Source organism: Cryptomeria japonica, chromosome 5, assembly GCF_030272615.1.
Source record: "Cryptomeria japonica chromosome 5, Sugi_1.0, whole genome shotgun sequence".
In the NCBI taxonomy this organism is placed as follows: Eukaryota; Viridiplantae; Streptophyta; class Pinopsida; order Cupressales; family Cupressaceae; genus Cryptomeria; species Cryptomeria japonica.
Genome location: NC_081409.1, coordinates 467,988,195 through 468,132,373, shown reverse-complemented (window position 1 = coordinate 468,132,373; position 144,179 = coordinate 467,988,195). Strand labels below are relative to the sequence as shown.

Genomic DNA, 144,179 nt, shown 5'->3' with positions numbered 1-144,179 from the left:
ATCGATGAACACTCATAAGCCTTCATCGAAGAAAGAAACTCATCGAAAGTATGGCATCGATGAAACTCGCGAGCAATTTGTCGAAAAGGGAGACTATCGATGAAAAAGTAATTTCGATGAGTCTTAAAGGCGGCTTCTCGACGTAAGTTTTTCACCGAAACAGTATTATCGAAGAAAGTGAGCTTTCGATGGAAGATTCGAACACTCGGCCGAAGGCAAGGGTTTCATCGATAATTTGAAACGCGCGCACTTTGAGCGGACTGTACTTCCCGCGAAGGAATTAAAGGCCCAGTTGAAAAGTGTCACATCTGCAATTAAATTTAAAACACTTGAGTAGCCATTACAGATGCAGAATATTAACTATACACAAGTTGCCCATTCAATTATAGTTAAGCCGAGTGAATTTTCGTAAGAATCAGATCGATGCTAAGAGATTGAAAGCTGTGAAGAACTTGCAGAGATTTGCAAACGATAACCAGAAGAGTTGAGCATTTTACCAAGTAAGTGTTGTCTCTCTTATTTACTGTAACTATGGAACCTTCGTCTTCTTCTTCTAAAAAGAGTAGGAAAGGAAAAGAGTTAAACCCTGAAGAGAAGCCCAAGAGGCAGAAGAAAGAAGGGAGAGCTTTGACTCAGGACTTATTAGACCAGTGTCCATCGTCTAGTGTAAGGTCTAAGAAGATTAAAGGTGAAGAAGAAGGATTGGAGGACAAGTTTGAAAATCTAGGAGACATTTGGACTGAGATAAGAGGGCATGAGTTATTTTTGTTTGGTTACAAAAGAAGGGATGCACCCGAACCCATTAGTAATCTGTGGAAGAGGAACTTAGGCAAGTTAGTAGTTCCAAATGTATTTGTAGACGTAGAATTAATGAAAGCACTGGTAAATTGCTACAACCCGAGAACTAAAACCATATGTGATTACAGAGGGAATACATTAGTAGTAATCAACAAGCAGACTATTGATATGGTTTTTGATCTAGACTGGGAAGTCGAGGAAAGCATCGATGTGAAGAAACTCTCACAGGAATTCTTTAGTCTGGAAAATATCTACAGGACTTGGAGGCTACCTGTTCACAGGCCAAAAGTGGGTGGGTCATTTGTTCAGTTTGGCAAAAGTGACAAGGTGCCATTTGATGTCAACCACTTCCATCCATATTTCAAGTATACGTATTATACTGCAGCCCAAGTACTAGGCATAGAGGCTCATCCACTCATGGATGTTGGGATTATGGTTTTGTGTGCTGATATTCAATCAAAAGGCCCTAGGTCATTTGATTTTGCTACTTATGTTGCGGATACCTTGAATCATGGGCTGGAAAAAATGAAAGGAGACCTTGTGAATGTTCACTTTTCATTATACTCCATGTTAATGCATATTCTTCTTTATTGTGGACAAGAAATTAACTTCTGGCCAGATGAGTTCAGCATCAGGTCTTATGATAAGAATGGTCTGAAGAAGCCAGTTCAGTTGTGGGTATCAGCATGGGACCAGAGGTTTATGAACAACCAATATTGGCATTTTCAAGAATACTTTGTGAAACCTCTCAGTGCAGCTTTTGGACAACGTAGGGATTATACTTTGTCCCCTGAAATTAAGAGGTTCCTCAGGCCAAAGGATTTCTCTCCAGAATCACAGATTGAACACAATTGGGGTGATTGGTATTGCCATGATAATCACACGGAGATAAGGGTATTTGGATATGAAGGGCAACCACACATGCTTCCAATTACGGTGCCAGACAGAGTGGCTAGCTTGGAGATTATAAGGCAATTGTCTATTGCCAGTGCTAAACATTTAACTAATTTTGGTAAACAATCTATTGTTCCAGGTCTATTAGTTTTCTCTGATTTCATTGTCAAAAGTTCAAAGAGTTATCATTTATTACAGAATAAATTAAATTACTATGGCATGACTCTGGGTGAGCCTAGGGAGAATTTTGATCCCGAAGGATATATAAAAGCTGCCAGAGCCTCACAGAAACTCAAAGCTGGGATACATATGGCCAAAATGCCAGACGACCTAATTAAGAACCTTGAGCGAGAGGAGGCCAAAGTTTTGAAAGGAAAGAGTGAGTTAGTCTGGGAGGCCTACAAATGGAAAAGGGCAAGGGGAATGATAGATGGAGACCTAATTGGAAATCTCCAAGATCCTCTGGAGGTAGCTAAAAGACTGCTTCAACATGAAGCTGAAATTATGCACAGAGTTCCTTCACAATTCCTTCGCTTCATTAATACTGAAAGAGACAGTCAGCCCCTAGCTCACATGTCACCAAAATCAACCGCCAGTAGTATCCCACCTGATTCTCCTCGAGAGGATTATCCTCCAGGTTTCGAAACAGAAATGAACATGGACACAGGAGAAATCAACATCAAAGATGTTGTTGACATAAGAATGACTGAGCATGAGGACTTTATTGCTGATGATGGATTCGCCTCCTCTAGGGAATTCCTCTCATTTCTATATCAATACAAAGGGGCTCATGTCAAACGAAGCATGGCTGGAAAACCAGAGGAAGAACAGATGAAGAGATTACAGGATGAAATTGATGTCCTCATGAAAGATATGACTCCTGAAAAGGGGAGGAAATTATTAAAAGAGGCCGGTGTGATCATCTTCTCTGGTTGGGATATCAATTCAGCACTCTTATTTGATGGTTTTTTGAAGAAGCAAGATTTGAATCAGCAGGTATTGCCCCAGGAGGTAGATAAACTGTTCCTAGGCTCTGGATATGATCCAGACAAGAAGGCTCTCCTACAGTGGGCACTATATCCAAAAGGGAAGAGGCCAATCATTGTGGATATAGAAGAAACCTTTGGGCATCTCATGGTTCATCAGGTTGGAAAGACCGATCCTAGGGTCACTGCGAAGCTCAACCTGGATGTTGCAAGATTAAACTTGGACCAGACAGAGTTTCTGGTCAGAGAAAACATTACATACAAGGGATTATATGAAAAATCCAAGGAGGAAAACCAGAAGCTGCAGGCAAAGGTATTGCAATTAGAAACGGGGACTCCTATCAGCGAATACACCTCATACCCTGCAGGACGCAGCTTGGATGACGTCTCTGATGCCCTGTACTGGAAATATCAGGTAGAGAAGGCCAATAAACGCGCAGACAATATCCAGCAAAAAATGGACAAATTGGTCAATGACGTCATAGGACATCGGTTTAACACCATGCTCTTACAGGTCGAACCATATTGGATAGTCTACAATGGAACCATAAAAGCGCTAACAGAGCATGAGCGGTTAAGAGCACGATTGCAGGGGGTGCTAAGCAATGACGATTCCATGACGCCAGAAGAAAAGGCTGAGGGTAACACGTATATGGATAATCATGCCAAACTCAAAGATATGCTGAGAAGGGATCTAAAAGAATTAGATGATGAAAGACCCATTGGAATGCCTTCCGTCTTCAAGGAAGGAGAGGTAATAACCTTGGAGGATTTGCGAAAGGAGCTTGTCAGCGTCAAGGATTGGGCCTTGTCAGAAATTGATCAGAGTAAGGATATGGCCCCTACCGTCAACCAGATGATATTCAAGTACCTGACGCTAGGGGATGAATTGAAAAAGCAAACGCCTCGAATCAGAACTTTCAAAGACGATGATTACATTCATCATTTGGGACTTTTGAATCTCTTTTTGCTTAAGTTTAGAAACACTCGAGTTGACGACTAATATTTTGAAAAGTCGTGTCTCTTCATGAAAAGCTTGCGTCCTCATATATATATGAGAATGTTTTTTGTAATGTAAAAAAGATATGATTAGATTAGGATTATGAGCGAAAGAACGACAACCTGTAAGTCTTCGTGTATGAACTTCAATGGAATACAAATCTTGATCAATTGTTTCCCTGCATATGTGTTGTGGATTATTTCATTTTCTTTTGGCAATCGTCTGTGATATTATCTGATAAAGATAGGGTTATTCATATTCTTAAGATCAAATCTATGCTTTATGTTATAATGTTGTAACAAAAGTTTTGCTTGCGGATTGTAATTGTTCCCTGCAAAGCTTAATTGACTGGTCCCTTAAGGGTAGGGTTAAATTCACTCAATCAGCACATAATATAAGCATTCATTTGGTTTTGAAAGAAATAGTAACTGACAGGTTCATAAGGGATGAGTTAAAAAACTGTCTCACAGATTCGCAATATAAGTCCTGAAGAAAATTGTAATGACTCTGTAACCCATGCAATAAAGAAGGCACTGTCTTAAATCTCAAGTTATACTCATCGTTTATTTTCACAATTAGTTATTTTGACAGCTACAGGAGTAATTAAGAAACACAAAACGAAATAACAATCTTGAACTCGTCTGCAATATCTCCATTCAAGGAACTCATGCCATTTCAAGATCAGGAGATATCAGAATAGGACAACATATCTGCTATAAAAAGCACTGTTTATTGGAGACATTCAGTGAATAGGTATACCCGCCTAGGTCCTGCAGAGCCTAAAGAGAGAGAGTTAGTAACTAATAGGTTCACTCTATAAGTTGGCCAAGTCAATTGGAGGGTTTGATCATAGGAGTTGGCATTGCCTTAGAACCCATCCAATCTGTTGATTTGAGACCCAACACAATCTCCATCCACTATCAAATCAATTATCAAAATTCAAATCCAATTATCCTCTAATCCAATTTAACCTCGCGTTAAGGTTACATGCCTTGTGAAATTCCATTTAGACCTCATCATTAATCAATTGGCTCTCATGCTTGAAGGGGAATCCTCTCCAAACACCTTTTGCCTAATCCTTTTGATTCGATCAAGACTCTTAACTCACATCTTTACTTTGCTTAGGGTCATTAGTCAACCCTTGGTATAAGAGAGGCTTTTTAATCATTAATCCAAGGTCTAAATTCTACACAGCTTGGCCATCACCTTACTTGTGGTTGCATCCACCACCTAAAATCCTCATCCAATGAATAAGGTGTCAAATCCTAATCAAATCCAGGCTCTAATTCAAGAACTATACCAATCAAAAAAATCCCTTGTCATAAAAGACAAAATCCAAAATTCCACAAATATCTTGCTAAGTCCTTCCATCACAAATTTCTCCCTCCAAACTTTTCCAAGGTTATTGGTGTATGGTTGCAACTCAATCCCAAAAGAGAAAGATGGTTGAACAACAATATGGCATGTCAGACATTAGTGCCCTATATGAAGATCCCACGCAAGATCCTACACAAAGTGGGCAACCTAGCAATCAAGATCAAAGCCAAAATCCTAGCATGGTTAGCCAAGATGAACTCTCTTCGGAAGTGCAAACTTTCCTAGCGGATTCTTATAACCAAGAGATGATGGAAAAGTTTATTCAACACAATCCCATTGCACTTCTAAAAACTCTCCTTGAAATGGAGCTCAACTTCTACCTGAATTTAATAGATTCGCTCTCGCCCAACAACCACAAGGAGACCTCACTCCCACAAAAATTGTTGCACCTATTATTCAAACTCAATCATTCACAGACCCATCAATCATCCAAGATTAATCAATGCCACCCGCAGTACCTCCCACCATGGTCTCCATCCCATCTTCTTCCTCCTTACCATCTATACCACTATCAAATCTGATCTCATCTATTCTCCAACACACTTCTATACCACCTCCTTCCATTCAACCACATATTTCTATTCCACAAACTTCCCTTCCTACCAACAATGTCGCAAATTTCATTTGGGCCATACTCAATCCCATCACAATAGTTTGTGGACTGCAACCAACTATCACACAAATCCCTGCGACATCGGTCCTCACATCCCACGTTCTCGCCTCCTCATCATATCAATACATTGGTGGCGGTGCACCTTCTTTGGCTCAACCAATTCTTGGGGAAAATACAATTCATCATTATCAAAGTCCACAACAAGACCTCATCAAGGAAATTCAAGACATGAAAAATATCATCAAGGACATGAAACAAAGGACTAATAAAAGGAAAACTTACTCATTTGAAGAGTTTTGCCCTTGTCCTTACAACCTGTCTATATCAGTTACACCCTATCCCCCAGGATTTGAGATCCCCAAATTCACCAAGTATGAAGGCAAAGGAGACCCCCATGACCATGTCCGAGAATTCCACATCTTATGCCAAGAAGTCTCCTATAGTGACCTTTATCTTCACAAACTCTTTCCCAAGAGTCTCACGGGAGACGCCCTGGCATGGTTCTCATCTCTACCGCGAGGTTCCATTGTCTCATTTCCAGACTTGGAAGAAAAATTTGTGGCCCACTATGCTTACAACATGGTTAATGATGTTTCTATGATGGACCTATGCAATACAAAACAAAGGCCCGAAGAAACCTTTGCAAATTTCCTACAAAGATTGCAACATCTTATCAAAAAATTCCAGTCGGACATGCCAGAACAACATCAAATTGAACTATTTCAAAAGAACTTGGTAACTGAACTTTCGAGACCCTTAATATCCCAATGTATCAAATCCTTCCAAAAATTGACCGATAAGGGCCTCGCCCTCGAACGTGTCTTGTTGGAGGAAGGAACCTTGAAACATTACCAGAAGTTGACACAAAGTTCTCCCTCTTATCATAATGACAAGCCAAAATTCTGGTCTAAAAACAAAAATGTGGTCAATGAAGGTGTAACTAATGCCAAGCGGGTCCAAACCGTGGCCGCTCCCCCAAAATCCACCACCAAAAATCATCAATTCAATAATCAAAATAATCAAAATCAACCCCAAAAACCTCACAACAATGTCTCAATCCAGGGATGACCACCCCGATCGAATAACCAGACTCCAAGAGACTTCACTCCTCTGGTTGAGGCTATTGAAATGGTGTTTCAAAAACTTGTCCAAGCAAGTGTAGTGGTTTTTCCAATCACTCGCCCGTTTGACCCCAATCAACCTAAACCAAGATGGTATAATGAAAATGAGTATTGTGAATACCATCGTATCAAGGGGTCCATGATACACGTAAGTGTATGAAACTGAAGATCTACATACAAGATCTCATTGATAGAGGTGAGATTGAAGTAGCAAATGCAAAACCTGGTAATAACAATGATAAACTCAAAATGTACCAGGAACCCTTCCAGAAGCATGATAAAGGAAAAGGCTCATCATCTAATGCAATGGGTTACGACTATGCTAATCACATAACCGGCTTTGATTTTTTAGTAGGTCGCATTGAACCTACAGACACTCATGTCAATGTCATAACCATCCAAGGAGTTAATCCTCCTTCTTCCCAAAGAAGACCAAATCCTGCTAGGATAGTCATTCAAGGTGCCACGCCTTCCACCTCCCATTTCTAGAATGACTGTAATGTAACTACGTGCTGAGGTAAAATCACCATCCAAGGAGTCACTCCCCCACCAAACCCCCCGCCCATGTCTTCCACCCGCCGATATGACCTCCTGGACCAACTTGGGAAGACCCCCGCTTAGATCTCCATTTTGGAACTTCTTAAAACTTTCTCGGTCGATAAAGAAATTTTGGAACAAGCCTTTCTCAAATCACGCATTCCTAATAACATCGCCACCCAATTCCAAGCCCTCATTGGAAACCTTGCATCCCAACAGCACCTTGTATTTACCTCCAAAGATGCGCCCGCAGATGAAGACCATAACAAACCTTTGCACATCAAAGCTCTTATCCACAAGCACAAGGTCAAATGTATCCTGATAGATGGTGGATCCGGGCTTAATCTGTGTACATACAAATTAATAAAACAATTGGGACTTTCTGAGGATCTGATAGACACATTAGGAAGGATCAAAATAAAGGCATATGATGATGCGGAAAGAGTTTCAAAGGGCATGATCACCTTACCTCTTCAAGTGGGCCCCATTACAATTGAAACCCCTTGCCAAGTACTAGATCTTGATCTCCCCTACAACATTCTCCTTGGTCGGCCATGGATTCACTCCTTGAAGGCTGTACCCTCCACCTATCACCAATGCATCAAATTCCCCTTCAATGGAAGAGAGATAACTATCAAAAGTGATCCACAACCCTTCCAGTATTGCAAACTCCTAGAGGAAAACCATCCATATCATTTCCCATTAAATAGACCCTCGCCAACACCTCCCTCTGACACATCAAATGTTGCCTCCACATCATCCCAACCAGATAATCAAATCAAGATCTTGGACAATGGTTGTAGAGAATACAAATTGGAGGACGTCTTATTAATAGGCAACCTCCCTCTCTCTCCTAAGTCATTTGGCAAACCAAAAGAGCTCAAAAACGACCCAAAACCAGTCATGCAATGCCAAAATACCACCTTCCAGCAATGGGGCCCACTTAATGAGGAGAGCCTTGAAGAAGATGTCTCTTCCTGGTTGTACAGGGAAGAGGATGATGATCCAGCAAGAATATCCAAAAAAATGTACCCAAAAGCATCTGCCATAGTTGAAAGAATGGGTTACAAAGGACACGGCCTAGGACCAGAGGAAAAAGGAAGAAAAACACCCATAAATCCTATCTCCTATAGATACAACAGAGGCTTGGGGTACACCCCAGTGCCTAAGATTACTATCACTGGTGCCTCTTCTAGTCCTTCTTCGGATATTGAAAGCACTGATGAAGAGGAATTCCATGAAATGCCTTATGAATACGAGAAAGATATCTTCCTTGACACTTACATCATTACCATCACCCCTGTAACCCCTCCCACTTCACACGAGCTACATCTTGTCCATCCTAAACTCATTGACTGGGGCCAACGAGACAAACCCACTTTAGATATCTGCACCGACGATAATGCTCTCATTGCTCTCCTGATGGCACGAAACCTGGAAGATTGTAACAAAATCGAGGGTATTCAACTACACAAAAAGGGATATTTTCGTAGTCAGGTCAATGCCCTTAGCCACAAAAAAGATAATAAAAGGAAAAGACATGATTCCCTAGGTGAAAACCTCCCTAAGGAACCTTTGGATGAACAAAAAATAAAAACAAAGGGCATATCCAAAAGTGAAAACTTGGAAAAGGCACTTGACGATGAGGGACTTGACCTCCCTATCATTGGTTACCTTCCACATGACAAATCAAATTTGTTGATAGAAGAAAAAGATAGCATCAATATGGGCACCAAAGTCATTCCGAAAAATGTGCTCATTGCCAAATCCCTCACAAAAATAGAGAAACAAGACTTCATCAACTTCCTTACAGAGGTAAAATCAACTTTTCATGGTCCTATTCTGATATGCCAGGGTTGGATCCTACCTTGGTGGTTCACAATCTCGCCGTCCACCCAAATGCCAAACCTATAAAACAAAAATTGTGCAAAATGCACCTGCATATTGCTCTCCTGGTCAAGGCGAAACTCCAAAAGATGTTAGATGCAGAATTCATCAAACCCATAGACTACGCTGAATGGGTCTCTAACATTGTACCTATCGGGGGTGTAAAGCGGAAAATCGCGATCGAACCCTAGTTGCTCTCCCCTCTTCCAACTCCAAGGAGAGAGAAGGGAGATTCACTAGGGTTTATGGTTTTCACTTAGGGGAGAGACTTTACATTCAAAAGAGGGGTTGAAACCCACAAGATCCAATCCCACACAATGCAAGATTGGATGCTAAATGTGTTTCAAGGGTTAAGAAAGCAAGGCTACCCTCTTTTGTAAAGAATGTTGATAGAAGAATTAAGCTAGGAATGCATAGAAAGTGACAAAGATTCGCTTATAAACTGAGATAGGGATATAGTATGAAGCTGCGGACCTGGAATTAGTAGTAAAATGTCGATACGGCGCTGTCCTACAAATTTGAGCAAAATTTGTCGGGACGATGGCGCCCGAGCGCCACAGTCCTCCAAAAAATCCGCGAAACGAAGGGGGATCTGTTCGTCTCTGCACAAGGATACCAGATCTTCAATTTCAGCCGCCTACCTGCAACCTACACACAGAAAAGCGAAGACGATTGGGGGGTTAGGGATTAGGGGTTTGCCTTTAGGTCAAACCCCGGTTTTGGAATTAACCAAGAAATGAGCAATGCTGTAAATGTAAATGTTTGTAATGTAAAACAAGTACTAATACCTTGTTGTAAGGATGTTTGTATCCTTATGTGCGAAGGTATAGATGTTGTATGTTGTATGTTGTAGTAGTATGTAGTAAGTGATCTCCTCTTCAATGGTTGAATCCTTGTCTTGAATGCAACACTTAGCCTTGAATGGAGACTTGAAATGATCAATTGCTTGAAGGAATGCTTGAATGCTTGAATGCTTGAGTATAATTTCCATGCTTTTTCCATCATGTCGAATGAAAGAGGAAAATGTAGTTTATATACTTGTCAATTAGGGCTGATAGACTGATTTTCCCGACCTTAGGCCGACCAGGAAAGACAATTTTCCAATTTGCAAACATAAAGACCCGAAGTCCAAAAGAGACCGGGCCCAAAATAGGACCCAGGGACCAGGGCGCTGGGCGCCATGGTCCTGGGGGACCAGGGCGCTGGGCGCTCTGGTCCCACCTCCCGGGACAGCAGGGTGCAAAGGAGGTTCAGGCCAGGGTGCAAGAAAATGCAGTTTTTGGTGTCATGAGCAAGTTTCGGGGTCTCCATTCAGGTTGCGTGTTGTGTCGCCATCGTGAAGACCGAAATGCAGTCGAAATTGCAAGTGTCGCAATTTTAGAACGCTACATTTAGCCCCCACTTTAGCGGGAGTATGTATGCTCATACTTCCGGTAAAGTACAAGGAAACAATATTGAAAGACTTTCACCACGTCAAGGAGGCAAGACACACCAAGCCCCCAGTGGACTAAGGATCTTACGACTTCGATTGACAAAGTAAAAGGGAAGATCACGAGGGAGAACCATGACTGTCAGCAGTAAGGTTCCCTCACTATGAGTCATGCAAGAGAAATACCGAAAATTTTCAAGGCAAAGCTGAGTTCTCCAAGAAATTTTCATGTATCCTGAAGGGATAGACAGGGTGTATGCCCCCCTACGTTAAAGCGATCGCACACGCCTCAACGGGGGTGATTGTTTTAACGTAGTGATACACATAAGAAATGAGAAAGGAAAGGAGCACGTTATCGCAAGGATTTAGGCCCCAAGTGTGAGATAAACCCAAGGATAATAGACACAAAACACAAAGCACAAGTTAACTTCGCTTTCCTCGGGGTCAGTATGCTGTATGATAATTCATGTATATCATATGTATATATGCATAATTGTTCTTCATTCCCCAATCAAGGAAGGTCACCTAGAAGAAGGGAACACATGTGTCTTTTGAGTCAACATGAGAGAGACCAAAAGAGATCTCAATGCTTTGCATCATCCTCAAGTAGACAACACTAAGGACAACAAATAGAAGAATGAGAATAACATATAGAAGAAGTAACACAAGAGAGGAGGAGAGAATCTGCTATGCTAATGTAACTAGTCTAGCACGTCATCTACCCCCCGATCTTGCTGATCAATGTTTCGGGAAGGCAGGGAACATGCTAGAGGAGGAACATTCAACACAGCAGATGGAGCTATCACAAGATCCAAACAAGGGCTATGTTCATGTTCCAAGCCACGCTGTTCTTGTCTAGGAGCTAGGATAAGTGCTTGAGAAAATTCATTAGATAAATGGTTATCAATATCAACAAGTTCATATTCACTATCAGAAGCAAGAGGAGTAACATTTTCATCATGAATAACATTTTCATCTATAGCATCATCAAGATTTATAAAAATAGGGTCTTTAATTCGCACAGGATCAAGACCATCATGCATCTTATGTTTTGGAGATTTTGGAGAAAATGGAATAATGCTTGTTGAAGGTGTTTTTGGAGATTGCAAAGTTTGAGAAGCAGCTGCTTGAGCTCTAAGACGACGCTTTCGTCGGCGTTCACGTGCAGAACGATTTCGTCTAGTCTTAGTAGGAAGTGGAGAAGATTGAGGAGGAGGAATGTTCTCATCCTTAGCACTTGGGTGTTTAGGTTGTGGTCTCTTAGGCTGGATAATAGGAGAAGAAGAAGGTTTCTTCTCTCTGTAAAAAGAAGGAGGAGGGACTGCTCCATACAAAGGAGGAATATTTGGTTTAGGAAGAAGACCAAGTCCATCATGACGAGGAGGTATAGGTCTACTCTTAGAAGGTTTATTAGGCATAGACATAATCACATCCATGGGAACGGGTTGGGAATCTTCTTGAGGAAAGACATTAGTTTTATCTTTCAAAGGAAGAACTTCCTTCTCAAGAATGATAGGAATATCAAGTTTAGGTGTTCTAGGTTCACTTAGAGATAGGATCATATCTGTTTTCCACTTTTGATAAGATTTGAAAAGATGATCACTTTGCGGAGGAAGAGATTGGAATTGTTTAGGCCAAAAGTAATCAATAGGAACGCTAGAAGTTCTTTCAGCTGGTTTAAAGAGACTATGATTGACAGTAACAAATTCACCATTATGGGGAAATTTCAAACACTTGTGAATAGGAGAAGCAATAACTTTCATGGAAGATAGCCAAGGATGGCCAAGCTTCACACGAAATTGTTCGGATGAAGGAATAATAGCAAAGTTCACATCAAGGGATTTGTTATGGACCTCAATAGGCAATGTAATAGAACCAATTGCAGGAAAAGAAAATGCATCAAATAGTTTCACAATCACATCTGTTTTGTCATATATCACTTGATTCAATTGCAAAGTAAAAAGAAATTCTTCAGTAATAACATTAATCATGCACGAAGGATCAATAAGCACTCCACGGCAAGGTGTATTCTTGACTTTTGCAACTATGTATAAAGGACCATCAGGTGCCCTAATGGTTTCACTGGAATCAAATGTGATGGAAGGTTCTTTAGGGTTTTCTTGCTGCTCTACAAAGTTAATCACATTCGGAGTCATAGACACAAGACCATCAGATGAGAGAGAGGAATCATTAGCCTCAATTGCATTAGAGGTATGAGAAGGTAATGGATCAGTGAAAATCTGAAGATTTTGATTAGGAGGAGCTACAGATGTATTGCCTTTATCATTCACTCCAGAAACAGAAATAGTATTATTATAAATCAAATCTTGAATTTTACCCTTTAAAGAAAAACATTTTTCAGTATCATGCCCAGGCTGACGATGAAATTGACAAAAAGCTTTGTTATCAAAATAAGGTGAAGTAATCTTTGCAGGATCAATTTGTCTTATAGGAGGAAGAGTAAGCACATTTTGTTCCAATAACTTATTCATAATACTATGCAATGATTCATTCAAAGGAGTATACTTTCTTTCTTTCTTGAAAAATTTAGAAATAGGAGGCACACCTGATGCTGCATTCACATTGTTGTTGATGATGTTTTCATTGAATTTGATGGAATCTCTGTTTGGTTTAAACTTCCCAAATGGTTGTTGACTGCTATCACCCTTATCACTCGGAGCCATAGGATGTGATTGTTCCATTTGACTCACAGTCAGTTGATAATTGTGAAGAGTTGCACACAACTGTTGGAAAGAAGTAAACTCAGAAAATAGAAGTTTGTCTCGAATATATTTTTGTAAATTAGAAATAAAGATTCTTTGAATATCATTGTCAGGCACTGGAAAAGAAATTTGAGCATACAAATGCTTATATCTACCAATGAAATCAGTCACTTTTTCCTTAACACCTTGTTTACAATGCATTAAATCAATCAAAGTAACTTTAGGACTTATATTGTTTTGAAATTGTTGAATGAAAGCATTTGCAAGTTGTTCGAAAGAAGTAATAGAATAAGAAGGCAACGAGCAATACCATTGTAGGGCTTTGTCTCTTAATGTTCTAGTGAACAGTTTTGCAAGCAACCTTTGGTCATAAGCAAAATCAGTACATATTGTTTGAAAAGTCTTAACATGTGTTAGAGGATCACCTTTACCATTATAAAGCTCCAAATGCGGGATTTCAACATGTTTAGGAGGGATAGCTCGAACAATGTCAAGAGAAAGTGGGCTCGCAACATCAAATATGGGCACACTAAACTTAGATTGATTCATAGAGGCAATTTGTTGCTGTAAAGAAGAGACAGTTTGTGCAAGATTGTTAATGGTCGCTTCAGTCGAAGAATTCATATTAGATGTGTTAGATTGAGATGGAGGTGTTATGTTATTGAAAGAAGGTAAAGAGTAAGGTGGTGGGACTCTATGATAGTTAGTCATAGGAGATGATTGGACAGGAGGAACACTACAAGGAGGAATGGAATGGTTAAACGAATTGCCCCCTTGCGTCATGTTCATTTGTGGAGATATAATAGGGACACTCATTGAAGGAATGAATGAAGAAGTCGGATTAAATGAAGGAAGAGGGTTAATTGAAGAAGAAGGGTTGCCCCCATGACTGGTGATCACAGGAGGAATGTCTTGTGTAGAAGTAGCCATTATGTTTGATGTAAAGGTAGGTACGCTAGCAATAGAAGTCATCAAAGGAATAGAATGATTGACTTGAGTAGGAGGTTGTGTATAACCCAAATTTTCAGCACAACTCTTCATAGGCATCACATTCGAATCCACAATGTGTGCAATACCACACAAAATATCAATTCCATTCTTATCACTTTGAAGCATACGTTTTAGACCCTCAATTAAAGGAAGAGCTTGACTATCAGGGTATTCTTGAGACATCCATTGTCGAAAATCGTCAAATTGGTTATCCAATTTTGAAAGTTGTTCTTCAGAAACCTCATGGAGAGCTTCTTCATCATTAGGAGGATTAGAGGAATTACCCATGTCCTCGTTAAAAAGGCTATTCAAATTAGGTTCCATCTCCTCAGTAGTTAAACCTCCAAAAGACTTAATTCTACGGCTTCGTCTAACGGGAATAGTGTAAGTAGGGCTTATTGTTGTAAAACTCATGCACTAGAGAGGGAGAGAAAATTTTGATTTTAGAGGTAACAATTTTCAGTAAAATCAGCCAATCTTCTGGATTTAAGCTGTTAAATTTAATCAGGACAATCTCCCGAAATTTCAGAAAAAATGTCAGGGACCGTGGCGCTTCGTAGTGCACACGGTCCCAGCAACTTTTTTTGAAATTTGCAGGGATGAAAGGTATGATAATTTTAGAGCTAATCTGAAAAAATTGAGTGGTTTTACGATATGTAGATAGGCCAAATTAAAGTTGCAATCTCGAAATTGAACCCTACCAAGATTGTTGAAAAATGCAAAAATTTGAAATTTGAAAAAGAGAGGGAAACTGAAATTTTGAATTTTATGATTTTAGAGGGAATACCAAAAGCAATGCAAGTTTTGAAATTCAAAAGTTGACTCAATTTCACGCAAAATTCAATTTTGGAAGCGGAAATCAAAGTTGTTGTAATTAAGCACTTAATTTCAAAAGTCACAGATTGCAAGAATTTGAATAAAGCACTGAAATTTCGAATGAATGCAAACACACTTTTCAGATTTAGGACAGTAAGAACACAATTTTGACACAAAATTTCAATTTCAATGATTTTTGAATGATTAGAAGCGTTAATCCAAGCAATCCCTAGACCAACTTTGACTTTAATTTTGAAGGTGTTAAAATTGATAAAATCAGCCAAAATTCTGGATTTTAGCAGGAAAATACAATAAGATCTAGCTCCCGAAATTTCAGAAAAAATGTCGGGGACGATGGCGCTCGGAGTGCACACGGTCCTCGCAAATTTTTTCCAAATTTTCAGGGCTGAAAGATATTGTGATTTTATTGCGGAATCCAAAGTTATAGCTGATTTGGAAATGTTTTGATCAGTGAAATTGTCGGACAAAGGTTGAATCAAGAGGGTTTCAAAAATTAGGGTTTTGACACTTAACCACTTAATTTTCAAAATTAAAGCACAAATATGAATTGATAATTTGTAATAGAAGGGCAGATCTGAAACAAGCATTAATAATTAAACATTACACAAGCTTAATTACTAAAAAGAAAATTTAGGGTTTTTATGCAATTAACCTCTAAAATTTTGCAAAAGATCAAACATGGAAATGTAATCAAGGAATCCAATTTTCAGATCTAACTATGAATAATCAGAAAGGATGTTCACGTCGGGTTCACCAAAATGTAAAGCGGAAAATCGCGATCGAACCCTAGTTGCTCTCCCCTCTTCCAACTCCAAGGAGAGAGAAGGGAGATTCACTAGGGTTGATGGTTTTCACTTAGGGGAGAGACTTTACATTCAAAACAGGGGTTGAAACCCACAAGATCCAATCCCACACAATGCAAGATTGGATGCTAAATGTGTTTCAAGGGTTAAGAAAGCAAGGCGACCCTCTTTTGTAAAGAATGTTGATAGAAGAATTAAGCTAGGAATGCATAGAAAGTGACAAAGATTCGCTTATAAACTGAGATAGGGATACAGTATGAAGCTGCGGACCTGGAATTAGCAGTAAAATGTCGATACGGCGCTGTCCTGCAAATTTGAGCAAAAGTTGTCGGGACAATGGCGCCCGAGCGCCACGGTCCTCCGAAAAATCCGCGAAACGAAGGGGGATCTGTTCATCTCTGCACAAGGATTCCAGATCTTCAATTTCAGCCGCCTACCTGCAACCTACACACAGAAAAGCGAAGACGATTGGGGGGTTAGGGATTAGGGGTTTGCCTTTAGGTCAAACCCCGGTTTTGGAATTAACCAAGAAATGAGCAATGCTGTAAATGTAAATGTCTGTAATGTAAAACAAGTACTAATACCTTGTTGTAAGGATGTTTGTATCCTTATGTGCGAAGGTATAGATGTTGTATGTTGTATGTTGTAGTAGTATGTAGTAAGTGATCTCCTCTTCAATGGTTGAATCCTTGTCTTGAATGCAACACTTAGCCTTGAATGGAGACTTGAAATGATCAATTGCTTGAAGGAATGCTTGAATGCTTGAATGCTTGAGTATAATTTCCATGCTTTTTCCATCATGTCGACTGAAAGAGGAAAATGTAGTTTATATACTTGTCAATTAGGGCTGATAGACTGATTTTCCCGACCTTAGGCCGACCAGGAAAGACAATTTTCCAATTTGCAAACATAAAGACCCGAAGTCCAAAAGAGACCGGGCCCAAAATAGGACCCAGGGACCAGGGCGCTAGGCGCCATGGTCCTGGGGGACCAGGGCGCTGGGCGCCCTGGTCCTGAAGGACCAGGGCGCTGGGCGCTCTGGTCCCACCTCCCGGGACAGCAGGGTGCAAAGGAGGTTCAGGCCAGGGTGCAAGAAAATGCAATTTTTGGTGTCATGACCAAGTTTCAGGGTCTCCATTCAGGTTGCGTGTTGCGTCGCCATCGTGAAGACCGAAATGCAATCGAAATTGCAAGTGTCGCAATTTTAGGATGCTACAGGGGGCATCCGCATCTGCACAGATTTCCAAGATCTAAATAGAGTTTGTCCTAAATATGATTTCCCGCTCCCCAATATAGACATGATTATGGACCTTACAACAAGACATGAAATGCTATCACTAATGGATGGGTTTTCCGAATACAACCAAATCAGGATAGCAGATGAGGATCAGCATAAAACCGCATTCACAACACCATGGGGTACTTTTTGTTACTGGGTCATGCCTTTTGGCCTTAAAAATGTTGAAGCTACATATCAACGTGCAATGACAACAATTTTTCATGACCTCTTGCACAAAATTATGGAGGACTACGTGGATGATCTACTAGGAAAATCCAAGACAAGATGAGCACATCCCTATTCTAAAACAGATCTTCGAAAGATTGGAAAAATACAAGCTGCACCTAAATCCCAAAAAGTGTGTGTTTGGCGTCACATTGGGAAAACTACTAGGATTCATTGTTTCCCACAAAGGCATCGAGGTTGATCCTGCAAAGGTAAAGGCTATTATGGAAATGCCTCCGCCAAGAACTCTCAAACAACTGCGCAGTCTCCAGGGAAAACTTCATTCTGTCAGGCGTTTCATTTCACAACTAGCAGACAAGTGCCATCCATTTGCACACCTTTTGCATAAAGACACAAAATTTAAATGGGATTGCTTATGTCAAAAGGCCTTTGAGAAATTAAAAGAATATCTAGCATCACCTCTAGTTTTGATGCCACCTACCCCTGGAAAACCCCTCATTTTGTACATATGTGCTACTACAATGGCATTGGGGGCATTACTGGCACAAACAGATGATCAAGGGAAGGAACACACCATTTACTACATCAGTTAGACATTGGTAGGATATGAACTCAATTACACCCCCATTGAAAGAGCATGTTTGGCATTAGTGTTTAGCACACAAAAACTTCGACACTATATGTTGAACAACAAAATAAAGTTGATTGCCAAGATAGACCCGCTTAAATATCTCTTGTCTAAAGCTGCTCTCACTGGAAGAACCGCTAAATGGGTCATGCTCTTGAGCGAGTTTGACATTGAATACGTGGACAGAAAGGCAATCAAGGGACAAGTTATTGCAGATCAACTGGCTGAAGGTCCACTTCCAGGTGACCATCCTCTTCTCACAGAATTACCAAATGAGTTCATTATGGTTGTCACCACATCCCCCACATGGCAATTATACTTTGATGGCTCTTGCACTCAAAACGGATCGGGGGCAGGAATATTATTAGTTACATCTCAAGGAGATGGCATCCCAAAATCATACAAAATAGCCTTTGCATGTACCAATAACATAGCAGAATACGAGGCACTCATCACAGGCTTGTGTCTGGCTATCCACTGGAAAATAAAGGAGTTACAAGTTTATGGTGATTCTCAGCTTGTTATAAAACAAGTCAATGATGAGTACTAGACAAAAGATGATAAACTCCTTCCTTACCGTACCATGGTTGAAGATCTTAAGCAACATTTCATAGCAATCACATTTAATCAAATCCCACGAACAAACAACAATGTTGCAGATGCAATGGCCACCATTGGCTCCCTCCTTCAAATGCCAGTACACAGTCAGAAGTGCGAGTTCTTGGTCGAGCAATTATTTATACCAGCATATGACCTACCAAAGTTTGAAATGGTGTGTGTTCTTGTTGGTCCTGAGTCCCCTTGGTACCAAGAAACCTTCACTTTCCTCAAAGACAACACCATTCCCCCACATCTCACAAAAACCCAACAACAAACCTTCATCTGTCGATGTGCTCGTTACACCATCCTCGGAGACATCCTATTCAGAAGGCATTTTGATGCTTCCCTCCTAAGGTGTTTAGATAAACAAGAGGCAGAATGGGCATTACGCGAAGTACACGAGGGTATCTGTGGAGCACACTCAAGTGGGCTCACATTGGCTAAAAAGATTTTGAGAACAGGATACTATTGGCCTAAAATGGAGGTAGATGCATATAATTATGTGAAGAAATGCATCCCTTGCCAGCAACACACCATGGCCCTTCTCATAGTGGGGGCTCGATCTCATTGGGAAAATCCACCCTTCATCTTCCAATGGACATAAATTCATTATCACTGCCACTGAATACTTCACCAAGTGGGTAGAGGCTATCCCTCTTACTTTCACCACCAACAAGCAAATATCCAAATTCATCCTGAACTATCTAATCTACCGGTATGGTATCCCAAAAGTTATTATCATAGATAATGGCAAACAATTTAAAAACTAGGATGTCAAAGAACTCTATCAAAAATTCAACATCCAACATCGCTTCTCCACCCCATATTATCCCCAAGGCAACGGCCAAGCTGAGGCTTCTAATAAAACCTTAATCAAAATCCTCAAAAGGACAGTCAATGAAGCTCGTCGTGATTGGCACCTACAACTCCATCCCACTTTTTGGGCCTACCATACCTCCATCCGCACCCCCACAGGCACCACCCCTTATTCCCTGGTCTTTGGCTCCGAAGCCATCCTTCCCCTTGAGATCGAGATCCCCTCTCTAAGGGTATCGCTGCAAGACATCCTACCAGAGGAAGAATATAGAATTGCCTGCTTACAAGAGCTAGAATTATTAGATGAAAGGATCCTCAAGGCCTTGAACCATCTCTGGGTATATTAGAACCACTTGTGGACGAGTTATCACAAAAGAGTCAGAACCCAGGAATTCCAAGTTGGTGATCTTGTCCTCATGGAGAATCAAAAAAATCTACAAGAAAGAGAAAAGAAAGGTAAGTTCAAGCCTAATTGGCTTGGACCATATGCAATCAAAGCAAAATATGGATCGGGAGCTTATCAATTGGCTACTCCTGAAGGCATTCCTTTGGATGATCCAATGAATATCATGCACCTCAAAAGATTTTATGCTTAGTCCTCAGAAAGTCTTAAATTGTCAAAAAAATCAAGAAAAAAAATAAAATAATAAAATAAAATAAATGAGAAAAAGATCCTGAAAAAAAAAATGTCACTTTGGTGAAAACCTGGCAAACAGGCGCCTTATGACACAAAAAAATTTAAAAAATCAGAAAAAGAAAGAAAAACAATTCGTCCATTAGTGAAAACCACTTGGTGGCGCTACAGACAAGTACCTTGGTGAAAACCTCTGTGCAGGCACCAAGGTAAATAACCAGATCCACTATCTATCCGATCAACACTACAAATCATCCACCATCTAGCCCACCCATGCGCAACATTCCTTCTTTTCCACCTCCCAATAAAACATGCATATGATGATGAGTCTTTGCCTGAGTCATGAACAAGGAATGTCTCATTAAAACTGAGCTTTTATGCCTCTGTGTAAGCTTCAAGAAGTCTTGAGAAACAATCCCAAGTCCACAGGTCACTCTCCAAAACCATTAAATCGCTTGCCTAATCCAAAAGCCCACTTTGCCCTAGGGATAACTCCTTCCCTCGCCTGGCAACCTAATCCTTCATCCTAGTTCTACTCTTGGCAAGAGGTATCATTTGGTCACAAGGAAGTGACTTGTTAGATTTTTTTCATATAGACTTGCATCTTTTTCCCTACGACTGCCACTATTTACGACTGCCTGGGTTCTTCCATATCCAAGTACGTTATGATAGGCGCATATTGGGGCATATTTCATAGTATGGCATGTTTTGGATCCCTCTTGTATAAACTGACGACCTGGTACTAGTGTTTATCAACACTTACCTTCTCGTGTACAAGAGGTATCGATGTGTTTGAGGGTTTCCTTGCACGAACCCACAACTTTGTATTAGTGTTTCTTAACACTTGCATTGTTGTGTGCAACAAATTCCCATTTGTCTACAGAGTCAGTCCACGCCCTGGGTTTCTCATGGCATCCTGATTTCTATAATCAGTGGTGCAAGCCACTCAGGGCAGCATCAAACTAGGTTGGCTCTCCACATTTGTTGTGCACAAAATTTCACCATTATTCCATCAAATCCTAAACTCAATAATCCCATGGAGTTCTCAATTTCCCCCACTTCCCATCTATTCCATATTCTTCTATCTAAGATCATTGTGTTATTATTGCCATATTCCCTCTTTTTATTAATTCATTCACATCATGTAGAGTGCATTTCTTAGACAATCATTTTTTTCCACAAAACATTTACCATATAAGATTGCATCAATAAAAGATACACTCATCCATATAGCATTACATTTAGACTAAACCATAAATCATTCACACGTGTATTTATACATAAAGCATAAAAAACACTCATCCTGCATCCAAAAACTATGTCAGCAACACATCATAAACATACATACATAAGCATCCACTCTACATCACAAAATAGGTCAGCATAGTGCATCCATGATTGCATCCATATATGACATCATAAGATAAACAAAAATAATCCATCACAATAAATGCTACACATCATCTGTCACCAATTGAATCATGTATACATATATATATAAAGAGGAAAATATGTCCGTCATGATACAATGACCCCTCATTGGGTTCATTGTGGCATATATGGGCCCCATGAGGGCCCATCTTCCCCTGCTGTCTCGCCTCTCCTATTTCTTCTTTCCAAATTCTTCATGATTGCTTCATATTTTCTTCCTCGTTTATCTCTTCCACCCTGATTCTTCTTCCTCTCTTTTTTCGATAATTTTTTGTCCTTTTTTTTCAAAAAATTCTCGAGGGGGCAGACACCTCCCATGCTTTATGCTGGGGCATCCTTTTCTTCTTCTATCATCGCCAAAATGTAGACACTTAAAAATAATTATCTTAGTTATTTTTAATTCCTCACATAATTAATTATGATTCTGATCATGTCTTATATAGGATGTATCCTTCCTGAAACCAGATGTTGTGATCAATCATGTCTTACACAGGATGAATCCCTCCTGAAACCAGATGTTGTGATCAATCATGTCTTATATAGGATGAATCCTTCCTGAAACCAAATGTTGTGATCTGATCATGTCTTATACAAGTTGAATCCTTCCTGAAACCAGATGTTGTGATCTGATCATGTCTTATATAGGATGAATCCTTCCTGAAATTAGACATTGTAATCCGATCATGTCTTCTACAGGATGAATCCTTCCTGAAACTAGATGTTGTGATTTGATCATGTCTTATACAAGATGTATCCTTCCTGAAACCAGATGTTGTGATATGATCATGTCTTATACAGGATGAATCCTTCCTGAAACCAAACGTTGTGATCTAATCATATCTTATACAGGATGTATCCTTCTTGAAACCAGGCATTATGATCTGATCATGTCTTATACAGGATGAATCCTTCCTGAAACCAGATGTTGTGATCTGATCATGTCTTATACAGGATGTATCCTTCCTGAAACCAGACGCTTTGATCATGTCTTATACAGGATGGCTCCTTCCTGAAATCGGACTGAATCTAGACCTTATCAATCAAATCAAACAAGATTATTCTTTGAATCAACGCATCATCACACCTCGCTTCAAAGAGGGGCAAAATGTAAACACTTAAAAATAATTATTTTTAATTCCTCACATAATTAATTAATTAATTATGTTAATTCAAATTCTACTCAATATTAATTAAATATAATTGATATTGTCACTATAGTATGTGACTAGTTTATTTAATAAATCAATCCCTTTCATTATTCTTCTAAAAGATTAAATCCTCACAAATCTTCCTCTTGGCTAATTAATTTCAATTAATTAGTTAACCCACGTGATTCCTACAAACCATCTTCTTAATTCATCATTAACCTAATAAAGTCTTCTAGAAACTCCCTAAACTCACTTAACCTTATTCTTCTAATTTTTAATTCCCTCCACTCATTCTCTCTCCTAGTCAAATCCTCCTACAAATCCTAATCCCACCTAACATTTCCTCCAATCCCCCTCCTAATGAGATTCTAATGGCTAATCATCATGATTAGCCACGAAGTCAACTCCTTGTCCCTTCCATCCAACCACTAGCTTTTAATGCTCTTTTCCTAGGTGAATGTGAGATCTTCAAAATCTCACAATCCTCTAGGCATCTCCTCTCCCAAGGAATTTTTAATTCCTTCTTATTCCTCCAATCCCCATGATTATCTCTTTTTGGAGAATTTTAAATTCCTCCTCCCCATTCTTCAAGGAATGTCACATCCCTTGCTCCTCTCAATGCACATTGGGAAGTCTTCCCAATGCAATTTGCTCTTCTCAAGGTACCTTGGGAAGTCTCCCCAATGTACCTTGAGGAGTGTGGAGACAAAAAAATGCATTTAAGGCATATCTCTTGGTCTCCACACGCTCTCTTGGGCCTTGTGTGAGCTCATGAGAAATCCTATCCCTTCATCTTGAATCCATCCTAGCCATCCATTCTTCCTCTCCTCTTCCTATAAATTGAGAACTCCATCCCTCCATTCTTCATCTCCAAGTTTAGTAATCTTATGCTACCCTTTTGAGCCTAGGAAAATCATTTTAGCATCCTTATCATGTCAAAATCATCCTACATCCATACTTAATCATCTCATTTCCATCATCCTCCAAGATCCATCTCATTTGTGCACAACATTGGAGAGCCATCCACATCAAGCAAACAAGAGGAGCACATCAAGTGGAGCATCATCCAAGGGCACCTTCACTTCATCAAGCTCCATCTGAAGGAGAAGGTAAAAGGATTGTGTGAGTTATATACATTTTCAGTATTCATGTTTTCATGCATTTCAAATTATGTCTTTGATTTCATATGCTTCCATGTTTGATTTGCATGCTTATTAACTAATCCACCTCACAGGTCTTTTTCCCCTCTTCAGAGACTATTTAGAGGATATTGCAGATGCAGGGGTATTGCCCTAGTACAAGGATTGGTTTCGGCAGCATCCATTCCCTAGATTCACATATCCGATGGAGCAGGCACCTCTGATAGAGGAGATTGAGGATGATGCCCCTGTGCAGGCACAAGGATAGGGACAAAGGTGGGGACAAAGAGCTGAGGCTCTGAGGCGGGTAGGTTGAGATCCTAGTGCTAGCAGCAGTAGGGTACCAACTAGTGGTAGGAAGCAGCAAAGAGGAGAGGGTGTATCCCTAGGGGATATTGGTGTCAGATTGAGTGGAGTTAGGACAGCGGAGGGTGGAGGTGAGGAGGAGCAAGTAGCTCCCAGGCAGGTGAGATAGAGGAGAGATGAGCAGGGGGAGTCGGAGGCGACGATGGAGGAGACGATGGAGGCGACGATGGAGGTGACGATGGAGGCAGAGAGCCTACGAGGGAGAAGGGGCGGATGCAGTGTGGTCGATGAGAGCACATTTGGCAGGTCTACAGTCACAGTTGACAGTGGCACAGGCATAGTTGGCGAAGCGATATCAACAGTTGACGGACCTTAGAGCAAAGAGAGATCATCAGTTAGTTGAGGTCAGAGTTGAGTGTGATTGTCAATTGTTGGAGCTCAAAGTAGATCATGATTGTCAAGTTACAAAGATGAGAGCAAAGCGAGATGCTTTGCAGTAGGAGGTCTTACATCAGACTAGTCGGGCGGCGTATTATGTTGCAGCTTACAGCGTAGCAGTTCCATTAGTGCAATAGGTTTTACCCTACTCTAAGTACATGGCATGATTTGAGGGAGCTCGGGCACCACCTAAGGACCCTGGTCAGCAGGTTCCACTTCCTCCACCACTTGGCGATGAGGGATAGGCAAAGAGCTAGATTTTTTTTGTGTAGCTCTTAGATTTTTTGTAGACACACCCATTTTTTGTAGCCTTTATGATTCTTGCTCCGATGGGAGTTTGTATATATCAATTGACATTAATTTTTACCCTGAGACTTTATCATTATATATACGAGACCTTGATTTGATTTCATTGTACTTGTGTCAATCGATTTATGAGATGTCTTTCTATATGTTTTATTCTATATGTATGCATATCTTTTCAGTATGGATGTAATGCAAATGAATATGGATGTTTATTTTTTGTTTCTTTTCATATGCAAATAAAATGAATGAATGAAAATGAGTATCTAGGAATGCAAAAAAAAATTATTTTCTATGCAATAAGATGAATGTAAATGAATGTATGAATCTATACAAAATGTGTATGTATGCAGCTAACATCTCAATACACAAGTACTCGATCGGAGAATCGATGAAAAAGAGACCACTTATCTGAGAAATGATGAAACTTCAAACTCTCATTCAGAAGATAAAGAGATCATTATTACCATACTGAAATCACTCTAAATTTACAAAATGCAGAATGAAATGCAAAATGAGATGCGAAATGAGATGCAAAATGAAATGCAAAATGAACTGCAAAATGAAATGCAAAATGAAATGCAAAATGAAATGCAAGCTAAACTTAGTCACTGGATTTGAAATGCTTAAGTTTTAATTATCTTGTCCGCAATGACCCTTTTTTCGTTCATATCCTTGAACAAATTTCGCAAGGACCCGGATTGCATGATAAATAAATTCCCTCAAAACAGACAAAGAAATGATGTGAACCTCCCTGTAGTATACAAATAAGCGGAGTCGAGGTATGTGTGGTGATTTCACCTTGATGTGAAGGCTCTTATCATAGACACCCAGCTGATTAGATGTTTCCAGATCATCGAAATCATTCCTACAAGCACAAAACAAAGAAAATATTATGCCCCCAATCCTTGCTCCTCTTAGTCAAGATAGACTTCCTCAAGTTACTCAGAGGGAATAATAATCAAAAACCAATATAAAAGATAGCACACAAAGAAAATTTTCATTCATAGCTCAAATTGTTTAGTGATTGTTTTCAGTAATGTTGTTTTACTTGTGTACTCGGTGATAAAAATATTCAGTAGTCAGGAGATAGGTGACTGACTTGAAGTGGATGACCAGGTTTCACTGATGTAAAGTTGACTTGGTTGATATTTCTTAGGACATGTAATGTGCTCAGTCGATTAACCTAAGACTAGGACATTATTCAGTTTCAAGCCATGAGAGTTCCAACAAACTAGGATGTCACCAAAGTGACTGAAATATATGTACAAATGAAAGAAATTATGCATGAAAACAGGAAATTCCAACGTTACGTTGATAGATGGAGCGCTTGAGTACAAGAGGCGCCTATTTGCTAGGTTTTCACCTACTTGACAATTTATTTTTTCTTTGGATTTTTGACTTTTTGGATTTTTTGTCATACAGTTGCATCAAAATATCGTATGACATATCCCACATGCCAGAATGACAAACTACAGGTATCATATGATTTGGTACAGATTACCCTACGACTCTGTAAAAATTATAATACGAATCTGTATTTTTGGTAAAAAAAAAAGAGCAGATTTCATTCTTCATGCTCTCTATTCAATTTTAATTATACTAACGCTGACCCTGGCTTGTTATCTGTCTGTCTGAGAAATTTTTACAGCCTAATCAGTTTTTGCAAAACGCCTGTCGAAGAATATGCTTGTCACACAAAGACAATATGACTATTGATTCGTTGTCTTTGCAAGTTGCCTAAGGAGATTCGAGCAAACATTGTGTACTCATTAAGTTCATTTTTTAGGCACCTAAATTGCTATCTGGTTAAAGAAAAAATCTGTATTTTGTTTTTTAAGAAAATTCTGAGAGGTAGGAGAGTATGCTCTTGTATTTATAGACAATCAGAAATACAGACCCTTGAGGCATTTTCTTTAAGTTTGAGATTTGTATATCTTTAGCGGGTCTGCCCTCCTGAGGAACTAATAACTCTATAACCATTATGGTCAATGAGAGGGGAACGACCCAAGTGGGAACGGCTAAATGCCAAGTACTTCAACCCACTATTAAATAAACATGATTTGATGAAAATAAAGTCAACGACATTGCTCAGGAATAGCTCTCCTCTGTACCCTCAGGTATATTAAACCTTGGTTTTCAAGGTTGGGAGACCTCTTAATTGAGTTTATACCTCGACACACCAAATGGATCCCTTACTAGTTCTAATTAAAATTAGAAGCTACCCAGTTCACCTCCGAAAAGGGGGATAATCTTTGTGCAAGAGAGATAGTAACTCTCCCAAGATACTTGTCATTTTGTGCCCCCATTAGCATTTGGAGTCGGCTAATACGACGTTGAGAATCTATTGCGTGAGACTCAGTGGCCGTATTCTAATTAGCTATTGGGTGTGTACTTGATTCTACAAGCAAAGGTTTTCTTCTCTCACTAATTTACTTATGGTTTGCATGTTGTGGTTGGAGTTATTATTCATATTATGTGTTTTCTATGTTTTCATCCCTGAAACTAAAACTGGAATACCAAAACTGGAGAAAATAAGAAACAAACTCAGTGATCAAAACTTTGTCTATGTCAAAAACTAGTCTATCCTAGTCGAAACTCTGTTTGTGTCACAAACTAGTCTATCTTATCTGTCAAAAACTCAGTGCACCTCTCAACTGGTCATCGTCAGTCAGTGAAAACTCAGTCCGCCTCAAAACTGGTCATACTCAGTCACTGAAAACTCAAAATTTAGCTTTTATCCAATAAACAGTCATACAAGTCTTATGATTTATCATCCTACTACATACATATTCTCGTATGAGATTCCATCAATCCTATCAGTCTGTCGTTTGAGCCTACATTTTGTGTCGTATGATACCTGATTATTTGTCGTCATGTTTAGAGAACCGTCATTTGAGCCTGCACCATGTGTCGTACGATAAATCATTGCATTGATCAATTTGTCATTTCAGACATACCCATCTGTCATATGGTCCTAGGCAGCAACTTGTACGAAACTCTATTGTCATCATCCTGAAGCTATTACACTGTCATCTGGTCTTGTACAACCTGTCGTACGAATTTCTGATTTTGTCAATCCAGAATAGTCAAACTTGCCTAAAACAATCTACAGTGAGCATAAAACTGGTTATCATCATCCTGAGGATAAACAGATCAAAACAATGTACCTCTGCCATTTGTGTTGCATGATTTTGTCGATCATCTTTCACCTAGTTCAATCAACCATTTATCAAACTTAAGTCACTTAGATAATGTCTTACACAAGATCGATCTTTCCTGAAACCAGATTGAGTCTTAGTCACTTCTCACGAATCAACTTAGATAAATGTCTTACACAAGATAGATCTTTCCTAAAACTAGAATAAATCTTAGTTGCTTCTCTTAATCAATACGTTAACCAAACAACTAGCTCCAAATTTGATCTTGACTTATGCATCACAAATAGCTTTAGGTCACACCAATCAATAAAAATGCATATTCAAACCAGAAGTTCTCATAAGAAGGCTACCAAAGGCAAAGAGGAATCCTTTTCATATCAAAATAATCCATTTTACGTAAAGGATCCTCTCACTGATAAACCTTCAACATCAGATGTCCCATTTTATGATCAGTCCTTGTCTCCCACTATATCTGGAACAAAACAAGAAAGACAAGTTGCTAAACATAAAACTTATGACGATATCAGTATCCACGATACCGACAGTGATTCCTCATCAAGTGATCTGAAGCCTCTAAACCTCCAGAAATTGATATACATAAATTTTAAAAGGATAAAGATTTCCGAAAAATGATGAAGGTTATCATGGCTAGAGAAAAAGAAGACTATTTTCTAGAACTAGCAAAACAAGGAGCTAAAATTCCTACTCATTATGATGCTGAGACTCTCATCACTAAAGAGGAAGAGACACCCTTAGCAATGGTAAACAAACAGTTACAAGCCTTATGGACTGAGATCATAGAACTGAAAAACAAGGATAAATCACCAAAACAATATTCTTTGGATACAATATGCCCATTTCCATTTGATAGAAACATTTACATGTCTCCATTTCCTTCACGAGTGGAGATCCCAAAATTTGACAAATATGATGGTAACTCAGATTCCCAAGACTATATCAGAGAATTTTATGCTTTATGTATGGAGTTCATGCACAACCAAACATATCTCATGCGCCTTTTCTTGAGAAGTTTAGGGGGACAAGCCATGGAATTGTTCTCAAGCCTACCTATGGAAATAAAAACTTTTGAATAATTAATCCAACTGTTTCTACAACAATACTCCTATAACATTCATCACCCAGTCACTATGATAGAGCTTTGCAATACCAAACAAAAATCAGGAGAGCCCTTTCTCACTTTTCTCCAACGATGGAGAAAGTTGTTCTCTAGATATTCACGACCTATTCCAGATTCTGAGAAGATGGATATCTTTGTCAACAACTTAATCCCTAAATTGAAATACAGTATCCAAATATAAGTTCACCCTTCATTTAACAAAATGATAGCTAATGCCCTCGGGATGGAAGATGTGCTTATAAAGAAAGGAGATATCTCACTTTGGAAAGAAACACAGCAAGCTTCTAGCTCCAAAGAAAATAACAAGTATTGGAAATATGGCAAAGACAACAATAAAATCGTTGTTAATGATGGAGTGGTAGACACTGTTAAAGAAAAATCAAAATCCACAATATTTAACTTGGCTAGTGACACGCAAGCACTCAAAGCAGCTGAAACCGCAGCAGAAAATCCTCCGAAGAAAGTAAAAAAAATTAGGGGCCCATGGTTTAGATGACCATTTTTAGGGTATTACAAAAGTCACAAACCATTATATAAGAAACTTTCTTAGTATTGAGCAGTTGTGCAAAATTTTATTGTAAAACATACCGATTCTGGAGTGGGTTATGTGAAATTCATGACTAATTCTCAAATGTACATAGATGATCAATTTATCAAAAACCTATAATTGTGTCAAAAGGGGGTAAGAAGTACACAATATTACTATATTTGCAAAGCCCATCATTACATTAGAAGCTCATAAACTTCTCAATCATCTTCTAGTATCTTCCTTGCACAGCTCGTGTATGCACTTAATATTCTCTCCATGTATTTTGCATGGCTCACTATAAGCCTACACTGACTTCATTTCTATCAGGGGTCAAACTTGAGGCTAAGTGTTCTTCACCCTTGGTTGATGGCACTCTATATCGACGCCTTATTGGAAGTCTCATCAAATTCAATCATATGAGACCCAACATTTCATATGTTATGGGCATGGTCTCTCTATTTATGTAGGAGCCACATGAATTATATTGGAAAGTAGCTAAGTAGATCCTCCACTATATTTAGGGTACTCACAATTATCGAATTCAATATTTTGCAAGTGTGTATATTATCTTGGTGGGACACAAATTTAGATTGGTTAGGTGATTCCCAAGATCAAAAGTCTACTTTAGGTTATTATTTCTCACTTGGCCCATTCTAGTTTGTTGGTCAAGTAAGAAGCAATCTACAATTGCTCTTTCATATGCAAAGGCTAAGTATTGATGGATAATTAATTCCACCACTAAGGCTATTTGGATTCAGTTCATATTTTCATTGAGTTTGGAATTCCATTCAAAAAGCTTATAGTCAATTTTTTGTGATAATCAAAATGTGATACAAATTTCAAGGAATCTAATTCATTACCAAAGGATGAAACACATTGATATACATGTGCACTACATTCAGGAGCCAATTCAAGAAGGCGCCATTGATCTTATGATTTTCCCACATGTGGAAATCTTTATGAAACCATTCATAAAGAGAAAGTTCCTTAATCTATGATTTGATTTGAGGATGCGACATCTGTATACTTTAGGAGGGGCTCCTTAGCCCTCAAGTTTCTATATCTACGTTGGTGGGTATTTTATCTCTCCATTATGGGAGTGGTAATCCTCTTATGGGGGCTTCTTATTTTTGGGAGAATCTATTTGTACATGGGTACCTCATCAGGCTTCATTTTTCAAGACCCATATTTTCACCCACCTAAGCTATGCTCAAGGGGTTGTTGGTGTAGGTGTTTTTATTTTCCTTATGTTAGGGGCATTTATTTTTTTCTACACATATTTTGGCTTTATGTGCCACCTCTCATAACCATTATTCTATCTTTATTTGAGGAAGCTATATCACATATTTTGGCATTAATACATAGGTAAAACTAAAAAGGGGGGATTAGTGTTTATTAGTCTTTAAATATACACACTAGGAATCATTTTCAATCAATCACATTTTTTTGGATAACAAATAGTCAGGCCCAACTTTATTCCCTTAGGAGAGTTGGGCACTTTGGTTGATTGTGATATTTTTTATTTGATATGATTGTATATGAAATGATGCAAGAACTAGGTGAAATTCTAGGAAATTGACAATTTTTTAACAAAACAAAAAGATATAGAACATAAAACCAACTCACAAGCACGGCTCTAGAAATGAGACATAGAGATGAACATGGCTCTAAAATCTAGAACTAAAAGTGTTGGTCAAATTCGTTAGGCACCCTATACCTAAAGGTGTTTCTGTCAACTAAAACTTTGTGTTCTAGATTAGGTACCCTACAGATCTCTCCCTCCAAAATTTGGCCAAAAATTCTTGGTCACGTGTTTAAATTGGAATAGACAAGGTTTTTTTTGTGTGCTCAAAGTGTAGAACAGGTAGTCTACACTCTACAACTCTTAGTTGTCAAATATGCAACATGAACACAAAAAAGAGAGGAAAAGTGTTGTATTGTATAGGACTTGCCTAAGTCAAACCCCAAGTAGGAATTAAATTCCACTTTATCTATGATGGTAGAGGCTAAAAACCTTAAGAAAATAGTAAATTGACAAATGATACCTTTTCTATGAATCTTATTTATGTGAAGATTCATGAAAGGTTGATGTTGTATATAGGAGTTAATGAATGCCTTCATTCATAGAGGAATACATAAACTTGATCATGATTGCTAACTTGAATACTTGAATGCTAAACTTAAGATCTCTCCTCTAATACCTTAAAGATTCCTAATTTCTTTGCTCAATTGAAGTGATAAAAGTTGAATGCTTGTAGGGAGTTGATTAAGGTTTAGATATTATCATCAAAATTTCTAGCAACATTACCATTTTTAATGTCCATGAAACACACCTCATTCTTTTTATTTAGGATCTTCCATAATATGTGGCATTTTTTTCTCTTTATTCAATCACTCTTATTTTTCTTGCAACTATATGAGTGTAAGATAGGTCCATTTGGACACTACCACCTATTGAAGCTACCCATGTTTTCTTGAAAATAGCATACCCCATTTAGCTAAACAATCAACTATAATTATATCTATGCCAAGAAACACTTACCCAGGTATGGAACAAGTTACACTTCAACATTATTGACAACTTAGTTGACATTGACTACTTGAGAGTCCGTTGTATAGTACTTGTGATAGGATTTAGAGACCTTCAATATTATCTATTTCATTACTTTAAATAACATCACATTGTTCCAATCTCTAGAATCCAACAGTCAATTATAGACTAACCATCATTTCATTGATAAAGGGGCATATAATGGACCAATTATTTGGTTACTTATAGTCACAATTCCAAAACAAATCTCAAGAGAATGTTGGATATTAACCTCCACATCTTCAACATCCTTAGGATCACTTCAGGAAGTGTTGGTCTAATTAAATATGGTTGGGGAATTTTTATACAAAAAATTTCTTTCTCTATGCCACCTCTATGCTCAAGGATCCTACCTAATTCTCTTACTAACAATTGGACTTTAAGTTAGCTCAAAGAAAAATCCATGTCAATTGTGAATGAGATGATAATTGAATAGTTATAACATTAGGATTAGGATGAAAAAGGTATTACTTTATTATTAGTATCAATAGACTTCTCATTTATTATAGCTTCAACTCTTTTAATTGTATCTATATTTTCATGTGACATCCTTCTTATTTGATTTAGCATTGTATTTCCATTTGTGACCTTAAGGCGCTAGTAGTTGTTAATATTGAAACATAATTATTTCTTAGAAAATACCTCTTTTACAAAGAGGCTTTGGGAATATACATCTTATTCTTTAGTGATGACCTTATTGTAGGCATATGCATGTCCCTTGATGTATTATATTTCCTTTATTTAAATGTGAAGTTGATGCACTAGGTATAAGTGCATTTCTCTCATAGATTTTGGTAGTCACCTACCCATTCCTTAGTTCGTATTCACTTTTAACCTATAAGAAAATTGCATCAGTAAGATCTTTGATATCTTCATGTGAAGGTTTTGTCCTTTGATACCTTTGTTGCATGAATTCCTTACGCTATCAAGAAAATCTTTATTTGGCAACTCATATTAAGCTTGATATCTTTCTTTAAAATAATAAAAGAATTGCTCACCGTCAAAGAAATCAAGCTATAGTCCACATCATCATCCTCCCATAGTATTATGAGGTACCATCTTTATTTGGGAAGCATTTATATTCTACCTGAGTGTTGTTCCAATAGAACACTTTACTAGATCATGAGGCAAGTAGCATATGTCACACAAAAATACATCTTTTTAGATATTCACATATTTTTTCCTGAATGGATCAACTGTGTGCTTATATTTTTTGGAAGGTTGAGTTGTTGTGTTGTGTTGTCATTGAGTTAGAAATTTGCAGAAGAAATGTAAAAGGAATTTGAGATGTCTATGATATGTGAGCTATCATTTTTCCCTTGTCTACAAGTTACTCAGATAGAAAAATAATTTTTTATTTCGCAAACCAAGTATACCAACGAGATCTTAAAGAAGTTTGAGATGGAGAATTATAAAGTGGTTACAACTCCTATGGCTATTGGTTGTAAGTTAAGCAAGGATTATGAATCTTTGAATGTTGATTAGAAAAGGTACATATCTATGATTGGAGGGTTATTATAGTTGACTACCTCAGGATCAGATATTATGCAGGTTGTTTGTTTGGTGGCTAGATAGCAAGCCAGTCTTAAGCAATCACATGTTGAAGCAGTGAAAAGGATATTCAAGTATTTGAAAGAGTGTGAAATATGGATTATGGTATAATAAGGATGGTAATATCACTCTAAAAGCATATACAGATGTTTATTGGCTTGGATGTGCAGATGAATGAGGGAGCACATATAGTGGTGCATTTTTTATGAGAGACAAATTGGTCTCTTGGTTGAGTAAGAAACATGATTCAGTATCATTATCTACTACAAAATAAAAATATATTGCAACAGCATTTTGTTGCATGGGTTATGTTGATGAACAAAACTCTAAAATATATTGAGATAGCACATGATGAAGCAATTCCTATTTTATGTGATAATATAAGTGTTATTAACATCTCCAAGAATTTGGCGTTGCATTCAAGGACTATACATATTGCAATCCAGTATCATTTCCTAAGAGAGAAGGTTGCAAAGAAGGAAGTCAGACTAGAGTATATATCTACTAAAGAATAGATTGCAAATATCTTCACCAAGGCATTGACAAAGGATACATTTGAGTATCTTTGATAGAAGTTGGGGGTCATTGCCCCTCCTTTTTTTAAACTAAATGTGTGTAGGAGGTGTATCGGTGTAGGGGGAGTTTTAGAGTTCACCTTTTGCTTCTGGATTGATGCGGTGGCTTCTCTCAAGGGAAGCAATGAGTATTGCAATTTTAGAGCTTATTAGTAGGGAAGAGAGAGTATTTTTCAAGGTGCCCTTTTTCCTTGATGTCAAAGGGGGAGAGTTATACAGATTGAGTTTGGTTGTCTTTGGTATTGGTGGTACACAAGTATTCCCATCAATGACAAAGGAGGAGAATGTTGGAAACTTGAATTGTTGTGTTATGTTGTCATTGATGTCAACTTGTCTCTTTGATGCCCATTACTGAGGAAATATTTGCAGAGCCACGAAGAATGAAATTCTCAATACCTACGCATTGTAAGGGTAGTTTGAATCGGTTATAATCAAAAAATAGTAATGGACATGATTTTATTAATATGTCAGATAAATTTTTGATTAAGGTAAACGGGTTTTACAGGGACCTGAAACCCAAAAGTTTTACAAAAATATTGGAAATAAGCATTAAAGTCTTAAACCAGTAGCAAAAGATAAACAAAAATGGGCCAAGCCCACAAAACAATCTACAAAAGACTAACGATTCAGACCAACACAAACAGAGACCTATTGATAAGAATGCACCAAATCTGTATTTTTTTGAATCACTTTCTTGTTGATATCCTCCAGCTCGTCCATGATAAATCTGGAGTTGCCTTGCTCTAGGTACGGGTACACGGACTAGTCGTAGTTTGGGATCGAGGCATCCGACCACCTGCACCCTTCACAATCTTCTTCTACTTAGAGTCTAAAGGTGTCATATTGGCAATAGGCTCAACCTTGTAATCCATAATCATGTTGTTGACCCTCAACAAACCTTTTGAACTATTATTCATGGCGGCCTTGTTGATCTCAACTAGGTTTTTCAACATGCCTTTGATTTCTGCAACACTCACCTCCAAATTCCATATCCTACTTTCATGAATCGATTTTAGCTTGTCCACGTCCTCACTCACTTTCTAGATCAGTTGGAGGCTTTTTATTTATTTATTTGGTCCCAAATTGTCCGTAAAAGTATCAACAATACCCTTAATACCCTCTTTAAGGACTTAAATCTCCATACCCATTTTTTGGAGGCACTCCATCTGACTGTTGGCCGCAAGGGAAATACAATCATCCAATTCAAGGTCAATGGCAGCTCTCCCTTGTTTCCAAGAATCAACATTAATAGGGATTTCAAATTTAATCTCCTTTTCATTATCAATGTTGTCCCCCCTCTTTCCAGATTTGGGCTTCTTAGTTCTGGGAGAGACAAAGTCAGCAGGCTTTGTCCCCAAAATTTTGTATTTACTAGCGGCCCACCTAGGGTGCTTATTGCATCTGCTACTACCTATCCCAGGGGTAAGAATGGGACCCTCACCAGTAGATGGACAATACTCGGGATCATCGAACAAGTCTTGATCTTGCCAATCCCTGACAAGCCCACTATCTTCCCCTTTTGAATTCGTATCATAAACTATCTAGACCCCCGGTTTGGAAGAAGAGACATGGGTATTCAAGACAGGGGACGGCTTGACTTCATGGGCCTTAGCATAATTTATAATGAGATGAATAAGGTCCTCATGGAGGACCAGGTTATCCACATTCTTGGCATGTTTCTCCAGACTATGCTTTAAGGAAGACAAAGATAAAAAGGGATGGAAATTTTCCTATCATGTCTGAAGTGATTCAAAATTACAAAGTGATAGGAAAAAATGCTTGCATACTGACCATCAAGAGTAATGTATCGCATGATCACTTCTCATTCCAGGGTGTCTAAAGATCCTTCTGATTATAGCCACCATCAGCCATCTTTTGAACCCTATTTCACTCCTTCAACTTGTCAAAGAAGGTGGAAATAGCTTCATCTGCAGATTTCCTCTCTAGAGAACTTCCTTTCCTCCATCTATAGGCCATTAATTCAGCAATAAAGTCTTCATCAATCCTAAATTCTCTACCGTAGACCTTAAGGATACCATTATCCTATCCATTCACAAATTCTTCAGTGGCATTCAGTGAATACCCCTTCAACCTTTCAATATACGGCACCAGTTCTCCATCCAAAATCTCATTCCAAACCGCAAAGTTTCTTTTCTAGTTTTCAAAAGAGGTGGGTTCCATCCAGTTCTTGTCACCCCCATGGAATGCCCAATTCTGATAAAATAGGAAAGCACACCCAGACCACATAGCAACAGACTAACCCAGAAACAAGTGAAGCCTCTAGAATAGCAGGAATTGGTAGTTGAGAAAACCTTCCACCAGAAAAAATTATCTTAATGGCTTTCAATCATTATGAATTTGTAATGAGGGGCCTCTTAAATTGGTGTCCCTTCTAGATAGTTCGCACAGGTTCCTCGGGAAACTTTTCATTTCCATCCACCATTTAGCCTCCACGTAATCCACCCCAAGATTTGCCATGTAATTGGTGGGAGCATTCCCCTCCCGGTATGTGTGTGAAGCTTTAAAGTCCTCCAGGTTGGCAATCATGATATGACAATCCTCAATCAGATGCCTAATTGTCCAGCTTGGCTCCTGGGGTTTGTTAATGCAGTTGATTATGTTCATTGAGTCACATTCCAACCAAACATGATTAAACCCTTGTCTAACCGCCATATGTAACCCAATGTAAGTCGTGTGAGCCTCGACATAGTGGTTTGTCTGGGTTCCCAAAGGGAGCGCCACCACCGCGACAAGCTTACCATTGTGATTCCTAGCAACTCCCCCACAACCAGTCAACCCAGGGTTACCCTTAGCTGCCCCATCAACATTAATTTTAATCCATCCTCTAAACAGAGGGATCCAAGTAACATTACTCCAGGGTTGTCTTGTCTTGGCAGTTAGGATGGAGAAGTCCCAATTTAAGTTCCATCTCCTGATGATATCAAAATCCTGCTGCAACACATCAATCTGATAGTCTACTTTGCGGCAAGGAGAAGAGGACGGGAATTTTTCCTTAATATTTTTTTGTACTCTATGCGCCACAACAATAGGTGAGGCCTCCCTATCCTTGAAGATCCTATTATTTATCTCCTTCCATATACCCCAAGAAATGTGAGGCATCATACATCTCCAGAGCACCCTAAGAGAGGGATTCCCCAAGGGACAAACCCACTAGAACCAGAAATCTCTTATATTACTCGGCCAACTCCACCTTAACTCCCACAGCTGAAGGAAAAAATCCCAAACTTCAGCAGAAAAGGAGCAATGAAGGAGGATGTGATTATCATTATTTGCACTCTCTTTACATAAGACACATCTGTTGGGAGTAGCCATACATCTTTTACATAGATTGTCAATGGTCAGAACCTTCTCCTGCATAAAGAGCCAAAAAAAATATTAATTTTGGGGATCAAGACATTGTTCCAGATACCAGCCCAAAAGGGGGTTGGAGACAGGGACATAGTGATGATCTAAAAAGCATGAGCCACAGAGAAGACCCTAAAGGACAATTTACTACAAAAAATCATGTCAATAGTATGAAAGGAGGGAGTATCAATACATGAAAGCCACTCCTGGATAGGTCGAAGGGAAGGATCAATACTAACAAGATCAATCCATGCTCCCTCCTGAATATAATCAGACACCCAGATGCCAACAAGTCTAACACATTCATCCTTGATACTATCCACCCAAGAGAAGGTGGATAAGGAACCTTCCCCCACCCACTAGTCATCCTAGAAGTGGATATTTCTACCATCTCCAAGATACCATCTCATCCCTTGATGAATAATATCCTTTCAATCAAAAAAAATCTTCCACATATCAAAAGTCACAAAGGGCAACAGGTAATTCTCCAGAGTATCTTGAATTCCCTGAATATGATATTTATGATGGAATATAGAGATCTATTCATTATCCTCTTTAAGACATCTCCATAATTGTTTAGATAGAAAAGCCATGTTAAAATCTTGAATGTGTCTGAGGGATAGGCCACCAAGATTTTTAGGGGAGCACACTTGTTCCCACGAAAGAAGATGCAATTTGTTTTTAGTTTCAGACCTAGTCCACAAGAAGGTCTTTTGAATCTTTTCCATGCGCTCCATGAATTTTGCCGAGACTTTAAATAAACTCATAGCATAGACCGAAAGATTCTGCAATGAGGCTTTTATAAGAAGGAGTTTACCAGCTTGGCTAAGGAGGGCACCTTTCCGCCCTGCCAACTTCTTATGAAATATAACAATAATGCTTGACCAAAAGGTCTCCGGAGGAGAACCAGGGCATAGAGGTAGGACCAAATAAGTATCCGGCAGAGTGCCAAGTTTACACCCCAAAATATCAGCAATTTTATTATGTTTATGAGTAGGGGTGTTGAGGAAGAAGATAGAGCTTTTGGGTAAGCTTATCCTCTGTCCAGATCCTCATTCATATAGGGACAGAATAACCTTCAAGAATTTAGCTTCCCTAATAGAAATCTCTCCCATAAGGATAGTATCATCAACAAATTGTTGATGGGAACACACATGATCTTGAGAGGAAGGCTTAAGGCCTTTTAAATTGCCTAGTCAGACTTCCCATTGAAACAACTTACTCAGAGCTTCACTCATTAAGATAAAGAGAAGGGGGGATAGAGGATCACCTTGTTGAATACCTCTTGAGGTAGATAAAAAAATAGAAGGGGCACCATTAATGAGGACAGAAAACTTCAGCATTGAAATGCATTGTTCAACCAATTGAAGAAACTGGCTACAAAAACCAAAAGAATACAGGACTCTTATCAGAAACTGCCAATTAACCCAATCATAGGCCTTCAAAAGATCAAGATGAAGAAGGAACTAGGCTTCTTATTACAAAAAAAGAGAATGGGTATTTTCATGAACCACAATAATAGAATCCAAAATCTGTCGGCCAGGGACGAAACCATTTTGATGTCTGGAAATCAACATAGGCAGGATAGCTTTGAGTCTGAAAACCAAAATCTTAGAGAGAATCTTATAAATCGAATTACATAAACTAATGGGTCTTAAATGTTGAAAGCTGCTAGCATGAGGTTTTTTAGGGATCAAAACAAAAAAGGTGGCGTTCAACTCTTTCAAAAGAGAATGAGAGCCAAAGAACTCTCTAGCAGCCTCAAAAACATCATTACAAACAATCTGCTAGTATATTTAGAAAAAAAACATCGGAAAACCATCTGGACCTGGCACTTTGTTCCCTTCAAAATAAAAAGTGGCTTTCTTATCCTCTTCAAAACTCTGGATTCTGGTAAGCTCCTTGTTGATCTCCAGGGTGACCTTAGGCAATATCTCTTGAAGAATATCCTCATGGGACTTAAGATCCAAAGGACTATCCTCAGAGAGGAGGGAGAAGAAAAATTCGATGGCTTCCTTACACAAGTCCTCCTACTTATCCACCCACCTGTTGTTAATTCTATTGGTATCTTTGTGTTTCACAATGGTCATATGAAAAAATTTAGTATTCTTGTCCCCACTTTTAAGCCATATAGGTCTAGATCATTGTTTCCAATATTCCTCTTCCTTGGAAATAATATCATGAAGCTTAGTCAATAGATCAATCTCTTTATCCATGATGCGAGGGTTGTAGCCTGACCCTTGAATAAGAAACTGAATATCATCCAACTCCTTCTTCGAGTTCTCCTTCTACTGAAAAATATTCCCAAACACAGATTTGATCCACTTTTGAATATTGGATTTAACATTGGACAGTTCCTTAGAAATTCTATACATATCAGTCCCCTGAATAATAAGGTCCCACCATTCTGAAATCTTATCCTGAAGCTCCAGATTGAGGGTCCACATTTTCTCAAATCTAAAGGGAAAAGATCTTATGCCATAAAGGGGCACCATATTCAGGATAATCGAGAAATGATCCAATCCAATTTTAGAAAGAGAAGACAAGGTACAAGAAAAAATTTAAGTCAATCCGGCAAAATAAGACCTCGATCAAGTTTGACCTGAATAAGGTCTAAACCACTCCTTCTATTAGACCAAGTAAACTTAGCACCAATAAGATCCAGATCCAATAAACCAAGAGCATTGATCATATCATAAAGATCTTGTTTACTTTCCTTAGAGATCAGAGCACCACCCATTTTCTCTAGAATTAGAAAGAGGAGTATTAAAATCCCCCATAAGAATCCATCTATGATTCGGAAAAGAATGTCTAGCCTGAATCAAGGAACCCCACAGATTTCTCCTGGCACTTCTCCCATTGGGGGCATAAATATTGGATAAAATCCCGGAAGAACCATCCTTGAGACTAGTGAATCTAATAGCAATATGATTAGCACAAGTAAGAACCACCATACCTTGAAAGATCCTCAGGTTCCATAGAGTGGCTAAACCACCCGAGGATCCATCCGCATCAGAGAAATGAACACCACAATCTTAAAAAATGGCTAACTTGATTCTCTCCACTCTGCTAGAAGGCATCTTAGTCTCTTGAATGAGACAAATATCTGGTTTATGATCTCTAATTATATTGGAAAGGAGATCATGTTTATGAGGGAGATTAAGCCCCCTAATATTCCATTTGATGATCTTCATTTGACAGGAGAGGGGGATCTGATCCCCATATCCTGAAGAGTTTTCTGAACCCCATCTGCAATAGCGGCTTTACTTTGTCTATCCCTGCTTACATTGTTTGATGGTCTTCCTACCCCTTTGGTTCCATACCAACAATCCATCCTCTATTGGTTTCTAGTTATGACACTCAAAGCTCCGAGAGTTGAGCCATTGGTAATAGGAGACGGTGGATTCCTTCAATTCTTAGATTTCACTTGAATAAAAGGGTTTGATACCTCTGAAATATCCAAAGGGATATCAATCTCCGTCAGCCCATGAACTTTCTCAATCTTATCCAGCTCCATACTGCTACTCATATCAATAACAAACTGAATGGGGGGTTCAATAGATACCCCATTATCCTTTTGAACAAAATCCTCAATATTCATTTGGGGGTCATCTTGTGGGGGAATAGAAACCATTTCCTTCATATTCTCATTCAGGTTTGATTTATCTGGCACAGATGAAGGTAGAACCTTAGCAATTTTAGATTCCTTCATTTGTAATGCATCACTAAGTTCCCCCACATGAGAAACCTATTAGTTATGGATAGAATCATGACCCTCAACTTTCTTTTTCCAGATCTTTTTTGGTTTTGTCTTATTCGGACATTCCTTCACCCAGTGGCCCACTTTTTTATAGTGAAAACAAGAAAAGGGAATAGATTCATACTCCACCTTATGCACCCATAAACCAAGTTTTGAGTTCAATATGACTTCAGATGGTAAATCAATAGCATGTTTTACATTGACACACAACCGACCATAGACCAGCCTCTTTTTCGTCACAGTCATCAGATCCACAGAAAGAAGCTCACCAAAGCAAGTCATTAGACCCGCAAAGATCACCTCATCCCAGTACTCCAAAGGGAGTCCAAGAAGATGGACCCAAATGGGCACCTCATTGCACTCCCAAGACTTAGGATTAAAACTAGGTTCCCATTTCTTTAAAGTAAGGGAGGTTTTACCCATCATCCAAGGACCCCCCACAAGGGAAGATCTGAGATCCTCATCACATACAAAGGAGAAGGAGAAAAATCCATTAGCCACTGTCACCACATCAATCTGACCTTTCCCTTTCCATTTTTGGCCAACTCATTACCTAACCGATTCAATATTAGGGCGAGGGCCAACAAACTTCCCAACCAAAACTGACTTTAGATTAGACATATTTTTCTCCACAATGTAGTCTGGAATGGAAATTGAGTAGGAACCCAAACTAGGGTCCACTTTGTGAGGAACAGGGGAAATAGCTTTACCTTTAAGCCTAGAGCAAAACAGAGCTGACCATGATCGGTTGCACCCCAACGAGGGGGAAACATCTGAAGAAGAGGATTTGGGCCCCTCCACAACATGCTTCCCAAAAGTAGAGGAATCTTTTCCATTTGTCGAGATACGCTGAGTCCCACCATCCCAAACCCCATGATCACTGCCATTCATAGAATTATCCTTTCCCAATTCTTCTAGGGAACCTTCCACCTGAATGGCAACACTGCCTCCATCACTGATACTTCCCACCCTTTGTACATTCAAACCTCTCACCACTCCCACCTCAATCGCTACTACCGTGTGGATGTATGAGTTGTTTGGGATTATATGTACATAATTGTAAATAACTCATGATTGATTATAGACCATCAATCAACTCTATATGTCAAATAAAGTTGAATCTATCTTGTGTTGTCAGTGATGTCAACCTATCATATGTTGTGTCATTGATGTTGAAGTAATAATGTTATAGTGGAAGTTTCAGTATGCATGAAACAATATTTAATGTCCTAGCAGAAGAATTCCTTGCATTCCTTCGATTTATGAAGATTATGTGATGTAGCTCTAGATATAGTGTTTATAATTTGTATATATTGCATTATGAGATTTGCAGGTCCTTTATTGCTTAGATAGTAGAATTGGTTGTTGTTGTCTCTAACAGTAAGTTTGTATATCAAAACAGGTCCAAATAATTCTTAGTGGCATTCGAATATATGGATTCATGTGTTGTGGTTTGCAGGACTTATTCATATGGTTTGTGCAATGTTCTAGTTCAATTTTTAGGTGATAATTTGATTAGAAAATGGAGTTATGATGTTCTGAGTTTTGTGTTATCAGCTGAACTGGTTTTCGATTGATAATGGTGATGTATCCTACTTAGATCATATTATTTTGGCATGGGTTTTATTTGGAGAATGAGTTTGGCTAGTTTTTAGGTCTCACTATGACATGTGGAGATCTGCATTGTTTAATTTGCATTGGAGGATAGTTTTGGGTCAACTGGTTAATTTTCTTTGATGTTTATCTACACATTTCAATTGATGTCGACTTTGGAGAATGTATTAGCATGTGTGGTTCATTGGAAACATTTAAAAGGGATTTGTTATGATGTCTTTGGGTCCTCTTTATCTACTAGAGTAGACTACAATGGTTGTTATTGGTCTAGGTTCCAAATATATAATATTGTTCACTCTATATATGGGTATGCGCAGGATCATGGTGTGCCAAAATAGGCCCTTAAGTGGCAATGAAATTTCAGAAAATTAGAGTTATGCAACTTGACATGAAAATTTGAATAAGTTATGAACATTATTTTTAAAATATGTAACAAGAGAATCTATAGAAAAATGAATTTAGTTTCTAAGCTACTAGTTGTTTTTTGGAAAAAAAAATCCTATTTGATGAAAATTTCAAATTTCAATGCAGTGGTACTAAAATTTCAGAAAAAAAGATAAGAAGTAGGCATATGTTTGACCACCCTAATCACAATCAAATCATAATATTTTTTTATAAGATTTATAATATAAGTATTAGACTCATGTCTGGATGTGACACATATTTTTTAATAATTTATTATAAAGTAAATAGTTATTTATGAAATTTTTACTACAGCTTTTTAGAAACTCCTACGCCTGACCACCTTAACTTGGTCAAAACCTTATGAAATTCAACTTTTTTAAATTTTTCCCTATAGTAGATGAATCATAGGATGTGGGGCATGTTTTGGATTCAAAAAATGTTATATCGTTTGAAAGTTATGAGTGTTTTTCAACCAGTCTATCAATCAGGACTTTTGTCAGAATTCAATTAGAAAATAAAAAATAGTTATTTATTAAAGTCGAAATAAGACAAGCCTTATATTGTTGGAAATTTGAGAATGTCCTTAAAAAACATTTTTCGTTTTATCAATTTTGGCTATAAAAAAAGTTGTCAGCCACCAGTGTAAAGTCTGGAAAATCAAGGAATACTGGGAAACATGTTTTTTCAGTTGACTTTCTAGGCTTGTCACTTCCAAGCCAAATCCCAAAGCAAACCCAAGCCAAAATTTCAAATTTCAAATTTGTACAACAGAAATCGGATATATCGGATATCCGATTTTAATAAGTAAATTCAATAACTAAATTTGCACATAATTAATCTATTGTTTCTTAATATATAATATATTAACATACAATATATTAATTTATAAATATATTAATATACAATATATTAATTTATAAATATATTAGTATATGATATTAGGGAGAGGGAGAGAGAGAGAGAGAGAGAGGGGGGGGAGAGAGGGGGGAAGGGAGGGAGAGAGATTGGGGGGGAGAGAGAGAGAGAGAGAGAGAGAGAGAGGGGTCATATTGTGTCCTAAGGGCTCATATTGTGTCCTATGACCCCTTAGGACACCATATGACCCCTTGGATGTCAAATTTTTGTAAGCAGTATTGGCACTTCTTTTTATATTGTAATAATGGTTCATCTTGCCACTTTAGGGCACACTATGACCCATTAGGACACCATATGGTGTCGTTATTGGTCATATGGTGTCCTAAGGGGTCATAGGATACCATATGACCCCTAAGGATAACATATGACCCCTTATGATACCATATTGGGTTTTTATGGGTCCTATAATTTCCTAAGGGGTCATATTGTGTCCTATGACCCCTTAGAACATCATATGACCCCTTACAACACCAAATTGTGTCGTTATGGGTCATATTATGTCACATGACCCCTTAAGACACCATATGACCCCTTAGGACACAATATGACTCTTTACAACACTATACGGTGTCGTTATGGGTCATATGACCCCTTATGACACCATATGGTGTTGTTAAGGGTCATATGGTGTCTTAAGGGATCATGGGATACCATATGACCCCTAAGGACAACATATGACCCCTTATCACACCATATTGGGTCGTTATGGGTCCTATGGTTTCCTAAGGGGTCATATTGTGTCCTATGACCCCTTACGACACCAATTTGTGTTGTTATGGGTTATATTGTTTCCTAAGGGGTCATATTGTGTCATATGACCCCTTAAGATACCATATGAACCCTAGGACACAATATGACCCTTTACGACACTATACAGTGTCGTTATGGGTCAAATTACCCCTTATGACACCATATGGTGTCGTTAGGGGTGATATGGTATCCTAAGGGGTCATGAGATACCATATGGCCCATAACAAGTGACCCATTATGACACCATATTGAGTTTCATGGGTCCTATAGTGTCCTAAGGGATCATATTGTGTCCTATGACCCCTTAGGACACTATATGACCCCTTACAACACCAAATTATGTCGTTATGGGTCATATCATGTCATATGACCCCTTAAGACACCATATGACCCCTTAGGATAGAATGTGACCCTTTATGACACTCTACGGTGTCGTTATGGGTCATATTATGTCCTACGGAGTCATATTGGGTCCCATTAAGACAACATATGACACCAAATTGTGTCGTTATGGGTCATATTATGTCCCAAGGGGTCATATTGTGCCATATGACCCCTTAAGACACTATATGACCCCTTAGGACATAATATGATCCCTTATGACACCATATTGGGTTGCTATGGGTCCTAAGGGGTCATATGACCCCTCTCCCTTAATCTCTCTCACCACCTCTCCCCTAATCTCTCTCCCTCTCCCCTAGTCTCTCTATCTCCCTCTCCCCTAATATTTTCTCTCTCTCTCTCTCTCTCTCTCTCTCTCTCTCTCTCTCTCTCTCTCTCTCTCTCTCTCTCTCTCTCCTAATCTCTCTCCCCTCCCCCTCCCCCACTCTCCCCTAATCTCTCTCTCCCACCCTCCCCTAATCTTTCTCTCTCTCCCCTTTTCCCTAATCTTTCTCTTTGCCTCTCCCCTAATCTCTCTCTCTCCCCCTAATCTCTCTCCCTCTCCCTCTCCCCTAATCTCTCTCTCTTTGTCCCATAATCTCTCTCTCTAAAATATGAGTACTCAAATCGGATATCTGATTTCTACCACTGTCATTAATGTGGGAATCAATGAGAATTATTTTGGGACCCCAAATTTATGCATTAAAATCAGATATCTGATTATATCAGATATCTAATTTCTGTAAATAAAAAAGAGCCTTGTGGGCCATTTTGTGTTCCAACAGCCCACATTCTTCACATTTTGGTTTATGTAAACAATCACGGGTTTTTAGATAGGTTGAGACAAATTTGTGCTTTTGAGAGATTCTTAAAGTCAAATCTTACATTGTCAATCATTTAGGAGCATCTTTGTAGAGGTAAATGGGGAGTAGTAGTTGTCAGAAGTTGAAACGCAAAAGAAATCTTTCAAATGACCAAATTGAAGTGTATAGAGAAAGAGATAGAGAAGGTCATAGGAGGAGAAGACAAGGTATGTTAAATATTTCTAATGTTACTTCAAGTGAAGAGGAAATTGAATTTGAAAATGTTGAACAAGTTATTGATAATAAAAATGTAGATTTTGAAAGTGATAATGTTGAAAGTGATAATGAAAATGGTCAATATGATGTGAGAATGGAAAGTGAAAATTTGGGAGTTGACAATGAAGGTGTCCAAAATTTTGGTGTAAATATGAAAAATTTTGACATTGGAGGTGAAAATGTAAAAAAATTTAACATAGGAGGTGAACATGTGGAAAATTTTGACATTGGAGGTAAAAATGTGGAAAACTTTAACATTGAAGGTGGAATTGCTCAACCAAGTGAACAATATGTAACACCTAATAACTTCATAAATGAAGACCCTCTCATGGATGAAAGACAAATTCCAAATCCAAGACCTTCAAGAACCCAAAAATGGTTACTTGAAATTGATGAGAACATTATTGTGAATCTTGAAGGCAAGAGGTCAACAAGAACCGTTCGATTGTGGGCTACACAACTTTTCGACCAAAATTTTAGCAATAAGACATTGACCGAGCAATTCCAAAAAAAAATTCAATTGCTAAAGATGATAAAGATGAGACCATTTCTAAACAAATTGAAGATTCATATGAATAAGAAGATGGAGAGAAACTCTATTATTGTCAAAAATTTATTTAATGCTCTCAATTCTATTGGAAAGAGATAAGAGATTCTCTCAAAGAGTGATTGCAGCCTCCTTAGTAAGCCATCAATTAAGGAAAGCTCATCAAATAAGAAAAACTTGTGTTGATTTGAACATAAACCATAAAACTTTGGATAGAGCACTTGCACGAAGACAAAGACTTGACAATCCACTTCAACATGATACATGGGCTTTTGGTGGGAGGCTTCCACGTGTTGATAGAAAGTTGACTGATAATGTGAAGGAAGAAATTCAATAATTTTGGCACTCTAATTCTAGAGTATCACCCAATGTAAAGGATGTTTTGAAATTAATAATTGGCAACCGAGACCACACACCGCATCCCAAACATTTCTTGGAATCAAGCCAAACAATGTTGTACAAAAAATATTGTGAAGTACATCCAACTTTGCAAATATCACAAAGGGCCTTTGAATCTTTGAAGCCATTTTATTGTGTACCTCTTAAGATTTGTAATACTTGTTGTTGAAAGTTACATGTGGAGTTTTCAATGTACCATGAACTTTTATGCCATATTCCTTCTATGATGCATACTAATGAGATGTTGCAGGAGTGTGGTGCAATATTATTTCTGAGATCATCAAGAGACTTGCAAGATCTATTTTTATGCCCTAGAGATGATGGCTACTATTTCTATAGAAATGATTGTTTGAATGAGAAGTGCTCACAATATGGTGGGTTGTCAAAATTTGTTTCATGTTCTCATGAGGACAGCAAACACGAGTTTGGAAAGAATTATGTTGAGAAAAAAAGATATGAGATAGTGCAATATATGTTGAAGAGTGGAGGTGAAGGTTCTAGATGCGAATTAGTCTCAAGAGGAGTGTTGCTGATTTTATTTTGTATTTTAAGGAAAATCTTTTCTACAAGTATGCAAGGCATACCCATAGGTCTCAGTGGTTGGATCAACAGTTCAGGATGTGTAAGAACTCTTTCCCGATTGGCACTATTGTATAGGTGGTTGATTTTGTAGAGAACTATACATTGCAACCACGGAATGAGGTACAGTCTTAGTACTTCAATTCAATCTAGATTGCTATTTTTGTTCACATTACATATAGAAATGCTCCTGATAGTATAGAAGAGGACGGGAAGATAATCAGGGAGTATCATTTTTATATGAGTGATGATAGATCATAGTCCTTCGAGTATGTGCAACATTCTTTCGAGAATTTTTTTGAGTTCTTGCATGAGAAAGATATTACAATTGATCGACATCGCATATGGTCAGATAAATCTATGGGTCAATTCAAGAATTCCCATATGTTTTATTGGTTGAGTAGAATTCATGTAGAGAGGCGTATACCTCATATTTGGTGTTTTTTTGAGGCAGGGCATAGGAAGGGGGAGCATGGTGGAGCAGGTGCATGTTTGAAGAGAGCTCTAGTTAAGGAGCAATTGAGGATTTCATGTGCGAATTTCTCTTATGCATGTTCTATTGTTGATTGGTGTAGTTCAGCATTGTCACATGGAGGTACTCTTGATTCAACAATGACCAGATTCTTTTGGTTGCTTGAGGAGGGCACGGTGGGAGACAGATTGGATTGTCAAACAATTAAAGATTTTTCAAAGATGCATTCATTTATCAGCTCAGATGCAAGTACATGGACCCTTTGGACACGAGCCTTGGGTTGTTTTTGTCAAAGTTGTGTTCGGTGTGATTGGGATCAGTGCGAGTCAAGTGAGTGGGTTGATACGTGGGTTCCACAATATCTAACTTCTTTATCTCAAACAAAATCCTTGTCAAATCATGACATGGAAAGTTCACTTGAGTATGACTGTCTATCAGATCTTGTACAACTAGGACATGTGTTTGTAGTTGTTTCATCGCAAGGGAATAAAGAGAGATCATAATATTGGTTGGCATGATGTGTACTGGTAAAACAGAAGCTAACATAATCAGTGACAGATGATGATGGGTTAACATATCCTATAGGTTCAGTTGTTGTTGTGGGAACTTGGTTGTGAACATACATGATTAGAAAGAATGGCATACCTGCATTTGAAGACTATGAGAGACACAAAACCATTCTCATGTATTCACACCTTATTATAGCTACAAATGTCAATTTGTTGAAGAATCAAGCAAAATCGAAGACCAAAGAGCTATGGACAATGACTACTGTTGATCATGAAACAATATTGAATACTCTTAAGCAAAGAGATGATCCTTCAGGCACACTTGAGTAGTAGGTCTTTAATGGTGTCTTATTTTTTTTATCATGCATTTCATTTCAAACAATGATCATAAAACCTTAATGTTGAAGTTTGTTACGTGTATATTAAGGATGTGTTCAAAATGGAGGTCTATTGATGAACATTTTTTTTTTTGCAACACAGTTTTTGCATGCACATAGCGGGTACACTCGATATAATTCAAAGGGACGTATTTTGCAACATGGCTTATTACCATGCATTTGATGAGCACTATAATTTTTGATGATATAATTATCGCAAAACCTTTATTCTCATGCAGGTCTTTTTGATGATATACAACACTATCGCATTATGATTTTTGCATCAACATAGTGGGTTCACTTGATATAATTCGAAGGGACGTATTTTTACAGTATATAATCCCACCTTTTCATTTATTAGCATGCATTTCAGTTGAAGTGATTATCATAAATCCTTTATGTTCATGCATGCATTTTATGTGTAGACTAACAATTCTTAAAAGTACAAGTTCATGCTAGATCATTCATCGTTGAATAGTTTACTCTTGGTGATGGTACATATTCCTTGGGGTTATCAATATTTAGCTACTTTTTAAGTTTTCTTTTCAAGAACTGCAAAAATTTACAGCCAAACACAATATTGTATGTTCTTTGTGCATTAATGAGATTAAATTTTGTGTGTAAACACTAAGTCCCTCACTTTGTCAATGTGATTAAATTTTGTAAACTTTCACACACTATGTCGAGTGAACGTATTGCCATTAATAAATGACAATATCTACCATTGTCTTCAACCATGTAGAGAATGCAGTGAAATGCAGTGAGAAGGGCTTTAATCAACATGTGTCTTTCTTCAATGTTATGCTTGTAGACTTTGCAAAGAAAATGGTAAGTTTCATAATTATACAATCTTGTACGTCTTAAAAATGTTTCAAATGATCTATTTATAATTTGACAAAATAATTTGTATTAAGTGTTAGAATTTGTTTCTTGTAGCACATTCATTCCATATAAAAAGGTTGCTTATTTTGGTCTTCATTTATATGCAGGCATTGCTCTATGTAAGCTTTTCTCTTAGGACATGAGGATGTCTAATGCAAATGAAGTGGGATGTTGTATTTGTATATAGATGTGAATTGATGTAACTTTGTTATGATGATATATGATGTCCATGAGCAAACTGGTTTAGTTATATTGATAATATACAATGTATTTGTACATGAGTACATTGGTGTAGTTGTATTGATAATGATGAAAAATCATGTTTGCATATTCATTCATGGATGTCACATGCAAGTGTAATGGTAATTATGTGTATACAATACATGAAAATATTGATGATCATTATGTGTCTACAGTGTAATGCTTATTTATCTATATTTTGTCATTGAATGAGTCTAACAATTTTTTTATCTACTGAAAAAATGTTGCTCTAATAAAATCATGGGGAATATTGAAAAACCGTGATATGATTTTGTAGGTACCCATCTCATGGCCCCGTAGGTCCAAACGGATCATTCGCAGGTGCCATGGATTCTAAGTTAAGGCCCGTCAAATTTTAGCTCTTAGGGTGCTCAAGGGATGACGTCGGTAGGGTATGACCCTGAGCATTCGATCGAGTGGGGGGAAGAAATAGGAGCATGCATAGGATAAGAATGCCTAACTGGACATGTCGGAACCAACAGTTTGTGATCAGGATGAGCAAAATGAGAAATTGGTCACGTGACAACATTTGATTGAATGAGACTAATGATTTTTTCACCAACTGAAAAAATGCTGCCCTAATGAAACTGTAGGGAATCTTGAAAACCGAGATAGGATTTTGTAGGGACCCCTCTCGTGGCCCTGTAGATTAAAATGGATCATTCAAAGGTGCCATGGATTCTGAGTTAGGGCCCATCAAATTTTGACAATTTTTAGCACTTAGGGCGCTCAAGGGATGATGTTGATAGGGTATGACCCCGAGAATTTGACCAAGTGGGGGGGAATAGGAGCCTGCATAGGGTAAGAATTCCTAACTGGACATGTTAGAACCAATGGTTCGTGATCACGACGAGCAAAATAAGAAATTGGCCACACGACAACATTTGATTGAATGAGACTGACTATTTTTTCACCAATTGAAAAAATGTTGCCTTAATAAAACCATAGGGAATATTGAAAAAGCGAGATGAATCATTTCGACACATGAATCCTTCATTGACAACTTTTGAGCAATCTTGATCAATTTTGCCAATATGAGTAACCTATGACTAGACAACAAATATTGGTCTAGATGACCTTATTACATAAAAAATGACTATATTTCACCTAATTTACATTGAGAACCCCTCAAAACACTTGTCTTCCAAATTTGACCTCGTGGAGGACTGATGAGAAAGGAGCTCATTAAATTTGGTGAAGTTACCAAAGGCAACCAAGCAAAAAGTCAACATGGATTTTTGCTTTTTTAGGCAAGTGGAAATGGCTATTTTTTTTCACATAGACACTTTTTGGCCCCCCATGATCCTGCACTAACCCATATCGTCAACCTAGTTAAGGGTTTTAATAATTAATCTTGTATATAAAGTAGTGTGGATGTATGAGTGATGGTATGGAAGGAGTGTGAATTGGCAAGCAACAGATATTGATTGTTTGCAAGCAAATTTGATGTTGAGGTTGTGCAAAAGTCAATTGTGAAGAACTTTGATGATAATATCTTTTGTGTGATGGTATTTTGAGAAAGAGATTGAAGTCATTTGTGTTTTTCATGATCTTTTTCGCTTCACATGGTGGTTCAAGGACAATTTCATGATTGGATGATCTTGTTTCTTTCAATTCAGTTATTCCTTTCTCCGTGAGAAGATAGTGAGTCTCTTGGTAGCTTTATGTATCCTACCTTGAGAAAGTGTGTTTCAACTATGCTATTCATTTGTATCTTGTCCCAAGGTTGTGCGTCCTATTTTTGCAAGTCCTCTCAGGAGAAGTGAGTTCGGGAGGAAACATTGTAATAAATTATTCATATTGTGAGTTTGATTCTCATCGTGGTTTTCCCTTGCTTGTGTTTTCCACATAAATCGAGCGTTCATATGTTTGATGTGCTTGGTGCTTTCACTGTTTATTACTATTTTAATTATTAAGTTAAGGTTTAAAGTTGACAGATATAAAACTAAGTGCTCCAGACTTATTCATTCCCCACCCCTCTCAATCTTGTGGTGTGTTCAACAATCTTAATGTCCTTGATTTCCTTTTCTAGGGACCATTTTATTTTCATTCTATCTAAGTCTTTTAGATCAATCATGAGTGTATGGATGTAATCCTTGCCCTGCATTGAAGTGTAGTTTTACCTTCTCATTCCTTGTGAGCCTATGTTCAAAGATCATTTATTGCTCTAATTAACTTGTCAAGATCATCTTCAATAGTGAGGTGAGAGATCCTTTGTTGCTCTAATTTTATTCTATCTTTGTCGAATTTGGTCAAATAAATCAATCTCCTTTAATCTATTTCTCATTTCCTATGTTTATTTTATAATAATGTAGCCAAGTGGGATCTTATTTTGGATCAGTTCTATGTATCATGTTTATATCTTATTTCTTGACTAAACTAAAAAGATACCTTGCAGCTACTTTACAATGATATTATAGATATTTATAAAACCAACCAGTAAACAATAATACCTAAATCACATACTATGGTTGAGAAGATTATTGGGATCTTCAAAAATAATATACATAGGGACATTCACAAATGCTATATCTACACATTTAACTCTTTCTTCTAGGATAACAATAATACATTCCACCGTTGGGACAAATTTTGGGTTGTTCCGATACAAAATTATCAATCCCCTTATGTTGGAGGTGAACCCTACTAGTCATGAAATTGTTTTCTCGCTATTTCCAACTCTACAAAATTTTGTCCTTAATAAGAACAATGAAAAAAAAGGAAAATATAGTGTTTATCATATTTGAGAAGCATCACAAGAATATGCATAGTCACCTTCACTTGTATGGGTCATCCTTGTGTTTAATATCATAAGATCACATGGTCTTTGTACCAAGAAAAATGGAGAAGTCATCTTCTTTTTGGTTGCATAGTTTGATCTATATATTGTCATTCTAAATTGTGCAAGGGGTAGATAAACCACTTTAGATATGGTGTAGAGATTCATTGATGAACTAGATATTGTCATCTTTAAGTGTCTTGCAAGGATAACCGATGGCGTTTATAAAATGAATGATCGAGAATAAACCTAGAGATCATTGGAAACCAAATATCACATATCGCATTAATGGTGTCATAGCCACCTTCATCCTACATTGGTGAAAGTGCATTTGAATCTATGCCCTTGAGATTAAATGATGGTTTTTAGGTGGTAAAATGTAATCTAGTAGTTGTACATTCAATTCTAGCATTAATGGTGGTATTGGAGAAATTTGAAAGTGATTGGAGTATATAAAAGGAATTTTGAAAGGATTACAAAAAGTCAATGAGGAACCAAATAGAAGATTAGATATGGATAGTGGCTGGAGAAGCTTTAGGTGTTGGGCCTACCTATATAAGGGTCATAAATGAGAAAGAATAGCCAAGGCGAGTCCTTATGGGAGAACTATATGAAAGTGAATATTAGAATTAAGTTAAGAAGTCTAGGCATCCGAGGAAAGTCTATAAGAAAGCCTAGGGAAGATGTTTCTCGGAAATATTGTGGGACTAGATTTCCAATGTTGATGGAATGGAAAAGGGAGAAAACATCTTAATCTACTTAAGAGGTCTACAAGAATGGAAAGAAAGAAAGGAACAAGATTTGCAAGGATTAAGAGCAAAGGTGGAGAAGAGGATGGGATGAGGAAAGGATAGAAAAATATTTTGATGAACATCAAAACTTTACAAAAGTATGAAGTGGAAGATTCAAGAGTACAAGGGTGTGAAAGTGAAAGAAGTAACCATTTTGACTTCAAATTCTAACAAACAAGTGAAAGTAGGAATGTATGAAAATTGTGATGAACCTTAATTTTTTAATGCATCACTCAAAAGAGAAAAAAGATCATACAAGAACTTTAAGTAACATAATGCATTATTAGAAGAGCATTAGCATTAGAATTCATTGTGATAGATAAGAATGTTGCATGGTTTCTTATTAACTTTTTTCTTTGTTCACAAGTTGTTGAGTTGGCTTACGCATGGGCTTGATTGAAGATAACATGACCCTCGCTTAACAAGATCCTAAAAGGTGTATCCAAACAATGATAAATTCTTATTGAAATTCAAGATACTTGAAGGGGACATTAACTATTTATAAATCGCAAAGCTTGTTAGATCAATTTCACACAACGTAGGTTGATTTTGTGCACACCAATTCAATTTTGTATTACAAAACAAATCCAACAATTTCACATTGTAAATGCATCACAAAACAAAACAAAGTTAGATCAATTTCACACAACATAGGTCAATTTTTTGCACACAAATTCAAGTTTGTACTACAAAATAATAAAACTATTTCATATTGTAAATTAATCCTCATACAAAACAAAATTTAGTTCATTACACATGGCTGAATCCAATATTAAAACATTGTTTGTATACCATTACTAAAATAATGACTTTCTCCATGCCATAAAATATTAAACTGAGATCATTCTAATTAATTGTGAAGGAAAAGAAATATCAATTGCCAGATAATAAAGCAACAATATAGAGCAGCAACAAGAATGAAAAAAGAACAAATAGATCGCCCCTGCCTCAATTGACTTAAATCACACACATTAAGCTTTGGCTTCTAGTCTTAAAAGTGTTAAACACTCAGAATTAACTGACATTCTCTAGACTTAATATGTTACTTAATGTGTGGTGTTTAAGGCTGGCAGCCTACACTTGTTTTAATTTAGTTGGCGACAATTGAAACGAACATCGCCATTGGGGACGTCCTTGACACCCACAGTTCCGAGTTTGAGCATGGCTTGGGAAAAGTCAAAGAAGAAGGAAGCCTGGTTAGAGGCGTACATCCCTACCACACCTCGCGTGGCGGAGGAGGACATGAGCGTCTGATCGGAGCTCAGCACTCCCATGCCTTCCTCCAACCCCATGAAATACGAATTGTCGAAATCGTTCACACTCTCGTCAAAAGCTACAGTCGCATCGTCTCCCTTACTGCACGCGCTCTTCAACGTCGCCAAGAATTGAACGTTGCTAGACCCCTCCACCTCCGAATTCGAATTGCTCACCCTGTTTTTGAAAGAGGAACACCGTGCCACCCCCAGCGTATGACCTCCTGCACCCACTACCCCACCATTAATATCACTTATCTTTTTCATTGCAACACCAGGCTCTAATTACAAAGCATGCTACTCTTTACCTGAAAGAACCACCATCTCTCTAGCAGAAAGCCCACGTTCGCCGAATGCTCTGATGAGCTGAGAAGCGTTGAATGTTGCAAAAGGCAAGTTTATGGTATCCATGATTCTTGATCTCCTTCCATCCTTTCGTCCCTTTGGCACATCATACATGGGCCCTCCCGACTGAATCCACACTAATAATAAGTTAGCATACATATCTGTCAATGAAATTGGAATGTGAATTTGATGAGATGGGATGTCATCTACAAATAGGTAAACGGGTGAGACTGGATGTATCTTTTCTTAATTGTTTATCCATTACAAATATCTTATTCATATGAACATCAATATTAGATCAATACAAATTTATTACAAGTAAATATATTACACATCTTTTTTGAAGATCAAAACTTAAAAATCTATTTTTATTAAAAAACCATCTCTATATTAGAAATCAATTATAAAAACCATAAATCACAACTTAAAATTTCATTTCAAATATGAACATAAATTTCTACAGTAAAAACCCAAACCAATTAAACGCAACACCTTAAACTGAATGTCAATCTTTTTAAAACATTTATTCAGATTAATTAATCTAAAACACATACAACTTAAAGACATCACCAGACAGTGTGATCTGAGACAATGAATAACAAGTACAAATATTTTAACAAAAAACTTTTCTTAATGGGAGGTACTTAGAAATGTTGAGTTTACAAAGAGAACTGCGTCTCGAGCTGCCATTGCAATAATGTCTGCGCAAGATACAACGCCTGGACAGCGGTCCTCAATCATTTCTTTAGCCTCGTCGATGACCTCGTAGCCGCGTAAACTCAGATTGGCAGGAGAATCCTTCTCAGCCTTATTCTCACTTGTGGAGTCTATCAGAATCGATCCATCGCATCCCTGTAAACAAACAAACAAACAAAAAAGAGTAAATTACAATCGCAATGAATAGCTAAAGAATGGTTTAGAGGTGGTGATACCTCCACAAAGCAGTCATGAAAATGCATTCTGAGAAGTCCTGCTGCAATACTCATGTCGCGTTGTATGGCTCGATTCACAGTGTCTCTAACAATGAACTCCGCAAACGGGCAGGCAAAGGCATAGTAATCTAAGATTAAACAGGCGCCAAGTTTGGCACCTGTTAGACTCAGTAGAATGACTGTCATGCCCATAAACATCATGCCCCTTACCGCCATTGATCAATCTTCTAATCTCTCCTATCTATTGTGTGTTGAATGGTGGGAGTTGCTTGCAGCTGGCTAGCATAGATATAGCGGAGCTCTTATCTCATCAAATCATTTTTTATTTTACAAGTGTCTGTATTTGATGATGCACAAAGAATCAGTCGGTGGTTCAAGTGTGAAATTGATCATAACTATCAATAATTTCAGTTTACAATTGGTGGGGACGAAAGGAAAAGGCCAAGTGGAAGGGGAGGGGCGCTTGTCAGAAAGAATATATGTTCCACCCACCACACCAGACGAGCAGATGCACATGCTTCCTGGCTTAGAAGCCGCCACCTGCACTACATTCTATAAAAGTGGGAAAGAGAATGAGTGCTTCTATCATAATGCCACTCATCCCATCCTATATTTTGAGGTATTAAAGTTTGCACTCCTACACCTTTCTTACTTAAATTATAACATTTAATTTGATTTATTTGGTGTATATTACATCATTTCGTTTTACGCATTTGTTATTTTGTATTTTTTTGTTTTTTTTTTAATTGTATAGAGTTGAATTTTTTTGTCTTATTAAGCTATTTTTGTATTTGGTTATTTTAATTTCAATTTTTTATTTTTTAAAGGGGATATTTGTAATAATGAGTATTGCAATATTTTTTGTTTGTGTGCTATTTCTTTCAAATTGAGTGATCAACAACTTGTATGCATAGCCATCTTCTAGGTCAATATTAAAATAATGAAAAGTATTAATTACAAAAAGAAAGCATTAGTATTTATAAACGTATAAACAGTTGCATCATCAAACATCATTATTAACATCACTATATACATCATCATTATCTCATGTATGGTGTGTCTTTGATCTTGTATGTCATCTTAGAGGTTTGACTTGTCGTTAAAAAAATTGAGGTCTTCAACCTTTTTACTTATGACTAAGCCCCCAAACATGCTTCTTAGTATAACCAAGCATTTTAGACACGTGCACAATTACATCTAATACAAACCTTGCAAATCAATGGTTGCAATGAACAAATATATGTGAGTAGGACTAAAACACACACAAAGGACTAGATCATAGGTGCAATTTCTTCCTAAGTGCCAAAAAAAATTGAAGTAGTATATCTTTTCTTTCTAATCATTATTTCATTATCATGGAGAGGATCAACTAGTGCTCCCTCTATCCTCAGCGCCTAGAGCCTAACCTGTCCCACAGTCAAAGTGTCTGCCCCTGGATACCCAGAAGGTGGTGTTGGCCTAGGTGGTGGTCCCATAACACCCCCATTTCTAGTTGTAACCCTTAACTATGTTCGACTCTATGAGTGGCTCTAAGATCAAAAAGCCCTATAACTCGATGCACTCTGAGTTGCAAGTATCACACTCTCATACAACCTATGCTAATAGGAAAACTCATGCTCTAACTCACAAAGACGATCAGCCACAACCCTCGCACTAAGATATGTGCCCTCTGTAAAGTGTTGCTGGTAAGAATTAGTAGCTTGTTTTTCCCTAGACATAGTGTCATCTCGCTCAACCTGCAGACGCTCTCTCTCTATAATAAGAGCATCTCTCTCTATAATAAAATCAACTCGCTCCTATCTCCACTTAGCCTACTCCTCCATAAATTATGCCATATTATCATCCTTATGCCTCTATGTTGTATCGAGTCATAGTTGTAGCTTTCCAATCCGCCCCTGTAATGTTTGAATCTGAGCCCTAGCAACCTATGGGTCTAGAATCTAAGTGAGATCATCGCCCACCTATACATCATGTAGCTCAATGTTGAGCACCTGTATGTCTAGCATAGCTAAATCATGGCCCTCCCCCCTATCATCACCATCATCATCCTCTGAATCAAAACTGGAATCAAAATCGCTAGAGCTCAAACTAGAGTCATATGAAGAACTACCCTCCTTAATTTCCTAGATCTCATCTACATCAACGTCCATCCCCCTCGCCTCTTGCTTGTTGTGGAGCTATACTGAAATAGCATGTCTAGCATCACCAACCCCCATCACCTCCCCCACCATCTTCATCTCCTCTCCTCCCCTTACATCTCCCTCTCCCCCTGCTCCCTCCGCCTCTACCTCTACCTTTATCTCCTCCATCTCCACCTCGGCTCTGTCTCATCCTCTGACCAATACCACCAATAATAGGCACCGCTAGATTTGTCAATGAAATTGGCCTCTAAGTAGCCCACCACATTTCATATTGTGGTGTAGTCCCTACATCTATAACATTTGAATGTCATGGTCACTAGATAGGTTGAAGACTATCAAACTCAACATAAGCAAGTTGTGGGATCATACATAGCCCCCAATTTATCACCTCCCTAGTAGAGTGACCAAAATATGTTGTCTCTTATGAAAAACCATGTACCTCACTAAATTGTCGTTGGACTCAATTAGGTAGCTAAGTATTTATGATCCTCTAAGATCTCACTATACGACCAAACAATTATCTTTGTTGTCTATAGTACGAAAGGTGTTGAGTGTCATCATCTCAACCAGGGTAGTCTTTGTAGGGTCTTCAAATGAAATATTGTAAAATATTTATCTAGTGTTGCTAGTATAAAGTATGATCCATGTCTCTCTGAGTCACTGTGCCTAAATATTTATACACATAGGATTACCCTACCTTTATCTATCTATCTACTACTAGTTGAAACATTGTAATGTGCTCCTAGGCCCACACCTGGAGGAGTATGATACCATAGCCAATAGATTGAGCCCTTAGATATGAAACCGAGTGCATTAATTGATGATATAACATGGCTAGTGCACACAAACCCTAAGCATACACTTTGCAATCAGACACCATCACCCATAGTATTATACACCATTCAACAAGGAAACCATGCCCTCATCTATTAGGAACCAATGTACCAAAAATTAAATTGCACACCACCATAATGTATCTATCATACACAGCCATCAATATGCTCTACTTGATCTCATACAACTCATCCATACCAAGCTCCTTTGGATCGCACTCATACAACTCACAAAGAGCTACAATCCTAGATCGTGGCTCATAGGTCACCCTCTCGCTATGAATGGGAATCTGTAAGATGCACCAAATATCCTCTAAAGTTACTAAAGTCTCCTAGTCGAGAAGTGAAAGGAGCTCGTCTCTAAATGCCAACGCTCCAAAAAAGTAATGATTAGACCTTTATTGGTTGTAACCTTGGGCAAAGAACATGTGGTATAGACCAGTTTATCGCAAGTCAACTTTCTCATAATCATCTATTTGGTGGTTCCACACAAGACCCTTAGGCCTATTCTCCTGGGTAACAAGGACCAAAAGGACAGCCTACAAATCATGCCTAATGTCGACACATGCTTCTCATTAAACCTAATTGACATGTACCCCAATGCAGACCCTAGACCTAGAATGTAACCAAGGCAAACCCTAAATTAGCAATTGGGTAATCTTACTTCACAAATGCATTATTCCTAACAAATGCATAATCCAAATAACAAATGCATAAAAAAAATGACTACATGGAAAACGAAGCTCAATCGCATAACATTTAAAAATTTGCAATTTGGAAACTAAAATTAAAAGTGCAAAAAATGCTAATAAATAAATTCAAGTTCAATCTTCATTTTCAACAACCACTATCTTCATATTCTTATGCATCTATCTTGCAGGTTTTCATAAAGTGTGACTTTGAGAGCCATTATCCAACATAAGGAAAAGAATAACAATGGAGGCCAAGTGCTCGGGAATCAACATTGAGTTTGCTTGTTGTATTGTATTTTCATTTTTTTATTTCTTTAGTATTCCTTCATTGTGTTGCGATTGGACTTTGTTAGTATATATAAGGTTTAGATGTTTTCTTATTAAGTCTTAATAACATGTTGATCTTTCCCTTGTACGCATTTGGTGAACCTGACATGAACTAACATCCAGCTAACTTTTTATTTTTGTGCAATTCTAAAAAATGTGAAGCTACAAGCATCTGATTACGCAACTACCAGAGGATTTATTCATTTTATTCTAGGATTTATGCATTTGATGATGATTTCTTGTGTAATTGTTGAATTGTTCATCTAATTGATGCTCGAGTTCCATGCACTTGTAGGGTTCATTCATGCAATCGTCTAATCAGGTTTACAGGTATAAAGTTATGTTCTCTGATGTTGTTCACGCTTTCTAGCACTTTCTATCTTTCTTTTTTACTTTTCTAAGTCTCTAGATTAGGGTTTTTATACTAATTTGTGATCTTTAGCATGTGACAGTCATGGGAAAAGGCATAAACTATTCAAACTACCAACAAATGCCCTATAGGAACCTTGGAAAGCAATCTGATTTCATTTCTTGTATTCTTATATGCTTGGTAGTTAGAAAACATTTGGATTTATAAAGGAATTAATCATTGCTTTATGTTTGGTTCTTCAAAGTGTTTTTATTTTTTACCCATAATCCTATTATAAGTATCCTCTCCCTTGCCTTTGTGGAGCCTGGGTGTAAGAGAAAATCACAGGATTCTAGTAAGAGATGCTTCATGGGGAATTCATCACCCTGTGGCTTGACCTTGAGTAGTATTTATTCAAGCCTCTATACAAAAAGAGTGAGAGAAAAATCTATAGACCATCTCGCAATCATATTCCAATGGTGTCAATTTTGGGGTAGACTTAGACCCATGCAAGGTTGACTAAAGCCTTAAGTGGATTGCCATTGTATGTGTATGCGCTAATTTTCTCGAATATTATTTAGAAACCCTTATAATTAGAGGCCAAAAACCCTATGCTATATAGTTCAAGGAGTGTAGATCATACCTATAGATACCCCTCATGTACCTCTCATAATAAAGTATAAACTCTGCAATTCATAAGGTCTTCGGACCTTCAGGGTACGAGAGTGATGCAAAGCCAGGCAACAAACTAGGTGATAACCTTCTACCACCCACAACTACTATGTCCAAAACAAGTTTTTTTGTTTGTTAAAGGTGTCAAACAACACACCTACCAATTACTCAACTCACATAACAATTTGTGTGACCGGATCCATACCGGTTTTGTATCTTCTGGTACTGGTAGGATGAAAACACTCTACCCTTGTGTGAAAGGAAGGCAATCTTCTGGTACCGGTGGGATGGAAACCTATTGGATTTTGTCTATTGGTAGTCCAACCAACACAAAACACCCATAAGATTTGACTATCAAATGTGTTAGGGGGTACTTGTCTCACAACCGTCCTATCTGTCTAGTAGACCTACCAGTTGAGCTCTCCACACACAATTTAATAAAATTCCAAAGGACAAGACAAAATAAGGGCAGATTAAGATACCCTTTATCAAGTTACACAATTACCCAAAGGCTTAGATTCTAACCACAAGTTGAAATTTTTATACCCTTACTGTCCTTCCAGACCTAATTAAGCCAATTAGGCCTAATTTATAAAGAAAGTACCCCTTGTATTAGTCCCCCGGCTAAACCAACACTTTTTAAAGGGGGTGTAAGGTGTAAAAACACCAAAACCAAGGTTTCAAGACTTTCTCCCATCTTCTTTATCTACTACAAGTGACTTTCACTTCTACAGTTCAGGCGGTCACATAGAGATGCTCGCCTAGGGTCAATTCAATATCTTCGGGCTTGGAGCCCCCTGCAAACCAACACCAAAATATCATGATACAATGGACCCTCTAAAATTTTACCATAGGTTGTTTGGTCCTCTGGTGAAAATGTCATATTAAGGGCATCTTTACAGTGAAACCCTAGGTGTCGACAAGGTTTGTGACTAGTCCGGTTAGATTTTGATGGATCTCTACAACCGATTGTTAAAAGACCTCAAACTAGATTCAAATGAAAGGTAAGAGACTTCCCTAACTCATCCAATTGGTTTCAGGCATCCACTAATCCATACCGGTCAAAAATGAACATCAAACACGCAAAATTTCAGAAAACGCCAAGTATATTGTATTGCTCCAAACTCTAAAACATCATCAATTTCAAAAACTTCAAAAACAACACCAACAACAGCCCTGGAACCGATCCAAGTGTGCATAATATATCCTCCCTAATGGTTTCCAACCACTTTTCAAACTTTGGAACCGTTGGAGGATTAGTTATCCCTTTTTACAACATTTCGAAATGACAACAAAAGTTGCCAACTTGCACTTTTCAAATTTGGTGACTCCAAGGTGTATTCAACCTATTCCAAGGATTAGTCTGATGTTAAGGATTGGTCTGATCTTTCTAACACCAATATTTATTTGCCTGACTCGTGCCTAGATTCATGCTAACCCACATGGTCATTTGTACATGGTGGCTTATAAAATGCAACCATGACAATGCCTTACATCAATTGGGTCTTGTTGACTCACAAACCTATCAACCTATTACATATGATCATTTTCACCTCATTGGTGATATTAGACTCTTTTAGGCTTCATTTCTGTCTATGGGTGCTCCCGCACCAGAGAGAAGGGAAATCTTTTGTAGGCTCAGATCTCTATCTATATGCTATAAATGGATATTTTATTATAGTGGTGGCCTATCAAGTAGTGTAATTTCCTTAAGTAGGATGAGTGCTTGCTTCTAAAGTGTTTGCTAAAATTGTTGTGTTAATACCAATAGAGTCAGTTTTTCCTTGGGGTCATTTAGGCCCTTAATATGAAACTTTGAATTTCAGAGTAGTCCGAGTCAACAACCACACTATATTCACTATTTTTTTTATTGTCTAATAACCCATGTTATCTGAAAATTTTCATAAAACAGTCTATAAACTTATGTCACGCAACTACAAACCCATTTATGCAATTGCCTTTCAATTTACCCATCTTCCAAAAACACTCTTGCAATTGAATCTAATTTTTCACACCTCTGATAACGAATCTACACTATTATCCTTAATCTCTCACACATCTACTAATTCTTATCACACAAATGCTTGAGAAATTCATAACTTCAAATGGTCATTCAAACTGCCAAATTGGGATCCAAAATCTGTTTCAACTCTATGATTGACTAGATCATTAGGCTTGGTAGGTTTGTCTAGTTTGTTTTTGCAATGTTAGTTCCCTTTATGGTCCTCGTACTTCAGAATTCTAGTTTGCAAACATTAGTTTCCTTAGGTAAATTGCATCATAGGAGTCATTTATTCCTAAGGGACTTATAAAATCGGGTCTTATGGTGGAACCTTAGCTATTGTTAACATACCAAAACCTTAAATAAAAAATTTCATTATCAACCAATCATCAAGTTCAAACCTTACACTCATTAGTCTAGCTCAAGGTCACAACTTTTATCAAATCCTCAACCAACCATCATCTTATTTCCAGGTCAAGATGTCTCTTTCAATCTCTTAGGTGAGCATCCATATATTTGTTATCATAAGTTTCTTAAGAATCAAGCTTATAGAAGTACATATCTTTTTATTAGGATAATCATTGCACTCATCCAAAAATCTCAAAAAATCCAAATAAATTGTCAATCTTTAGTTGTATTAGCTTCACAATCCCAAAAAGGACAAAAAACATAGTTTATTTCTTTTTCATCCTTAGTGTATTTTTTAGGTGTTCTCCATGCCCTATACTCAATTTCAAAGAGTGAAAACAAAACTTTAATAGATTCCAATAGTGGCCCGAATTTCAATCCCATGAGTATTATGGACCTTGTATCATATTCTTGTAAACAAGATCGAAGAGCGGTTATCTTAATGGATCATGCTACAACTTCTAATCTGAATGGTCCATATTCTGTAGAGAACATTCAAAAGGGGTTAACTATTGAATAGCTTGAGGATTCCCAACAAGACCCTCAAATACTTGCAGTCATATATGTGCTTCTCAACCATGAGCCAAATAGGTATTTCCTATTGTTAAATAAAAATGGTGCTAAGTGGCCCCATGACTTTAATATTACCACCATAATGCAACTAGGATCTCAAAATTATCAAAGAATGGGATCTTCAGATGGGTCATCTTCACAACAAGTGTTTAGTATTCTTCCCTTGTGAGCACCACCCCAAGCACTACACAGACCGCTCCATCAACATCTATCTACAACAATCCTCTTTACAACACCCCACTAGTCAGTCAAACTAATGTCGCTTCAATGCAAGATCTTGCATCTTCCAATGTTAATACCCAAAGTCAGAGCTCAACTCAAAGTGTTTCCTCCTCAAGTTCCTAAGTGAATATTAATGCCTTGTCTCAAATGATTATCAGCACTTTGTCTCAAGCAATGATCAACACATCTCAAATCTCCACTTTTGTCGTAATGAGATCAACATTTTGTCATCAAAACATTAAAAACCCCTTCACTCGGACAGAATTATACATCAATGCCCATTACACATACTTCACCCCATCAAATGCTTTAATCAGTTCTCAACTCTTTAATAATTATACATTTCAACAACCACCCACATATTCCAACACCAATACGTTCGTTGATCCCAATATCAACATCTAGGCTCCATTGACACAAATTGATATCCTCATGCAACAAGTGTAGATCTTATAAAGCTAAATGTCTAATATTCAAGTTGGGGTATGGAGAAAAATACCATGGAAGATCTTTCCCCTACCCTTTCGATAAAACGATATACATGTATTTATTGCCAAACATTGAAGCTCCTAAATTTGAAAATTTTAAGGGAAAAGGTGACCCTCGATATCATATTCATGATTTATTTACTTCTTGTATAGAAGTTGCTGACAATGACACATATCTCATTTGCCTCCTCTCATAGTCTAGGAGGGCAAGGAATGGAATGGTTTTCCCATCTCTCGTTCGAGATACACTCATGAGGTGAGCTAACATAACAATTGGTGCATTTTCACATAATATTGGAAATCTTGTAACGTTAATAGATTTGTGTGCCACTAAACAAAAAGGGATAATCTTTCACTACTTTCTTACAATGTTAGTGGTCACTTGCTAGAAAGAGCTTGTGTCACATACTAGAGAAAGAGAAAGTCAATAAGCTCTTTAAAAACTTGGCTTTGCAAATGAAATATTGGTTGCAAATGTATGTTTGGATAAATTTCACCAAGTAATTGAAAAAGGGATAAAATGTCAAAGAGGCCTTATCACTCAAGGTCTTCTAAAAATCTTTAAATAAGGTAATCAAACCAATAATGTGTCTAATGAGAAAACCAAATTTTGGTCAAGAAATAAAAAATGTTACAAACGATGGACTGGTGGATGAAAAAGTAGTCAATAGGGCCCAACCAATAATTTGTCTTCAAGGCCCTACCAATACAAACACATCACATTCTAATAAAGGTCAATCGCTTAATAATGACTATTTAGCTAGTGCGGCTCAACCTAATCCACAACACGGTCCAAGGACTAATAATCCAAGGCAAACTTATACTCTACTTGGAGACCAATTGAGTCAAGACTTGATAAATTGACCCAATCTCATGTAATAACATTGTCAGAGATCAACACATATGAACCAGGCCCCTTCAAGTTGGATTGGTGGAACAATAACGATTCCTTGAACAATTAGCATAGAGTAAAAGGTCATAAGACCCCAAACTATTATAGGCTTAAGAATCTCATCCAAGATTTGATCCACCAAGGTAAGATATCAATTGAAAATCCCAAGGAAACATCTAATAATGATCATACCAGTTTTTTAAATCCTTTTTTAGAATCATGAGAAAGGGAAGGCCTCCAGTTCTAGGAATCATCATAATAGGGATAATTATACCAATGCGTCTCATCAAAACACCATAAACCACATCAGTCAATCTGATGAAACTGTTGCTACCATTACTGTCAAAGGAAAGAACCTTAATTGTGCAGTAGCCACACGTTGGGATAAAGTAACCCTACAAGGTGCACCATCCACTTTCCAACCTGCAAATCACTTGAACTTGTTGGACCACCTTAAGAAAACTCCCACTTGGATCTCTATCTTTGAGCTCCTTCGCATATCTTTGAGCCATAAATCAGTATTAGACAAAGCCTTACATGAGTCTGCGATACCCAGTGACATCAATGTTAATTAATTTCAAGCCATAGTTGGTAACATTTCTACCACATGTCACCTTAACCCAAAAAAATATGCCAACCCATAAACCCTTGCATAATGATCCTCTCCACCTTGAGGTGTATATTCATAATCATCAGATTAGAAGAGTTCTAATAGATGGTAGAGTTGGTCTCAACATTTGTGCATTAAAGCTAGTCAAAGCACAAGGATTCTCTAAGCATAGTGTGGATGCGCCCAAAAAAATAAATATCAAAGCCTATGATGACATGTGTAAGGAAATAAGAGTGCGAAAAATGCCTGCCTAATGTTAATTTCTTAGACGAGAAAAGTAGATATGTGTTTCAATTCAAATTATGGCAACTTAAGTTACACGACACAAGATAAACAAAGCAACATGAAAAACACAATCATAGAGTAGTACACCAGAATTTACGTGGGAAAAACCTTACGGGTGAAAAACCCACACACCAAAGAAATCTCTTATATTACAGTAAAAAACTATTTACATACAAGTCACAGATTTTCAAGCTTTGATTCAGTCTTTGTTTAGGCAACAGCAGTTCAAAGGATTATGTTCACAATCGGATTTTCAATTCAACATTATAGAATTACCAATCGACACTCAACCTCTTTGCACAATGACAAGAATAATATCTCATCAACCTATCATCCAACATGACCAACTCATTGTTTTCAACCATTTTCCAGATGCTTATATGTCTGTTGAAAAATAGTTCAATTAAGCTACCACATCTCCAACTATTAAACTTACTTAGATTGTCAATAACATGCCATGTTGTCTCTATCGCTTCCTCTGAGTCATTCCAGTTTTCGCCAATCACCTACATACAGCTCAACAAGTCATCTCACATTTGACTATGGTCCCCACCTCAATTGCTTTTAGCTTAACTTATCAGTGACTAACCATTCTGACATCTCGAGGGATGGTGGGATGAGCATGTCTCCTACTCCCCTAGTTATCCTGTAATGCTTCTTGGGAACCCTCAGATTACTTGCATGGTGGCGGAAAAGAAAACCTCCTTCTTTCCTTGTTAGCCTGCAACACCATTGTTTGACTGATGTTCACCATGTGGTGTGGCAAAAAGAAACTTCCCTTCGCCCTCTAACTTTATCCCGCAATACACTTGTGACCATTAGAAAACCCTCGCGAGGTGGCGAGAAAGATCAATTTGTCTCTCTTCGGCTACCCCGCAAGTCTTCTTACTAGACCCTTAGAGTCTCGCAAGTTGGAAGGAGGGAGACCAAGTCTCCTTCTTCTCGCTATCTCGTGACCCTATTTGTTGCACCTTTGTCAGGATGTGGGGTTAAATGAGAAAGACTAAGTTTCCTTTCCCTGCTATCCTGCAACGCTCTTCACATTGCTTCTTGGGCGGGTATATAACACAAAGGTTATTCAATTGATTTCTCAATAGAATGAAGGTTATTCAATTCCCTTTGAAGATGATCAATAACACAAATGTTATCCACACTGAACTACTCATTTTAGAGACCAAGTGCTATCTACTCAAGATTTCAACCAATAAATTTGAGACACCCATTCTTAACAACATGGAGCGCTCATCTAAAGGAAGCATCACTCTCCCAATAAGAGTCGGCCCAGTAACCAAAGATACAATGTTTCAAGTTCTTGATCTCAAGGTGGTCTACAACATGCTCCTCGGCCACCCATGGATCCATGCCATGAAATTTCTCCCATCTAATTACCATCAATGTGTTAAGTTTCCATACAATGGCATAGAGATCATAATATCAGTACATCCTAACCCTTTTCAATATTGAAATTACTTGAAAGGCACCACTAAAAATTAGGTTGTCATCAATCAAGAAGCTCCATCCACATCACATTCCCAAGAGTCTATATCACTTTCAAAATCATCCACCCCCTCCATTTCCAAACCTAATATCAAGATATGTTTATAATATGATACGTAGAAGCCTTTTGTAGAGGAAAATTGCCAAAATCATTAAGATCCTTTGGGAGGCCTCAACCAAACACTTAGTGCAAAGAAAAATCCATCATTCGGTATTAGCCTTCTACTACCTTTGTCAGATGGGGTGAGCTTAGTGAAGAAGCCCTTGAATACTATATTTCAAACTAGCGACCTTTGGTCCAACTCCCTCTAGAAAAGCATGTAAAGGGATTTTATATGTTACAAAGACATGGCTATGATGGTTGTAGTGGCCTTGGTTTGCAAAGACAAGGTGTGGTGGAACCATTTCTACTTAGAAGTAAACCTAAAAATCAAGGATTGGGGTATGGACAAATAGAGGAAGGTTCTACAAGTCAAAACAATAGACAATTAGTTGTGGAAACTATAGATACTCAACTGCCTCTCACTGAAGAAGTTAGTGCTACTAATGATGAAGAGGCAGATGAGGAGAGTTATGTTAAGGAAAATTCCAACGAATTTGAATGGGACTCCCTTACTAGTTCTAGCACCTATGTTGTAGATAAATCCTATGACAATCAAAACCTTAATGACAATGATAGCCTTTTTGAATGCAAAGGAATTGATTCAAAATCTTGGAGAGTCATTACCTTGATACCCATGCCTATACCTTGACCACTACCCCTATAGCCTATTCTAATCACGATGATGGAATATGTCTCATATACCCACAACTTATCAATTAGAACCAACAAAATCCACCTCATTTGGACTAGTTTAAAATGATGAAGCAAATGTCGATTTCTAGGAGTTCGCTAAGGGATACGGTTTGGGGACCACAAATATGCCTTTGTCATAGACATTTATCATGAAAAATATTTTGGAGAGTCCAGTTCTCCTTCTAGCCCAGAAAATAAAGATAAAAAGAAAAAAAGAAAACTAAAACACTCTCTCTCAAGGTGAAAATTGAAAGGCACCTTCTAACAGCAAAATAGTAAAAAGAAAAGGCATATCCAACAGTGACAACTTCTCAAAGGAATTGAAGGATGAAAGCTCAAGCACTCTCTGTATTGATTAGGAAAGATCATCAGTATTAGTGGAACAATCTAAGGAGGTGAACCAAGGTGACAGTGAGAATGTAAGGAAAGTATATTTTGTAGAATCCCTTAAACCAGCAAAAAAAGAAAATTTCACTGATTTCTTCAAAGGGAAACAACTTTTTTTTGCATGGTCTTATGTTGACATGTCAAGATTGGATCCTGAATTAGTTCATCATTACTTACCTTTGTTTCCAAGGGCCAAGTCATTTTAAAAAAAGATAAGGAAAATGCATCCCCAAATTTCTCTATTGGTCAAAGTGGAGCTAAAAAAGCTATTAGATGCGAGATTCATCAAGCCTATAGATTACACAAAATCGGTATCAAATCTAGTACTTGTCACCAAACCAAATGGATGCATTAGAATCTGTACAGATTTCAGAGAGCTGAGGAAGGCTTGTCCCAAAGATAAATTTTCATTGCCAAACATTGATATGTTTGTTAACCTCACAATTGGACATAAAATACTTTCATCAATGAATGGATTTTCCGAGTACAATCACATTAGAATAGCACCAGAGCACTAGCACAAAACTACCTTCACTTTTCCTTGGAAAACCTATTGTTGGAATGTCAAGCCCTATAGTCTCAAGAATGTCGGTGCAATATATCAAAGAGCTATGACAACCCTATTTCATGACATGATACATAATGTAATGGAAGACTATGCCAATTAGTTGTTGGCAAAGTCGACCACAAGGGACAATAATCTTGTTGTTCTGGCTTAAATCTTTGACAATTTGGAGCAATACAAAGTTAGAATGAATCCAAATAAATGTGTATTTGGTATCACCTTAGGGAATTCACTTGGATTCATTATGTCCAATAGAGGAATTGAATTAATTTTGGAAAAGCTTAAGGTCATTCCTGAAATGCCCCCACCATCAAATCTCAAGCAGCTAAGGAGCCTATACAGGAAGTTAAAATATATCAAGAGATTCATAGCCCAACTATCAGACAAACGTTAGTCATTTCAACATCTATTTTGAAAAATAAGTGCCTTTTAAGTGGTTAGGTCAATGTCAACAAGCATTCTAGGCACTTAAGGATTATTCTTTCACTGCTAGTTTTGGTACCACCTACTCTAGGGAGACCCTCATTGCTATACAATCTAGATACAACTTCATCTTTAGGAGCCCTCTCGGCACAAAATTATTACCAAGAAAGAGAGAGAGAAATATACTATATCGGTAGAACACTAGTTGTCTATGAGCTACACTTCAATAGAGTGTGCATGTCTTGCAGTCATTTTTGCATCTCAAAATCTTTGGCATTACCTACTGAATCACAAAACAAAGTTCATTGCAAAAATTCATCCACTCAAGTACCTTTTGAAAAAAGTCACTCTCGTGCAAGGAGACTAGCCAAACGGGTAGTGATCCTAAGTGAATTTGATATTGAGTATATAGATAGAAGGGCTTTCAATGAATGGATTATTGTAGATCAACTAGTAGAGGCCCCACTTCAAGTAGACCACCCAATACTAACAGAATTTTTGGATGAATCAGTGTTCATAATAGATGCCTCCACACAATGGAAATTATACTTTGACGAGTCCTATACTAATCATGGAGTGGGGGTGGGCATCTTATTCATAGCACCTCAAGGATTTTCCATTCTAAAATCCTATAGAATAAATATCACACATTAATTGTATGCTCTAAGTCATTATAGATACCTAGTTGGTCATGTGGATAGTGAAAAATCCAATATTTTTCTTTAGCGTCGCTGTAAGATTGTCATACCCAAGTAGGTTTTATTACTTACCAATCAAGACAAGAAAATAAAAGAAAAAAGTTTTATGCCAAAACCCATATCAAAATATCAAGGCAAAAGAGCAATGATATATAACAGAAATATCACACATACAAGTGTGATAAAAGCTTGACTAAGGGAACATGCAAGTAACTCCATCAAGGCTATCGACGCCTACTGCCAATGGAGCAATATTCGAGAGATTACAGTGTATGAACTCATTGGGGCTATAGACGTCTGACTGGCAACGAGGCTCTATGCAGGAGGTTTTTGAAGTCAAAATGACTCACATATCTAGGCACATGGGATTCTAAGGGTCTCTAATGGTTATGAGTCAAAATTAATTCAATTGCACACATGTGAGAAAAAGAAGATCAAAGTCTCAAGAATCAGTGGGGAAGTTTTCCACGTCTCCATTTTTAAATCTTGATTACATAGTGTGTTAAATTGGATGGTCTAAGGTCTTCTGAGAATGAATTGAACTCCTATCTCTAAAATGTTTCACTCTTTAATTCAATTAGTGCATTTCAGAATGAAAAATACATGCAATCATCCTTCTTTGAATAGGAAATGCATCTTCATCCGGCATACTACATTAACATAAGTCATGCCAAAAGTTCATTGTCTCCGTGTGCATGTTGCAAATCATCATGTCATCATAGGTTTGCATACTGGGGGCATAACTAAAAAAAATCTAAAAATCATATTATGTCATGAAAAAATCCTAAAAATCATATAATGTCATGAAAAAATCCTAAAAATCAAATAATGTCATGAAAAAATCCTTAAAAATCACATAATGTCATGCAAAATCCTAAAAATCAAACAAAGTCCTGAAAACCCCTGAAAATCGTAAAAAGTCCTGAAAAAAGCATCCAAACAAATCGAAAACAAACAAAAATTCAAAAACATCGAAAAAGAAAAAAATATTAAAAACATTCAAAAATGATCCTGAAAAAATCAACCAACCAAGCATCTTTATATCATATTGAATGGTGGACTTTGCAGGAGGAGGGGAGCGATGAGTGGGAAATTCAAATTTCAAACATGGGGACGGCGGAATTCATGGGGATGGCAGTCTTTCTGCGATTGGAGCTGGAGATCATGCAGGTTCCCAGGCATCTCAGGGTACTGAAGGGGACAAGGCGACAGTCAAATCGGTAGAAGATAAAGCTTCCAAAACTAGGGACCCACATGATAGAGGTAAAGAAAAGAAATGGACAGCTCTTTTTGGAGTAAGGCCTTTGGTGCAATCTAGACTTTCAAAAGTTAAAAATCTTTCTGATCCGGCGATAGGGGTTTTTGCTATATCTGTGTCGGATAAGCTGGTCGATTTCACTATTTCTGGATTAGCTATGACTTTGGTTGGATGGTTTGCTAGTTTTAGACTAACATTGATGTCGTAAGGAACTTTATAAGGAGAAAATGGGTTCTCAAAGATCAAGTGGATGTGGCGGCTTTGCCTAGGGGTTTTTTCTCCTTTGCTTTTAATAATGAAGAAGATATGAATAAAGCGCTTTGTGAAGGGTCATGGATGTTTGGCAAGTCAACTTTGGCTTTACAGAAATGGGCTCCTAACCTTCCCATGGATGATTCCTTTTTTGTGTCGGGGCCTGTGTGGACACGTCTTCCTGGACTTCCATTGGAGTTCTGGAATGAGGTCTTTAAAGGGATTGCAGGATCGTTCGGTGAACTTTTGTCGATCGACTTGATGACTGCAGCCAAATCTAGGTTGGTTTTTGCTCGTATTTGTGTTAATGTTAATAAAATGATGGATATACCTCAATCTATTGAGATTTTATCTAAACAGGGGAAATGGACCCAAGTGATTGAATATGAATCTATCCCATTTGTGTGTTTTCATTATAAAAAGTCGGGTCATTGGGCGAAATCTTGTCCATCCAAGAAGGGTAAGAATAGTAAAATTGATAGCAATTTGAAGCAGAAATGGAAAATGAAAGGGAAGAATGATGATCCACCTTCAGAGGTTGTCCCTGAGAAGGAAGTGACCGAGATGGAAAATGAGGAAAAGAAGGGTTTGAAAAATAACAAGGAAAAATCCAATTGTGCCTGTTCTAATAGCCAAAAAGAAAGTAACAAGGAGGAAGAGAATGGGACCGAACAACTGGTTCAAAAACCTGAATCGGAGGATTTGAATGTTGATCCTATCATCCAGGGTAAAGTTGATGATTTTTCCAATGATGATGCTTCAGCTTCATCTAATAATAAAGAAAATGAGGAAGACTTTAATGAAGCGCAGGACTGTAATATCTCAAAAACTGTTTCGCTGTTGTTATTAACCAATGGAAGTCCTAAGCAGACTGTAAATATGATCCTGAACTCCCAATGCAAAACTCCTCCTAAAATCATGGAGACAATGGGTCTTGAGGTAAATCCTAGGATTTTTGGTATTAAAGAAGGCAAGTCAAATAATGGAGGACCCAATGGAGGTATTTCAACCAGAAGCAAGAATAAGAAGGTTGCAGATGTTGGAAGTCGTAGCAAAAAATAGGGGAGACCCTCTCTAAAAAATCAGAGGGAACAGGAAAGTTGGAAGAACTGTGCTGATGGAACACAGAGCTCCATTGAGTCAACCTTATCCCCGATTAAAGTATGAAGATTTTCATGGAATATTAGAGGGTTGAACGCCCCCCACAAGAAGGATGTGTTGCATAATATTGTTAGAGATCATAAATTGGATGTAGTTCTTATTCAAGAAACTAAGATGTGTAAGGATAAAGTGGAAAGAATTAGAATTTTCAAAAGTAATGGGGTAATTGGAACAAGTTCGAAGGGTGCCTCTAGAGGTACAGCTATCTTTCGGAATCAGAATTCTATTAAAGGTAAGGAAATTACTTCGAGGGTTAATAGAACCTTAGTTTTGCTTGAGCATATTAAGGATAACTTTTTCTGGGTTATCACTAATATCTATCCACCTAATTCTAAAGTTGGAAGAGCTAAATTTTGGAGGAGCCTGGCTGAAGAGAGACAAAGTTTTTTCTGATAAAAGTTGGATGATCATGGGAGATTTCAATACCCCTTTAAAAGAGGATGAAAAGATGGGAGGCCTTCCTTTGCAGCTAGAGGGAAGACAAGATCTTATGGAATTTATTAATGATCAAGCTTTGATGGATGTGGATCTCCAAGGGTTTAATTACACTTGGACCAATAGAAGAACTGGTCCTGATCTCATTCAAGTTAGGTTGGATAGATCCCTGATCTCTCCCAATTGGCTCTTTAAGTATAATTGTTCTTTGGCGTCTATCATTAAGATTGGTTCTAATCATTATCCTATCTCTTTCACTACCAATTCTACTTCCTCAAAGCGTAATTTCCCTTTTAGATTTGAAAAAGCTTGGTTGTCCCACCCTTCATTGGAAAACTTTGTTTCTAAATGGTGGAATTCGGAGGTTGAGGGTATTGTCTTATTTAGAGTAGCCAAAAAGCTTAATATTATTAAAGTTGAAGTCAAAATCTGGAACAAAGAGACTTTTGGAGATATCTTTAAAATGAAAGCTCATATTAAGACAGATATTAAAGAAGTTCAAGATAAAATTCAAGTGGAAGGTCTTTCTGAGGATTTGAGGAATGTTGAAAATGGGTTGCTCTCCAAATACCATGAAATTATCTCTAATGAAAAAAAAATTTGGAGACAAAGATCAAGAGCGTTGTATTTGAAGGAAGGTGATAAAAATGCCTAATTTGTCCATGTGATTGCTCTCAAGTATAGGGCGGCCAACAGGATATCCAGTTTATCCAGAAATAGGGGGATTTTGTCAAATGAAAATGAAATAAGAAAGGAAGCTGTGAATTTCTTTAGTAATCTTTTGGGAGGTGTGGACTCTCTGGATATCAGAAATCAAGACCTTCTAGCTTAAGCTATCCCTCCCATTTTAAATGAGGATGACAACAAAAATCTCTCTCGGATCCCTTCGAATCAAGAGATCAAAAAGGCTGTGTTTTCCTTTCTTGGAAACAAGTCTCCTGGTCCGGATGGATTCCCTATGTTCTTCTTTCAAAAAAATTGACATATTGTGGAGATTGATATTTGTAATGGAGTTACAGAATTCTTTGGATCTAGGCGGCTTCTAAAAGAACTCAATGCTACGTTTATCGTCCTTATTCCTAAGATCCCTGGAGCCGATTCTCTCAATAAGTTTAGACCTATCAATCTTTGTAACTTTGTTTACAAGATAATATCTAAGGTGCTCACTTCTAGAATGTTGGATATCCTCCCCCGCATTATTTCGGCTCAGCAAAATGGTTTTGTCCCTGGTAGACAGATTCTGGATTCCATCATTTCAGTGCATGAGAATATTTATTCTTTAACTGTAGCAAAAAAATAGGGCTTTTTTCTTAAGTTGGACATATCCAAGGCCTATGACAGAGTGAATTGGCAATTCCTTTTCAAAATTATGAAAGCTTTTGGGTTTGGGGAAAAGGTGATACAGCTTTGTTTTCAGTTGACTAGTACTACCTCTTCTATAGTTATTATTAATGGATCTCCTTCCAGTTTCTTCAAAAGTTCTAGAGGTCTAAGACAGGGGAATCCTATCTCTACTATTTTGTTTACTACTCTAGCAAAAAGTTTGGGTAGATTTATTATGAGAAGTGTGGAGGAAGGGAAACTCAAAGGCCTTAAGCCTTCCTCGTCCAGCTTAACATGTACTCATGTACAGTTTGTTGATGACTCTATAACCATGGGAGAAGCTACCATAAGAGAAGCAAGAAATATGAAGAGTGTTATGGATTCCTATGAAGCCGCTTCTGGTAAAAAAATAAATTGGGATAAGAGTTCTTTGTTCTTCATCAATACCCCTATGGATAGACAAAGAAGGATTGAAAGGATCCTTGGATGTAAAATTCCTGAGTTTCCTTCTACTTATTTGGGTCTCCCTCTGTGCTTAAGGCTTTCAGAGAATTTCCAGATGAAGTTGGTTGATAGATTCAATTCCGAACTGATTGGATGGAAAGGAGCCCTCCTCAGCCAAGTGGGTAAGGTGACAATGCTTAAGGCTACCCTTCAAAATTTGCCTATCTATACCCTTAGTCTGTTTAAAATCCCCAGGAAGTTTGCTGGGGCCATTGAAATAATTCAAAAAAAATTCTTATGGTCAGGAGTGGAAGATAAAAATAGAATCCCCCTTATTGCCTGGAATAATATTTGCACTCCTAAGGCTTTTGGGGGTCTGGGAATAAGGAACATTATGACTATGAATAATGCCTTGTTAGCTAAACAAATTTGGAGAATGGAAGGGGAGTAAAGGGAATGGAATTCCATTTGGAAAAAGAAATACCTTCGCATGCAACCATCTGAGGAAGAATTTATGGATAAATCTTTTCTTGTGGAAGGTTCTGCAATTTGGAACATTGTTCAAATGGTCAAAGTTTGGGCTGTTGCTGGAAGAAAGTGGAAACTGGGGAATGGGAGAATTATTAGATTCTAGGAGGACAGATGGCTAATGGATAAACCGTTGGAGGAAATCCCTATTCTTAATGAATGGAAAGACTGGTTTAAAAGCAGGTATGGAGACTTTGTTAGGGACTACTGGAGAAATGGGAAGTGGATTGAGTTTAGCCAGTTTTGTCTGGGATTAAAATTTTTGGAGACCTTGCTTTCGTCCAAAATCTTTATGGAGCATTATGAGGATTGTTTGATTTGGAAGGAAACTTCTGATGGGAAATATTTTGTGTCTTCAGTGATTTCTATCCATTACAAAGTTCCAGAAGAGATCCCTTTGTGGGCGAAAGTGTGGATAAAGAAGTTGACTCCCAAAATTAATATCTTCTTTTGGATTTTTATCCAAAATAAGGTGCTAACCCTTGATAATCTCCATAGAGTGGATTTGTTTTTCCTAACAGGTGCTCTCTTTGCTATAGGGGGGAGGAGTTTGCCTACCATATCCTCTACCAGTGCAATTTCAGTCAGGATATTTGGAATATTATTCTTAGTAAGTGGAAGTTGAGCTGGGTTTTCCTGAACTCTCTGGAAGAGTTCTGGCAGCAATGGTATTGCCCTGGTTTTAATTCTAATAATATTGAGCTTTGGAAACTTATTCTCCCTATTGTCACTTGGAACATCTGGAAGGAGCGTAACAACATGATTTTTAGGGGAAAATTGTGAACCCTGAAGTGGTGGTGGATAAAATCTATAGAGGGATCCATGAATGCTTATATGGAATTGATACTGGTTTATCTACTAAAGAAGACTTTAATGAAAGATGGAACCTTTCCAATAGTAGAAATAGCAAGGATAAAGGTAGAGATGGTCTTTCCTGGTGCTTTCCTTCCCAAGGATGGATCAAGGCCAATTTTGATGGGGCCTCTAAGGGAAATCCTGGCAATGCTAGTTATGGGAGAATTGTCAGGAATTTTGTTGGAAGTTGCCTTGTGGTTGTTGCTATCCCTTTGGGTAACCAAACTAGTCATTATGTTGAAGCCTCGACTGCCCTAAATACATTGATTATAGCTAAAAATCTCAATCATGATAATCTATGGTTGGAGGGAGATTCGCTTAATATTATTAAATGCCTTAAGGGTGAAGTTGAGCCTTCGTGGTCTATCGAAAATATCATTTTTAAAGTCATAGAAATTATTTCTAGCTTTAAATCAATTATTATTGAGCATGCTTTTAGGGAAAAAAATGTCATAGAGGATGGTCTTGCTAACCTTGGCGTTATTTCTGAAGATCAAAGCATATGGAATGGTGAAGATAATATTCATTTTAATATTAAAGACCTCATTAGAAAGGACAGAATTATGGGGAAAGAAGGATCGCACATTAATCATGGTAGTATTAATGATTAATCATCAAATATTTAGAAAGGTAATGATAGCTCGTCAGAAGGGCAGAGCGCTAAATAAGAATATAAAAAATTTGCACGCTTTGTTGGTGTGTATTTTCAAAAAGTCGAGTGTTGCAGAAGCAGAGAAATTGCAGAATGAATTCTAAAATGGGAGGTGATCTTAGAAGAGAGGAACCTAATAATATTTCCAGATGGTGGGAGATGCCTAAGGTATGGAAAAAGGTGGAGAAGGGTTTCATGACGCATTTCATGAAAAAACTGGTGGATTATGACAAAAGCAGAGTTAACCTGGCGGTTACCAGAGTGACTGAAAACTAGAAAAATGGCTCCTTCAAAATTCATGGTGTTAAATTCAAGATGGATGTGGACCTCATCTCTATGGTCATAGGTATGCCCAATTCTGGTCTCAATTTCTTTAGGGACCTAAAAGTGTCCAATAATGTTGTGAATCTCTTTTTGTGCAAAGATAAGGAGAGAGTGAAATTAGGCAAAGTGTCTGGGGGGTATTATGATGCGTCTAATATTAAAAAAAATTGGGGTTGTGTGCTTAATGACATTATGGAGTATATAACAATGGAGGATCGTTTCACTAGGATCCATACCTATCACTTTGTGCTTCTAAATCACTTTAGGCATGAGAAGAGGATTTATCTTCCCTATTACCTTTTTAGGTCTCTATCGCGATCATTGAACAAGCATAGTAAGAACCCCTCTTCTCCTGTGCTACATTATGGCCTTATTTTGCTCATTTATGAGCATTGTAAGATTTGGCAATTCAGGAAAACAAAAGGCTGTTGGTGTTGCCGAGGAAAGGAAAGAGGAAAATTGAGGAATCTGGACCTAGTAAGGATGAGCTAAAACAAAGTAAAAAGGTTAAAAAAGCCTCTGTGGAGAAAAATCAAGAGGACATGGATAAACAAAAGGATATGGAGGCTGATTCTGAGGATATGGGAAAAGAAGGAAGTGAGATGGAGACTGATGAGTCTGACGGGTATGAGAGATGGAAAGAAGAGGAAGTGGGGGAAGAGGAAGGAGTAGCAGAGGATGATTTTGATCAGAATAGCCCTACCCACAGCCCGAGTACTGGTAATTTTAATAACAAGCCTATGGAGGAGCAGGAAAACCAGATTAATAAGAAGGAAAGGGAAATGGAAACTTAGCAGAACAAGGATAAGGAGGATACGAGCAGGGAAAAGGATAGAGCTGGAGATGAGATTATTCTGGATAAGCTCAAGAACCAGTCTGATGCTCGTCTGGGTTTTGATAGGTGGGTATATGAAAGAATTAATAAAATGGAAAAAATAGCTAATCAGCAGGGAGAGCAGGGACAGAAAGGTGAAAGTAACCAGGAGCAGTGGAAAAAGGTTATGGATGAAAAAGTGGAGAAGCTGGAAGTTTAGATCAGCAAGCTAGAGGAAGGAAAGAAAGCCATGAAGAACTTCCTGATTATGATTCTGGATATCCTCAACTCTGTGACCAGGAATATGGAGAAAAATTGTCAAATACCTTGATGGCTCCAGCACTTCCAAACCTATTGTGGACCTTGATGTTGATGATGATGTTATTGAGGCTAGGAATGTGGATAGTGCTCCTAGAGGTGTGGCCAAAAGGACTAGGGTGAATATGAAAAAAGCTACCTTGGCCTCTTCCAAGGAAATCCCAATGCTCAGGGATAATATCAAATAAATGCAAGGGATTAGCAGAAAATTGGCTAATGCCCTTAAAAACATTAAGTAATTTGTCTATTTTTTGTTTTGGCTAGATGTTGCTAGTTATGTTGGGCTTTTGTGTTGGCTTTTGCCCAGTACTTTGCTGGTTTTTTTTGCAGACTGTCCTGTCTTGTTTCTTAATGCTCTTATCTTTTAAGGTTCTTTTGTAAAGGGTTTCGGGGTCCCTTCAAAACCTGTTTTTCCCGCAATCAAAAACAAAAATCAACCAAAAACATTGAAAACAACAAAATCAACCAAAAACATTGAAAAACAACAAAATATCAGAAAATAAAAAATCTTACCAAAAAAATCAATCCAGAAATCAACCAAAAACATCAAAAAAGCTCTTGAAAAAGAAGTAAAAATCAAAAAACATTAAAAACTTGCAATAAAATTTCTCGCTAGAATCAAACACCCTAGCAGATATCTAGCAAACACTTCGCATGAAGTTCACAAAGGATAAAACTATTTTATCAACATCTGCAACCAAACTGATCATATTGTCTTATCAATTGTAAAACTATCCTTAGCAAGTGATCATTATCTTATCTTAAACAGAGATGGATACACTCAAAACCAAATGGGTCAATCTTAAATGGGGTCCAAAATTTTTGAATCTAGAGATTATCAACCATCATATCAAGGAATCACACAAAGACACAGATCAGTAAGGCTACCAGATGTTTGTTCTAGTTGGTCTTTATCTTCTTATCAATTAGCGATCAATCATGTTACTATGCTACTAAAGGATGTCCACAAGTGACTAGAGGATTCGTGATGGGCGTGATATTTTTTTTCTTTGTTTGTTGTTTGTGGTGTGAACAAATGAAGTTTTGGGGCAATAGTTTCAATGGGTGTCTGTGGTTGGTACGTTCATTCGACAAGTATCCTATGCACAAAAATGAAGTCAAGGATAACTATGCTTGTGACTATCGCACATACATCAACCCTTGGCACTATTCCCAAAATGGAGGGTTCACTCCTTATCTTCTACGTGTTTGTTTTTACAATGAGATATCTTTAGATCTTGGTTCCTTATACCTTGATGTGCACAACTTCATTGTCACATAATAAGGATCAATGATGAATATATATTGCATTATGAATAAAGGCACAAAAGTTTGTGATTCCATCATTCATCTTATTATGTTAATTCCATCTCAAATCATTTTCTCACATCAACTATTCTATCCATCAATCAATTCTATTTCATGAGATTCTTCACTTCTTATTAATATCTTCATCATTTATCCAGCTTTCATCAATTATTTGTCTTATACAGGATGTGTCTTTCCTGAAACCAAACGTGATCATCTATCTTTGTCTTATACAGGATGTATCCTTCCTGAAACCAGATGTTTTGATCATCTTTGTCTTATACAGGATGTGTCCTTCCTAAAACCAGACTTGAAATCAATCAAATTGATCCTATCAATCTTATAAATCCCATCAATCTTATCATCTAGTCAATCTACAAATCACTCTAGCCATTTCTTCTATCCAATCAAACCCATCAACTAACCATTCTTTCATCTTTCATCTAACATTCTTCTTATTTCAAGAGATCATTCATGCCTTTAATGCACAAACAATCTCTCGAGGGGGCATCCTACCTCCATTGTCGGGGCATACTAGGGCAGGAAAAATTTTCATTTTCTTTGAAACAACATTGTTCCAGCATGGTCTCAAAGAGGGGAAAATGTAGACACCTAAAAATGTCTCATTAATCGCACACTATGTTGGCATTACTGATATTGACAAAACTGGTTAATCCAATGAATTGGTATATTAGCTGAGATTTGTCATTGATGACTAACACTAACCGGTGGAGTGGTGTATCTTAGTGGAAAAAGTGATGGCTTGCAAACAACATGGAAGCAGCATCAGAGATAGATGATCAAGGTTCAATCGGCTCAAGGGAAGACAAACTAAGCTAACCAGTCTCTCATTCAAGAAGATCAGTGTTAAGGTCAGATCTTCAAGTTGGCTATTATGATGATGATAAAGTCACAAAAGGTGACTTAGGCAAGAAGGATTGAGGTCCTATGCAAACTAGAACCTCATTGGCAAAAAAGAAAAGAGGCTTGATGGAAGTACTGCAAACCGGTATCAAAGGATGAACCGGTAGTGGAGAGCGCAGTGGTATACTGGTAGATCGGTGAAGCAAAAGGAAAATAGGTGGTCACCATAAATCTCAGAGCAGTGATCGGTTACACAGTTGTGAAGGCAAAAGGTGAGTTGGTGAGTTTATGTTAACGCCAAATTAAAGGTTGGTGGAGTCAACCTCATTCATCATGAAATTAGGCCATGATTACTAGCGGATTTTTTGGTTCATAGTTAAAAGACTAAACTCGACCCAGAAGTCGCTATTTTTGGGGGATGCAGTGGTAGATTTGGATGAGTAGTTGGCGGAATTGTTGAAGGGTGCGCAGAGAAAGAGTGGGAACATTTGAATTTAAAATCTACTGAGATCTGTGATTGCATTGATTAAGGAAACACTTGAAGCTGACGACAGAGAGAGTATAAAGTGTTTTGAGTTCATACAAAACATTTTGATCAAAAAATTTGCAAATGCAAATCTTGTGAGAGGTGATCCAAAGTGCAGAGTGAAGAGTGAGGAAGTGCTAAATGATTTAGCAGAGCAGAGTGTGTGTGAAGTAAACTGGCAGAGTGTAGAATCGAGGGTATAAGAAGAGAACTGGTGTAGTGTAGAGCAGACACAACCGGTGTAGACAGAGTATGAATTTCATTATGATATGATCAAGCTATCAGTAGCTATTCCAGTAGATCAACTTCTTGTTGCTTTCTGACCATTGCAACTCAAAATCCGTTAACCGGGTGGACTTTAACAGGTCCCTTTGTAAAATCCCTTAATCGAGTGACATCTTATTGATGATCGTAAGTCCTTCAACAAGGCTACCTCTAACAAGGTAAAGGCGCTAACAGGCCTTAAAATAAATCCCTTAACTGGGTGGTACCTAACAGTGTCTTTGTAATCTCCTAATAGGGATATGGCTCCTCACTGGGCATACTCCAGAAGAGTGCAAATTTTGTGAGTTTCTACTCACACCGTGGTTTTCTCCCATTTCAGTTTCCATGAGATAAATCTTGGTGTTATTGTGTATCTTTTCATGCATGCATGATCTCCTACAATAACTGTTTGTATGGATGAATATTAAGTTAGTGCAGACTTGAGTAAAAAAGTTTTAATTTTATAAAACCGGTAAAGTGTTGATTCACCCCTCCCCTCTCAGCACCAGTTGGGACTAACAATTGGTATTAGAGCTTTGGTCCTTAGATTGAGAAGAGCTTAACAACTTAAGGAAAGGTCGAAGATGATGCGAAAGGAGGGTCCTAAGTTCTCTAAGGAGAATTACACTTTATGGTGTGGTAGAATGAAGCTCTACCTAAAAACCCTAGGAGATCAATAATGGAATCATGTAAGCATATAGTGCAATGAACCTACAGGGGTTCTCACTGCAGATTAGATCAAAGAAAGGCAAGACAACATTACAACTATGGATATGATTGCTAGCACTCTATCTGATAATGAGTATGTCGAGGTTCAAGATCTGAAAAACAACCTATGACATGTGGAATAAGCTAAAGCCTATCTATGGAGGAGATCCTCATGTACAAAAGGCCAAGGTGGACATCTTAAGAGGCAAATGTGATGAGATGGGGATGCAAGAATGATAAAATATAGAATAGTATAGAAAAAGAATAAAGGATTTGGTAAATTCCATCAGAAGTGTTGGAGGAAAGCTTGAAGAAGATGATGTGGTTAGCAAAATCTTGAGAACCTTGCTACCACAATATGCCAGAAGGGTTTCTACAATTTAGGAACTCAGATCCTTGGGAACAGTTAGTGTTTCACTTGACTCATTGATCGGTAATTTGACTGCCTTTGAACTGAGCAACTATGATAACAGTGTACCAAAGATTGATGATGCCTTCAAAGCTTCCATGATACCTGCACCAACAAGGAGAACAAAAGAAACTGGAAACAGTTCTACTACAAGAACTGGTCATTCTCATGAATGTGACAACCTGTTATCTAAAGAACAAGAACAAGATGAGATTGAAGCTCTATTAGCAAGAAGGTTGCCAAGATGAAAAGGAAAGTATAAAGGTAAACTTCCCTTGAATTATTTCTCTTGCAATAGAATAGGTCATATTGCATCCATATGTCCTGACAATGATAGGAAGGATAATTTTAGAAGCTACAAAGACAATAGCAATAAGGAGTGCTATCTTGCAGAAGAAGGAGTTACCGATGAAGAATCAGAAGGATCTGGTGGAGATGGAATTGCATTTGTAGTGGTAAAGGAAGATAACACAGAGGAAAGTGATATGACACTAATCTCTAGTTCAAACCGGTGTGGAGACTGGGTAATTGATAGTGGTTGCACTCACCACATGACCGGTGACAAAAAAAAAAGTCCTCAGCATGGAGGAACAGTGAGATTTGGCAATGATGTTCCTCGTGCAGTAAGAGGTAAGGGATCTATAGCCCTAAATGATAAAAAAAAATTGTGAATATTTTTTTTGGGTAGAAGGGATAAAATATAGTCTTTTAAGTGTTGCACAACTTACAATAAGGGTTACCGGTTAGAATTCAATGAAGGAATCTACAAAATAAATGACAAATCAGGAAGTATGATTGCTACCGGTAAACAATCTAGAGGTAATATGTTTCACCTAGACACCATTGTAGGTAGTTGTCTAATGGACAAGGTAGAAGACAATTGGTTGTGGCACAAAAGACTGTGTCATTTTAACTTTGATAGCATAGCAAAAGTCAGTAGAATGAAGTCTGTCAGAGGTATGCCTGATATTATGAAACCTGAAAAAATGTTGTGTAAAGAATGCCAACTAGGAAAGTTGATCGGGTCTAGTTTCAGTAGAAAATCTTATTCATCTAAGAATGTGATGGACTTAGTTCATACAGATTTGTATGGTCCTATGAGGACCAAGAGTTTCTATGGGGACCGACATTTCATGTTGTTTGTAGATGACTTCTCAAGAATGATGTGGGCTGTATTGTTGAAAGAAAAATTTGAAAGCTTTCACATGTTTAAGGTCTTCAAGGCTCGAGTAGAGAGAGAACCGATAAGAATCTAAAATGTCTAAGATTAGATAGAGGAGGAGAGTTCGCCTCTCAAGAGTTCATGAATTACTAGGAAGAACAGGGGATTATGAGACAGATGTCTACACCCAAAACACCTCAACAGAATGGGGTTGCTGAAAGAAGGAACAAAACTCTGATTGATTGTGTGAGGACTTTAATGATAGAGATGGATTCCACATATCTTCTAGAGAGAAGTAGTAAGCACTATTGTGTATACCTTGAACCGGATACAGGTGAAGAAAGGGACAAATAAAACTCCCTATGAATTATGGTGTGGATACTCACCCAATGTGAGCTATTTCAAAGTATTTGGAAGCAGGTGCTATATCAAGAGGGATGAGTACTCTAGAAATTTTGATCCCAAAAGTGATGAAGGAACCTTCTTAGGTCACTCCACAAAGAGTAAAGCATATCAGTGTTTGAACAAAAGGACCAGTAAGATTGTGAAGAGTGCCAATGTCAGAGTGGATGAGTTCTCAGAGAAAAATGAATAGGATAGCTAGAGTGAACTAGATGATTATCAAGGATTCGAGTACATTGTACCAATCGAACCTACTGAAGGGAATCATGTTGTAGCGGAAAATGAGGAAGCATGTGAAGTAGAACCTGCACAACTGGTAGAAGAAGCTCCAAGAAACAAACCAGTACTAGCAAGGTATGTTAGAAACAATCACTTTGCTAAGAATATCATTGGTGACAAAGATGCAGGAGTATTGACTAGAAGAAGAGCAAGAGACAATGCATGTCTTCTCTCCAAAATTGAGCCCAAAACAGCAAAGGAGGCTCTAACAGATGAAGACTAGATCAAAGCCATGAAGGAGGAACTGGAGCAGATTGAGAAAAATGAAACTTGTACTCTTGTGCCCGGTTGGAACCCTAAAATTTGAAGATTTTAGAGATATAGATTCATGCCAAAAAGTGGATTTCTTGATGCAATTGTATGCACTACCTATTATCAGCTCCTGAAAAACCTATGAACACGTTAAGAGGTCAATTTCCAGGTATGTATATGTATTAAAAAGTTGAATTTTCAAGTATGCCCTTCTGAACCATAATTTCTTTCCATCTAAACATTATTATGTCAAACTAATTATTCTTTTGCATTTTGTGTATATCCAAGTACCTTCGTTTCAAATTTCGGATTCAAACGGTGTCATTTGATATGTTTTATAAAGCTAACTCAAATGCTCTTTTCTTGAATTTAAAGTATACATTTTTAGAATTTTTATCAAAATTAGTGCATTTGGATATTAATAATTTTCTCTTGCAAGAACATTACATTGATTGGATCATGCCTATGAATTGTCTATATCATTATATGACAACATGCAGAATCTTGAAGCCTCGTGATTTCATTTGATTTTTTACGAAATCCATTTTATTTACAATTTATTTTAATTTTCCTAAAAAGTATAATATTAATTTGAAGTGTTTAGCTTTGGATATTATATTTTTCCTTCAATTAATATTATAATGTTATTTATTTAAATTATTTATGTTGCAAGGTAAAAAAGGTTTATATGACATTTTTAACTAACATGAATTATAGTCTTGTTACCTGCATGGAAAAGAAATAATGAGTTTATTTTAAAAAGAATTAAAATTAGCTCATAAAGATTAGTTGAAGATAATAAACAACAGCAGAAAAAAATGCATTCACGTTTTTGCAATTTTGGCCATCTTTTGGATCTAGATATGAGTGATTAATGATGTTTTTAGTCTTAAAATGATTGCCCTAACCATATATCTCACCTTGGAGGGCCTTTTTGTGATATTTTTATTGTTTTCAAAGTGTCGGTGAGCCCATAAATAACCTAGATTTGAAAGTGACGGCCTAAACAGGTGGAAATTCCAGCAATACCCTGATGGAGGCATTTGCATTTTAGTTCTTTTTCATCAAGAGATCGGTGCAACAAAAAGAATGCTTCCCCGATGACATATGCTACTCCAATGACAATCCACTATGAAGGTATTGAATTTTATTTTTATTTTTGCCATTGGGGATAGGAGAAAATTATATCTATTGGGTACATATTAAGGAAGTATTTTCTACACAAAGGTTTTTAAAAAAATAATTTACTTTGATCTTTTATCATTCACGAAATTACTTTGCAAAAAGTAAATTATTATTTTTTCCTATTTTGGGGGCAATATTTATAAATTTTATTTATAATGTATTGTAAAAGAAATGTTTTTTTATCACAAGGGAAATATATTTACATGAGTTCTTCCTACCTTAAGTTTTGACGTATGGTGAAATGATGACCTAAATGAACTTTACTAAATTATGATTGTCATTTTCATTATTTTCATATGAATAATTTTTACTCTAAATATATGAATTGAATACATATTAGGGTGAATTTTATTTATACAATATGATTGATGTATTTTGAGACCAAAAGTGAGTTTCTCATCGGGTATCGGCATTACTTAAATTGTACTTCCCTGACAATGCATAGCTACCCCGATGAGCTTGAGGTAATATTGTTTTAATTTTTGCAAAAGGGGGTAAGTTAATATATTTTAATGTTTTACTTTTGAGTTAATGTTTGAGAGTTAGAATTTTAATTTTTCCAAAGAGGAGATTAATAAGGTAGTTTTATTTACTTTGGGAAGTTTTGTGACTCAAAAGTAAAAATATTCTCAAATGCTATATGCTTGATATTCTTATGTCTTGAGATTTTTTATTATCAAAATGATTTTTTGTCACTTCTCTTGGTAAAAAGTATTTTTGTTCCAATGATAAAATGGTTATACTATTATGGTTTAAAATAAATTTTAAGGGCAAAAGCATTTTTTATTTCTATAGGGATTATATTGTTGAAGGTTTTATTTCTCTAAAATATCCTTAATGCAAAAAATTTGATTTATTACAAATGTATAACTATACCATTCTTGTGCAGATAATTAATTCATAATCCCTTGGCACATATTGCACAGGAAGTGTTTTTTACCCAAAGGCTTAATATAATATTTGGAGATATAATGATTTTTATTTTTGCAAAAAATTCTTTAAATCGTTGTCTCAAATATAACATTTTCTCACTCAATGTTATTTTGTAATATTATTTACTAGCGAGGAATATTTTGTCAAGGGAATTACATTTTATTTATAAAAGCCTTTTTGACATATAGTGAAAATAATGAATAAACATTTGATCATCAAATGGTTGATATTTTCTTTCATCAAATATATTTACCCTAAGTAAATAAATTGAACATATGCATTAGGGTAAATCATTTATATCATATGGATAATGGTTTGATTGGTTTTTTGCAAGTATATATTTCATATGATAAAATATTTCCAAAAGAATTGAAGTTGCCCTAAAAGGTGAAAATGTATTCTTATCGCGCTATTGGAATATTTGTCCACGGATATCATTTTCAAAAGGGAAGTATATTCTTTTATGAATCATATTAGATATGATATCTTTTACCTTATGTTATTATTTGAAAATCTATACTAGGGTAAATTAATATTTTTCAAAAGGGTTGAAATACTTTGATTACTCTAACCAAGTATTTACATGCAAAGAAAGGTTATTAATTTTTTGAAGGCAAACCCTAATCAAGGGTAGAATATGATTAATTCTTAAATCAAGGAATTTGATTGGCTTATCTTATGCACAGGAGATCTTTGGGTGATAATGAATATTTAAATATTTGCACGATCAAGCCGCGAAACTTTATCAAGGTGGAAAATAAAAGAACATTATTAAAGCATTTATTTAGTATGTATTTTAGGGTTTTCATTTGTAATTATTTCTTAAACCAAAGGGTGTGTCCTTTGGGAATGAAACTATCTGCAACTATCCCTTATGTTTATAAAAGGGAAGTCACACAGAACAAAGGGAGACAATTTGGCCATTGGTTGGGCTATAAGTGTTATGTTTTAGAAAGTTCTAATAGGAATGAGAAGTTTATTCTGTGCAAACTGAATGTATTGGAGTATTTGTAAGTGCACTTTTTGTGTACATTCTTATTCTAGAAGTTAATATACAAGATTTCATGTTTTTATCTTCAGATCGTTGTGCCTAATTTTGTGTTTGATGAAATCATATGTCCTCTTGATAAATCTTTTGGATTTGTTGTGATGTGCCATCACATGATGTTGTATCGAATGTAAAATTGAGTTTTTATTGTTCATGCAACAAATAATGAAACCTTCACAGTGATGGTCTTATAATTGTCTCTTGAGTTGATAGTGATTCTTGTCCACAAAGTTATTCATTAACTATCAAATAAAGGCATTGGTCTGTTATTAATCTTTGTTGAATAAGTTTGTATGCATTAGGTCTTTATCAAAGAAACAAATCTTCTAATTTCTATAAGTACTACTCTTTTCATAATTGCTTAAAGTCCAAACAGTACTCTTTTGCATAATACAACTATACACACTTATTTTATCAGTTTTAAAAGCATTCAATAAAAAGCACTTTTGTTAGCATAGTTGCAGGAAAACCTTTTGCCATCACTGCAATTGCTAATTCCCATAGTTTAAATCCACTCAAAACAAACCTCTTTTGTGCTTGAGAGTGTAAGGTACACCCACTTGGGTTTAGTGGAGCCTAAAGTGCAGAGGGATTTGGTCTTTTACCATCCTTGTTCGTTGGCCAAGGCTGATTGGATCAACTAAGGATTAGGCAAGTCTTTGGTTTTCCAATCTGTGGTCTTGGGCACCAACATGCCCAGACCAGAGAACAAAAAAGTGATAGGCACCAAGTGGGTGTTCAGAAACAAAATGGATTAAACCGGTCAAGTAGTAAGAAACAAAGCAAGGTTAGTCTACAAAGGGTATGCTCAGGAAGAAGGTTTGGATTATGGAGAAACCTTTAACCTGGTGGCCAAGCTAGAAGGGGTCAGAACCTTGCTTTCTTATGTTGCCTACAAGAAGTTAAAAATTTACCAAATGGATGTAAAATCGGCATTCTTGAATGGAGTTTTAGAGGAAGAAGTGTACATAGTGTTAGGATAACCAGTGAACAACTGAGAGGGGGGGTGAATCACTTGTTAATAGATTATAACTTTTAATCCACAATACAACCTTAAACAAATCAAGTATCGGTATAGACAGATGTCGGTAGGAATAGATACCAGTAAACAATACAACTTAACAATTAACCAGATAATCAATAAAGCAATCATACCACATAACACCATGATTTGTACGTGGAAAACCTGGAAAGGGAAAAACCATGGTGGGAAGCCTACCCACAGTCTGATGATACTTCTGCAGAAAGTATGTGTTACAATGAGGGGCTTGCACTTGCAGGAAGGCACACTACTCATTACAACAAGAGTCTCACTGACTACAAAGAGGATACAACCTTCTCAAGATAAATGGATAACAATCCAATAGAGTGAACTGTTGGAAATAGCATCTACTATGTCTGATTATAGTCTCAGTTAAGCTCAATGTCAAAGGACTAAATCCTCTTCTGAAACCAATCCGATCACCAATGATCGATCAACTCCTCTGTCTGAATGATATTACAATATTCGCACATTACATTCCTTGACCATGACCTTTTTCAATAACCATGATACTTTACAAAGAGTTTCTACCTCTTATTTATACAAACCCTAAGGCCTAAACCAATTAGGTCGACCACCTAAAGATATTACAATAATATCATTACATAATTCCTTATTACAATGATATGCCATGTCAGCTTAAGACCAAAACAATAATAACAAATCCATAAAACATCTCGAATCATCAAGGTAACATGTAGAGTACATGCAAGCATGATACCGGTACATAACCTAGATAGGTACTGGACCTATTCTGGGTCCACCGCACCAAAGCAATGTCTTCAAGCAATTGAAGCACGATCAAAGAACATCTTCAGCATCCTGAAATCCTCGAAGAAGCTGCACCAACACCAATTGTGCATCCTGTCATGATTCCTCAATGAAATCTCTGTTGGTAAAGCCTTAAACCAATGTCGGTAAGGGTTTACCAGAGTGTATGATAACATCCAATTACCAAGCCAATACCAACTGACCAAAACATGCTCATGGAGCATATAACTCATGAAATACAATATACTTCACTGATCCAAACATGTCGGAAGTGTCCAACAGATAATCTCTTCTGTCTGTAACACTAGATCTTCTACCGGTAACCAAAACTTGTCTGTCGGTAACCATCCATATCAGCTAGTGTTGACATCAATGATAAAACATCAATGCAACACATAATCGATTCATCCATAATGCCAACAATCTCCCCCTTTTGCATTGATGGCAACACTAGATGTGAAAAACATCTAAGTACCAAGAGATGTCAAACAAGTCTCCCCCTGTGGAAGACAATCAATCAATCAATATCTCTCGCCCTGTGAATGATATCTTTGTAATGTTCAAAATGATTTGTCACATTACTATCACTCCCCCTTTGACATCAATGCCAAAAACCTGACAAAATAGCAAAGTAATGATATAAACCTCTGAATCTCAAAGCTGACTACTCCCCTAGAGTAGTAGCACCACTCATCAGTGCCGAAATGAATAATATTTCTGATAATACATGTCGGACTGATGACAAACGTCATCAATCAAGTCTCTGTCGGAGGGGCAAAAACCCCTAGCTTGTCTCTCAAATACTCAAATGATTCCTTAGACAACGGTTTAGTGAATATGTATGCAATCTGTTCTTTAGTGCTCACATAAACCAATTTGACTTCCTTTGCTTCTACCTTGTCCTTCAAAAAGTTATACTTTATTGAAATATGCTTACTCTTAGAGTGAAATACTGGATTCTTGGACATGTCAATAGCTATAGAGTTATCATAGTAGATAACTATCGGTTCACTACAATTTACCCTGATATCCTTCAACATTTGCTTCATCCAAAAAACTTGAGTGCAATTAGTTGTTGCTGCAACATACTCAGCTTCTACAATAGATAAAGAAATGAATGATTGTTTTTTGCTTATCCATGAAACCAATTTCTTTCCAAGAAAGAAAGCTCCACCAGAAGTGATCTTCCTGTCATCAGTATCACCTACCCAATCTGAGTCAGTATATGCAAATAAAGTGAAATCATCATTTCTTGAAAACCATAAACCATATTATGTTGTTCCTTGCAAATACCGGAATATCCTCTTTACTACACATTCATGATTTTCTTTAGGATTACTTTGATATCTTGAAACAATACTTACTACATTCATAATATCAGGTCTATTCTGAGTTAGATATAACAAACAACCAATCATATATTTATACCTTGTCGGATTTACCAGTGAAGAAGTATCCTCAATAGATAATTTCTCACTTGTAGTCATAGGAGTACTTACCGGTTTGGAATTCTCCATACCAATAATTTTCAACAATTCCCTCAGATACTTAGTTTGACAGATAAAAATGCCTTTGTCAGTTTGAGTAATGTGCAAACCTAAGAAAAAATTCATCTCACCAATCATGGACATTTCAAATTCATTTATTCATGTTGTTAGCAAATTCCATGCTCAGTTTATCTTCTCCTCCAAAAATGATATCATCAACAAAAACTTCAATAATCAGAATATTATTATCAATGATCTTATAATATAGATTCCTATCAACACTACCTTTAGTAAACCAAGCTTCAAAAGATATTTATCCAACCTTGCATACTAAGCTCTAGGAGCCTGTTTCAAACCATATAAAGCTTTCTTCAATCTGTAAACCATGTCTCTGTCATTTGTCAATGACAATCCATTAGGTTGCTCAATGTAAACTTATTCCTCAAGCTCACCATTCAAAAATACACATTTGACATCCATTTGATAAACCTTATAGTTCTTATAAGCTGCATAGGCAAGAAATAGTCTAACAACTTCAATTCTAGCTACAGGTGCAAATGTCTCACCATAATCAATTCCTTCCATTTGAGAATATCCTGTACAAACCAATCTATCCTTGTTCCTTATAACTTGACCATCCTCATTCAGTTTATTTCTAAAAACCCATTTAGTTCCAATAACATTCTTATTTTTAGGCTGAGAAACTAAAGACCAAGTTTCATTCTTCTCTATTTGATCTAATTCATCTTCCATAGCCTTTAACCAATGTTTATCCTTACAAGCTTCAATAACAGTTGTCGATTCAACTTGAGAAATAAGACATACCTCTTCATTTGCCAGTTTTCTTCTTGTCATTACTCCCTTGTTCCTATCTCCAATAATTTGATCTTCAGAATGATTTAATCTTACATAACTTGGAGTATTTTGAACTTCAGGTTCACCACTCTGATCATCACTCACATTTGAATTTTTTGATTGTGTTGGTGTAATTATTTCAGCTTCCTGTATCGGTTGAGGAATTGCTCGTTCAATTATGATCATTTCCACTATCAGTTCCCTGTCATATGATATAGAATGATTTTTGTACTGTTCATCCACTTTCACATTAGCACTTTCCACAATTTTCTGCAATCTTTTGTTATAACATCTATATTCTTTGCTCTGAATTGAATAACCAAGAAATATCCCTTCATCACATCTAGGATCAAACTTTTCAATTGAATCATCTCTTTTGATATAGCATTTACTTCCAAAAATTCTGAAATACTTAACAATAGGTGTATGTCCAAACCATAGTTCATAAGGGGTCTTACCGGTCTCACCTTTGATGTGAACTCTGTTGAATGTGTAGACTGTCGTACTCACTAATTCTCTCCAGTAGATATGAGGCAATTTGGCTTCCATCATCATAGATCTAGCTACATCCAAAATGGTTTTTTTCTTTCTTTCAACTACTCCATTTTGTTGAGGAGTCCTACGTGCAGAGAGTTGTCTCCTGATTCCATTTGTCTCACAATAACTGTTAAATTCATGAGAAGTGAACTCATCGCCATGATCTGATCTTAGACATTTGATTTTCAATCCAGTTTCTGTTTCAACCTTCACTTTAAAGATCTTGAATTTCTCAAAAGCTTCAGATTTCTCCCTCAGAAAAGTCACCTACATCATTCAAGAATAGTCATGAATAATTAGCATGAAATACCTATCACCTTGAAAGCTTCTAGTCCTTGTTGGACCACATAAGTCAGTGTGAATCAAATCAAGTACATCATTAGATTTATCATGAATGCTTTTAAAAGAACTTTTGACTTGCTTACCCAATTAACATTCCTTACATACCGGATTATGAGGATTCATAATCTTAGGTATATCTCTAACTACCTTAGTTGAACTGATCTTAACAATACAATCAAAATTAACATGACACAACCTATTATGCCATAGCCAACTCTCATCAATATGAGAAATCAAACATGTCTTATTACCAGTGCTCAAGTGAAAGATGTTACTTCATGTCTAAATACCAGTTGCAATCTCCAAACCAGTCTTGTTAATGATTTTGTATTTTATATCTTTAAACTGAAGTTGAAAACCCTTATCAACTAATTGACCAACACTCAAAAGATTATGCCTTAAACCTTCTACATAATAGACATTATCAATGTTATACTTGCCATCCAAAGAAATAATACCTCTACCTTTGATCATGCATGCCTTGTCATCTGCAAATCTGACTTGACCACCATTGTATTCTTGTAGGGACAAAAATTTATTTTTTCTCCAGTCATATGATATGAGCATCCACTATCAATTACCCATTCATCCTTATCTTCAACTTTTGCTACCAGGGCCTTCTCTTCATTTTCGATAGCCGGTTCTGGTTCATCTTCCTTCAAAGCATAGAACACCCATTCCTTTCCATTTCCAGATCCACTAGCTGAGTCTTCTACTGGTTCATCTCCAGCGTCATCAAGTACTCCTTCCTCATCTGCTATGTAGCAATGTTTGTTTTTCTTGAATCTGTATCTATTCGAGTTAGGCTTGAAAGTTTTCTTAACTCTTTCCTCAAACCTTGCATGCCTTTCAGGACATCTAGATGCAAAATGACCAATCTTATTACATGCAAAACATTTAAAAGGTGATTTTCCTTCATACTTACTTCCAGTTGGACCTTTAGGTACTCTTCTAGCAAATAAGGCTTCAAGTTGGTCAAGCTCTTCATCTTCTTTCCTCAAGTCTTCCAATTCTTTTGCATATAGGGATCTCCAATCACTTTTACTACTAGATGTTGATGATGATGCATGAAAAGAAAGTTTAGACTTTACAACTCCAGAAGATCCAAATTCTTCAAGCTCAAAAGCAAATAATTTCCCAATCAGAATGTCTCTGTTGACTGAAGTGTTTGCCATTGTTCTTAACTCATTAATTGCAGTTGCCTTCATCTTGTAAGCTGGTGGAAGGGCTCTCAAAACTTTGGAAACTATTTCATCTTCACTTAGAAATCCTCCACAACATTGAATTCCCATAACAATCTCATTTACTCTTTCCATAAACATAACAATTCTTTCATTTTCTTCCATTTTCAAGTTTTTATACCTTACCCGGTAACTATCAAGTTTAGCAATTTTGACAGTAGGGTCACCTTCATTCAGAGTTTTCAATTTTTCCCATATAACCTTAGCCGATGATTTGTTAGTCAATCCCATGATCCGTTGATCAGTAAGTGCACACAAGAGGGCTTCTCTAGCTCTGCAATCATTTTCAATATTCTTTTCCAGGTCTGCAGGAGCAGGATTATCGGATGCCAGATCATAAGGTGTGTATCCTTTCTCAGTGATATTCCAAATATCCTTGCCAAGACATCTAAGATGAGTCTCCATTCGAATTTTCCATATCCCATAATTTGTTCCATCAAGCTTAGGGATTTCTCTTCTGAAAATAGTTGTCGGTGGATTAGAAGTGTTAGCTACCATAGGATCTACCTCAAGTGGTTAAGCTTCTACAAAAGAGGACCAAAGCTCTGATACCAATTGTTAGGATAACTGGTGAACAACTGAGAGGGGGGGTGAATCAGTTGTTATCAGTTTATAACTTTTAATTCACAATACAACTTTAAAAAATCAAGTATCGGTACAGACGGATGTTAGTAGAAACAGATACCAGTAAACAATACAAATTAACAATTAACCAGATAATCAATACAAAGAAATCATATCATATAACACCATGATTTGTACGTGGAAAACCCATAAAGGTAAAAACCATGGTGGGAATCCTACCCACAGTCAGATGATACTTCTACAGAAAGTATGTGTTACAATAAGGGACCTGCACTTGCAGGAAGGCACACTGCCTAGAGCGTACTGCTCATTGCAACAAGAGTCTCACTGACTAAAGAGAGGCTACAACCTTCTCAAGAAAAATGGATAACAATCCAATAGAGTGAACTGCTGGAAATAGCATCTACTATGCCTGATTACAGTCCCGGTTAAGCTCAATGTCGATGGAATAAATCCTCTTCTGAAACTAATCCGATCACCAATGATTGATCAACTCCTCTGCCTGAATGATATTACAACATTCGCACATTACATTCCTTGACCATGACCTTTTTCAATAACCATGATACTTTACAAAGAGTTTCTACTTCTTATTTATACAAACCCTAAGGCCTAAACCAATTAGGTCGGCCACCTAAAGATATTACAATAATATCATTACATAATTCCTTATTACAATACCATATCGACTTAAGACCAAAACAATAATAACAAATCCATAAAACATCTTGAATCATCCAGGTAATGTGTAGAGTACACGCTAGCATGATATTGGTCCATAACCTAGATAGGTATCGGACCTATTATGGGTCCACCACACCAAAGCAATGTCTTCAAGCAATTGAAGCACGATCAACGAACATCTTCAGCATCTTGAAATCCTCGAAGAAGCTGCACCAACACCAATTGTGCATCCTGTCATGATTCCTCAATGAAAGCTTTGTCGGTAAAGCCTTAAACTAGTGTTGGTAAGGGTTTACCAGAGTGTATGATAACATCCAATTACCAAGCCAATACCAACTAACCAAAACATGCTCATGGAGCATATAACTCATGAAATTCAATATACTTCACTGATCCAAACATGTTGGAAGTGTCCAACATATAATCTCTTCTGTTAGTAACACTAGATCTTCTACCGATAACCAAAACTTGTCTGTCGGTAACCATCTATATCAGCTAGTGTTGACATCACTAACAAAACATCAATGCAATACATAATCAATTCATCCATAATGCCAACACATAGAGCAACCAGAAGGGTTTGTATTAGAAGATGGAAGAGATACGGTATGCAAGTTGAAGAAGGCTTTGTATGGGCTAAAACAAGCACCAAGAGCTTGGCATGAGAGGTTGCACTCATATCTATTAAGCATAGGGTTCATAAGAACCAGTGACAACAGTAACTTGTACCTAAAAAACGGAAAAGAAGGAAAACATTTGATTGCAGAAAATTTTGTAGATGACATCATCTTTGGGGGAGATGATGAGATGAGCAAAGGTTTTGCGGATGAAATGAAGTGAGAATTTGAAATGTCCATGATCGATGAAATAAAATTCTTCATTGGTCTGCAAGTATCTCAGCTAAAGAATGGTATATTCATTAGCCCGACCAAGTACATAAGGGAAATCTTGAAGACTTTCAGAATGGAAGATTCCAAACCTATTGGAACTTAAATGGTTACACGTTGCAAGCTCTCTAAAAATTATGAGTCTAATGAAGTGAATGAGACACTTTACCGATCCTTGATCAGTAGACCGGATATAGCATAAGTAGTTGGCTTGGTTGCCAGATTTGCTGATCAGTAGACTGGATATAGCACAAGTAGTTGGCTTGGTTGCCAGATTTGCTGCAAATCCAAAAGAGACTCATATGGTGGCAGTTAAGAGAATATTTAGATACTTTAAGGGGATTGATGAGTATGGTTTCTGGTATCCACATAAGGGAGATTTCAACTTAAGTGTCTTCACCGATGCAAATTGGGCAGGGAACATCGATGACAGAAAGAGCACTAGTGGAGGTGCATTCTTTCTTGGAGACAGGATTGTGTCATGGAAAAGCAAGAACAGAATTGCATCTCTCAATCCATAGCTGAGGCAGAGTATGTGGTTGTTGTAATCAACTGTACACAGGTAGTATGGATCAAGCAATTATTGGAAGGTATCCAAGAAAAGCTGGCTGAACCTATGGTGATTCGTTGTGACAATACCAGTGCTATCAACATATCCAAGAATCTAGTGATGCATTCCAAGGCAAAGCATATAGCTATCAAATACCACTACCTCAGGGAATAGGTTCAAGACAAGGAAGTAAGGTTGGAGTATATACCAACAAAAGAGAAGGTGGTTGATATCTTCACCAAGCCACTACAGAAAGACACCTTTGAATACCTCAGAGCTAAGCTAGAGATGATACCCCTACCTGCATTAAAGTAAGCAAAAAAGGGCTCTACATCAATTAGGTATGATTTCTTTATGAAAATTTTCTAAGACTAGATTGATAAGTGTTGACTACTCCGGTTAGGGGGATCAATCTTGTAAGTGTACTGAAATACATCTTTGGCATTGTTCTCAAAGGGAGAGATTATTATAGTGTTTGAGTATTGGTAAGTAGTGTTGAGCAGAAGTTGCTGAAGCAGAGGGTTGCTATAAGTGGTTAGAGTGTTTTGTTGGAAACAGAGTATTGCCAGTGTTAGGGGAAGATACTCATTACTTAGAGAAGAAGTAATGATCGGTACAGAGACAAAGAAAGAACTGAAGAAAGTACATGGATGAGCAATTGATAAGACAGATTTTGAAGTGTTGCCATCAATGCCAAAGGGAAAGATTGTTGGCATTACTGATATTGACAAAACTGGTTAATTCAGTGAACCAGTATATTAGCTAAGATTTGTCATTGATGACTAACACTGACCGGTGGAGTGGTGTATCTCAATGGCAAAGGTGATGGCTTGCAAACAACAAGGAAACGGCATCAGAGATAGATGATCAAGGTTCAATCAGCTCAAGGGAAGACAGACTAAGCTAATCGATATGTCATTCAAGAAGATCGGTGTTAAGGTTAGATCTTCAAGTTGTCTATTATGATGATGATGAAGTCACAGAAGGTGACTTAGGCAAGAAAGCTTGAGGTCCTATACAATCCAAAACCTCATTGGCAAACAAGAAAAGAGGCTTGATGTAAGTACTGCAAACCGGTATCAAAGGATGAACTGGTAGTGGAGAGCGCAGTGGTATACTGGTAGACTGGTGAAGCAGAAGGAAGATAGGTGGTCACCATAAATCTTGGAATGGTGATCGGTTACATAGTTGCGATGACAAAAGATGAGTTGGTGAGTTTGTGTTAACACCAAACTAAAGTTTGGTGGAGTCAACCTCAGTCATCATGCAGTTAAGTCATGATTACTTGTGGATTTTTTGGTTCGCATTTAAAAGACTGAAATCGACCCAGAAGTCGCTATTTTGGGGGGATGCAATGGCAGATTTGGATGAGTAGTTGGCGGAATTGTTGCAGGGCACATAGAGAAAGAGCGAGAAGATTTGAATTTGAAATCTACTAAGATCTATGATTGCATTAATTAAGGAAACACTTGAAGGTGACGATAGAGACAGTATAAAGTGTTTTGAGTTCATACAAAACATTTTGATAGAAATATTTGTGTGCAAATCCTATGAGAGGCAATCCAAAGTGCAGAGTGAAGAGTCAGGAAGTGCTAAATGATTTAGTAGAGAAGAGTGTGTGTGAAGTAAACCGACAGAGTGCAGAGCTGAGGGTATAGGCAGATAATTGGTGTAGTGTAGAGCAAACACAACCGGTGCAGATAGAATATGAATTTCATTGTGATCTGATCAAGCTATCAGTAGCTATTCTAGTAGATCAACTTCCTATTGCTTTCTGACCATTGCAACTCAAAATCCCTTAACCAGGTGGACTTTAACAGGTCCCTTTGTAAAATCCCTTGACCGAGTGACATCTTAAATGATGATCCTAAGTCCTTCAACAAGGCTACCTCTAACAGGGTAAAGGCACTAACAGGCCTTAAAAAAAATCCCTTAACCGGGTGGCACCTAATAGTATCTTTGTAATCTCCTAACAAGGATGGCTCCTCACTGGGCATACTCCAGAAGAGTGCAAATTTTGTGAGTTTCTACTCACACCGTGGTTTTCTCCCATTTGGGTATCCATGAGATAAATCGTGGTGTTATTGTGTATCTTTTCATTCATGTGTGTTCTTTTTCAATAAATGTTTGTATTGATGAATATTAAGTTAGTGCAGACTTGAGTAAATAGGTTTTAATTTTGTAAAACCGGTAAAGTGTTGATTCACCCCTCCAGGACCGGTTGGGACTAACACACTAATTATTCATTTTATTAATTAAGTAATTCTTTAATTATTAATTAAGCTAATTATTCTTCTGAACTAATTTAATCATCGCCTTTCACATTACTAATCATTCAATTTATATCTTTTAGTCAATTCATCACACCTTTCACATTACTAATCATTCAATTTCTATCTTTTAATCAATTCATCATTAAACTCCTTTCTCAAATATTAATTGTAGTCACACAAATCTGTCTAGCTTAATTAAATAAATATTCGCTATTTATTTGACTAAAAATCCACTAGCCACTAGTTAATTAAATTAATATTTAATTAATTCATCCCCAAACATTCTTCTATTAATTAAATAAATTATTCAATTTATTTTAATTAATTCATTAAATCAAATTCCAATCAATTAAATAAATAAAATCTATTTATTTAATTAAATCCCCTTTTTCCTCTTTTAAATAAATTAAATAAAACATTTATTTAAATCATTATCCCCACCCCACTTGCATTTTCCTACAAATGCAACTTGCACACATTTATTGAAATAAATGAATTTTTATTTTAAATAAAATCCTATTTTCCCTCACCCACCAAATCCACTTGCAAAAATCTAATCCCCTTCTAGATTCTTCTAACCCCTTCCTAATTAGCCTAATCCATCCCCTAATTATTGTCACATTCCTAAGCAAAATGAAGTCACTTCTCAAAGACTCCAAAGTCTTTGAAAAGCATTTAATGCTTTGTGTGTTCAACAAATTAACCCCCAAAGTCTTCCAAGACCACTAATGGCTCTTACATGACCATTTATGGCTCTTACATAACCATTTATGGTTATTTCAAACTTGTCTCCCCAAAACATTTATTGTTTTGGCCATATTCCTCCATTTCACATTTGCACAAGAGTTTATCCATTGGATAAAAGTTTTATTCTTTAAATAAAGAGTTTATTCATTCAACCAACCTTGACTTTAACTTCCAAAGTCATATCAAGCATTTAATGCTTATTTCCTCTCCTTTCAACCTATCTCACATTGACACTTGTCATCCTGGGATTGGGTTGAAAGCCCTCACATGGATTTGAAATCATTCAATCCTGACCCTTGTTGAGATTGCTCAATCTCAACCATCCATTGCTCCATTTTTCCTATAAATAGAGCCCATTTCTTCATAATCCAGATCCTGAAAACTTGTATGCATTGAAGCTATAGGCATTTTAAGAGAGCATTTTAGCATAATTAACTAATATCTTGTCATTTTGGATAAAATCAATCATTTTAGTATCAATAGCTTAATATTAGCTTTTCATTTCACATTTAGAGCAATATTTCAATCTCAAACCTCCATAAGCATCCATAGTGCAAAAAAGTTGCTGAGAGCTACACTATTTTGGAACTTGGAGAGGAGAGGAACAAGGGAGAAGGAGCTAAGACCATGCTAAGAGGCATTTGGAGATGCCTCATTATCTTTGTTTCATTAGTTAGATATATTAGCATGATTTTAGTGTCTCTCTTGATATGCCTGTTTAGATTAGTCTTTGATTAAATAACACTAACGGTTTCTTGTATGTTTTGTGTTGTTTCTCTTAGACTAACCTTGTCCATTTTGCAGGGCATCATTTGGTGATCCTGATGTGAATCCAAGCACCAAAAATATCATTTTTTAAAAAAAACTAACATGTTTGAATGTTGAAAATGTCACACAGGTTGCGCTTTGGCGCTATTGAACTCGTTCTAGCGCTATCGACACTTATGCTTTTAGCGCTATTGTCTCAAGTTCAACGCTTTTGGTACCGTTTTGACGCTTTTGACGTTGTTTTGGTGCTATTAACCCTTTTTCAGTGCTTTTGCCTCTCTGTCTTTTCTCTTCTTTCAACGCTTTTGAGTTAAATAGCGCTTATGTTCAAACACAGACTAGCGCTATTGTAACAGAATGTCGTAAAAATCACCTTGTAACCGAAAAAGTGAAAATTTTAGGCTTATGGAAGCCCCCCCTTGGACATAGATTTTACTAACAATTTGTTGTTTGTGCAGGTTTAAAACTCACCATAAAAAAATCACAAACTTGTCTTTTTGGTGCTTTTAAAACTTGAACAAAAACAAATTTTCCTTGTTTTCTAGTTAGGGTCACTCATCTTTTGGTGCATTAAAAATTGAACAAAAGAAACATTTGCTTTCATTGCAAGTTAGGACTCATTTTCTTTTGGGGCTTAAAATCAACAAATTGATTTCCTTGCATCAATTCGGACTAAAGAATTTACAAGCCACACTTAAAATTTTGGTGCAATTAAAAACTTACAATCCACTTGTTCCAATTCTTGCAAGCGATTTACTTCAAGAAAAACGTGCTTTTTTGTTAAGTTGACCAGGACTTCCCATTCCTAGTTTACAAAACATATTGCCTTTGAAAGTTAAAAAGAACATCATGATTTTTGGAGCAACATCTCCAAATAGTTAGACCACATTTGCGATGATGGGTTAAAAAGAACAAGTGTTTTTCGTGTTTGGCACGCTTGTGCAAAAAGTCGGTCGAGTGGTCCTACCTCTAACACACACTATCCTCTCCCTTGGCTTTCGTGGTCCTAGGTGCAAGAGAAAAGTGTTAATAACACTCAAAAAAATTCTCTTTTTAAGAGAGGCCTGCCAAGGGATCGATACTCTTAGGAACGACCTCGAGTGGTAAATCCTTCGAGCCGCTATAGAAATCAGATGAGAGCGAAAGCTGTAGCCTTGGGTATAGCTGTTCCTATAGTGTAACTGGCCGAAAGGACAAATGGGCCCCACCACCAGTTACAAGGCTCTTAAGTGAGTCACTGCAGAATGAACTTATGTCCAAAAACATCGAACATGACTAAACACCTTTAAGTAGTATCCCACCCGTTCTATTGATTGAGAATATTTGCGATATAATTTAGTGCAAGAGCATAGATGGTTTTGCTCCCAAGATACTCACCATACATATTTCCTTGAGTAGAAACATAGCTTTTTGAAAAGTCACTTGTGGCTTGATAAAAGTGGTGACTCCCCCATCATAGGGATCATCTATTTGTTATGCTCGTGCAAGAATTAGTATATCACATCCTTACCTGCCACGGCGGGATTCATAAGGTATGTAGTACCAAAGTCGAAGAAATATCAAGATGTGGGCTAAATTTATCACAACTGACCATTTGACCTTAGGGATAAAAAGTGTTTGAAGTGTATTTGTTTTAGTCAAGACCAAGTGCAAATTGAGCCAACTTCAGGATTTGGAAATACACCTTAAAATACATCTAAAGGAAGGGTCATATACAAGTCCAAGGATTGGGTTGATCTAGACCCATACTCATTTGTGCCTTTGAGGCTACATTCTTGTGTTTGTGTGTTTGCTTTGTTTTCTTGTCAAAGAAAAATCAGAAAAATCACTTCCCAAAAGAAAAACAAAAGTATTCATCCAACCAAACATTTTTCAAAACAAACAAACACATCAAAAACAAAGTGCAAACAACAAAGAGTCAAATTTTATGACCATTATTCACATCTTGCGAAAGAAGAAGCGTCATCAAAATATCAACTTGAAAAGAAGACCATTAAGCTCAAAGGCTTTGATCAAAAGGAGGAAATTCTTCTATATAAATAGACAAATCTTTGTCTCCCATAGAGTTCTTTTGTGTCACATGCGTCTCTACCTTCAAGGCAAAACAAACGAATTTGATTCAGAGACATTGAACCGCAGGGCTTTTATGCAATATAGAGCTCTGAGTTATCACAAAAACCAAGGAGGTAAGATTAATCCCAACTTTTTCCCAAACGTCTGTATCACATACAACACAGCTCAAGAAGTGCCACCAACGCCCGAAAGGGAAGAGGTAGAATTTGTTCCATTTATGACACAAAGTTTTTATTGAAGTTGAAAACATTTCATCCATCATCTTATTCATACATCATCACTTCATCATCAATTCATTCCAAACTCTCAAAACATTAAGAGGTTCTTGTCCCAAGTTCTCTTTTAGATATTGCTTGAATCAAACACTTCACATCACTTTTTAGATTGTTTCTACATCTAGGATAAGCTCATCCTAAGAGACACATCTACGTAGGTTAAAACTAGATCATGAGTGAATCCTCTCATTACTAGGTAGTTAAATCTGTAACACATCTCAGATTTCTCTACACCTTATCACATCAAAATCTTATCAAGCAAGCAAGCAATTCAAAGAAGGAATTTCTGTTACATCTACCTTAAAAGTGCTAGAGATCTACATGCAACACAATTCACCAACCATCAATCTTTCATTTCATCAAAAACTCATCATCATTTTCACACAACTTCAACAAAAGCTTGTAAACAAAATGGCCCAAACCCAATCACAGTCAAGGCAACGAGAAATAGAAATGGAAGAAGAAGAAGAGGAAAATCTCAATGAATTTCAAGAAGCACTTGGAGGAAATGCAAATGATGAAAACCCAAGTACTCCCACTCCTGCAACAATAGAAAGGGCTCAGCATAACCCTCTCTTTAATAGACTGTTTGATGAAATACTCAAGAGCAATGCGGATGCTCACTTCTTAAAACTCGCTCAAGAAGGAGCAAAACTCCCCTCTGACTTTGATCTTGCCCAATTAAGACAAGCATCAGAAAGACAAAGTCGCCATGAAGAGGAAAGAGGTAGAGATCCCATCAGATATAACATTCCTCGAGGTAACCCACCACCTCCTCCTCCAAATGAAATGGAGATGTTGCGACAACAAGTCAAGAATCTCGCCCAACAACTTCATAGTGGTGTCAAGACTAACCAATTCTCACTCAATGACATCTGTCCCTATCCTTTTGATAGGAATATTTATATGCCACCCTTTCCACAAGGATTCAAAACACCCAAATTTGAAAAATATAGAGGAAAGGGAGATCCCCGTGATCATGTTAGAGAATTTCATTCTGCTTGTCTCGAAGTGGCATATGAAGACACATACCTAATGCACCTTTTTCCCCAAAGCTTGGGAGGAACAACCACATCATGGTTTTCCTGACTACCAGGTGGCATTAGAACATTTGAGGAACTCATCCAGAAGTTTCTAGCTCATTACTCTCATAACATTGAATGCGACATTACCATGGTTGATCTGTGCAACACTAAACAAAAACCAGGTGAACTATTCTCAATATTCCTGCAACGATGGTGCCAAATGTCTAGCAGACGTTCTCTTCAGTTACCTGAACGAGAACTAGTGGAAATATTCATTTCCAACTTAAACGAAGAAATGGAATTTCACCTGGATATCAAAGACACAAACTCTTTTAATGATATGATCACCAAGGGTTTGAAATGTGAAAGGGCACTTATCAAGAAAGGACTCATCAAAATCTTTAATGAACCAAAAGATGGTCCTTGCCCACGCTTCAATAGCGATAAACCAAACTTCTGGAATAAAAACAAGAATATCGTCGATGATGGGGTTGTGGATGCCCGAACTATCCAAAATGCACAACCTGTGGTTCGGTTTGCAGGGCAAAATCCTCCACCTCAGAATAACACAAATGTTCCTTCCAATCAAGGTCGCATCACATCTCATGATGAACCTAGACCTCGTCAGCAAAAACAGAAACGAACATACACTCCCTTAGGGGAACCCATTGAAACAGTATTGCGACAACTCATTTCTCAAAATTTGGTCACTCTACCTAAACTATCAAACTATGAGCCTCAGGTCAAACAGGCATGGTGGAGAGATACTGAACACTGTGAATTCCATCAAGGAAGAGGACACAAGACAAGTAATTGTCACCAATTAAAAGATCTTATTCAGGATCTTATTGACCGAGGAGAAATTGAAATTGAAGGACATGACCCAAAAACAACAAATAATGATCATCTAATGTTCAAAAATCCACTTCCATTACAAGATTGAAGGGGTCCTTCCACTTCCAGGCGAGGCACTGATACCACAGATTATATGCAGGCTGCGTATAATTACACTGTAAATCATCTGTATGATGTCAGTGAATAAGTTGCAACCATAACCTTCAAAAATCCCAACTCAAATTGCAATGTTGTTACACGTCGTGGTAAGGTTACCATAAAGGCAGCTCCACAAGCCACCACCTCCATCCCAAAGAAGTACAATCTTGTGGAACAATTAGATAAAACGCCTACGCTTATATCCATTTTAGAGCTATTGCGCCTATCGCCCTCTCATAAAACTATCTTGGATCAAGCACTCCAAGAGGTGTCAGTCCCTGCAAATTTGAATACAGACCAATTTCAAGCCATGGTTGGAAGTCTAAAGTCATCACCTTGTCTCACTTTTTCTGAAAGTGGCAACTCTTCCTTTCAGCAACCTCATAACGCTTCACTACACATTGAAGGCTTTATCAACCAGCATAGGATCAAACGAGTCTTGATAGATAATGGAGCAGGCCTGAATATTTGTACGCTACAGTTGGTCACAGCATTGGGGTATGCGGTAGAATCAGTGGATCCTCGTAAGAAGATCACAATCAAAGCCTATGATGATGCAGAGCGGTCATCCAAAGGAGCTGTGGTACTACCAATCTGAGTGGGCCCTGTGTTAAAGCACATCATCTGTCAGGTTCTGGACCTTCCTCTGCCATATAATCTATTGTTAGGGAGACCCTGGATACATGCCATGCAAGTCGTTCCATCTACCTACCATCAATGTATCAAGTTCCCACATAATGGTGTAGAGATCACAATCCTGGGCGATGCAAATCCCTTTGCATATTGCCATAATATCAGCCATCAACCAGAGATTACCATTCCTAATAATAGAGAAGCCATTTCTTCCACATCATATATAAGTCCCGCCTCTCTTGCCAATTCAAACACCACTATACCCAAGCAAGAAAAGCTTAAGATGAAGATAGCAGAGGAAGGTCCTGGGGAATACAACTTGAGTCAACTCTTTTGTGTGGGACAAATGCCCACTTCTCCTAGAACACATGGTAAACCACAGCAGTTACTCCAACAACCACTGATCACGCCAGCATGTGCTTTGACACCTTTTATCCCTGGAAAGAGTCAAGAAGAAGAAACCCAAGATGAGGACTTAGTAGAATGGATCTATAAAGATCCCATCACCACTGATATACCAAAAGTTATACTTCCTACGGATCAGTATGGCAAAGGTCTCCTCATTATGCAAAGAATGGGGTATGATGGTCAGAGTGCTTTGGGATATTGCAAACAAGGACGACATGAACCTCTGCTACCGGAATTAAAGCCCAAAGGTAATACAGGCCTAGGCTTTGAAAAAGAGATCTTTCCTAAACTCAAATTCAAAGGAAAACCCAACAAACCATTATGTCAGCCTATTGCAAAGAGGACACCTTTCATTATCAAAGCAACATCGAGCACCATCATAACTGCCCCACCGAGGCTCAAAACCCCAATACAACTATCACCAATGCCAATCATCCCACCAATCGAACTCGTAATCCCATCAGCAGCACCATTAGCAGCAGCAACTGTATCAGAACCCGCAGCAGCATCCATGGCACCAGCAGTACCAACATAAGCCACAGAGTCAATATTACCGATGCTCCCCGTACCAAATCCTTTAATCTCCATCGACCTTCCTGCAACACCGATCACTACAAAGGTACATCAACCAATCACACCTGCAGTATTTAACTCAAAAGACATCCCAGTATGGTATAGTAATCGGATACTGGAAAGTGACTCAGAGACCGACTCACATGAGTGGGAATTTGATTCTGTATAGCTTAACACTTCAGATGAGGAAGACACATCACTACCTCCACCACACAAAGATATCCCTGTTCACGGAGAAGCATAGATAAAGACTTCTTGGGTTCCTGAGCTGGAAACATCTTCCACAGACCCTACATCTCATCCTACGCCTGATTCTGACAGGGAGAGTACCATTAACGACCTTCACCATAACATCTTAACCCTCACTGATACATCTAACGCACTTAACCTAATCGATGAAGTAATGCCCATTATCCACCCTGAACTCATCGAATGGAACCAACCAAATCCCCCATGTCTTGACTTCTTCCAAAACGATGAGGCCATCATTGACTTTTTGGAATTAAGGGATAACTTACCAAGCGGGGATCACAAAGCTGGATTCGCCATCGAACTTAATAGCGCAGCATACTTCGAGGCGAATGCCAAACCTTTCAGCTGCAAAAATATAACAATAAAACATGGATCTTCCAGTGAAAACCACACTGTGGCACTGTTTGATCTGACAAAAGTAAAAAGAAAGAGTGTATCCAATGGTGAAAACCTCTCTGAGGCACCTGAGGATGAAGGGTTTGACATTCTCCCTGATAGTACACAACAGGAATGATCAACGATTCTCATCGAGGAAACCAAATAATACAATGTGGGGACTCCTGAAAATCCTCATCTCATACATCTGGCATCTCTTCTCACTCCAGAGGAACAACCTAAATTTATAGAATTCTTCCAGACGTGCCAGTTCAACTTTGCATGGTTATATGCAGACGTGCCTGGGCTTGATCCTGATTTAGTCATGCATCACCTTACCATAGCAGAAGGAGCCAAACCTGTCAAGCAAAAGCTTCGTAAGATGCATCCTCAGATTGCAGTACTAGTCAAAACAGAACTCCAGAAACTCCTAGATGTTGGTTTTGTTAGACCAATTGATTATGCAGAATGGATCTCCAATATTGTGCCTGTTGGCAAACCAAAAGGGGGCATCCGCATTTGTACTGACTTCAGAGATCTAAATAAGGCCTGTCCTAAGGATGACTTCCCCCTTCCAAATATCGACATCATAGTGGATCTAACAGCGGGACATGCCATGCTTTCACTTATGGATGGCTTTTCAGGATACAATCAGATAAAGATCGCACCAGAAGATCAACATAAGACAGCCTTCACCTGTCCATGGGGCACATATTGCTGGAATGTAATGCCTTTCGGTCTCAAGAATGCAGGAGCAACCTATCAAAGAGCAATGACCACCATCTTCCATGACATGATGCATACTATGATGGAAGATTATGTTGATGACTTACTAGAAAAATCACTCACCAGAGAAGGGCATCTCCACATCTTAGATAAAATCTTTGATAGACTAGAACAATACCCTGTTCGACTCAACCCAAAGAAATGTGTCTTTGGAGTAACCTCCGGGAAACTTCTAGGATACATTGTCTCAAGCAAAGGCATTGAGGTCGATCCAGCAAAGGTTAAGGCAATCATGGATATGCCACCACCAAAGAATATCAGTCAGCTAAGGACATTACAAGGGCGACTTCAATCCATCCGAAGATTCATTGCACAATTGGCTGATAAGTGTCACCCATTTACACACCTGCTACACAAGAACATCCGCTTTCAGTGGGATGCCCGATGCCAACAAGCATTTTAGACGCTTAAAGACTATCTCATGAATCCACCATTGTTGATGCCACCAGATCCAAGTAGACCGTTGTTACTCTATATCTCAGCAACAAGTACAACATTGGGTGTACTACCGGCACAACATAATGTAGAAGGAAAAGAGTGTGTTGTTTACTACATCTCTTGCACACTGGTGGGCTATGAACTCAATTACACCCCTATTGAGTGAGCTTGCCTAGCAGTAATCTTAGCAGCCACTAAACTGAGGCACTATCTGTTAACCCACAAAGTACAACTCATTGCAAAGATTGATCCACTCAAGTATTTACTCAACAAAGCAGCATTGACAGGCCGCTTGGCCAAATGGGTGATGATTCTAAGTGAATTTGACATCGAGTATGTAGACTGTAAAGCTATCAAAGGGCAAGTTATTGCAGATCAGTTGGCTGATGCACCTCTCATAGGTGATCATCCTCTCATTTCCAATTTTCCAGACGAAGAGATATTCATGATCACAACAACACAACCATGGAAACTTTACTTTGATGGTTCATACACTAGGCATGGCTCGAGGGCAGGCATTCTGCTTATCACACCCCAAGGTGATAGCATCCTGAAGTCTTACAGGCTCACATTTCCATGCACCAACAACATCGCAGAGTATGAGGCCTTGATCACAGGACTCAGGTTAGCCGTACAATGGAAATTACAAGAACTACAAGTATATGGAGACTCCCAACTGGTCATTCGACAAGCAACCGATGAATATCAGACCAAAGATGATAAACTCATGGCATATAAGCAAACGGTGGACACTCTAAAGACATCATTTACTACTCTCACTTTTGAGAAAATACCAAGAGATCAGAATCGAGCTGCTGACGCCATGGCTACCATCACATCTCTACTAGATCTTCCACAGAATTCAACACGCTACGAGTTCTTGGTCGAACAGCTTTGGATTCCCGCTTATGATATCCCCGAATCTGAAATGATATGTCGCCTTGTCAGTTCTGAATCCCCATGGTATGGTGAATTCTACACTTATCTCCACGATCACACCCTTCCTCCCAACCAATCCAATAACCAACATAAAACCTTCATTCACCAAACTGCTCGATATACCATTATTGTTGAAACCTTATACCGCCGCAGTCTTGATGGTACTCTCCTTCGATGTCTGGAACAAGATGAGATAACAAAGGCTTTGGAAGAAGTCCATGAAGGCATTTGTGGGACTCATTCAAGTGGTCCATCACTCGCCAAGAAACTCCTGCGCAATGGATACTATTGGCCATCTATGGAAAAGGATTCCTACTACTTTGTCAGAAAATGCAAGAAATGTCAAGTTCATGGCAACCTGATACATGCACCAGCACAAGAACTACAACCAATCATGACACCATGGCCTTTTTGTCAATGGGGTCTTGACCTTGTGGGTAAGATCCATCCATCTTCATCAAATGGCCATAAATTCATTATTACCGCCACTGAATATTTCACAAAGTGGATCGAAGTTGTTCCACTTACCCAAGTCACCGGCAAGCAGATCGCCTCATTCATCCTCAACTACCTCATCTGCCGGTATTGTGTACCCATGTCCATCATCACAGATAACGGTCTTCCTTTCAAAAATCAAGATGTCCGTGAACTTTGTGAAAAATTTCATATCCAACACCGCTTTCCACTCCCTATTACCCACAAGGCAATGGTCAGGCCGAAGCATCCAATAAAAACATATTAAGGATCCTAAAGAAGACAGTCAATGATGATGGCCATGATTGGCATGTTCAACTAAATCCAGCACTATGGGCATATCGAACTAGCATTCGAACCCCTACAGGTGCAACTCCTTATTCGTTGGTCTATGGTGCAGAAGCTATCTTGCCTATTGAGGTCGAGATACCATCATTACGGGTTTCCTTGCACAATCTCATCGATGATGAAGCATACAGAGTCTCATGCCTCCAAGACTTAGAATTACTTGATGAGAAGCGACAAGCTGCATACAATCATCTCAAAGCCTATCAGCAGCGCATGAGCAAAAGCTACAATCACCGAGTTAGACCTCATACATTTGAGGTAGGTGATCTCGTTCTACGAGAGAATCCTCGCAACCAACCAAACAGAGAACATCAGGGCAAGTTTGAATCAAACTGGCTGGGCCCATATGTTGTCACTGCTGTGTTTGGGTCCGGGGCATATCAGTTGGCTACATCAGAAGGAGAACCGCTTGCAGATCCAATCAACAGCATGCACCTAAAACGGTTTTATACCTAAGGTGTACAGAGCATAAAGCTCCCCTACATACCAGAAAATACCAAAAACATTCAGAAAAATGTCCTGAAGAAAATACAAAAACATTCAAAAAAAGTAAAGAAAAATCATGCATCCAAACGGTGAACAACCACTCCGGTGGCACCTTGGGTAAGTACAATGGTGAAAACCTGGCAAACAGGCGCCACTCGTAAAGGCTATGGCTCCATTGTCTTTCAGACTTGTTGTGATCACATCTACTTCATACATACATCCATCCATCCAAAACCATGGCTTGTTATTCATCTGCAATTATGATAGTACTCCATACATCTTGCATCCCGCTTTTTCATAGTCATGTCTAAAACTGGGGGCAATGCCTTTAACCTATTGATGGAAGTGGATTCTACATTGTCTTATGATTCATTAAGTTCTTCATTCAAGCAATCATCAAAATACCAAAAACATTGGAAAATGTCTCAACAAAATACCAAAAACATTCAAAACAACACAAAAATACCAAAAACATTCAAAACAATACAAAATCCAAAAAAACATCAGAAAACATCGAAAATCACACAAAAACATGGCAACACATTGTACATACTCATCCATGCAGATACCAAAGCAAACATTGACATAATACTCACACGATGACCATTTATCAATCAAACCACACAATCAACATCAACACTCAAAAACTGTCTTCAACAAGGATGCATCCTTCCTTACCAAAACAAAGACAAAGTGACGTTTTCTTTGACAAGAAAATTATGTTAAGCTATCAAATACTTGGTTGATTTGTGAGTACAATCATTTGTTTATCTGTATCAGGATCTTTCAGCATTGTTTTGTATTGTTTGTGCATTATTTCCAATGAAGTTTTGGGGCATGTACTAATGGTGTCTACGTGGGAAGTTCACTAAGTTACATGATCATAGGCAAAAATACAATCATAGATCACTATAGCTTGCTGACTACAGCGTATACTTCGACCATATGAGCATGAACCATTACCAAGGATCCATATTCTTTATTCTTTATATATATACTGTTTGTTTGCAGGTACAATGCTCATTCTTTGGTTCCTCCTCATCCAAATTGGATAAAGGTTTTATCTCTTAGTACGGTATGCACTTGTCTCAGGATATGATCAGCCTAAGATCAACGAGGACGATCCAAGTCATGCATGAACAGCGATAATCCTTGTCAATTCCGCAAGCAATACTCTGGTCGACTTGACCCTTATATCAAGTCGTTTGTATTAACTTGCTATATAAAATCCATGAAAGGAATACTCAGGTCATCTTGAATCATTATGTCAAGATGCTTGTACTCTCTTCCAACATTTTAAAGCTCAATGATGAAAATAGAGCACTATGGATCGTCATCTCATCTCATATGTATATATTGCATTTTGTTGCATTCCACCCATCCATACATTCATAATAGCTGCATATCATGCATACATAGTCATAATAATGCATACTCTATTTTCCTCTTCTTCCATAGGAATGAGCCATAGGTCCTCCATTTCTTCTATCTAACATCGAACCCCCCCACCCTGCCCATCTCGATAATCAACATCACATACCCTACATCATTTCCCAATCAACCCAATCAAGCCACGTTCATCACCATCCATCTCTAAATAGGAGGGATTGTGTTTCCTATGCTAAGTCATCCAATAAGCCAAGCAAGTTACTCTGTCTGCACAGGTACATCAACTCACACACACCTAGACTATCAACAGATACTCTAATCAAGTATCTTCGGGTCTCAACAGGTAATCGATTATGGTAATCCTAGACTACATCAGGCATTTATCATAATGATCTAGTCTCAACGGGGCTTCCATGATTCCCCACAACCATCCATCACACGCACACACTATCAATTGATCAACCAATCAAACACAATCACATCCGACAATTACATCAATTGTCTACGTCCCAACGAGTATTTTGCTTCATATACCTTGACTTCATTGGGCAATTGCATCAATTGCCTAAGTCTCATCAGGTCACTTTGATTCACTTACTCAGACTTTATCTTGTCCAAGCAAACAACTGGCATCAACTGTCATGCTTTGACATGACCGGGGCAATTAAACCGATTGCACCAGATTGTTCAACCAATTTTGATCAATTGTATAGCATCACTCGAAAGAACAACCACCACATTTTCACTGTATCTCCTGCATGACCTAAGGGTACTCACTGGCTTGATGTTTCTCCATTTTATCTCCGATTTCTTCTATTTTTCACCCACGTGGCTAACTTCTTCTCTTCTACCACCCTGCCAATTTTCATTCTTTTTCGAGAGATCGCCCGATTTTTTGTAATTTTTCGGCCCATCTCTCGAGGGGGCATACCACCCATTAAATTTACATTTTATGGGGTCTTTCTTCACATCATTTTTTCTTTCTTTGAAACGACGCGATAAACCGCACACTCTCAAAGAGGGGCAAATGTAGTCACACAAATCTGTCTAGCTTAATTAAATAAATATTCGTTATTTATTTGACTAAAAATCCACTAGCCACTAGTTAATTAAATTAATATTTAATTAATTCATCCCCAAACATTCTTCTATTAATTAAATAAATTATTCAATTTATTTTAATTAATTCATTAAATCAAATTCCAATCAATTAAATAAATAAAATCTATTTATTTAATTAAATCCCCTTTTTCCTCTTTTAAATAAATTAAATAAAACATTTATTTAAATCATTATCCCCACCCCACTTGCATTTTCCTACAAATGCAACTTGCACACATTTATTGAAATAAATGAATTTTTATTTTAAATAAAATCCTATTTTCCCTCACCCACCAAATCCACTTGCAAAAATCTAATCCCCTTCTAGATTCTTCTAACCCCTTCCTAATTAGCCTAATCCATCCCCTAATTATTGTCACATTCCTAAGCAAAATGAAGTCACTTCTCAAAGACTCCAAAGTCTTTGAAAAGCATTTAATGCTTTGTGTGTTCAACAAATTAACCCCCAAAGTCTTCCAAGACCACTAATGGCTCTTACATGACCATTTATGGCTCTTACATAACCATTTATGGTTATTTCAAACTTGTCTCCCCAAAACATTTATTGTTTTGACCATATTCCTCCATTTCACATTTGCACAAGAGTTTATCCATTGGATAAAAGTTTTATTCTTTGAATAAAGAGTTTATTCATTCAACCAACCTTGACTTTAACTTCCAAAGTCATATCAAGCATTTAATGCTTATTTCCTCTCCTTTCAACCTATCTCACATTGACACTTGTCATCCTGGGATTGGGTTGAAAGCCCTCACATGGATTTGAAATCATTCAATCCTGACCCTTGTTGAGATTGCTCAATCTCAACCATCCATTGCTCCATTTTTCCTATAAATAGAGCCCATTTCTTCATAATCCAGATCCTGAAAACTTGTATGCATTGAAGCTATAGGCATTTTAAGAGAGCATTTTAGCATAATTAACTAATATCTTGTCATTTTGGATAAAATCAATCATTTTAGTATCAATAGATTAATATTAGCTTTTCATTTCACATTTAGAGCAATATTTCAATCTCAAACCTCCATAAGCATCCATAGTGCAAAAAAGTTGCTGAGAGCTACACTATTTTGGAACTTGGAGAGGAGAGGAACAAGGGAGAAGGAGCTAAGACCATGCTAAGAGGCATTTGGAGATGCCTCATTATCTTTGTTTCATTAGTTAGATATATTAGCATGATTTTAGTGTCTCTCTTGATATGCCTGTTTAGATTAGTCTTTGATTAAATAACACTAACGGTTTCTTGTGTGTTTTGTGTTGTTTCTCTTAGACTAACCTTGTCCATTTTGCAGGGCATCATTAATTATTTAACTAATTACACTTAATTCCCTTAATTAAATATTCTTCATTATTTAATTAACTCTATTTCTAATGATTAAATAATTTTATTTAAATTATTTAATTAATTAACTTATTCCTCCAATTCCCCAAATTCAGATTTCAACTAATTTCATCTAACTCCAATTTCCCAAATTTGAATTTCATCCCATTTCAATAAATATCATGTGCATTTCAACATTTGAAAATCCAAATTCAAATCTAAATAAATATGAAATTGAATTTCAATTCAAAAATCCTACAACACATGTTGAAAATCTTAACTGGTTGATCAAATTAGTTAACTCTTCAATCTTCCCTTTTCACTCCAAATCACCTTTTTTGACTAACTTATCTATTCAATCTTCTCCCAATCAATCCAGTCAACTAGCTAATCAATTGAGTCATCTAGTCAATCAATTGAGTTATCTCTTCAATCAATCCACTTAACAGATCAATCAAAATGAGTTCACTGAGTTATCTCTTCAATCAATCCACTTAATAGATCAATCAAAATGAGTTCAACTATCAGTCAACACTTCAATTCAATATCCCACCCAATCTGTCCCAAAAATCTATAAAAGCAAGATCATTTCTCTTCTTTCAACAATCACTATCTTCAAAATAATTATGTCTATCATATGCAGGAATCCCAGTGCAACACCTAAGAGCCACTTATCACACAATTTGGAGAAGAGCAATGGAAGCCACAATGCAAAATAGGGAGTTTGATTAGTTTAATTATTCAATCCTTGCATCTATATTTCATTATCATTTAGGAGTTAATTCTAATTGGATTAGAGTCTGTGATTTGCTCTTATATATCTGATTAATTATGATTAATTTTACTCTTGAAACACATGGCAAATAGGTGCTCTGAGTAAGTACCATGGTGAAAACTTTCCAAACAAGCACCATGTGTAGGAGGTTATAACTCCACCATCTATTAGTATTTTATCTAGTCAACCATCACTCCATCTGTCTTTTTCATCCCACAACCCATAATAAAAAGTAACAATAAACCTTTTATGGCCTTGGTTCATTGGTCATTAATATCAAAGTCTACTCCCACGCTGAGTCAATCCAACTCCCCATTTTCATGCTACATGGTCTTAGTCCTGACTGGGGGGAAAACCCTAATTAAATAACATCTTGAAGAAATAAATAAAAATCAAATAAAGTCCTAAAAAAACCATAAGTTTATCAAATAAAGTCTTGAAAAAAATCCATCAAAATCAAATAAAGTTAAAAAAAAAAAAAAAAAAAAAACCATAAAAATCAAATAAGGTCCTAAAAAAAATCAATAAAAGCCTGAAAACAAAACCATAAAAATCAAACAAAGTCCTAACAAAAAAATCATAAAAATCAAATAAAGTCATTAAAAAAAACCATAAAAATCAAATAAAGTCCTAAAAAAAATCAATAAAAATTAAATAAAGTCTTGAAAAAATAAAAAAAATAAAGCCCTAAAAAAATACAAAAAAAATTCAAATAATGTCTTGAAGAGAGACCTAAAAATTAAAAAATCAATCAAGAAAATCCAAAGCAATAAACTATCCCTTGCAACAACAAATGTATAAGCATATACGCACCAAGTCAAGAACACTAATCAAATCAAGCAACCACAAACAAACTTGTCAATCAAGTCTACAATCAAACTGATCATATGTTTAATCAATCAATCGACCATTCCCTATCTATCATTCATCAACTTGTCTTATACAAGGAAGGGTACACTAAAAATTAGACAGATCAGTCTTATACGAGGTATTACATCTTTGAAACCAAACATTATCATTATCATCATCACACAAGCAATCAACACGGACAAAGACTAGTATGATCATTGACTCATTCTAGTCAAGTTAGTCTTATCTTTTATTGATTTGTTTCGAGTCATGTTCCTATGTTACTCAAGGATGTTCATAAGTGACTAGAGGAGCCGAAACAGTTCATGATCCTTTGTCTTTGTTTTTTATTTGTGGTGTGTTTTCATGAAGTTCTAGGGCATAGGTATTTTGGGTGTTTGTATTGGCACGTTCATTCGGTAAGTGTCCTATGCAAAAATGAAGTTAGGGATAACTATGCTTGTGATTGTTGCACATACCTCAACCCTTAGTACAATAACCCTAGAATGGATGGATACCTCCTTGTCTGCTCCATGTTTGATACTACAATGTGAAAGCATCTGCACCTTGATCTTTCATACCTCAGTGTACAAACTTCCATTAATACATAGTAAGGCTCAATGATGAAATTATCGTACTACCTAAGAAGAAAAAAAAAATTATTTATTGATTAATTATATTCCCTAATCACTCCTCATTTATTATTGATACATTCTTCTCACTAACTATTCTCTTGTCGATGCACACTGTCATTTTGGCACGATACTCTAGCACACAAAAACAAGCCCATCTTGCATCCATACACATGTTAGAAAATAAGCATATCATAACACATCATAGCATATCGTCTACATTGTATTCCATCTCATCATCACATATATACAAAAGAAATAAAAAGACAACATCATGCATATAAAATCATTTTAGTATGTAACATCCATCACATATATGCATATAATAATTTACATCCATAATCACATCCAAGGCATCTAGAGTATAGATTGCATATCATAAGAGTACATAAATCCATTATAAAGCATGTAAACCAGCACATAAATCATAAACCATACATCACATAATAAACATCATAACAACATGCATACAAAATAATAAGACATCATATAAGCATCACCACCGTAACTGCATATCATATATAGCTCAAAAATAGAGCCAGAGTACAATGTCATCAATTCTGTGAAAACAAATAAGGCCCATAGGTTAAATAAAAAATTAACAAGTGTCTATCATAGAGAGTATCAACCGATGCTCCTTCTAACCTCAGTGTCTAGAGCTCTAACTTGTCCCTCAGTTGAAGTGCCTTCCCTTGGATGCCAAGAAGGTGGTGGTGGCCTAGGTGGTGGTCCCACAACACCCCCACTAATAGATGTAGCTCTTGACTATGTTTGGCTTTGTGAGTAGCTTTGATATTGAAAAACCTTGTAACTCAGTGCCCTCTGAGTTACGGGTACCACACTCTCATGCAACCTGTGATAATAAGATACCTCATGCCTTGACTCATAAAGATGATCAACCATAACCCTTACACTAAAAAATGTAACCTCTATAAAGTATCATTGGTAAGAATTAGTAGACTGTTGTTCCCTAGCCATAGCGTCATCTATCTCAACTGAGAAATGGTCTCTCTCTACAATAAGATCATCTTGCTCCTATCTCCACTCGACCTAATTCTCCATAAATGATGTCTTGTCCTTAGCCTTATGCCTCTGTGTTGTACCAAGTCATAGTTGCAACTCTATAATTTGATCATGTAATGTATGAATCTAAGTGACATCATTGCCCACCTATACATCTTGTAGCTCAACATCAGGCACCTATATGTGTGGCATAGATGCATCATGACCCTCCCCCTACCATCACCATCATCATCCTCGAAATCAAAACTGGAGTCAAAATCATCAGAGCTCAAACTAGAGTCATCTGAAGAACTACACTCCTTAGTCTCCTAGATCTCCTTTACATCAACATCTATCTCTCCTTGCCTCAACCTATTGCTTGCTTTGGAGCTATGACTAGACTAGCCTATCCACCATCACCTCCATCACCAACATCTCCATCTCCTCTCCTCCTCCTACCTCTCCCTCTCTCCCTCCTCCCTTGGCCTCTACCTCGACCTCTATTTCCTCCATCTCCACCTCAACCCTGTTAGCAACAATAATGAAGGAAAATTGAGAGGACAGGGGGGTGAATCAGTTTTCACCGGATCTACAACAATAAAAAAGATAGGCAAATTGACAACACAACACACAACACCAATATTTTGATGTAGAAAACTTGGTTAAGGGAAAAACCATGGTGGGAACCTACCCACAATATGATGATACTCTGCAGTATGATGTGAAAATATTACAATGGGGAATGCACATGCATCCAAAAACACTACCTAGAGCTCACTTCTCAAAAGATAATGACCCGAAAGGCTACAACCCTCAGGGAAGTTTCACTGACTTACAACAAGATTTGGACTACAATCCGGAATGATTGAACTACAATAATAGCATCTACAAATGCCTAAAGACAGTTCCGGTTAGGCACAATTGTCTGCTCTGCAACACCAATCTTTGCTTAATACACTACACCAAAAGATGAATCCTTGTTTGCACATACACCACTCTCTGATAATGCAGACACAACCTCGATACTTAAATTACATGACAATATCACCTATTTATACAATTCATCAACCTTAACAACAAGGTCGGCTAAACCCTCAACTTGTAATTACAAAATTACATCACACGATACAAAGATCAACCCCCAGACAAATATAAAGATATACATGACATAACATGGATCTAATTAAAATCTCCAAACACACAACACCACTGGAAATTGTGCCAAGACCAACCGCAACACACTACACCACCAAGAAAACTGCATAAAATGAAGAACATCACCGAATCAACATAAACACCAAAAACTCACAAAACAATCAATGCATATCATCAAAACAAATATGACACAATTAGGAAACACCAGCAAGAATGTTAGAATTATCAAAGACAGCTACACCAACACCACTTATCAAATCTTCATCGGTCAACATATGAACCTCAAGAACTGTGATGCTAAAAATGTTGTTAGTATAAGAGGCATACACATATAATGAGACAATATAATATAATTGAAAAGATTAATTTCAAAACTAAATCAAAGATGCAAACCATAAGCCTTCCTTGAAATGTCCCATTTTCCTCTATTCTTGAGGACCTTGAAGGTGTTGGATTGATGGGCTCTCAGCAGAGCAATGACCTCCAAAATGACAACTCAAGAGTTGAGTAGCTATTTGATCATGATTGACTATGGAGATGATATGAAATGCATGATTTAAGAAACTAGATTAATATACTATGATTAATCCAAAAGCTAATTACTAGATAATTGAAATGCAAATTGCCTATAGTAATGATGCCTAAATTGATATGAAATGGGATCCTTATTGCTCCAAAATGGGGGATATTTATACGAATTCCAAGGCCAAAGCTGAGGTGGCAAGAATCGACGGTCCAGATCTGATCTGAAGATATCAAGGGCCAAGATTGAGGAAGTTGGAGAAGAGGATGGAGGAAGAGACACTTGTCATCTCTATGGTGACAAGTGTCAAGGAGCCTTGCTCATGAGAGGGCAAGTGTCCAAATGAGGAGACATGTGGCAAAAGTGCCATGTGTCTCAAGGAGAGAATATCCACACCATGGGAGGTTAGGATAAGGAGGTTAGAATGTGCAAGATAAGATATCGTTAGTTAGACCCAAGATTAGATTGAATGGGTTAAGTTAGGGGATGGTTAGGTTAGGTGGTTAAAGTTAGGAGCCATGTGCTCATTTGAATTTAGAAATTCAAATAATTGGAAAATGGTAATTAATCTCAACAAACTTGAGTTTGTTAATCTTAATTAGGGATTAGAAGAATTGATTAATATGGGGAGACATTAATTAATTTAGAATTAATTAATCAAAGGGGGATGTGAGATGAACTATATAAATAAATCATTTAGATTTATTTACCAGTAGATGAATAGAGAAATTAATTAAATTGCTTGTGAATTCAATTAATTCAGAAGGGGAATTAATCAAATAACTGTGTATTTAATTAACTATCTTCAGACCATTTTTTGGTGTATACATTTTGCCCCTCTTTGAAGCGATGTGTGACGACGCGTTGGTTCAAAGAAAACTTGATTGATGATGTTGTTGATTCGATAGAATGTAGATTTGATCTTGATTTGATGCAGATTTGGTTTCGATGTGATACTAATTTGATTTGGAGATGATAAATCTCGATATAATGCGGTTTCGATCTTGGAGATGATAAATCTCAATATGATGCGGTTTCGATTTTGGAGATGACGGACCTTGGTATGATGCGGTTTCAATCTTGGAGATGATAAATCTCGATATGATGCCCCAGACTCTGATTGATAAAAATTGATGCGAGGATGCCCCCTCGGGAGATGAATCAGATAATTTTCGAATGTTTTTGAATTTTTCGCAATTTTTTTATTTTTTTGAAATTTTTGAAATTTTTAGAATTTTTTTTTTTTATGATTGTTAGAGTCAATCTGATTCATTTCCTAATAAAAAATTTGAAAACCTTGCCCTACTAGGCTGATTAGTTGATTAGATGATTAAAAATAAGTGGAATAAAAAACCCACTTAAATGCCCCATTATGAGTTTAAAAAGGTGAATTCCTTTTTACCACTCCTCATTTGTGCAGTGCAGTTTTTGGAGAAAATTTGCTCTGGAGAAAGGAAATGGTGATCCTGTACCGCCAGCATAGGTTCAAACGAGTTCAGTGATATGAGCGTCCTCCGGCATACGGTCCACCGATACGTACTTCGAGAAAACTCAGCTTTGTTAATTTTTAGTTGATTTTTGAAAATTTTAGCTATTTGCATAAAAATCATTTTTTAGCGTTTTTGTCAAATGGGTTGGGGAGAAAATTGCATTTTTGAGATGGGTTTTTGATTTCCGAAATGGGTTTTTCGGATTTATTAAAAAAAAATTCATTTGAACCCCAAAAATTTTTTAATTATCTCATGCATTTTTATTTTTTTGAAAAAAAATACATAAAAAAATGATTTTTTTTTTGTTTTTGAAATTTTGGGCATTTTTGGCAGGATGAGAAAAGGCGGTGGTGGAGGCTCGATGACGACCGCCACCACCGGCACCGTCGACGCTGTGGGAGGTGTCGCGGGCGCCACCGCAGCTGTTGTCGACGTTGCGGGAGGTGCGCCGGGCGCCACCGCAGCCGCTGGCAGTGCTGCGGGAGGCACTGCGAGCGCCACCGCAGCTGCCACCGGCGCTACGGGAGGCGTCACAGGCGCCACTGCAAGCGCTGCGAACGCCACCGCAAACGCCACGAAGGGAGGGTTGTTGTTTTTTTGGGGGCATTTTTCAATTTTTATGATTTTTTCGATTTGATTTTTCAAAAAAAAATTCGGTTTTGACAATTTTGATGATTTTTCGTTTTATTTTATTTTTTGATTTTTCGATTTTGATGATTTTGACGATTTTTGAGAAAATGATTTGATTGGTCGATTGGTTGACTTTGCTGTCAATTTGATTTTGATTTTTGATGTGTAAGCTTTGATTAGTTATCTAATTGATAAAATTAGATGCTCCTAATTGATAAATTTGATGATCAGTTCTAATTATCTCGATGCTCGCACGAGATGAGATAAGTTTGATAATGACCTCATGATAGATGAGCGTCATTGATAGGGGCCCAACGAGATTTGATAAAAATCTCCATTGAGCAAAATAGACCGATAGATAGATTGATTTGATAGATAGATAAATCAAGAAACTGATATGATGAGATGATTTGATTGTAGGAGCACTTTACCATTCTTTAGTCTCGGGAGCGTTTCCCGAAGACATGGATGCTGATACCCTACCTTAGCCAAGCGGAGCGAGACCCCATTAGCAGGTGTGGTTTATCTTCCCTTCTTGACATGCCCCGGCCTTTGATAAACCGGGAATTACTGATAGCTTTAGTAGAGCGTTGGCATAGTGAGCATAACACGTTTCATTTGCCAACGGGAGAGATTAAGGTGACACCTGAGGATGTCTATCAGATTCTACGCATCCCTGTGATGGGTGATCTAGTATATTATGATCTCAGTGAGTGGGGTGGGATAGAGGCACTTTGTAGTGTGTTTGAATATGATGAGATAGGTGGGTATGATATTGCGTGGCAGGAGATGCTGGAGTTAGGATATGCCACATTACCAACTATGCTTGTTGGATTTATTGGAGGCTTCCTTTGTCCTGATCACAGGTCAAAGGGATTATTTGTTGGATGGGGTCGTCTGCTTGAGCAAATGGTGATAGAGGGGACCCGCTTTGCATGGGCGTCATGTATGTTGGTGCATTTGTATCATGACTTGCACCGAGTTGTGTATCAAGGATCAGCTGCGTTATCAGCTGGGGTGATCGTGCTTCAAATATGGGCCTAGGAGCATCTACCTATCACACAACCATTGGCTAATAGAGATAGACCTGTAGGCAGACCTTATGCTGAGGGGTATCCAGGTATTATTATCCAGTGAAAGCTGGGCAAATTAGATTATTGGCGACGGACCCTGGATGATTTGGATACTATGAAATGGAGACCATACAGGGACTGTGAGATTTGGCTCGAGGATGCAGTGGAGATGTCATATGTATTCATGACATGATATCTTATTGGATCGACACCCTATGTCATCAAGTGATTCCTTTGTATGAGGGTGTTGAGACAATATGGCAGGATACAGGGGATGCCACAGGGTATAGCTCATTATGCTCATCGGAGATTGGATGTGGCTACTTGGGGGCCTTCTATTTCATATGACCAGGCCTGCGTAGAGTATCGATCATTGGAGCCAGTTGATTGGGATCATCTTCCAAGCATGATGGATAGCAGGATGACACATGAGCATGCTATGCACTGTACTGTACATAGGTTTCCGAGGCTGACATGTTCGGATGAGCTAGAGCCAATTTTTGATGAGGATGATGAGAGGCTACGACGCAGAGCTCCTAGACGACGGAGGGATGGTGAAGGGAGAGATGATAGCGGAGATGGGGATGGATATGGAGGAAATGTAGGAGATCATGGTGCCAGAGATGATGAGGGAGGAGATGATGATGGGGGAGATGGTCGAGCAGTGGCAGTGGCAGCGACAAGCACACCAGGAGCTTGCAATTCTAGATCTGCTAGAGATGTATACATAGATTGGATGGCCCGGGTGGTCAGACGTAGGAGATCAGGTCCAGGGGAATAAGGGCATCAGGTTCCAGAGCAGGAGGCTCCCCCAGTTGAGAGGGTACCTATGACAGTATCACGGGCTGAGCAGCCACAGGCAGAGGCACCTCGATGGATCCTCATTAGGATGTTGTCGCATCAGTAGCAAGTTCAGATTATGGACCTACAGGCTCAGGTTCAACAGCTAGAGAGTCAACTAGCAGAGAGGGACTCTCAGATGGCCTGGCTAGAGACTCAGATGGCTTCTCTCCTAATCGAGAGAGACGCAGCTATGGATAGGTGTCGACAGGCTGAGACACAGGTACAGTTGTCAGGAGGGTCTACTTCAAGGAAGAGCGCCTTGAAGATGATGCACCAAGGGATCCGAGAGGCTGAGTATTACAGGACATTATACTTTACTATTGTTCCTCCTGATCAGAGGGCTCTAGGATTTTCACAGCTGAGTAGGAGATCGGGACAGAGCCAGACTGAGAGTCGAGGAGTGACAGGGCCACTTAAGAGAGCTCCCCCAGGTGGGGACTCAGGTATAAGGGTACCAGCTGGTGCTACTCTACCTGCCGCATCAGGACAGAGTTTCACTCCATGTCTGAGTGGTCACACTGATATGGGACATTGATCTATTTATGTACACACCTTTTTGTGATGAGATATTGATGATTCCTGCAATGTATATTTGTGATGTATCTCATATATTTTGTGATATCATTGTACCTTGAACATTGATCTTGTTTTGATGATATGATATGCAGTTGATTCCATTCACTCTACATGACCTATGAAATGATGGATGCATTCTATTTGACATATGATTATGATGTGCGGTTACTTTCATGATGTATGCTTAATGTATGCTTATGAATTCTAGATGATAGATATATGATGATGTAGTATTTACATGATGTATGCAAATGCAAATATGTATGGTGATGCTTATAATTTCTATGTGATGTTTGCACGATGCAATGCTTTCTATGTTTATGATATTTTAATGATTTTCTCATGCATGTTAATGTGAGATGGATGCAATGCAATGGTGATACCTTATATGATTTGAGATTAGATGAATGTCATGCAATGATCTTACTAAATGAATGAATGAGTTTATGCTTTATATGAATGATGTCTTGGTATGCAATGGTTACATGAGATGAACTAACTTATCATGCAGGATGAATGAATTGATTATTTTTGTTATTGTCCAATATACTCAATCACGTAATAAGAGAGATAACACCAAGTTAGCTTTGGCCTTGGAAAAGATGAGCATTGTGATCCCATGCAGAATGAAATGCAAATCTATCTTAAAATGCAATGCAATGCAGTGATCAGACCGGTCATGGAGTCATTGCTTTGTTTCATCATTGAGCCTTTAAAATGTGGTAAGTGAGTGCAAACATAAATGGTATAATTGAACCATGATGACCTGAGCACTACTTTCCTGGGTTTTGATATTTCAAGTTAGCACAAGCATCGAGGTATAATTGAACCAAGATGACCAGAGTGTTGCTTGCATAAAACAGGCAGTATTAACCATTTCTATATGCAAGTCTGAAATGTCTTTGATGATACTCTGATGATCATTTCCTTAGACAACTTTGCACATATTAATGATTAATTTACAGGTAGTAGACAAGAAAAATATCATGTTCCTTCCTCGTTCCTCTAGTCAAAGACATCTTGGAGTTACTCAGAAATCATGATAGCGAAAATCAAAATAAAATAGTTGAACCATAATTGCCAAAGTGTTAAAATCATGAGTCGAGATATATCATCCATTGATATGTGTTTTGTCATGTTTAGATTGATATGTGATAGTTAATGGTTGACAATGTGATCTTATGTTCAATGTTGGATGTATCTCAGTTTTTTGCTTGACAAGCGTTGTCTGACTATTGTTCGACCTGCTTGATTAAGCTTAAAATGATCAAAACTTTTTGTCCCCAGCCAGGTTCAGGATTTTGCCCCCAGCCTAGAAACAAACCTTTATTATGATATAGTCAATGATCCAAACCATGATGAGAAATCACTTGGGATGCCTGCATATGTACAAAGGCTTTATGACAAATACGAACAACGATGACGGAAAAGAATGCAAGTGGAAGAATGCGTGAACCAATAGATGGCAAAGCTAGCCGACAGATAACGCCTATTTTGTCAGGTTTTCACCATCTGTTTTTATTGCACTTTTTCTCATATTTGATTTTTTACTGTTTTTGGATTTTCTGCTTTTTCACTGTTTTTGGATTTTTCTGCTTTTTTCACTATTTTTGGATTGTTTGCTTTTTCACTGTTTTTGGATTTTATTTTTTTGCTTTTTCACTGTTTTTGGATTTTTTAGACATAAAACTTCTTCAGATGCATGCTATTAATGGGTTCCTCGAGCTAATCTCCATCTTGTGTTGATAGTTGATATGCCCCTAACCCAAATAATGTTGTGACCACGAATGGACCTAACCAGTTCGGTTCAAATTTTCCCTTCTTTTCTTGATCTAACTAATTTCGTGGATTTTCCTTTAGTACTAGTTCTCCCACTTGAAAGATTTGTGGTTTGACCTTATGATTATAAATTCAGCACATTCTTTGTTGATATACCTTTAGATGATCAAAGGCATTTTGTCTTCTTTCATAGATCAGTTCTAACTCTTGCAGTCTAGATACTCATTGTTCTTCATCTGGGATAAGTCCTTTTAGTGATACACGTAGAGAGGGTATCTCTACTTCGATTGGCAATATGGCTTCTGATCCATATACAAGTGAGAAAGGTGTGGCACATGTTGGTGTGTGGATACTAGTGTGGTAGGCCCAGAGAATAGGGTTTAGTTGAATATGTCAATCTTTCCCAGCATCGTCCACTGTCTTTTTGAGGATTTTTAGAATAGTTTTGTTAGATGCTTCCACCCGCCCCCATTTCCCTGTGGATGATATGGTGTGGAGAATCTGTGTTGGATTTTGAACTTCTCACATAGCTCTTGTACATCCTAATTCTTGAATGGTCGCCCATTATCAGTGATAATGGTCATTGGTATTCCATAACGATGGATGATGTAATTCAAGATGAATGCAGCAATTTGTTTTCCTATGATATTTGTGAGAGGTACTGCCTCGATCCATTTTGTAAAATATTCTTTAGCTACAAGGATGAATTTGTGACCATTAGATGAGGAAGGATTTATTTTTCCTACTAGATCAAGACCCCATTGACAAAAAGGCCAAGATGTTGCCAAAGCATGAAGTTCTTGTGCTGGCGCATGGATCAAATTTCCATGGATCTGACATTGTTTGCACATTCTAGCTATCTGAAAAGAGTCTCGTTCCATTGTCGACCAATAATAGCCTAAGAGTATGAGTTTTTTCGAAAGGGTAAGACCACTTGAATGAGTGACACAAATGTCATTATGGACTTCCTTTAAGGCCTTCTCAGATTCTTCTTGTTCGAGACATCTTAAAAGAGTACCGTCTAGACCTCGTTTAAATAGGGTGTCCACGACAAGAGTATAATGGGAGGATTGGTGAATAAAGCTTCTCTTTTGATTTTTCAATAAGTCAGGAGGTAAGATGTTATCTTTCAGGTATGTGTAAGTTTGGCCATAGTGGGAGGAATCATGTCCTATAAGTTGACAAATGGTTTGGGAATCAGGATAATTATGAGACAGGTAAAACAACTCTTCAACCAGGAATTCATAACGCTCTTGATTTTCCTGTGTTTGTAATAGAGAAGCAAGTGTTGCCATGGCATCTGCTTCTTTGTTATCATTTCTTGGAATTTGTTCAAAAGTGATTTCAACAAAATATTTCTTGAAGTCATCCACCATCTTTTTGTAAGGCATGAGTTTGTCATCTTTTGTTTGATAGTCATCATTGATTTGATTGATGACGAGCTGAGAGTCTCCAAAGACTTGAAGTTGTGTAATGTTCCATTCCACAGCCATTTTGATACCTGTAACCAAAGCTTCATACTCTGCAGTGTTATTGGTGCATGGAAAGCTTAATTTGTATGCTTTCGGGATGGTATGACCTTGTGGTGTGATAAATAGAATTCCTGCTCCTAATCCGTGCTGCGTATATGAACCATCAAAGTATAGTTGCCATGCTTTTGTTGTGACTGTTAGGATATCAGCGTCAAGAAATTCAATCTGTAGAGGATGATCATCTTGAAGTGGTGCCTCTGCTAGTTGATCTGCGATGACTTGTCCCTTGATAGATTTTCTATCTACATACTCAATATCAAACTCACTTAGGATCATGATCCATTTTGCTAGTCGTCTTGTCACTGTTGCCTTGCTGAGCAAATATTTCAATGGATCAATTTTAGCTATCAACTTGATGGAGTGAGACAGTAGATAGTGTCTTAATTTTTGAGAAGCAAAAACTACCGCCAAGCATGCTTTTTCTGTTGGGAAATAGTTGAGCTCGTATCCCACTAGTGTTCTGTTGATGTAGTAGATGGCTCGCTCTTTTCCTTCATTATCTTGTTGTGCAAGTAAACCTCCTAATGATACTTCAGTGGTCGATACATAGAGCAATAACAGCTTGTCTAGAATTGGTGACATTAGAATGGGTGGTTGCATGAGATATGCCTTGACCTTGTTGAATGCATCCTCACATTGATGGTCCCACTTGAAATGAACATTTTTATGTAATAGATGGGTAAATGGTTGACATTTATTTGCTAGTTGAGCCACAAATCTTCTGATTGATTGCAGTCTTCCTTGTAGTGATCTGAGTTGACTTATATTCTTGGGAGATGCCATTTCCATGATTGCTTTGACCTTAGTTAGATCTACTTCGATACCTCTAGCTGAAACAATGTATCCCAATAGCTTTCCTGAAGTGACCCCAAAGGCACATTTCTTAGGATTTAGTCGTAGCTTATACTGTTCTAACTGATCAAAGATCTTTTCCAGTATTTCAATATGTTCTTCTCTGTTGTATAATTTTGCCAAGATGTCATCCACATAGTCTTCCATGAATGTATGCATCATGTCATGGAATATTGTTGTCATAGCTCTCTGATATGTGGCACCTATGTTCTTTAGTCCAAAAGGCATGACGTTCCAGCAGAAAGTACCCCACAGACATGTGAAAGCTGTCTTTTCTTGATCTTCAGGTGCTATTTTAATCTAATTGTATCTAGAGAAACCATCCATTAGAGAAAACATGGAGTGTCCAGTTGTTAAATCTACAATTATTTTAATGTTAGGCAAAGGAAAGTCATCCTTTGGACATGCATTATTAAGATCTCTGAAGTCTGTGCATACTATGATACTTTTGTCTGGCTTTGAAACAGGAACGATGTTTGATACCCATTGAGAATATGCTATAGGTCTGATGAATCCTACATCTAGTAATTTTTTTAGTTCTGCTTTGACCAAGAGAGCAATATGTGGATGCATCTTTCTTAATTTTTGTTTGACTGGTTTGGCTCCTGGATTGACATTTAAGTGATGCATAATAAGCTCTGGATCTAATCCTGGCATGTCTGCATATGACCAGGCGAAATTGATTTGTCATCATTTAAAGAATTCCATATATTCTTTCCTTTCTTTTTCTGACAGAGAAGTTGTTGGATTGAGGATCTTTGGTTGCTCTAATGTCCCAATATTAATTGCTTCTGTTGGTTCAATCAAAATTGATGACCTTTCTTGATAGTACTCAGGTAAAGTGTCAAATCTCCCATCTTCCGGCGCCTCGAGGAGGTTTTCACCGTTAGATGCATCCTTTCTTTTTACTTTTTCCTGATCTAATGTTGCCAAGAAATGGTTTTCAACATTAGACTTGATATTGTTTTCTTTATTTTCCTTTTTGTGACTAGGAGATTTGGCACCCACTTGACTGGAAGATGCGTTGCTGAAATTCCTGGTGGAAGTTGTTGTGGGTTCGATTGCATTAAGATATATAGATATGGCATAGTCATTTAGAAAGGTATCAATGGTAGTATGTCCTTCATTTTCCCATTCAATAAGTTTGGGGTGGATTAGAGGTAAGGGATCATTAGGTTGAGATGTTTCGAGAGTATTTAGGGTCATGATTGAGTTATCAAAGTTTTCGATATGTATGTCAATGTCTAGAATGGTACCCTCATCAGAATGACCTCGTCCAAGAAGTTCTTGATCATCCTCAATTAATTCCAAGTCAGCCGAATGTGATTCTAATTCAAGTGAACGAGTTCCTAACGTTTGCCCTGCATACGTGTGAACTACATCGACTCCTACATCTTCTTTAAAGCAATTTTCTTCAGCTAATTCTTCAGAATGATAGGAATCCCATTCCCATTCATCAGAATCTGTCTCACTTGCAGCTTGCAATCTACAAATTTGTTCATATAGCTTTTGATGTGCTTCTTCTATTTGTCTTGCTATATCTTTCCTTCTTTCATATTCAACTTCTTCTGGACTGAGATTGAGTTTTGTCAACTTTAGTATCAGCTCTCCTTGATTAGTACTAGGTTCATGCTTTTTTTGATTGAGAGTTAATGCTACTTGGGAGGTATTATTGGTTTGTTTCTCTTGTTGATTTGAGGATTGTTTCTTTTTCCATTTCATGTTTGGTTGTGCTTGTTGCTTTGCATATGCTTCTTCCCTTTCAATAGCAAGGTGTTCTTGTCTATTTTCATATTCCTCTTGGTGCTGATTAGAGAATATGTCTTCTGGTAAAGTAGCTTGTCTGTACCCTAAGCCTGCTTTGTCTGTAGCTTGCTGAGTATGAGGCTGTATAGGTTCTGAGATACCTTCTTTTCTTTTTCCTATAGGACCTGTTCCAGTGTATCCCATCTTTTGAAGAATGTTGAATCCTTTTCCATATTTTTCTATAGGTATTTTGACATTGTTGACCTTTTGTTGAACTTCTTCATCTTTGTATAGCCACTGTAGCACATCTTTGTCTATTGTCTCCTCTAATAAGGTTCCAGCACTAATGAATGCTCCATCAAATATCAGAAGATGTTTCACAATTGGTTGTTGTTTAGAGTTTGATGGTTTTCCAAAGGATTTAGGAGAGAGTGGTAATTGTGATATTGAGTATTCTTCATTTCCTCGATCTCTTAGCTGCATTTTTTTTTTCCATACTTGATAAAATAGAGGCAAATGATTGTTCTTTGGATTGTGTGTTCGAAGATGACGCCTCCATATTATGAGGAACAATGACTTCTTGAGCCATTTTTAGATTGCTACAATATTTGAATGGATTTGAATCTGCAGATATTGTGATTTCTTGTCCATTATAGGGAAATTTGACACACTGATGATAGGTTGATGGGACAACTTGCAAGTCATGTATCCATGGTCTCCCCAGGAGTATATTATATGATAAGTCCAAGTCCAGAACTTGGCATGCTGTGTTTTTCTGTAAAGGTCCCACTCTGATTGGAAGTATCACAATTCCCTTGGAGGAACGTTCTTCTTCATCATAGGCTTTTATGGTGATCTTTTTGCGGGGATCAACTGCATCTTCTGAATATCCTAAGGCATGAACAAGGCTCAATGAACAAATATTTAGGCCAGCTCCACCATCTATTAGAACATGTTTAACTCGTGTTTTATGAACGAGGACTTCAATATGCAAAGGAGCATTGTGGGGATGTTGCAAGGACATGTCATCTTCTTCGGTAAATGATAAGCAGTAAGGAGTTGTGAGGTGTCCCACCATGGTTTGGAATTGATCTATATCAAGATCTTTGGACATTGTGGTATCTACTAATGCTCGTTCAAGAATCTCTTTGTGTGCAGGTGAAAGCTTTAAAAGTTCTAAGATGGATATTTGTGCAGGTGTTTCCTGTAATTTATCCACTAGATTGTATTGTTTGGTAGTGGATGACGTGTTTGTTGTAGGACCCAGCAAAACCACTTTGGCTTTTCTTCATGTGATAACATGAGAAGGTTTGTGATGTTGTTGCTCTTTAACCATGATTACATTTACCACATTGTCATATGCATGAGCATAGTTTACCTTTGCTTTACCTTTATTGTTTTGCCCTGTTGATGATTCACCCTTCTCATAATTAGGAAGTGGAGTTTTGAAAGCTGTGTGAGATTCATTTGTTGTATGTCCATCCACGGTTATTATTCCATTATCAATCAAATATTGGATGACATGTTTTAATCGTTGACAAGCATCTATTTGGTGTCCTTTGTTTCGATGGAAATCACAATAATGGTTGTCATTCCACAAAGTAGGTTTTACCTTGGGTTCAAAGTTTCTTTCTTCTAGTAAAGTAATCAATTTGTCTGCAATGAGTGTTTTTAATGTGGACCCAAGGGGTTCACCAATGTTTGTAAATTGTCTTCGAAAGAAGTTTTTGATAGTTGCTTTTTGGTGATTGTTGTTTTGTTGGGCTGCTGCTGAGTGATTGGATAAATTAAAAACCGGTTCCTTTGGTTTTACATTGTTGTTATCCACTATCCCATCATTGACGACATTACGATTTCTATTCCAAAACTTTGGTTTATCATTGTGATTGTTGTTGTTAGTGTTGTTAGGAGGGTGAACTCCTTCTTTGAATATTTTCAACTCACCTTTCTTTATCATGGGGTCCTCCATTCTGATTCCATTGCCAATCATTTTTGAAAAACTTTGATTTCCTTGCATTTTTAAGTAATAACTCATTTTATCATTTAGGTTGTCAATAAATATGTCCATTTTTTCATACTCCGGCACTGTACGAGGATACCTCGAAGCTAACCGCCTCCATCATTGTAAGAAGGTCATGAAGGGTTCTCCGCTCTTTTGTTTTGTGTTACACAGGTCTAGCATGGTTACTTCATGTTGTATGTTGTAGAAATATTGGGATACAAACTTATCCACCAACTCTGAAAATGATCCGATTCCAGGTGGAAGTTTGGAGAACCATTCCATAGCTAGTCTGTTTAAGCTTTTCGGAAATAGTCTCATGTATCTTCATGTGCAAACTCCACGCTTATTGTGCAAAATTCTCTTATATGATCTTGAGGGTCAGTGCTTCCATCATATTTTTCATACCTAGGAGTTTTGAAACCTATAGGAAATAGTATCATGTTTAGTTTCTGTCGAATGGATAAGGACCGATTTCTTGAAGTGAGTATCTTCTAACATTTCCTCTTTGCATATCTTGAATTTGCGTTTGTAGTGTTTGTATTTGTTGTGTGAGAGTTGTGATAGGATTATCCACATGATTTGTTCTTGCATAGCCATGATTTTGCATTCTAGAAGGATCTTGATCTCTTTTGATATCATCTCTATCCTTTCTTGTATCCTCATTGGATTGAGCGTTATTTAGAATTTCTACTTCATCCCTTGTGGGAATGTAAGTTTCCTCATTGTTTCTAGTGTTACTAGGAATTGACGTGTCATTGAGTTTGAGACCAAAAATATCCTCGTATTGTTCGTTATTAAGGGGGGGGTCATTTCTTTTTTGTGTCAATTTGTTCACATCAAAATCTTGGGGGAGTTTAGCACCAGATTTTGCTAACATTAGGAAATATTTTTCTTTTTCTCCCTCCAATATTTTCTGCATAAATTTGTCAAATTGAGGATCTTTTTTGATATCTCTAACATGTTGTTCTATTATTTCCTCTTCAACTTGTATTTCATCTTCATGTTCCATGTTTCTATAGTCTTCAGTTATTTCAAACGTTTTTGTTTCTGTTTCTACAATCTTTCATCTCTAAGCCCTGGTTAGAACGGGCATACACGTGTTTTGAATGTTTTTCAAGGTTAAAACCTTGAGCAATGTGTCGTTATAAGTGATCAATTGTTGAGGTTCAAGTTGTAAGTGGATAGACACGAAATGATCTTTCCAAGCATTTGCTTGTTTGCAAGTTTTTCGATCTTAGTTTTGGAGTGCAAATTTTGTGATTTTTGATATGACCAAGTTCAATAGGAATGATATATCCTATGATAGAGAACGAGGTTATTTTGACCAAGCGTTGTAGTTTCATGATTAAAGGATGATATATCCTGATGAGAAACTATGTTTGAATGATCAGTTTATCAAAGACAATGTGAAGTTGCACTTTACAGTGTTTGATCTTTAACTTGTTTGAGGTGAATACTTGAGACCTTTGTGTGTCTTGTTCTTGAATCTATTTTTGATAGAAGATAACCTGATTGATTGACCCAACAAGATGACTTACTCTCTATGTTTGATTGTTTGAGAAATGGGTTGTTTTTTGTTTTCTAATTTCGATGCAGTTTACTAGAAACGCTGACAAAGTGACCAGGAACTCTACTATACTAACCAGAAACGCTAAGGAACAGACCAGAAACACTATTCTGCACCCAAGAAATGCTAACAAACAGACCAGAAACACTAACAAATAGACCAGAAACGCTGAAAAACAAGCCAGAAATGCTGACAGACAGACCAGAAACTCTGTTCTGCACACCAGAAACGCTGACAAACAAACCAGAAACTCTGCTCTGTAATACAGTGACTCTAAAGGTCAAATAATGATGTGTATACTTAGAAAATTGGGTGTTTGAACTTAGGAGATCATTGTTTTGACCCAGTTTTGTGATTTTCAGACTCAGAAAATGGATATGTAGACCTAGCAAGCACAAACTAGGAGATTTGATGTTGCAACATGAGCAATTTGATATGCAACTCACAAGAGTTATTGATTATACAAAGGGATTTGACCTTTAGACCAAAAGAGCTACTGTTTAGACCAGGAACTCTGTTATACTGACTAGAAACGCTGCCAAATGGACCAGAAACGCTAGCAAAACAAACCAGGAACTCTGTTAACCTGACTAGAAACTTGAATGTTTAGGCCAGAAACTCTGATGTTTAGACCAGAAACTCTAATGTGTTCAACCTTGGAGAGTTCATGTTAAACTATGAGAAATTTGACATTCATACCAAAAGATCTGACGTTTGGACTGGAAATGTGACTGTTTGGACCATAGGTGCGACAGTTTGAACTGCAGTGCGACTGTTTGAACTTTGGATGCGACTGTTTGGACCAAAAGTGCTAATGTTTGGACTGTGAATACGAGTGTTTGGACTGATAAAGGTAATGTTTGGACTGTGAATGTGACTGTTTGGACCGTGGATGCGACTGTTTTGACTGAAAGAGCTAACCTGCTATGAAACTTGTGAATTTGACAGTTTGAAGTTTGAGTTTTTTAATGTTTGTTGTATTTCAATGGATGATATAATGACTTGACTTACAAACACATAATTCAAATTGTATTTTTGTCCGAAAGGACACATAAAGTGTATGTTCAAGAAGCTTTAAAGAAAGCCCAAGTTTTCATGGGTTTTGAACAATTTGAAAACACATCAATCAGTCTATCCTAAGGAGATTGGCTGAGAATGAAAACCTTTGCTTGTTGACTTAGGTACACACCCAATAGCTAATCAGAATACGACCGATGAGCCTCAGGCAATGGATTCTCAACGCTGTATTATCCAACTCCAAACGCTAATGGGGGCACGATATGGCAAGTGTCTTGGGAGAGTTACTATCTCTCTTGCACAAAGATTATCACCCTTTCGAAAGTGAATCGGGTAGCTTCTAATTTACTTGGAAATAGTAAGGGGTTCATTTGGCGCGTCGGGGTATAAACTCAATTAAGAGGTCTCCTAGCCTTGAAAACCAAGGTTTGATATACCCGAATGTACGGAGGAGAGTTATTCCCGAGCACTGTCGTTGCTTTGATTTTCATCAAAAACACATTTATTTTATAGTGGGTTGGAGTACTTGGCGTTAGCCGTTCCCACTTAGGTCGTTCCCCTCTCACGGGCCTTAAGGGCTAAGAGTTAATAACTCCTCGGGAGGGCAGACCTGCTAAAGAAATGCACTATTGAAAGCAAAGGATGAGTCTGGTTTTTTGATCACCTAAGAAAGGTGAGAGCATACTCGCCTATCATCAAAACACATAAGACATGTTTGTTCATTTCCATTGTAATTAGTCTATGTGCCTAATTTAACAAATATGTGCAAAATCCCGCGGCTGCAAACAAAGTTAGTAGTTTATGTTGCATTCTTTGGTGGCAAAATAGTTTATGACTCTGGTCTTTCATAGCGAAATAAGTACCTACAAAACCAACAATCTACAAATTAGGTTCGGGAAAATGACAATCCAGAAGCATAAATGAGGAATGCAACATACAATATTTGCAAAATTAATAAAAAACTGAAAATGCCATCAAATTGACCAAGAACGCCATCATATATGCCAAGAACGCTGCTTTGCACACCAGAAATGCTGATCTGCACACCAGAAGTGCTGGTCTGAAAACCAAAAACGCTGTCAAATATACTAAAAGCACTAACAAATGTACCAAAAATGCCACAATGCATACCAAAAACGCTATAGTACAGACTGAAAATGCTAAAGTACATAAAAACATAAAAACAAAGTTGAGGAATCTCCCATAAACACCATTTGAGGTGTCGGAACACCACAATAGAGACCAAGAATGCTATTGGGGAGCCCAAGAGAGCTAATCTGCACTTTGAAAAAGCTAATCAACCTGTCAATGAAATTTCCTGCAAGCAAACTTGTTAAAGATCAAAGGGGCTAGGCCCCACGGTGGGCGCCAATTAATGTGATGCTAAAAATGTTGTTAGTATAAGAGGCATACACATATAATGAGACAATATAATATAATTGAAAAGCTTAATTTCAAAACTAAATCAAAGATGCAAACCATAAGCCTTCCTTGAAATGTCTCATTTTCCTCTATTCTTGAGGACCTTGAAGGTGTTGGATTGATGGGCTCTTAGTGGAGAAATGACCTCCAAAATGACAACTCAAGAGTTGAGTAGCTATTTGATCATGATTGACTATGGAGATGATATGAAATGCATGATTTAAGAAACTAGATTAATATACTATGATTAATCCAAAAGCTAATTACTAGATAATTGAAATGCAAATTGCCTATAGTAATGATGCCTAAATTGATATGAGATGGGATCCTTATTGCTCCAAAATGGGGGATATTTATAGGAATTCCAAGGCCAAAGCTGAGGTGGCAGGAATCGACGGTCCAGATCTGATCTGAAGATATCAAGGGCCAAGGTTGAGGAAGTTGGAGAAGAGGATGGAGGAAGAGACACTTGTCATCTTTGTGGTGACAAGTGTCAAGGAGCCTTTCTCATGAGAGGGCAAGTGTCCAAGGGAGGAGACATGTGGCAAAAGTGCCATGTGTCTCAAGGAGAGAATATCCACACCATGGGAGGTTAGGATAAGGAGGTTAGAATGTGCAAGATAGAATATGGTTAGTTAGACCCAAGATTAGATTGAATGGGTTAAGTTAGGGGATGGTTAGGTTAGGTGGTTAAAGTTAGGAGCCATGTGCTCATTTGAATTTAGAAATTCAAATAATTGGAAAATGGTAATTAATCTCAACAAACTTGAGTTTGTTAATCTTAATTAGGGATTAGAAGAATTGATTAATATGGGGAGACATTAATTAATTTAGAATTAATTAATCAAAGGGGGATGTGAGATGAACTATATAAATAAATCATTTAGATTTATTTACCAATAGATGAATAGAGAAATTAATTAAATTGCTTGTGAATTCAATTAATTCAGAAGGGGAATTAATCAAATAACTGTGTATTTAATTAACTATCTTCAGACCATTTTTAGGTGTATACAAGAACACTCAAGCAACAACAACTGTCACAAAGAAAGATAACTTGCAGAGCACAAAATTACAAACCATCTACAATGAAGATACACAAGACCATCCCAAACAATATCCCAAAATCTCATCTCAAGATCTGATCACATCGGAATATACAGAAGGAAATATTGAACTTTGCAAAGCACTAATCAGAACAACAAACTGCAAAACCAGATCATATGTTATGATCAATTAAGCTTCCTGAATTACCAAAAGCAATAAATCACATGAATATATTAACATTAATGACAACAACATATCCTAGCAGCAACAATGTCCAACAATCTCCCCCTTTGGCATTGATGGCAACATATGAATGTGAAAAACAATCAATGCAAAGAAAGAAAAACATCTCCAACAAACTCCCCCTAAGATCAAGCAGATAAAACAGTTTTTCACATGCTTCTCTCCCCCTTTGACAATAATGCCAAAGATTCAAAATATAAAATCAAATTCTCCCCTTTAGAACATGAATCTCTCTCCCTTAAAATACATAATCAGACTAATCCACCAAAGGAGTAGCACCAACTCATCAATCCGGATAAAATGGATAAAACTGTGAAGTCCAGCAGATTGATGCAACTCAATGCATCTAGTTCTCATCAGGAGGGGTGGATACCCCTAACTTGTCTCTCAAGTAGACAAATGTATCTGCAGGTAAAGGCTTAGTGAAAATAGATCAGCAATTTGTTCATTTGTAGACACATATTCCAACTTCACTTCTTCTTCACTGACTTTCTCTCAAGTAATGATATTTGATTGAGACATGTTTAGTTTTTGAATGTTGCACCAGATTCTCTGACATGTTAATAGCACTGGAATTATCACAATATATGACAGTAGGCTCATCATAGATAACTCTAATATCCTTCAACATTTGCTTCATCCAAACCACCTGAGTGCAGCTACCAACAACATCAATGTACTCAACTTCAACAGTAGATAAGGACACTAAATCTCATTTCTTACTAGCCCATGAAACCAATTTCTTACCTAAAAAGAAAGCACCACCAGAGGTACTCTTCTGGTCATCAACATCACCAGCCCAATCAACATTAGTGTAAGCATATAACATGAAATCATCAATCCTCGGATACCATAAACCATAATCCACAGTTCCCTTAAAATGTCTTAATATTCTCTTTACAGCAGTGACATGACTCTCTTTTGAATCAGATTTATATCTAGCAACCATGCACACAACATGAATAATGTCTGGCCTAGTCTGAGTAAGATATAGCAATTCACCAACCATAGATCTATACAAACTCTGATTAGCTTTATGAGATTCATCATTCTTAGACAATTTGCAGCCAGTCACCATAGGAGTTCCAACCGATTTGGAGTCATCCAACCCGAACGTCTTCAACAATTCCTTCACATACTTAGTTTGAGATATAAAAATACTTTTTCCAGTTTGTGAAATCTGCAAACCTAAGAAAAATTTCATCTCTCCTATCATAGAAACCTCAAATTCTTTTTGCATATCACCAACAAACTTCATACTCAAGTTATCATCTCCTCCAAATATAATATAATCAACAGAGACTTCAACAATCAAGATGTTATCATTCTCAATCTTAAAATACAGATTACTATTAGCAGTACCTTTATTAAATCCTGATTTCAACAAATACTTATCCAATCTAGCATACCAGGCTCTAGGGGCTTGTTTCAATCCATAAAGAGCTTTCTTCAATTTACATACTATATCTCCATCATCTGATAATGAAAATCCATCAGGTTGCTCAATGTATATTTCTTCCTCAAGATCACCATTCAAAAAAGCTAACTTGACATCCATCTCATGATACACCTTGAAATCTTTATCGGCAACATATGCAAATAGTAATCTAACAGCTTCAAGTCTGGCTACTAGAGCAAAAGTCTCCTCATAATCAATTCCTTCTTTCTGTGAATATCCTTTGTATACCAATCTTGCTTTATTCCCGACAAATTCACCGACTTCATTTAATTTATTCCTGAATACCCATTTAGTACCTATAACATTCTTATATTTAGGTCTAGGCACAAGCTCCCATGTGTTATTCTTTTCAATCTGATCTAATTATTCTTCCATAGCTCTCATCCAATTTTTCATCTTTACAAGCTTCAACAACATCTTTAGGTTCAAATTTAGAAATCAAACATATCTCTTCAATAGCTAGCCTTCTTCTAGTCATCACACCTTTATTTTTATCTCTGATAATTTGATTCTCAGAATGATTCAATCTTGCATACCTCAGAGTCTTTTGATTGTTCTGATTTTTTAGGTTCTTATACCTCTCCACCGACAGCAACAACATCCGGATTAATTGTCTCTACCGGATCATTTTGCTTCAATTATTTAGTTTGAATAGGATTTAGAACAATGTGTTGACCATCATCATATCTGCAAGCTCTGATTTTTTTTCCAAGGTTCTCATCCACCTTCACATTTGCACTTTCCACTATCTGTCTCAGTCTCTTATTGTAGCACTGGTAGGATTTTCTCTTTGTTGAATATCCCAACAAAATTCCTTCATCACTTTTTGCATCAAACTTTCCTATGTCATCGTCTCTCTTGATATAACATTTTCTACCAAATACTTTGAAATATCTCATAGTAAGAACATGACCAAACCATAGCTCATAAGGAGTCTTACTAGTATTGTGTGTGTCAAAAAGTGGAATAAGTCTGTAAGTTGTAAGACACAACACTTCAATTAAGCCCTGACTTCTAGATTGCTGGTTGTTCTCCCCTTTGTTATCTCTGAGGAGCAAAAAGGATTTGTCTTAAGCAGACAGATTTTGGATTCTATTATTCTTGTGCATGAGAATATCCACTCTCTTAATGCTGTAAACAAAGAGGAATTTCTTATAAAGTTGGATCTGGCAAAAGCCTATGATAGAGTGGAATGGCAGGTTCTTTTCAGGGTCATGGAGGCCTTTGGATTTGATGAGAAGGTTATTAAAATTACTAGAGAATTGATATCTACACCAAATTTTTCTATTTTTATTAATGGATCTCCGTCCAGATTTTTTAAATCTTTAAGGAGTCTTAGGCAAGGAGACCCTATTTCGCCTATTCTTTTCACTATTTTGGCAGAATGTTTGAGTAGACTAATTCAAAAGTTGAAAATGAATAAAACCATCAAAGGGTTGCAACCCTCTTCTGCTAATGTCTTCTGCACACATCAACAGTTTGTTGATGATACAATTTTGTTGGGATATTCTTCTGTTAGTGAAGTTGTTGCCTTCAAAGGTTCTCTTAGATCTTATTCCCTTGCTACTGGACAACAGTTAAATTGGGAGAAATCTGCTATTTACTTCATTAATACCCCATTATTGAGGCAACAAAGGATTGCTAACATAATTGGTTGTAAGGTGGAGTTTCTCCCCTCTACTTATTTGGATCTCCCTCTTGGTTTGGCTCCTCCAAACTCCTTCTAGAATTCTTTAATTGATAAACTCAACAAAAAATTGGTAGGTTGGAAAGGATCTATGCTATCTCAGGGTGGTAAGCTTCAGCTTCTTCAAGCTACTCTTCAGAATCCGCTTGTTTATGCTCTTAGCTTGTTTAGTATACCGGTCAAATACATTGAAGCTTTAGAAAGAATTCAGAAAAGATTTCTTTGGTCTGGTGTAGAAGATAAGAAAAGGATTCCTTTGGTTGCCTGGGATAAAGTTTGTACTCCTAAAAGCAACAGAGGGTTAGGTATTAAATCTCTCAAACCTTTCAACAAAGCCTTGTTAGCTAAACAGATTTGGAGGGCATATGGTATTAAGAAAGATTGGAGTAGGGTGTGGTTTGATAAATACATTCATAATCAGCCTATCCATTCTCTTCTCTATTCTGAAGATATACCTGCTGGATCTTTTATATGGAATAGTATGATCAAATCTATAAAAGTTGCTAAAGTTGGAGCTGGATGTGTCCTTGGCAAAGGTGATAAAATCAGATTTTGGGAGGATGTTTGGATTAAAGATGAGCCTCTTTTTAACTAGGATTGCAGCCATTTCATTGAAGAATGTAAAAGGAGGTATGGTTCTATGGTCTGTAATTATTGGAAGGAGAATAAATGGGTCAGACTTGATGCATTTTATGTTGGATTCCCGTTGCTCCAACATGATTTGCTGTCATTTTCTGTCAGTAAAGATTCTGATGATGTGTTCCTATGGAAGAGTAATCCTAGGGGTAATTTTATTGTTGCCTCTGCTTATAAAAAAATTGTTACTCAGGCCTGCAATCCAATATGGACTAAAGTTTGGAATAGATTCCTTATTCCTAAAGTTAACATGTTCTTTTGGCTTGCAACTCACAACAAGATTCTTACCATTGATAACCTGGCTCGAAGAGGATTCATGATTCCTAATAGGTGTGAGTTATGTCAGAAAGAGATTGAATCTATGGATCATTTATTTATTCATTGCTCTTTTACATGGGAGATCTAGAGTAAAGTGTGGATGCAATGGAAAGTTGATTGGGTAATGCACAATAGTTTTAAGGAAGTCATCTGGCAATGGATCTTCCCTACCAAGCTTCCTATGATTAAGACCCTCTGGTCCTTTGTCCTTCCTATGACCTATTGGCATATCTGGAAGGAGAGAAACAATAGAATTTTTCAGGGAGGCTAAGTGTTCTTCTCAAGTGGTTTTTGAAAAGATTTGTAGGGATATTAAAGAAAACATCAATACCATTCACAAAAATAACAAGCAGTGTAGTTATATTAACATGACTGATAATGAGAAAAGCATCCTAACTGAATGGAATTTGATACACAAGGTCTGCAAATCTGATATGAAAAGCAGGAGAGATAATGTTGTGTGGAGGTTCCCTCTTCATGATTGGGTTAAGCTGAACTTTGATGGTGCAGCTAAAGGTAATCCTAGGAAGGCTAGAGGGGGAGGGGTCATCAGAAACTCTTATGGATTTTGTGTTGTTGCAATTGCCTCTCCCTTTGGAGTTCAAAACAACCATGTGGCAGAAGCTCTGGCAATGTTAAAATGTCTCCAGCTTGCTCAGAGTTTTAATTTTAAAAGAATATGGCTGGAGGGGGATTCTCTCAATATTATTCAGGCTATTAAAGGTATTAGTTCCCCTTCTTGGAACATCCATAATATCATTGATAATGCTAAAAAATTATTAGATGCCTATGATAGTGTGATTATTACCCATACCTTTAGGGAAGGTAACAGAGTAGCTGATTTGTTAGCCAATGAGGGGGTCATTTTAGCAGAGGATGCTAATTATATCAGAGAAGTGTCATGTAAGAATGGAGTCCGTGAGCAATTATTATTTGATAGATTCCATGGTACATGTTAATTTCATTATTAACTTTCTGGGTTCGGATCTCAATGATAGATATTGGAGTGATGCGGAGTGTTAGTTGATTACCTATTTAAGGCGTCGTGATAATGAGCACCAGTGTGACAAGCCTTATCATATTAAGTGTTGGTTTGTATTGAATGTCTTAAAAGACTATTTGAACAACAAGAAAACCACCTTGTTTTTCGATTCTAGTGTCTTGTTTCTTCAAAATTTGTTCATCTTGCGCTCTGTTGAGGGTTTCGACTCGAACAACCATTACATCATGGGGGAAATCT

At 37.4% G+C, this 144,179-nt stretch overlaps 2 protein-coding genes across 2 annotated transcripts; one reads left to right on the top strand and one right to left on the bottom strand.

Moving 5' to 3' along the window:
• Window positions 1-55,231: 55,231 nt before the first annotated feature.
• Window positions 55,232-57,172, bottom strand: LOC131049987 (peroxidase 47). Its single transcript, XM_057984110.2, has 4 exons — window positions 56,844-57,172; window positions 56,575-56,763; window positions 55,875-56,037; window positions 55,232-55,790 (listed from the first exon to the last, which is right to left on the bottom strand). Exons 1-4 carry the CDS (start codon window positions 57,057-57,059, stop codon window positions 55,399-55,401), a joined length of 960 nt encoding a protein of 319 aa, XP_057840093.2. The 5' UTR covers window positions 57,060-57,172; the 3' UTR covers window positions 55,232-55,398.
• Window positions 57,173-73,777: 16,605 nt separating this feature from the next.
• On the top strand, window positions 73,778-124,994 carry LOC131050130 (uncharacterized). The gene is made up of 4 exons (XM_059220690.1): window positions 73,778-74,152; window positions 79,349-79,560; window positions 122,844-123,095; window positions 124,673-124,994. Exons 1-4 carry the CDS (start codon window positions 73,778-73,780, stop codon window positions 124,992-124,994), a joined length of 1,161 nt encoding a protein of 386 aa, XP_059076673.1.
• The last annotated feature ends 19,185 nt before the right edge of the window (window positions 124,995-144,179 follow it).

Coding starts and splice junctions, on each gene's coding strand:
- LOC131049987 (XM_057984110.2), bottom strand. CDS start 57,059: ATGGCGGTAAGGGGCATGATGTTTATGGGCATGACAGTCATTCTACTG. Junction 56,764..56,843: donor TTCATGACTGCTTTGTGGAG/GTATCACCACCT, acceptor GTTTGTTTACAG/GGATGCGATGGATCGATTCT. Junction 56,038..56,574: donor CTCGAGACGCAGTTCTCTTT/GTAAACTCAACA, acceptor GTGTGGATTCAG/TCGGGAGGGCCCATGTATGA.
- LOC131050130 (XM_059220690.1), top strand. CDS start 73,778: ATGGAAAATGAGGAAAAGAAGGGTTTGAAAAATAACAAGGAAAAATCC. Junction 74,153..79,348: donor TGGAGACAATGGGTCTTGAG/GTAAATCCTAGG, acceptor TTGGCAATTCAG/GAAAACAAAAGGCTGTTGGT. Junction 123,096..124,672: donor GCAAACGCCACGAAGGGAGG/GTTGTTGTTTTT, acceptor TACTGTACATAG/GTTTCCGAGGCTGACATGTT.